Source organism: Artemia sp. Qi Xiang Cuo, chromosome 5 (assembly GCF_049724085.1).
Source record: "Artemia sp. Qi Xiang Cuo chromosome 5, ASM4972408v1, whole genome shotgun sequence".
NCBI lineage: Eukaryota > Metazoa > Arthropoda > Branchiopoda > Anostraca > Artemiidae > Artemia > Artemia sp. Qi Xiang Cuo.
The window spans coordinates 54,918,951-55,036,753 of NC_142798.1; the positions used below are offsets into that span (position 1 = coordinate 54,918,951).

At 35.6% G+C, this 117,803-nt stretch overlaps 1 protein-coding gene across 3 annotated transcripts; it reads right to left on the reverse strand.

Moving 5' to 3' along the window:
• Positions 1 to 31,524: 31,524 nt before the first annotated feature.
• LOC148952284 (nociceptin receptor-like) lies at positions 31,525 to 103,259 on the reverse strand. Of its 3 annotated transcripts, XM_089089731.1 has the most exons (6): positions 103,169 to 103,247; positions 87,878 to 87,959; positions 57,221 to 57,375; positions 54,824 to 54,941; positions 52,685 to 52,874; positions 31,525 to 32,456 (listed from the first exon to the last, which is right to left on the reverse strand). In XM_089089731.1, the coding sequence occupies exons 1-6, from the start codon at positions 103,189 to 103,191 to the stop codon at positions 31,732 to 31,734; spliced, it is 1,293 nt and encodes a 430-aa protein (XP_088945857.1). In that variant the 5' UTR covers positions 103,192 to 103,247; the 3' UTR covers positions 31,525 to 31,731. The 3 variants fall into 3 exon arrangements, with proteins under 3 accessions (XP_088945857.1, XP_088945858.1, XP_088945856.1); XM_089089732.1 differs by lacking the exon at positions 87,878 to 87,959 and having other exon boundaries at positions 103,169 to 103,259; XM_089089730.1 differs by lacking the exon at positions 103,169 to 103,247 and having other exon boundaries at positions 87,878 to 87,991.
• Between the last annotated feature and the right edge of the window lie 14,544 nt (positions 103,260 to 117,803).

Genomic DNA, 117,803 nt, shown 5'->3' on the forward strand with positions numbered 1-117,803 from the left:
AAACCTAACTTGTGCTAACCTAACCTGTCTTCATCTAACCTTGCATCAAATTGTAAAAGTCGACTGGCAACGCTGTCTAAATCCAAGGAGGAAAAAAAATGAATTTCGGACATTCACAAGTGAATGTCGATATTGACGTATTTCGTACAGTCATGGTAACATATACATCGAAAGAATCCTTTTTCTGTGGCGTTTCTCGTTATGTCTAATTCATTAAATTTCATGGACAATCACCAACAGTTACGAGCCTGAGAAAATATTCCTCATGTTCCAAAAAGAGGCAAAACACTCCCGAAAAGGCGGGCATTTTAGAGAAGTTGCACCGTAAAATTCAAAAAATCATAGAGCCTTATTACAGAGGTTTCAAGCCACAATATATGAAAATGTGAAATTTTGTATTTTTTTGAGGAGAGCAATCACAAATGCGTGTTAATTTATTTTTCTTTCACGATGGTACATTATTTTGAATCAATAGTCCTAGATATCGGGAAACGACTCATTCGGAAGGAAATTAACAGTTCTGATGTCCTTATAAGTAGCAAAAGAATTTTGCCACCGCAAAGTTGCACTTTCTGCAATTATGTTGCACAAAACAACAATTTTGCCCCAAAGAGGGAGAAAAGCTTATGGATTGAATATTCTGAAATAGACAATTGATTTAAAATTAATAGTGTTTTAGTTTCAGAGCCAGTAATGCTGTGTAGTAGCACATTCGTTCCTAAAGATACTTCTAGTAGGCTACATAAGAAATAAAAGGTTAATACGACTAATATTTATGTTAAACTGTCATTTAACGTCGTTGGTTCATTTGAGGATTGGTAAAATTATTTACATTGATGTTTGCTTGAGCTACAGCTATTAAGGAGGACGCGTGGTGGGTCTTTATATAGGTGCGGGAGTGTGCATGAGGACACAGAAAGTGTATTTTTATGCCTGATTTTTCTACGTTTCTGTGAATCCAGATAAATATAGAATGGTGTTTGGAGGGTGAGAGGTAGAATGTAATGTCTGATCTCCCTTCATCATTGAGCATGCTTTTGGAATAAGCCTTTAGTTTGGGTACTGTGGGGAGAGGGAGCGCCCCTCTTACTGCAGAAGTACTTCTCATGCTTAACATGAAGTATTAAATTCATGTGTCTACGTAAAAGGGGGAGATGAGTGGGGATCATGATAGCCACCAAACATTTTTAATGTTTTCCTGTGTCCAGGATCGATTCAGATATTTATAGAAGGATATCTACACGGGGGAGGGAGCTAGAAATTAATTTCTATTCTCCCTTTATTCCTGGAAATATTTTTGTAGCAAGCTTGTGATATGGGTACGACGTGGTGGCAGCTCCTCTCTTATTGAAGAAAAACATGTTCGGTGTAACATTAGAGGTTAAATTTCTATGCTTACCGGAACCGGTGATCACGGTGTATTTCTTACGGGAGATGAGGCAAAGTGCCGTAAACAGGCCGAGTGTGGTTGCAACAAGTGAGCCAACTAATTTCTTGACAGGTATTATGTAAGCAGATAATTGTGGATCTAGCAAAGAACGAACCACAGGGAACTCTGCAGCAGATCTACGCAAACATGGTATCATACGAAGATGCAATTTTTGTCCAAAATCGTATTTTTAACTTTATGTTTTACTACTTACTTAAAGCATGCAAATATAGCAATTCATTTTCAAATGATCCCTTAAAAAGCTCTCTATAATGTTCCAGTACCCCACTAGTGCTTAAAAAAGAAAAAAGAGGACACATTGCTACCCGTGCAAAAAGTGATTTTCCTTGTTTTTCAAGGTGGGGCCGTAAGTTTTCTGTATCTATTCTTTGACAATGGAGGTTCCACTGGTGTAGTCTACCAGGCTATTTTTCAAAATTTTCATAAATGTTTTTGTAGAATAAAATTTTACTATTAAGACTAGTCGAAATAATAGTCATCATTCCTGGATCAGCAACAGACACCTATTTGTTTCCACTACATTTTTTTAAGTGTTTAAAAATTTTGGTTGCTCTAGGCTGTTGTTCGTTTTTTTCTAGGTTACAGCCATCGCTTCAGCCATGACTGAAGATCTCAGCAAGACTCCAAGATGTTGAGACAAAATATTCCAAGACCAAAAATATTGTTTTAAAGAATGTAAAAATCAGTGCAGGAAAGGGTATGGAACAAGAATACAAGTTTTCAAGAAGATAACTAATGCGGTGCCTTGGTATCGTCATACATTGATGGTTACTTTTGCCATTCTTTATTATTAAACAAATATTACCCATTTAAAAATAATCAAGCAAATACTGAAATATCAGGTGCTGGTAGCTGAAGAGTTATCATATATCTGGAGCAGGACACTGACACAATCAGGGTTGCCAGAAAGTAAAACAAAAAACAAGCCCGAACCTTGAAAAACAAGCCAGAATACGCCCGAGCCTTTGAAAACCAAGACTGCCATCATGTTCAGTTCATAAAGTTCTAAAATTGCCCAAATTTTTGGTGCTAAAGTCAAAAAAAAAATTTTCGCCGCGACACGCGCACGGCCCAATAAGTTTAGTTGGATTACTTTTAGATCAGTTTTTTTGTCCGGTTATTTCAAACTTAACACCAATCTTTCGAAACAAGCACGGCAAAACGGTGGTCCTGGTTAAATCAAACTTCGCACAAATCTCTAAAAAAAATACGGAAAAAGGCGGTCCAAACTTTTTGTTAATTTCTTAACCTTTTTCAAAATCCTCATCATTTCGTCCATGACAAAATTAAAAAATTGTATTATGAAAGTGCTACAAATTGAAGCACGTGCGACAGTGCTACACATGATGAAATAGTACTAAAATAGTTCTTTCGTGCTAAAGTCAGAAAAGGTTTTGCCCCTAATCTAATTCTACTTTTACCTTGCTTGCTTACCCTTCGTTCATCCTGCTCCACTTTCGCGGAAGAACAACGATTTACGTGATCCGCCAAAATTCATCTGTTCTTAGCTGCAATTCTGTGCGTCATAATGGTTAATCAGCTGTGAACTCTTTTTATTAACTTTTAGAATTTAGTATGACTTATTCCAATATATACGCTAGTAACAACCACAAGCCGAAGACACACAATATCTTTGGTGTATTATCGCATAAAAATTTTTGGTACACGTTATTTGGTACAGTTGCAACACAATATTTAAAAATAACTTTATGATTAAAGTAAGGCCTAAAAAAAAACTTGAAAACGGGGTTAATACAAAAGCCTTCGTATTCCCAAGATGAAATAACACGTACAGATAAAAAACAAAAACAAAAAAGAAAGGCATTTAGATCCATAAGGCACTAAGAGATTTAAGACTCGAAGGAGGCTGGGATACTATCTAGATCGACTAGATCAGTTGTTTGGCCAGTTTCTTCGACTTCACAAGCCTTATAAATATCACTATTGAAAATCAGCATACGCTTTGTAGTCTCAAACGTTGAGCAACAAGAGCCCCATGCTGATAACCTCAGCCTGAACACAAGTATTGAGTTCAACATGAGCAAGAGCATACGGTTTCGGAACTTGCTCTTAATGACATTCATCATAGAAAAGGACCGTTCCACTGTCGAATTGCTAATTGGCAAACTCAACAGGGTCAATGGCCATCAGGCTAATTTACGAAAAGAAGATGCCCCAACAGCATCAAGATAAGCACAGGACAGCTATCCAGAACTGAGAGGAGTCCTTGGGGATTGTTCCTCCACACACAAATGACCAATTAACGTCCAACAGTTTCCTCCACTGATTCTCCAAGGTACTGAGATCAGTAATAGCAACAATTCTCAATGGCAAGTCTCCAAATCGGGGTCGAAACTGAGACAAGCCAATCACAGGGGATAAAATTTTCAGCTTTAGGAGCGAATCCAGAGCAGGATGCATTTTTTTAAGCCCCGCTTTAGCCGCAATTTTCAGGAACGCAAAACACCTTATTTTGATTTCGCTCATATGTGTGTCTTAAAGTTTAGATTTGGCCAGTTCAATCAGGAACTCGTGTCCGTAATCAATTTGATCTGGCGGCAAATAATTGATTTCGAAGTCCATATTAACTATCAAAGACAATGCAGATGAGCACAGTATCCTACTCAGGAGACTCAGTATCAAACCCTGCAGCTCTTCAAAAAGACAAAATTGGTCAGCGTGTGTTAGCTGAAACAGCAAGTTGACCCTTTGAAATTCGGACAGCAATGGCTTCAAGAACACAATGAAAATTCTGTTTTGTTCATCTTGATGCATAGCGTGTAGCACTCTGGCAGCATAACAACGTTTTTTCTCTTTGGCTAGATTGAAGTATGTGGTGAGCTCCAAGTACTGCTCATGCATACGAACCAAGGCATTGTACCGAGAGAGCCAACGAGTATTTGAGGGAGAAATAATACGTAAGGGAGAATTTACATCGTTTATCAACTTAATTACATGCTGATATGTCTCCCTTCTAAGGGGGCTTACATTAAACCATTTATATGTTTCGGACATCTAAAACTCAAAGTTCGAAGGGAGTTCACAGACCGCCTCTGAAGCACTATTCTAGACTAGCTACTTTTTGATATCTTGGAAGAGTTAGCTTAGGAAAACAAAACTTTCTGTGATGAATCCAGGGCCAAAAACATACTCTGGGAAGGTATTGTCATATCTACTATGTTAACCCCCTTCTGATTTCTAAGTCTTGAATTTTGACAAAACAACATTATATCTTAATTTTGAGTTTCTTTTTCTCTAGTTTTAGTTTGAAAATGCAATTCCTGTTATTTGAGTAGAAATTTAAGCCATATCAAAGGTTTTTTCCTAAATTTAGGAAATGTATTTCCAGATGTTTGAAACTTCCCAACTTTGGATTAAAGCAAAGTTGTAAAGCTTAAAACACTTTTTTTGTACTTTTTTTTTAAGCAGAAGATCTATTCTGCATGGTTTCACATTTATAAAACAAAGGTTTTTAAAGGTCATCAAAGGTCAGTGCCCTCTATTTAGGGGATTTTTTTTTAGTGTGGATAAACAAAAACTTACCCAAGCGAATCAGCCAATAAGATCTAGAAGTGCTGTTTAAAGGAGCCTAATAACGGAGGGCTAAAATCAGGCCAAGAAAAGGAAAGTTATCGGTTCGCAAATGCTTTTTTGCCGTGGTCATCTTTACATGAAAACAGTGAACAATGACCAGGATATGACGAAAATAGTAAGGTTTTAATAATACTAAGTCAATTTCACCTAATATACAGGACATGATTTTCCCCCAAATGAATAGAACAAGTAAAATGCCGTATTCGAACGCTCAAAGAAGTTACATCGTGGTGGAAGGCGTGGTTCTTCTGGTAGATCCAGAGGGTATTATAGAGTAAGACATTAGCTTGTATTTTCTTTACTATATTTTTAATTGACTTGGTTGAAGGACCGCTGTTCACTTGACAGGAGTAAAACAAAGCAAAAAACCCAAAATTATCCTTATTATTCCATTTTATCTAACTTGGTTTGATCAAATAGAGAATTGCAAGCAACAGACAATTTGCTGGCTAAGAAACGACAGTTGCAATGAAAAGAGAAAGATAAAGAAACAAATTTCAGTGCGTGTGGTACTTGAATCTTCAAATTTAGGATGGCCTTCATCTCCAATGTATGCTGGTATGATACTTATAATTTTTTTGGCCGTATATGCTAACATTTTCATTTAATTGGACTTCTAGTGCCTCTGTTCGAGCTGCTAAAAAATTAGAGGGAAATCCAACCGCCGATTCAGTGCTCCAGCTAAGTTCAAGTGCACCTAGGCTTTACACGGCGTCGACGCAAACGTACGCAAACAGCCAGTTCGATCTCAGTGGCTCTAGAGATGGACACGTTACACTTTGTTACACTTTAAAACCAAAGAAACAAACTTTAGAAACATTTTCTTGCTTTAGAAACAGAATTATGGAAACCTAACCAACCTAACGTAACCTAGCCTAACCCCCCTTCCCGCCCCTAATGTGTAGGTATATAGCCCAAATCATACATGTCTAATGCATTCTGTCTAAGTCCAATGCATTGTATTATCCATCACTTGTTTTTTTGTAGCTATAAAACCGTTTTTCTGAGATATAACCTGTGTGATCCTTGAATGTGTTCCCAATAACCGACAAGTACCCCAAAAGTGGCAATTCTATTGCTTAACTTGTATCACATAAAGTACAAATATTAAATTTATTAATTCACGTCAGAAACCAATGAAAGAAATCAAGACATGACACATTTAAATGTAACAAGGACAGATTTAAAATACCCTCGTTTAACCCTTGGCTACTTTGCCTAGCGGTAGTTACAATATAAATAGTTAAATTGCCCCATGGAAGACAAATATAAAATATTGCGTAACGGAAAACTTAAGAACTGTCTTAAAAAAATTTATTTACAGGTTTCTACTAAATCTTGCAGAACTTTCAAGTGCAAAAACATTATCAAATTTACCGAATTAGTTAGCGCATATTGTTTGTTAAGTTTTGGTTTGAAAACACAATTGAAACTTTTGCGCACGAAAACCTTTAATATTTTATTAATTAAAAAAAACTTTCCTAAAAACAAGTTTTTCCAAGAGAAGTAAAGACCATATTAAACTTAAGCTCAGCAGATACAAATACCTGTTAAAATTCAAACTCAAAATGACAAGAAACTACTATTAAAGAATAAATGAAACCCAAAACGAACAGAAATTAAATAAACAACCACATAAAAAAAAACATACAAGTACTAATATAAATGAATAAATAGATCTTAAAGTGAGTAATGCTTAGATTGAATATGAAAATCAAGCTTAAAACAAGAAAAATTTGCTATTGAAGTATAAATGAAACTTAAAACGAACAGAAATGAAATAAACAATCAATGCAAACAAACATACAATAGATATTAATGTAAATGAATAAAAAAATAATAAAACGAATGAAACTTAAATTGAATATGCAAATCAAGCCTGAAACGAACAAAAATCACTACAAACAAGAGTTTGGGTATCGCCTCCTTCTGACACTATAAAAGTGTAAAATCTACTGCGTCATTGGTTCTTTACTGAAATAGAATTATCTTACAAATATTTTCTTTTGTTCTTAATATTGAAAATAAACATTAAAATTATAGTAAAACTTTGAACTGATGAGCTTTCAGCAGTTAGTATCATTATACATTAAATATTCCGTTTAATTTATTAGTTCTTTCTAAAGTTGTTTAAGACGAATACAGTTTCACTACAAACAAGAATTTGGATACTGCCCCCTACGTTAACTGTAAATAAAAACCAAACGCCATTGGCGCTTCACTGAAAACAAATTATATTACAAATATTTTCTTTTCCAGTTCAGCATTGAAAATATAAATAAAATTTACAGTGAAATAAATTATTGAACTGATGGATATGAAGTATTCAATTTGATGTTGTTTATACTTTCCAAGACTGTTCAAGACGCATATAGTTTTTGGTAAGGCGCCAATGACGCAGTAGGTTTTATACTTTTACAGTGAGAGAAGGCGACGAGACCCAAACTCTTATTTATAGTGATTTTTGTTCGTTTCAAGCTTAATTTGCACATTCAAATTAAGTTTCACTCGTTTTAAGATATATATATTCATTTAATTAATATCTATTTTATGTTTGTTTGTATTGATTTTTCTTTAATTTCTGTCTGTTTTAAGTTTCATTTACACTTCAATAGCAAAATTTTTTTTCGTTTTAAGCTTGATTTTCATATTAAATCTAAGCATTTCTCGCTTTAAGATCTATCTATTCATTTAGTATTACTTGTTATATGTTATTTCTTATGATAGTTTATTTAATATCTGTTCGTTTTTGGTTTCATTTATTCTTTAATAGTAATTTCTGGTCGTTTTGAATTTGAATTTTAACAGGTATTTCTGTCTGCTGAGCTTAATTTTAAAATGACCTTCATTTTTCTCGGAAAAACTTATTTTTCGGAAAGTGTTTTTTTAATTAATTTTTGTTCGTTTTTGATTGCAAAAAGTTTCAAGTTTTTAAAAACTCCTTATTTCAAAATTAAACTTTAAAGAAAAATCAAATATTGATTAAAGTATCAAAACTGGTATCAAAGTAACAATATCAAAGCGAAAAATTTTTGCCCCCTTTGAAATGAGCCCCCTTTGAAGTTTACACGACGACCCCTTCTATATGAAGTGCGTCTGGGAAAAAAAATAAATGGAGTGTTGGGGGAGGCTAGCTGCCCTCTGATCACTTTTTACTCTTAAAAAGTGAATTACAACTTTCAATTTCCAATCAAATGAGCCCTCTATGGAGTTTATACGAGCATCCTTTCCATAACAACCATATATGCCCCCAGGGCATAACTTATACCCTTGGGCCCTGGGGGACTGTGTCGACATCGGAGTTTTTGTTATCTGAACTTTGAACTATTTTTAACAAAATGTCTACCTCAAATTTTTTATAAGATGCATTTAGGGCGTTGAGGGGGGTGGAGGGGGCTAATTGCCCCCCCCCCCCAATCTCTTTTGACGCTTAAAAAGTGAACGAAAACTTTCAATTTCCAATCAAATGAACCCTCTCCGAGGTTTATGCAAGCATCCCTTCCATGAAAACGATATATGCCCCCAGAGCATTACTTGCAATGCCTGCCTCCGGGCCATGGGGGTTGCGTCGACACAGGAGTTTTTCTTATTTGACCTTTGAATTATTTTTCATGAAATGACTATTTTAAAAAATTTATCGGATAGGCTTGGGAAAAGAGGGTGTGTGTGTGGGGGGGGGGGCTCTTTGACTCTTAAAAAGTGAACCAGAACTTTCAATTTTCAATCAAATGAGCCCTCTCTGAAGTTTATACGAACAAACCTTTCATAAGAGCCATACACGCCCCCAGGACAAGACTTACAACACCTACCCCCTCTGCCCTTTGTAAGAAACTGCCAATTTGTAAAAAACTGGCTATCTCAAAATTTGCAGCGGATGGGTTTGGGGAAAAAAAGGCATGGGGGGATACTTGTCCTTAAATATCTTGACTCTTAAAAAGTGAAGTAGAACTTTAAATTTCCAATCAAATCAGCCCTCTATGAAGTTTATGCGAGCATCACTTTTATAAGAACCATTCATGCCCTTAGGGTATAACTTAGAACGCCTTCTCCCGGTCCCTGGGGGGGGGGCTGTATTGGCACCGAAGTTTTTCTTATCCGGCCTTTGAAATTTTTTTTTTAACAAAATTTCTATCTCAAAATTTTCATCAGATGGGTTTGGAAAAAAAGGCGTAGGGGGGGGGGGCTAGTTACCCTCGGATCTGTTTTGACTATTAAAAGAGAGCTTGAACTTTCAATTTCCAATCAAGTGGGCCGTCTCGGAAGTGTATCCAAGCATCCCCTTTCAGAAGAACCATTTATGTCCCAAGGCAGAACTTAACCCGCCAGCCCCCAGGCCCTGGGGGGTTATGTCGACAGCTGAGTTTTGTTATGTGACTTTTTAAAAATTTTTAAATTAACAGATACCTCAAAATTTTTATTGGATGCATTCTGGGGAAAAGGGGCGTGAGGGGGGGGGGTAGTTGCCTTCCAATCTCTTTTGACTCTCAAAAAATAAACTAGAACTTTCAATTTCCAATCAAATTAGCCCTCTCTGAAGTTTTTACCAGCATACCTTCTATAAGAACCATACATTCCTCGAGGGCATAACTTACAACGCCTGCCATCGGGCCCTGGGGGGCTGTCTTCACCTCGGAGTTTTCGTTATGTGGTCTTTGAACTATTTTTTTTTAAATGGCTATCTCAAAGTTCTTGCTAGATGGATTTGAGAAAATGGACGGGCGGGTGGGGGGCTAGATGCCCTCCAATCTCTTTTGATTCTTAAAAGGTGAACTATAACTTTCATTTTCGGGGGGGGGGGTGTTTTTTTTGGGGGGGGGGTTGTCATCCTCAAAGAAGTAATTTCCAGAATTTTCAACCATTTTGAACAAAATGGCTATCTCGAAATTTTGACTGGATGTGTTTGGGGAAAAGGTGGGCGTGAGAGGGCGGTTAGTTGCCCTCAAGTCACTTTTGACTTTTAAAAAGGGCACTAGCCTTTTGAATTCCCAATCGAATGAGCCCTTTATGAAGTTTCTATGACAAAGCTTTCTATATAAACCTTATATGCCCCCAGGGCTTAATTTACAACCTTGCCATGAGGGCTCTGGGGGGGGGTTGTCATCCTCAAAGACCTAGTTTCCAGAATTTTCAACCATGTTGAACAAAATGCCTCTTTCAAATTTTGATTGGATGTGTTTGGGGAAAATATGGGCGTGAGAGGGGGGTTAATTGCCTTCCAATCACTTTCGACTATTAAAAAGGGCACTAGCCCTTTGAATTTCCAATCGATTGAGCCCTTTTTGAAGTTTCTACAACAAAACTTTCTATAATAAAAGCTTATATGCCCCCAGGGCAAAAATTAAAGCCCTTGCCCTGAGGGCTGTGGGGGAGTGTCCTCCGCAAAAACATAATTTCTATCTGGAAATCAACTACGTAGAACAAAATGGCTATCTTAAAATTTTGATTGGATGTGTTTGGGGAAATGATGGGCATGGAAGAGGTTTTATTTGCCTTCTGACCACTTTTGACCCTTAAAAAGGGCACTAAAACTCTCAATTTCTAATTGAATAAGCCCCCTTTGAAGTTTTTACAACGACCCCATCCATATTAAGTTCCTCTGGAAAAAAAAAAAATAATAAAACATTGGAGCCGTATGGCCTTTACTATAGCAAAATCAAAAGATAACAAGCAAAAGTAGAATCATATACAATCTTGGTTTTCAAATATGGATAGACCTAAGACGGAACCAGGCGGCAAAAAATATACTCATTTTAATGTCCTTGGTACTTTAAATAACTTGGCCAGGCAAGCTGCCTATGTAGTATACTACTATCCTGCGATTACTTGTCATGTAGATATAGAAGTAATAATTCAATCATCAATTAAATAAAAAAAATAATATTGAACGATATTTAATACAGCGATATCTAAAGTTAAAACGAGCATAAATAAAGGTATGCGATAAGTCAAACATAAAACAAAAAGAAATATAGATGAAACCTATAAAACTAACAGAAATAAAAATAACAACCCATTCAATCTTAAACGAACAGAAACTACTACAAATGAAAGTGGGGCTACTACCACATTAAATCATCTGAAGGCTGTAGTGTCATTTGTGCTTTACTGAAAACGGTTTTGTATTTCGAACAGTGCATTTTCGACACTGGCAACAAAAAAAGTAAATACAATGCCGTTAAAGGTTACAAAGTTGTTTTAACATTACTAGAAAGGGGTCATCTCCCCCTCAAACCCCCCGAAAAATTATTGCAGATTGAAAACCACACGTGTCTCGTGTTCCGAAAACCATGAAAAACATTTGTGTTGGGAATGTAATTAGATTCTTAAATTTGAATTTAATTTTACTGTTTTAAGAGGACTCTTTTTTATCTAAAGATTTCTATTGGATTTGAATTCAATTTAAAGGTGTTGGGAGTTGATTCCCAAATAAAACTTTTGAAACAAACATTTGTAATTTTTAACCAGGTGTGTTTAGTCTGTTGAAGCGACGTTTTGAATTAACTTGGCTAATCAATAAATAATTCACCAATTGGTTTTCTATGTTTAAAAAGACAAAGTATTGATGAAACTATACTGTATGCAAGACTGATAGAACTAGACCCATTGCATTTAAAACATACTGATCAGAGGCAACGCAGTAGCGTTGCCTATAGCAAAGGCCACAGGGCTGCAATGTTTTATTATTATTATTTTTATTTTATTTTTTCCCAGGGCCACTTCATTTGAAATGGATCATCGTATAAACTTCAAAGGGAGCTCATTTAATTGAAAGTCAAGAGTTCTAGTGTCATTTTTATGATTCGAAAATTATTGGAGAGCAACGAGGGCCCCCCCCCCACACCCATCATTCCCCCAAACACATCCAATCAAAATTTTGATATAGCCATTTTGTTCAGTGCAGTTGATTTCAAAATAGAAAATATATTTTTGAGGAGGATACCCCCACAACCCTCAGGGCAAGGGTTTTAAGTTATGCTCTGGGGGCATATAAGGTTTTTATAGAAGGCCTTATCGTAGAAACTTCAAAACAGGCTCATTCAATTGGAAATTAAAGAGCAAGTGCCCTTTTTAAAAGTCGAAAGTGAGTGGAGTGTAACTAGCCCCCTCCCTCCCCTCAGCCCATCATTTTCCAAAACACATCCAATCAAAGTTTTGAGATAGCCACTTTGTTCAGCGTATTTGATTTCCAAATAGATAATATATTTTTGAGGCGGACACCACCCAGCAACCCTCAGGGCAAGGTTTTTAAGTTATGCCCTGAGGGCATATAAGGTTTCTATAGAAGGCGTTGTCGGAGAAACTTTAAAACAGGCTCATTAAATTGGAAATTAAAGAGCTAGTGCCCTTTTTAATAGTCAAAAGTGATTGGAGTGTAACTACCCCCCCCCCACGCCCATCATTTCCCCAAACACATCCAATCAAAATTTTCAGATAGCCATTTTGTTCAGCGTAGTTGATTTATACATAGAAAATGTATTTTTGAGGAGGACACTCCCCCACAACCCTCAGGGCAAGAGTTTTAAGTTATGCCCTGGGGGCATATATGGTTTTCATAGACCGCTTAGTCGTAGAACCTTCTAAATAGGATCATTCGATTGGAAATTAAAGCGCTATTGCCCTTTTTAATAGTCAAAAATGATTGGAGGGCAACTAGCCTCCCCGCCACCACGCCCACCATTCCCCCAAAAGCATAAAATCAAAATCTTGAGATAGCGATTTTATTCAGTGTAGTTGAACCCCAGATAGAAAATATATTTTTGAGGAGGATACTCCCCCACAACCCTTAGGGCAAGGATTTTAAGTTATGCCCTGGGGACATATAAGGTTTTTATAGACGGTGTTTTCGTGGAAAATTCAAAACATACTCATTCGACTGGAAATTAAAGGGCTAGTGCCCTTTTTAATAGTCGAAAGTGATTGGAGTGTAACTATCCCCCTCCGCCCCCCCCACGCCCATCATTTCCCCAAACACACCCAATCAAAATTTTCAGATAGCCATTTTGTTCAGCGTAGTTGATTTCCAGATAGAAAATACATTTTTGAGGAGGACACTCCCTCACAAACCTCAGGGCAAGGTTTTAAGTTATGCGCTGGGGGCATATAAGGTTTTTATAGAAGGCGTTGTCGTAGAAACTTCAAAACAGGCTCATTCAATTCGAAATTAAAGGCCTAGTACCCTCTTTAATAGTCGAAAGTGATTGGAGTGCAACTAGCCCCCCCCCCACCGCCCATCATTTCCCCAAACACATCAAATCAAAATTCTGAGATAGCCATTTTGTTCAGCGTAGTTGATTTCCAGATAGAAAATATGTTTTTGAGGAGGACACTCCCCCAGAACCTTCAGGGCAAGGGTTTTAAGATATGCCCTGGGGGCATATAAGGTTTTATAAAATGCGGTGTCGTAGAAACTTCAAAAAAGGTTCATTTGATTGGAAATTCAAAGGGATAGTGCCCTTTTTAATAGTCAAAATTGATTGGAGGGCAACTAGCCCCCCCCCCCTCCCTACGCTCATCATTCCCCTAAACACATCCAATCGAATTTTTGAGATAGCCATTTTTGTTCAGCGTAGTTGATTTCCAAATTGAAAATATGTTTTTGAGGAGGACACTCCCCCAGAACCCTCAGGGCAAAGGTTTTAAGTTATGCCCTGGGGGCATTTAAGGTTTTTACAAAAGGTGTTGTCGTAGAAACTTCAAAACAGGCTATTTCGATTGGAAATTCAAAGGGCTAGTACCCTTTTTAATAGTCGAAAGTGATTGGAGGGCAGCTAGCCCCCCTCCTACGCCCATCATTTTCCCAAACACATCCAATCAAACTTTTGAGATAGCCATTTTGTTCAGTGTAGCTGATTTCCAGATAGAAAATATGTTTTTGAGGAGGACAGTCCTCCAGAATCTTCAGGGCAAGGGTTTTAAGATATGCCCTGGGGGCATAATAAGGTTTTTATAGAAAGCGATGCCGTAGAAACTTCAAAAATGGCTCATTCGATTATAAATTCACAGAGTTAGTACACTTTTTAATAGTCTAAATTGTCCGGTGGGCCCCTAGGGGCCCCCCCTACGCCCCTCATTCCCCCAAAACATCCCCTCAAACTTTTGAGATAGCCATTTTGCTCGTTGTACCTGATTTCCAGATAGAAAATATGTTTTTGAGGAGGACACTCCCCCACAACCCTCGGCAAGAGTTTTAAGTTATGCCCTGGGGGCATGTAAGGTTTTTATAGAAGGCGGTGTCGTAGAAACTTCAAAAAAGGTTCATTCGATATGAAATTCCGAGGGCTAGTGCCCTTTGTAATTGTCAAAAGTGATTTGAGGGCAACTAACCCCCCTCTCACGCCCACCTTTTCCCCAAACACATCCAATCAAAATTTTAAGACAACCATTTTATTAAACGTAGTTTTTAGTTCTGGAAATTAGGTCTTTAAGGATTACAACTCCCCCAAAGCCCTCAGGGCAAGGGTTGTAATTTAAGGATTCTCCGAAACCTTCCTATTATTTCTTGTGGAAGGGATGCTCATATAAACTTTAGAGAGTGCTCGTTTGATTGGAAATTGAAAGTTCTTGTTCACTTTTTAAGAGTCAAAAGAGATTGAAGGGCAACTAGCCCCTCTCCCTCCTCCACAGCCTTAATGCATCAGATAAAAATTTTGAGAGACAAATTTTGTCGACATAGTTCAAAGCTCTGATAGCAAAAACTCCGGTGTCGACACAGCCCACCAGGGCCCAGGGGTAGGCGTTTTAAGTTATGCCCTGAGGCGTAACTTATTATAGGGGGTTTATAACTTATGGGAAGGGGTTTTGTATGGGAAGAACACATAGGAAATATATTATAATTATCCAATTATAAGGTTAAAATACATACTCTGTGATAGATGCAAAATTGCTTTGGCACACAAATTCCTATTAAGGTCAATTCCAAACAGCTGTGATCCCTTTGTGTCAGCAAGTGAAATGGTCTAAACCCCCTTATTGGAGCTATTTTTCCAATTTATTCATTGTTGCCAATCGCTGTACACAAGTTATGCAAGCTGTCTATTGTTCATATATAAGGTTTTTATCAAAGAGGCAATCGTATAGACTTTGATAAAAGCCTCATTCGATTTAAATTGAAAGTTCTAGATCGGTTTTTTAAAGTCAAGAATAATCGGACAGAAAGCACCCCCCCCCCCCCACGCCAAAAAAACTTGAAACTTTTTGCAATCAAAAACGAACAAAAATTAATCAAAACAAACTTTCCGAAAAATAAGTTTTTCAAAGAAAAGTAAAGTCTATTTTAAACTTAACCTTAGGAGATACAAATACCTGTTAAAATTCAAACTCAAAACGACCAGAAATTAATATTAAAGAATAAATGAAACCCAAAACGAACAGAAATTAAATAAACAGTCATAGCAAATCACATACAACAAGTAATAATATAAATGAATAAATAGATCTTAAAGCGAGTAATGCTTCGATTGAATATGAAAATCAATCTTAAAACGAAAAAAAAAATTTTCCTATTGAAGTATAAATGAAACTTAAAACGTAAAGAAATTAAATAAACAATCAATGCGAATAAAACATGCAATATATATTAATGTAAATGAATAAATAAATCTTAAAACGAATGAAACTTAAATTAAATATGCAAATCCAGTTTGAATCGAATAAAAATCACTACAAACAAGAGTTTGGGTATCGTCTCACTGCAGAAGCCTAAACCTACTGCGTCATTGGCGCATTACTGAAAACGAATTATATTACAAATGTTTTCTTTTGTAATTAATATTGAAAATAAATATTAAAATTACAGTAAAATTTTGAAATTATGAGCTTTTAGTAATTAATATAATTGTTCATCAAATATTCAGTTTAATTTATTAGTTCTTTTCAAGATTGGTCAAGACAAATATAGTTTCACTACAAGCAAAATTTGGATACTGCCCCCTTCTTTAACTGTAAAAACCTAAGGCCTTCTGCGTCATTGCTGCTTCACTGAAAACAAATTACTCGTATATTACAAATTTATTATTTTCCAGTTCTTACAGCATTGAAAATGAAAATAAAAATTAGAGTGAAAAAAAAACTTGAACTGATTGATCTTTCAACAATTAATATCATTATATATTTAATATTCAATTTGATTTTGTTTATGCTTTCCAAGACTGTTCAAGAATAATAAAGTTTTGCCATTTTTTTTTTTAACTGTGCCATTTTTTTAACTAATCGTGTAAGTTTGTTGTGAAAACATTCTATGGCTTCTAGGCATTTCTATTTGAGCGGAAAATTGAACCTCAAACTTTGTGGAACCTGCATTTTCTTGCATGAAACACCAAAATATAATAAAATGTCAAGTTTCCGAGTGTTACACTCCTCGCAAGCAAGTGCCATTGGTATTTTTGAATCCGCATGGTCAATTGAGGGGGTGGAAGGTAGGCTAATTCTCGTAGCAGCCCCATTCCGTCGTGGTATGGTTCACATTTTCAACACCTGGCGTCCGGACTATCATATAATCTACCAAGCATACAACTACCCCAAATCAGTATCAATAAATAAATAAAACCCAAAACGAACAAAAATTAAAATAAATATTAGAGTAAAGAGCATAAATTAATGTGAGTAGGATTCAAAACCCCTATGCTTTCTTAAAACCAGAATATAATTTGTACTTTACTGAAAACAAATTCAAATGAGTTTACTGAAAAAAAATGTGCATTGTCAATTTAATATACATATGCTGACATTTATTCCCTAAAATCTTAATTAATTTTTGATTTCTTAAAGTTACAAAAGTGAAAATATTTCAAAGAATTGTTTTCAGTAAAGCGCCAATGACGCAGTAGGTCTTAGGCTTCTGCAGTGAGACGATACCCAAACTCTTGTTTGTAGTTATTTTTATTCGATTCAAACTTGATTTGCATATTCAATTTAAGTTTCACTCGTTTTAAGATTTATTTATTCATTTACATTAATATATACTGTATGTTTTGTTCGCATTGATTGTTTATTTAATTGCACTACAGCCATAGAGGGTTTAAGGGACCGGTAGTCCCAATTTTATTTGTAGTGCTTCCATTCGTTTTAAATTTGACTTGATTACTCATTTAATTTCTGATCATTTTAAATTTGTCTTATTATGTGCCTTTGTTTCTGTTTATATCAAGCTCTAAACTCACTTTTTTCTTCTCCTTGTTGAAGTTTTTACTTCATCTGTGTCCATTCTTAATTGGGGTAGTCCTATTATGTCTTTTGACTATTTATGTCATAAAACAGGCTATTTATGACTTTTGCTAAATAGGCACGTTACCAGCAATTTTTTTCTATAATTATTGTCCTTATTGATTTTTCAAGCTGTGATGTTCTTAATACGTTGTGAAATGTCAGATAGTGAAATATCTCGTGAAGAGTTGAGCGTTTCCACTCTTCACGTATGACGCCTAGAAATACAGTGTATCTATATGATACACTATGCTTTGTGTACATCAATCCCTTTTGGTTTTGTTTGGGTACATCCTTCTAAACACGTTGGCACAAAGGGTCCGTTCTAAAAAAAATTAAGTATTTTTCGAAATCATTTCTAAACGTATTCATTCAGTTCGCCCCTATGATTAGCGACTTCGCAAACTTAACTCCTCTCCTTGAAGTAGTTCATGGGAGGAGGCTTAAATGCCAATTATATGCCAGTTAAATGCCAATTATATTACTTATCCCAGTTTCCCTAGTGCTTCAGTTTTCAGGGAGTCTAAACAAAAGACGTAGACTTTCATGTCATTGGATTATAAGGCATAATCACAAAGCCCTGGTAAGACGTATGTGAAACATTTTGAAGGGGTACATCACATTTAAGTGACGTAAATTAACTTAGAATAAGAAATATTGCTAACATTCTAGTATCAAACACTTATATTTGTTCATCAATTTTTATTTTTATTCAAGTAACCCTCCTGGTACTTGTCGGTTAGTGGAAACACACTAGTAGTAAGGCCATAGGCACTTGAAAGTTTACATACATATCTATGCCTTAGGCGTAAGTTTGAATGTATACTTTCAATGCATTGTACGGTTACCAGGGTCATTTGCGTACAAACATGTCTACAGGTCTTTACACTCTAGGAACGACGCAATTTCAAAGTGAAATGTCTTTTTTTTTTTACAGATCATCACACTCTTTGCCAAGAGGAACGTGTATAACTTGATTGGTGATTAGGATTCATGGGTTTCATTAATAGAACGAGTAATGCATTTGAAAAGGGTAATTACTTCTTTAGTTTACGAGATTTGCGAATTTTTTTTTGCGAAAAGATATTTGCGAAAAGATATTTGCGTAGACGCTTACAAGGGACATTGCTAGAAAGTATTCAATAGCTTAATTGAAAAGTAACGATAGAATGAAATTGTGACTTGACCTAGCTTTACCTCGCCGATGTGTTATTTATAATACTTAAGTAACTTTTGAAAAATATGTACAATTTAAACAGAAAGGTATGAAAAGTGTTATGAGGGGGTCGGGTTTCAGAGATGAGGGAGTTGCTCGAGGGTACAGTTAATGCGGATAAAGTGGCACGGCGTGAGGAAGGTTATACCCGTTTTCCGTTAAACGGGGGGGCCCGGTGCACGGGGGTACCCATTGTTTTTTTAGTAAATCGGGCTCACTGTTTTCAGAAACGCTTCACTAAAAATAAGGAGCTTGTGACGTTATGAACTTTATGTGCGAGGCAGAGATAACTATTTATTTTAAATAATTCTAGGAGGAATAGAGTTTTGTGGCTGGTGTGGAAAAATGGTACTCGTTAAATATTCGGGTAAACATTCGACTATAAATAAGGCTATTGCGTCTTTCTGAACTTTCTGTTGGAGGCGGGGGTAAGTATTTAGTTTAAATAATTCTAGGAGGAATTGAGTTTTGTGGATGGTGTTGAAAAATGGTAAGTGTTGAATATTTGGGTAAACATACGGTTAAGAAACGCTTCACTATAAATCAGGCTATTGTGTCTTTCTGAACTTTCTGTGCGAGGCAGGGATAGCTATTTAGTTTAAATAATTCTAGGAGGAATTGAGTTTTGTGGCTGGTGTGGAAAAATGGATCCCTTTTTTTTTTTCGTAAATCGGGCTCCCTGTTTTCAGAAACGCTTCACTATAAATAAGGCTATTGTGTCTTTCTGAACTTTCTGTGCGAGGCAGGGATAACTATTTAGTTTAAATAATTCTAGGAGGAATTGAGTTTTGTTGATGGTGTTGAAAAATGGTAATTTTTAAATATTCGTGTAAACATTCGACTATAAATAAGGCTATTGCGTCTTTCTGAACTTTCTCTTGGAGGCGTGGGTAAGTATTTATTATATATTATTATTTGTGTAATTGAGTTGTGTTGATTGTGTTGAAAAATGGTAATTGTTTAATATTTGGGTAAACATAAGGTTAATAAACGCTTCACTATAAATAAGGCTATTGTGTCTTTCTGAACTTTCTGTGCGAGGCAGGGATAACTATATAGTATAAATAATTCTAGGAGGAATTGAGATGTGTGTCTGGTGTGGAAAAATGGAACTTTTAAAAAATTAGTGTAAAAAATCGACTATAAAAATGTCTCTTGCGTCTTTCTGAACTTTCTGTTGGAGGAGGTGGTAAGTATTTAGTTTAAATAATTCTAGGAGGAATTGAGTTTTGTGGATGGTGTTGAAAAATGGTACGTGTTGAATATTTGGGTAAACATACGGCTAAGAAACGCTTCACTATAAATAAGGCTATTGTGTCTTTCTGAACTTTCTGTGCGAGGCAGGGATAACTATTTAGTTTAAATAATTCTAGGAGGAATTGAGTTTTGTGGCTGGTGTGGAAAAATGGTACTTTTTAAATAATCGGGTAAACATTCGACTATAAAAAAGGCTATTGCGTCTTTCTGAACTTTCTGTTGGAGGCGGGGGTAAGTATTTAGTTTAAATAGTTCTAGGAGTAATAGAGAGTTGTGGCTTGTGTAGACGAATGGTCAGTGTTGAATATTTGGGTAAACATACGGTTAAGAAACGCTTCACTATAAATAAGGCTATTGTGTCTTTCTGAACTTTCTGTGCGAGGCAGGGATAACTATTTAGTTTAAATAATTCTAGGAGGAATTGAGTTTTGTGGCTGGTGTGGAAAAATGGTATTTGTTAAATATTAGTGTAAACATTCGACTATAAATATGGCTAGTGCGTCTTTCTGATCTTTCTGTTGGAGGCGGGGGTAAGTATTTAGTTTAAATAGTTCTAGGAGGAATTGAGTTTTGTGGATGGTGTTGAAAAATGGTCAGTGTTGAATATTTGTGTAAACATACGGTTAATAAACGCTTCACTATAAATAAGGCTATTGTGTGTTTCTGAACTTTCTGTGCGAGGCAGGGATAACTATTTAGTTTAAATAATTCTAGGAGGAATTGAGTTTTGTGGCTGGTGTGGAAAAATGGTATTACATTTTCTTGATGTTACATTTTCTTGATTTTTCAAAGTTCATTTTGAATTTCTTTCGTTGAAATGCAAGAGTTGGAATATTTCAGTAGTGTTTGCTTGTGGTTTACCCTGTCACAGTTACATTTTCTTGATTTTTCAAAGTTCATTTTGAATTTCTTTCATTGAAATGCCAGAGTTGGAATATTTCAGTAGTGTATGCTCGTGGTTTACCTTGTCAAAGTTACATTTTCCTGATTTTTCAAAGTTCATTTTGAATTTCTTTCGTTGAAATGCAAGAGTTGGAATATTTCAGTAGTGTTTGGTTATGGTTCACCTTGTCACAGTTACATTTTCCTGATTTTTCAAAGTTCATTTTGAATTTCTTTCGTTGAAATGCAAGAGTTGGAATATTTCAGTAGTGTTTGGTTGTGGTTTACCTTGTCACAGTTACATTTTCTTGATTTTTCAAAGTTCATTTTGAATTTCTTTCATTGAAATGCAAGAGTTGGAATATTTCAGTAGTGTTTGGTTGTGGTTTACCTTGTCACAGTTACATTTTCTTGATTTTTCAAAGTTCATTTTGAATTTCTTTCGTTGAAATGCAAGAGTTGGAATATTTCTGTAGTTTTTGGTTTTTGTTTACCTTTTAACAGTTAAATTTTCTTGATTTTTCAAAGTTCATTTTGAATTTCTTTCGTTGAAATGCAAGAGTTGGAATATTTCAGTAGTGTTTGGTTGTGGTTTACCTTGTCACAGTTACATTTTCTTGATTTTTCACAGTTCATTTTGAATTTCTTTCGTTGAAATGCAAGAGTTGGAATATTTCAGTAGTGTTTGGTTATGGTTTACCTTGTCACAGTTACATTTTCTTGATTTTTCAAAGTTCATTTTGAATTTCTTTCGTTGAAATGCAAGAGTTGGAATATTTCAGTAGTGTTTGGTTGTGGTTTACCTTGTCACAGTTACATTTTCTTGATTTTTCAAAGTTCATTTTGAATTTCTTTCATTGAAATGCAAGAGTTGGAATATTTCAGTAGTGTTTGGTTGTGGTTTACCTTGTCACAGTTACATTTTCTTGATTTTTCAAAGTTCATTTTGAATTTCTTTCGTTGAAATGCAAGAGTTGGAATATTTCAGTAGTGTTTGGTTATGGTTTACCTTGTCACAGTTACATTTTCTTGATTTTTCAAAGTTCATTTTGAATTTCTTTCGTTGAAATGCAAGAGTTGGAATATTTCAGTAGTGTTTGGTTGTGGTTTACCTTGTCACAGTTACATTTTCTTGATTTTTCAAAGTTCATTTTGAATTTCTTTCATTGAAATGCAAGAGTTGGAATATTTCAGTAGTGTTTGGTTGAGGTTTACGTTGTCACAGTTACATTTTCTAGATTTTTAAATTATAATATTTTTTTAATAGATTTTATATTAATTATTTTGTTTAGTAATTTATTTTGATGTTTTTTTTTAACATTTATAATATTATTTTTCTTTATTTTTCATTTTACATTTTGATTTTCAATCTCTTAAATTCAAGATTTTTTCTATATAAGAATCGTATGATCGTTTATTAACGTGTCATAGTTCCATTTTCGTGATTTTTCAAAGTTAATTTTGAATTTCTTTAGTTGAAATGTAAGAGTTGGAATATTTCAGTAGTGTTTGGTAGTGGTTTACCTTGTCACAGTTACATTTTCTTGATTTTTCAAAGTTCATTTTGAATTTCTTTCGTTGAAATGCAAGAGTTGGAATATTTCAGTAGTGTTTGGTTGTGGTTTACCTTGTCACAGTTACATTTTCTTGATTTTTCAAAGTTCATTTTGAATTTCTTTCATTGAAATGCAAGAGTTGGAATATTTCAGTAGTGTTTGGTTGTGGTTTACCTTGTCACAGTTACATTTTCTTGATTTTTCAAAGTTCATTTTGAATTTCTTTCGTTGAAATGCAAGAGTTGGAATATTTCAGTAGTGTTTGGTTGTGGTTTACCTTGTCACAGTTACATTTTCTTGATTTTTCAAAGTTCATTTTGAATTTCTTTCGTTGAAATGCAAGAGTTGGAATATTTCAGTAGTGTTTGGTTGTGGTTTACCTTGTCACAGTTACATTTTCTTGATTTTTCAAAGTTCATTTTGAATTTCTTTCGTTGAAATGCAAGAGTTGGAATATTTCAGTAGTGTTTGGTTGTGGTTTACCTTGTCACAGTTACATTTTCTTGATTTTTCAAAGTTCATTTTGAATTTCTTTCGTTGAAATGCAAGAGTTGGAATATTTCAGTAGTGTTTGGTTGTGGTTTACCTTGTCACAGTTACATTTTCTTGATTTTTCAAAGTTCATTTTGAATTTCTTTCGTTGAAATGCAAGAGTTGGAATATTTCAGTAGTGTTTGGTTGTGGTTTACCTTGTCACAGTTACATTTTCTTGATTTTTCAAAGTTCATTTTGAATTTCTTTCGTTGAAATGCAAGAGTTGGAATATTTCAGTAGTGTTTGGTTGTGGTTTACCTTGTCACAGTTACATTTTCTTGATTTTTCAAAGTTCATTTTGAATTTCTTTCGTTGAAATGCAAGAGTTGGAATATTTCAGTAGTGTTTGGTTGTGGTTTACCTTGTCACAGTTACATTTTCTTGATTTTTCAAAGTTCATTTTGAATTTCTTTCGTTGAAATGCAAGAGTTGGAATATTTCAGTAGTGTTTGGTTGTGGTTTACCTTGTCACAGTTACATTTTCTTGATTTTTCAAAGTTCATTTTGAATTTCTTTCGTTGAAATGCAAGAGTTGGAATATTTCAGTAGTGTTTGGTTGTGGTTTACCTTGTCACAGTTACATTTTCTTGATTTTTCAAAGTTCATTTTGAATTTCTTTCGTTGAAATGCAAGAGTTGGAATATTTCAGTAGTGTTTGGTTGTGGTTTACCTTGTCACAGTTACATTTTCTTGATTTTTCAAAGTTCATTTTGAATTTCTTTCGTTGAAATGCAAGAGTTGGAATATTTCAGTAGTGTTTGGTTGTGGTTTACCTTGTCACAGTTACATTTTCTTGATTTTTCAAAGTTCATTTTGAATTTCTTTCGTTGAAATGCAAGAGTTGGAATATTTCAGTAGTGTTTGGTTGTGGTTTACCTTGTCACAGTTACATTTTCTTGATTTTTCAAAGTTCATTTTGAATTTCTTTCATTGAAATTCAATAGTTGGACTATTTCAGTAGTGTTTGGTCATTGTTTACCTTGTCGCAGTTAAATTATCTTGATTCTTCGAAGTTCAAATTGAATTTCTTTCTTTGAAGTTAACTAATTTGACTATTTCCGTAGCGGTCGGCTACGTCGTACAGTGTCAAAGTTCAATACTGTTGTTTTTTCAAAGCTAAGTAAGAATTTCATTCATTGAACTTCAATAGATGGACTATTTCAGTAGAGTATGGTTGTGGTTTACATTGTCACAGTTACATTATATTTTTTTTTATATTTTCATTTTTAATTTACTTTGTTGAAATGAAAGAGTTGGAATATTTCAGTAGTGTTTGCTTGTGGTTTACCCTGTCACAGTTACATTTTCTTGATTTTTCAAAGTTAATTTTTAATCATTCAAGAAACGTGATTAAACACTTTTTTAAACTACATGCTATTTGCATGTCTTTCCTTGGCACCTTTCCAAACGAGTGGGGATTCCCCGCTGGTTCCTACACATTGCAAAAAAGTGAGCAGTACGAAAACTCCACATTTTCAACCAGACTGGTTTTTTAGACAACACACCCACAGAGATGACACACACACATAGAAACGAGACACGCACAGACACGACACACAAACAGAGTCATAGTGAGAGAGATATCCAAAAGTTGGGTTGACCTAGGTTCACTTAGAGTGGCGCGCCACTCTAAGTGAACCTAGGTCAACCCAACTTTTGGATATCTCTCTCACTATGACTCTGTTTGTGTGTCGTGTCTGTGCGTGTCTCGTTTCTATGTGTGTGTGTCATCTCTGTGGGTGTGTTGTCTAAAAACCAGTCTGGTTGAAAATGTGGAGTTTTCGTACTGCTCACTTTTTGCAATGTGTAGGAACCAGCGGGGAATCCCCACTCGTTTGGAAAGGTGCCAAGGAAAGGCATGCAAATAGCATGTAGTTTAAAAACGTGTTTAATCACGTTTCTTGAATGATTCAAAATGAACTTTGAAAAATCAAGAAAATGTAACTGTGACAGGGTAAACCACAAGCAAACACTACTGAAATATTCCAACTCTTGCATTTCAAGGAAAGAAATTCAAAATGAACTTTGAAAAATCAAGAAAATGTAACTGTGACAAGGTAAACCACTACCAAACACTAGTGAAATAGTCCACATCTTTCTAGACAAAGAAATTAATAAAGACTTAAATAATAATTATATATAAAATTTTAATGTTTCAAGTTAAACAATAAACAAACTTGGCTGAAATATTCAAAATCTTGAATTTAATCGACAGAAGTTAAAAATAAACGTTTACAAATCAAGAAAATTTAACGCTGACAAGGTAAACCACAAGCAAACACTACAGATATATTCCAACTCTCGCATTTCCACGTATGAAATTCCAAATGAACTTTGAAAAATCAAGAAAATGTAAATGTGACAAGGTAAACCACAAGCAAACACTACTGAAATATTCCAACTCTTGCATTTCAACAAAAGAAATTCAAAATGAACTTTGAAAAATCAAGAAAATGTAACTGTGACAAGGTAAACCACTACCAAACACTACTGAAATATTCCAACTCTTGCTTTTCAACGAAAGAAATTCAAAATGAACTTTGAAAAATCAAGAAAATTTAACTGTGACAAGTTAAACAAAAAACAAAAAAAACTGAAATATTACAAATATATAATATAATCAATAGAAATTCAAAATGAATTTTGAAAAATCAAGAAAATTTAACTGTGACAAGTTAAACCAAAAACAAACAATACTTAAATAATCAAACTCTTTCATTTAAAAGAAAGAAATTCAAAATGAACTTTGAAAAATCAAGAAAATGTAACTGTGACAAGGTAAACCACAACCAAACACTACTGAAATATTCCAACTCTTGCATTTCAATGAAAGAAATTCAAAATGAACTTTGAAAAATCAAGAAAATGTAACTGTGACAAGGTAAACCACAACCAAACACTACTGAAATATTCCAACTCTTGCATTTCAACGAAAGAAATTCAAAATGAACTTTGAAAAATCAAGAAAATGTAACTGTGACAAGGTAAACCATAACCAAACACTACTGAAATATTCCAACTCTTGCATTTCAACGAAAGAAATTCAAAATGAACTTTGAAAAATCAAGAAAATGTAACTGTGACAAGGTAAACCACAACCAAACACTACTGAAAGATTCCAACTCTCGCATTTCAATGAAAGAAATTCAAACTGAACTTTGAAAAATCAAGAAAATGTAACTGTGACAGGGTAAACCACAACCAAACACTACTGAAATATTCCAACTCTTGCATTTCAACGAAAGAAATTCAAAATGAACTTTGAAAAATCAAGAAAATGTAACTGTGACAAGGTAAACCACTACCAAACACTACTGAAATATTCCAACTCGTGCATTTCAACGAAAGAAATTCAAAATGAACTTTGAAAAATCAAGAAAATGGAACTGTGACAAGGTAAACCACAACCAAACACTACTGAAATATTCCAACTCTTGCATTTCAACGAAAGAAATTCAAAATGAACTTTGAAAAATCAAGTAAATGTAACTGTGACAAGGTAAACCACAACCAAACACTACTGAAATATTCCAACTCTTGCATTTCAACGAAAGAAATTCAAAATGAACTTTGAAAAATAAAGAAAATTTAACTCTGACAAGTTAAATAACAAACAAACACTACTTAAATATACCAACTCTTGCATTTCAACGAAAGAAATTCTAAATGAACTTTGAAAAATCAAGAAAATGTAACTGTGACAAGGTAAACCACAACCAAACACTACTAAAATATTCCAACTCTTGCATTTCAATGAAAGAAATTCAAAATGAACTTTGAAAAATCAAGAAAATGTAACTGTGACAAGGTAAACCACAACCAAACACTACTGAAATATTCCAACTCTTGCATTTCAACGAAAGAAATTCAAAATAAGCTTTGAAAAATCAAGAAAATGTAACTGTGACACGGTAAACCATAACCAAACACTACTGAAATATTCCAACTCTTACATTTCAACGAATGAAATTCAAAATGAACCTTAAAAAATCAAGAAAATGTAACTGTGACAAGGTAAACCACAAACAAACACTACTGAAATATTCCAACTCTCGCATTAAAATGAAAGAAATTCAAAATGAACTTTGAAAAATCAAGAAAATGTAACTTTGACAGGGTAAACCACAAGCAAACACTACTGAAATATTCCAACTCTTGCAGTTCAACGAAAGAAATTCAAAATTAACTTTGAAAAATCAAGAAAATGTAACTGTGAAAAGGTAAACCACTACCAAACACAACTGAAATATTCAAACTCTTGCATTTCAACGAAAGAAATTCAAAATGAACTTTGAAAAATCTAGAAAATGGAACTATGACAAGGTAAACCACAACCAAACACCACTGAAATATTACATCTCTTGCATATCATTGATAGAAATTCAAAATGAACATTGAAATATCAATAAACTTTACATGTGACAAGTTAATCAACCCAAAAAAACTACTTAAATATTAAAACTCTTTCATTTCAACGATATAAATTCAAAATGAAATTTGAAAAATCAAGAAAATGTAACTGTGACAAGGTAAACCATAACCAAACACTACTGAAATATTCCAACTCTTGCATTTCAATGAAAGAAATTCAAAATGAACTTTGAAAAATCAAGAAAATGTAACTGTGACAAGGTAAACCACAACCAAACACTACTGAAATATTCCAACTCTTGCATTTCAACGAAAGAAATTCAAAATGAACTTTGAAAAATCAAGAAAATGTAACTGTGACAAGGTAAACCATAACCAAACCCTACTGAAATATTCCAACTCTTGCATTTCAACGAAAGAAATTCAAAATGAACTTTGAAAAATCAAGAAAATGTAACTGTGACAAGGTAAACCACAACCAAACACTACTGAAATATTCCAACTCTTGCATTTCAATGAAAGAAATTCAAAATGAACTTTGAAAAATCAAGAAAATGTAACTGTGACAAGGTAAACCACAACCAAACACTACTGAAATATTCCAACTCTTGGATTTCAACGAAAGAAATTCAAAATGAACTTTGAACAATCAAGAAAATGTAACTGTGAAAAGGTAAACCATAACCAAGCACTACTGAAACATTCAAAATCTTGCATTTTAACGAAAGAAATTCAAAATGAACTTTGAAAAATCAAGAAAATGTAACTGTGACAAGGTAAACCACAACCAAACACTACTGAAATATTACAACTCTTACATTACAACGAAAGAAATTCAAAATGAACATAGAAATATAAAGAAAATTTAACTGTGACAAGATAAACCACAACCAAACACTAATGAAATATTCCAACTCTTGCATTTCAACGAAAGAAATTCAAAATGAACTTTGAAAAATCGAGAAAATGTAACTGTGACAAGGTCAACCACAATCAAACACTACTAAAATATTCCAACTCTTGCATTTCAATGAAAGAAATTCAAAATGAACTTTGAAAAATCGAGAAATTGTAACTGTGACAAGGTAAACCACAACCAAACACTACTGAAATATTCCAACTCTCGCATTTCAACGAAAGAAATTCAAAATGAACTTTGAAAAATCAAGAAAGTGTAACTGTGACAAGGTAATCCATAACCAAACACTACTGAAATATTCCAACTCTTGCATTTCAACGAAAGAAATTCAAAATGAACTTTGAAAAATCAGGAAAATGTAACTGTGACAAGGTAAACCAAAACCAAACACTACTGAAATATTCCAACTCTTGCATTTCAATGAAAGAAATTCAAAATGAACTTTGAAAAATCAAGAAAATGTAACTGTGACAGGGTAAACCACAAGCAAACACTACTGAAATATTCCAACTCTTGCATTTCAACGAAAGAAATTCAAAATGAACTTTGAAAAATCAAGAAAATGTAACATCAAGAAAATGTAATACCATTTTTCCACACCAGCCACAAAACTCAATTCCTCCTAGAATTATTTAAACTAAATAGTTATCCCTGCCTCGCACAGAAAGTTCAGAAAGACACAATAGCCTTATTTATAGTGAAGCGTTTCTTAACCGTATGTTTACCCAAATATTCAACACTTACCATTTTTCAACACCATCCACAAAACTCAATTCCTCCTATAACTATTTAAACTAAATACTTACCCCCGCCTCCAAAAGAAAGATCAGAAAGACGCAATAGCCATATGTATAGTCGAATGTTTACCCGAATATTTAACAAGTACCATTTTTCCACACCAGCCACAAAACTCAATTCCTACTAGAATTATTTAATCTAAATAGCTATCCCTGCCTCGCACAGAAAGTTCAGAAAGACACAAGAGCCTTATTTATAGTGAAGCGTTTCTTAACCGTATGTTTACCCAAATATTCAACACTTACCATTTTTCAACACCAACCATAAACCTCAATTCCTTCTAGAATTATTTAAACTAAATAATTAACCCCGCCTCCAAGAGAAAGTTCAGAAAGACGCAATAGCCATATTTATAGTCGAATGTTTACCCGAATATTTAACAAGTACCATTTTTCCACACCAGCCACAAAACTCAATTCCTCCTAGAATTATTTAAACTAAATAGTTATCCCTGCCTCGCACAGAAAGTTCAGAAAGACACAATAGCCTTATTTATAGTGAAGCGTTTCTTAGCAGTATGTTTACCCAAATATTCAACACGTTCCATTTTTCAACACCATCGACAAAACTCAAGTCCTCCTAGAATTATTTAAACTAAATACTTACCCCCGCCTCCAACAGAAAGTTCAGAAAGACTCAATAGACATATTTATAGTCGTCTGGTTACCCTAATATTTTTCAAGTTCCATTTTTGCTCAACACCCACAAAACTCAATTCCTCCTAGAATTATTTAAACTAAATAGTTATCCCTTCCTCGCACAGAAAGTTCAGAAAGACACAATAGCCTTATTTATAGTGAAGCGTTTCTTAACCGTATGTTTACCCAAATATTCAACACTTACAATTTTTCAACACCATCCACAAAACTCAATTCCTCCTAGAAATATTTAAACTAAATACTTACCCCCGCCTCCAACAGAAAGTTCAGAAAGACGCAATAGCCTTATTTATAGTCGAATGTTTACACTAATATTTAACAAGTACCATTTTTCCACACCAGCCACAACACTCACGTCCTCCTAGAATTATTTAAACTACATAGTTATCACTGCCTCGCACAGAAAGTTCAGAAAGACACAATAGCCTTATTTATAGTGAAGCGTTTCTGAAAACATGGAGACAGATTTACTAAAAAAAAAAAGTGATCCATTTTTCCACACCAGCCACAAAACTCAATTCCTCCTAGAATTATTTAAACTAAATAGTTATCCCTGCCTCGCACAGAAAGTTCAGAAAGACACAATAGCCTGATTTATAGTGAAGCGTTTCTTAACCGTATGTTTACCCAAATATTCAACACGTACCATTTTTCAACACCATCCACAAAACTCAATTCCTCCTAGAAATATTTAAACTAAATACTTACCCCCACCTCCAACAGAAAGTTCAGAAAGACGCAATAGCCTTATTTATAGTCGAATGTTTACCCGAATATTTAACTAGTACCATTTTTCCACACCAGCCACAACACTCTATTCCTCCTAGAATTATTTAAACTAAATAGTTATCCCTGCCTCGCACAGAAAGTTCAGAAAGACACAATAGCCTTATTTATAGTGAAGCGTTTCTGAAAACAGGGAGCCCGATTTACGAAAAAAAAAGGGGATACCCCCCGTGCAACTGAACCCCCCTTGTAACTGAACCCGTGTATAACCGAAATCCCTCCGTGCAACTGTATCCTCTTTAACTGAACCCTCGTGCAACTCACCCCTCTCTGCACCCCACCCCCCGCAGAACACTGTTCAGCCATTTCTTTTTAAATTGACAATATTTTTAAAACGTTACTTACGTATTATACAGACCACATCGGCGAGGTAAAGCTAGGTCAAGTCACAATGTCATTCTATCGTTACTTTTCAATTAAGCTATTGAATACTTTCTAGCAATGTCCCTTGTAAGCGTCTACGCAAATATCTTTTCTCACATATCTTTTCGCAAAAAAAAATTTCGCAAATCTCGTAAACTAAAGAAGTACTTACCCTATTCAAATGCATTAATCGTTCTATTAATGAAACCCATGAATCCAAATCACCAATAAAGTTATACACGTTCCTCTTGGCAAAGAGTGTGATGATCTGTAAAAAAAAAAAAGACATTGAACTTTGAAATTGCGTCGTTCCTAGAGTGTAAAGACCTGTAGACCTGTTTGTACGCAAATGACCCTGGTAACCGTACAATGCATTGAAAGTATACATTCAAACTTACGCCTAAGGCATAGATATGTATGTAAACTTTCAAGTGCCTATGGCCTTACTACTCACACTCATGAAGTGAAGTTAGGTTAATCATAATGAAATATATCAAAACGTGATGATAAAATAACACTTAGAAACAAGATATGGAAACATAACTTAACCTAACCCAACATAATGCCACCTAACCTACCCCGCCCCCCTAATTTGCAAATATATACCCATATTATACAATTCTAATGCATTCAGTCTAGGTCCAATGCATTGTATCATCTGTCACTTGTTTTTGTAGTTTTGAAACATGTTTCCTGAGATGTAACCTAAGCGTAATTCTTGAATGTGTTTCCAATAGCCGACAAGTACCCCCCCCCCCCCCAATAAAAAATTACAACAAAACAACTCTTGCTACACCATTTCTCTATATGAGAATGCATATCTCTCTGTGAGGGGGTTCTGCATTACTCTTTTTCATGAATGCAATTTCCTATGCGTTAATGTTTAAAGCAAATAAAAACAAGAAATGAGACTGGGAAAAAAGGGAAGTCTTTTATAGACATAAACAAAAATGAAGAAGTTCAAAAGAAAAAGAAGAATTATCTTTTTTGATAAATTTTAATAACAATCACATAAAACAATGGTTTATAGATTTGAACAAGAGATCAAAATTATAAGAGATTTTTCTGTTTCTTTGAAAACAGCAGTGTCATTTGAAATTATGGATTTCCTAATTTTCAGCTTAAGCTGTTTAAGAACTTTTCTGTCACTCAGTTGCAGGTTCAACAGCGTCTTTTTCCGAGCTAGCTGAAGCGCTCAAAGTTTGGACAACCGTTTCTTTTTGAATATTACTGTCCATTCCAGTATTTCCATCCCCGGCTTTGGCTCTCGAGTTATCTCCACTGGTGGATATTGCTGTACTTCCCTCTCCAACGGCGTTTTCAGAGCAGCAAAAGCAAACAATATTGCAAAATGCAGACATGCATTTCTTTCTCCGTTTGTTTTTTAAGGGATCACCAATAACCATGTATAGATGTGGATTAAGGCCTGTGTTTACCACGGATACAAACGCTAGGCAACTTTTCAAGATTATGTTTTCTGTTGAATTAGGCACAGTTGTTACCATTGTTATTAAAATGAAAATCCAAATTGGCATACGACAAATACAAAATGCAGCTATTAAAATAAACAGCGCTGAGGCAATTCGTTTCTTGCGTTGCCTACCTACTGCGTTGTTACCAACTGGTTTGCGGAGCCATAAAAACCTGATAATTTCGACATAAAAAACGATATAGACCGACATTAAAGGGACAAAAATGAAAACAAAGAGACTGGTATAATAAGCCGGAAGGGAGGTTGGGTCTGTCTGTCTTATCCTTTGATTAGCAGCACACCAACGATAGACGCCACAGAAGTCTATGAAAGGCGGTTTCTCTGTTGCAACAAGAAATTCGTATGTCTCCCAGTAGAAAATCGTTGGTGCTGATACGACTGTAAAGAAAAAATATATTATTTTTATACTATATTATATTATATCAAGATTATAAAATGTTATAAATGTTATATATTATATTTATATTTATATATATATATATATATATATATATATATATATATATATATATATATATATATATATATATATATATATATATATATATATATATATATATATATATATATATATATATATATATATATATATATATATGTAGGGAAATAGTATATAATAGTGTTGTTATATTAGATTAGTATAGTACAGGGTCTCAAGTTGTGATTTTTTGTTGTTTTTTGTTTTGTGTTTGTTGTTTTGGTGAATCCAATGATAAGTGATTATCAATTTTGTTGTTTCGAGAATGGCCGCACAAGCCATAAGGCTTTTTGGCAAATTTTTCTGTTTTGTATTGTTTTTTGTGTTTTTTAACATAAATTCTCTCTCTCTCTCACTCATAAAAATATCAATACTTTAATTATTGATATATTACCAGATTAAAAGTTAATCTTAACCAGACTAAAAGTATAGATAAGTGAATAAAAAATATTATCAACATAAAAGGCCCTTAACCCTTTACTAAAGTTACATTACGGCATAACTTCTGAAAGAGCCAAACCAAAATTTCAATTTAGTGGAAATTATCAAAATGCCCCTCCGCCCCGGGAGACATTTATTAAAGGACAATGTGGCTTGTATGTAATATATTTGCTTTTTTTGCTCGGCTATTTCTAATGGAAGAAGTAGTCACAACAACTTAGAAGGGGGCTCGACCGAGAATTGAAAGTTTTTGTTCCTTTTTTAGGAGTGGAAGCGGATTAGATTAAAGTAAGATGTAACTTTTTATTAAAAAAAGGACTGCATTTTTGGTATCTTCTACATATCGCTGGTATGCCCTTTTCATAGCATGTATGCCCATAGTGTGTTTTAATTTAGTTTCACTTCTCCATGAGCATTTTCTAAAATTTTTGCCTTAATACTCTTAGCCAGGGGCGTCCCGAGGGGGTGGGGTGGGGGGGGGTTGACGTCATAGAATTTTGCTAAATCAGAGGCAAGACTCTAGTGTTGCTACAGTAAAAAGCCACAAGGCTTCAGTGAATTCTTAATACTTTGTTTATCATTTTAGTCATAGAGTTACTTCATGCGGGAGGGGTAGTTGTATTAACTTCGGAGGGGGTTCATTCGATCGGAAACTGAAAGTTCTAGTGCCTTTTTCTAGAGTCAAAAGTCATCAGAGGGCAACCAGCCCCCATCTCACACTTTTTTTCAACAAAAAGACATAAAGTCGAAATTTTGGGATAGGTATTTTGTTCAAAATGGTCCAAAGATGAAATAGTTATGCTTCTGGGGTTGACATAACCCCCAAAGCCCCCTGGGTGAGGACTGTAAATCATGCAAGTTGTCCATTGTTTACATCTCAGGATTTGTATGGGGAAAAGGGACATATTTGATCCTGAGTCTCCAATAAGGCTTAGGGTATTGAGGTGAAGCTTACAGGAAATTTCGAGAGGGATGAACAGAATGAAAATACACTATAATCAAGCCGGTTCTATGCAAGCTGGTTGTCAAAAGGGCGTTCCAGCAACATCTAAGGAACGGCTGAGGATATGAAGTCGAAACCTTTATAGCATGTTGAGGGGGGGGGGGAATGTTGGAGAATGAATGGAGGGTAACCAGCCCCTTACCCTTTTTAAATGCCCCTCTCCATCAACAATGACACATAATTTGAAAGGGCATTTTATTCAATTCAGTCGGGAGGTTTTGCAATTAAGCTTTCACGGATACTATTCCCCACAGACCCTAGGGTAAGGAATGCAAACTGTGTAATTTTCCCTTTTTTTACTTTAAGAATTTAACATTGGGATAAGGATGAATGTTTGGTCCTGTGTGTGTCCGTAAAGGTGAAGGATATTAGGGTAAAATTCTTTAGAATGTTGAGGGGTATGTCGAGCTACGTCAAAAGACACTATGTGCATCCACGTTATGAAAAGACGTATCTGCGGTATTTTAGGATCATGTAAGGGTTTTAACTTGAAACTTTCGGGGCATGCTGAGGGAGGTGTTCAAAAGTCATCGGAGGGCAGCCAGCTCCTCTCCACTTCCGCTCTTCAGGTGCTCCCTCCTAAATTCGGATCAAAATAAAAAAACCATTTTGTTCATAATCGTCAAAAGTCTAATAACTATACCTCCAGGGATGGTAAGCCCCCACACCCCGTGGGGCAAGGGTTATGGATTATGCGCTTTGTCTATTGCTTACATACAGGATATATCATCGGGAAAGGGCGGAAGTTTAATCCTGGGTATGTGCTAAAAATGTAGATTGAATGCATTTTCATTTTGAATAAATAAAAGTAATTGCTCCACTTGTGATTGTGGTGATGAAGAGACATTGTATCATTATCTTTTTGAGTGTAAACTCTTTTAAAATGAAAGAATTAAAATGCAATTTAAACTACAGGAGTTTTTTCGTTCTGATATTTTATTACATCAATGTTATTTGGTTTATTAGAGAGACTCGGCATGCAGTTTTAGCATACTTGAATCAAACAAAGAGACTGGATAATGTAAATGTTTTTTTTCTTTTTTTCTCCTTCATTTATTTCATAGTAGTAAATTTTGCTTATTCATTTTTTTTTCGTTGTTCCTCTGGGCTATTTGGTGTTTTCTTCAGCTTCCGGTATTTTGTGCTCTATTTTGTAGATAGTGAAATACTCTGTACAGGTTCTTTTAATGACATCATTCATTTATTCATGTTCTAAATAGCTAAGGGTATAAAGTTGAAACTTAATGGAATGTTGAAGAGGGAATGAACTAAATCAAAAGACACAATGTGCATCCAGGCTATCAAAAGGGCGTATTTGCAATATCTTAGGGAGTAATAAGGGTATTAACTTGAAGCTTACAGGATCATTACTACTACTACTACTGTGGCGGCAACTGCAACTAGTTTCAATTGACCACTTTAACTCCGACTGCGACTCAATAGGCAGTTTTTTTAAGCGTTTGTAATTTTTTTTGGTTACTATGGGCCGTGGTTCAATCTTTACTAGGTTGCAGTTATCGCCGCAATCATAAGAGTTACAATCTTGAGAGCTACAATTGGTAGACCACTGTGTGATATATATACATTTCAACCAAAAGAATGACTTCTAGCCCATGGTAACCAACACTTTAAAAACATGTCTGGAAGAAAACTGTCATGTGAAGAAGAATGACCTTTTGAAGCTGATTCAGGATTGGTAACTATTATTTCGATTAATCTCCGTGGTAAAAATTAATGAAGGTGACAATCATGGGCAGCGCCCTAGCACTGCCTAAGTAAATAACGATGTAGTCACAATGTGTTTTTTTTTTCTTCGACAGGCACTTTGTATCGAAGGAGTTGTCGTAGAAACTTCGAAAAGGGCTCATTCGATTGGAAATTGTGGTGGCTAGTGCCCTTTTTAATAGTCGAAAGTGATTGGAGGGCAACTAGTCCCCCCCCTCCCCCACACTAATCATTCCCCCAAACACATCCAATCAAAATTTCGAGATAGCCATTTTGTTCACCGTAGTTTATTTCCAGATAAAAAATGGTTTTTGAGGAGGACACTCCCTCACAACCCTCGGGGCAAGGGTTTTAAGTTATGCCCTGAGGGCATATAAGGTTTTTATATAAGGTGTTGTCGTAGAAACTTCAAAAATGACTCCTTCGATTGGAAATTCAAAGGGCTAGTGCCCTTTTTAATAGTCGAAAGTGATTGGAGGGTAACTAGCCCCCCCGGTGCCCATTATTCCCCCAAACACATCCAATCAAAATTTTGAGATAGTCATTTTGTTCAGCGTAGTTGATTTCATAAATAGAAAATATATTTTCGAGAAGGACACTCCCCACAACCCTCAGGGCAAGGGTTTTAAGTTATGCCCTGGAGGCATATAAGGTTTTTATAGAAGGCGTTGTCGTAGAAACTTCAAAACATGCTCATTTGATTGGAAATTAAAGAGCTAGTGCCCTATTTAATAGTCAAAAGTTATTAGAGTGTAACTAGCCCCCTTCCCCCCACGCCCATCATTTCCCCAAACACATCCAATCAAAATTTTCAGATAGTCATTTTGTTCGGCGTAGTTGATTTCAGGATAGAAAATATGTTTTTGAGCAGAACAATCCCCCATCACCCCCAGGGCAAGGGTTTTAAGTTATACCCTAGGGGCATATAAGGTTTGTATTGTAAGTGTTGTCGTAGAAACTTAAAAACATACGCCTTCGATTTGAAATTCAAAGGGTTAGTGCCATTTTTAATAGTCAAAAGCTATTGGAGGGCAACTAGCCCCCCTACGCCCGTCATTCCCCCAAAAACATCCAATCAAAATTTTTAGATAGCCATTTTGTTCAGCGTAGTTGATTTTCAGATAGAAAACCTGTTTTTGAGGAGGAAAATCCCCCTCAACCATCAGGGCAAGGTTTTTAAATTATGCCCTGGGGGCATATAAGGTTTTTATAGAAGGCGTTGTCATAGAAACTTCAAAAAAGGCTCATTCGATTGGAAATTCAAAGGGATCGTGCCCTTTTTAATAGTCAAAAGTGATTGGAGGGCAACTAGCACTCCCCCCCCCCTACGCCCATCATTCCCCCAAACACATCCAATCAAAATGTTGAGATAGCCATTTTTGTTCAGCGTAGTTGATTTCCAGATAGAAAATATCTTCTTGAGGAGGACACTCCCCCAACAACCCTTAAAGCAAGGGTTTTAAGTTATGCCCTGGTGTCATATAAGGTTATTACAGAAGGTGCTGTCATAGAAAATTCAAAACAGGCTCATTGGATTGGAAATTAAAGGGTTAGTGCCCTTTTCAATAGTCGAAAATGATTTGAGGACAACTAGCCCCCCCCCCACGCCCATCATTTCCCCAAACACATCCAATCAAACTTTTGAGATATCCGTATTGTTCAGTGTAGTTGATTTCCAGATAGAAAATATGTTTTTGAGGAGGACACTCCCCCACAACCACAGTTTATAGACAGTAAGCTTATCGAAGATCATTTCTGGTCTTCGGTCTCGGTGCTAACAAAAAGCTGCTCCCACCTATTTTTGCCTTAGCGGATTAGTCTGTTATGGTCAATCACTGAGAAATGGTTATCAAGTGCATTATTCATAATTGCGAAAGCAGAAAAAAATTTGTCTAACTTGTCTAGCAGAGAACTTGTCGCTTATGTTTATATATGCCAAAAAGTTCTCCGGAGCACTCGCACCCCGGTCCGGGTTTTTATAATGGATGAGATAGAGAATGATCATACTGCTAAATATATAAACTGTGCCCACAACCCTCAGGGCAAGAGTTTTAAGTTATGCCCTGGGGGCATATAAGGTTTTTATAGTTGTCGTAGAAACTTCAAAACAGGCACATTCAATTGGAAATTCAAAGGGCTAGTGCCCTTTTTAATAGTCGAAAGTGATTGGAGGGCATGTAGCTCCCCCCACGCCCATCATTCCCCCAAACACATCCAATCAAAATTTTGAGATAGCCATTTTGTTCAACGTATTTGATTTCCAGATAGAAAATATGTTTTTGAGGAGGACAATCCCCCACAACCGTCAGGGTAAGGGTTTTAAGTTATGCCCTGGGGACATATAAGGTTTTTATAGAAGGCAGTGTCGTAGAAACTTCAAAAAAGGCTCATTCGATTGGAAATTCCAAGGGCTAGTGCCCTTTGTAATAGTCGAAAGTGATTTGAGGGCAACTTACCCTCCTCTCTCGCCCACCTTTTCCCCAAACACATCCAATAAAAATTTCAAGACAGCCATTTTATTAAACGTAGTTTTAAGTTCTGGAAATTAGGTCTTTGAGGATTACAACTCCCCCAAAGCCCTCAGGGCAAGGGTTGTAATTTAAGGATTATCCGAATCCTTCATATTATTTCTTATGGAAGGGATGCTCCTATAAACTTTAGAGAGGGCTCATTTGATTGAAAATTGAAAGTTCTTGTTCACTTTTTAAGAGTCAAAAGAGATTGAAGGGCAACTAGCCCCTCTCCCTCCTCTACGCCCTAAATGCATCAGATAAAATTTTTAGATAGACATTTTGTTAAAATAGTTCAAAGTTCTGATAACAAAAAACTCCGGTGTCGACACAGCCCACCAGGGCCCAGGGGTAGGCGTTGTAAGTTATGCCATGGGGCATAACTTATTAAGGGGGGTTTATAACTTATGGGAATGAGTTTTGTATGGGAAGAACACATAGGAAATCTATTATAATTATCCAATTATAAGATTGAAATACATACTCTGTGATAGATGTAAAATTGCTTTGGCACACAGAATCCTATTAAGGTCAATTCCAAACAGTCGTGATCCCTTTGTGTCAGCAAGTGAAATGGTCTAAACCCAATTATTGGAGCTTTTTTTAAATCCATTCATTGTTGTCAATCGCTGTCCACAAGTTATGCAAGCTGTCTATTGTTCATATACAAGGTTTTTATCAAAGAGGTAATCGTATAGACTTTGAAAAAAGCCTCATTCGATTTAAATTGAAAGTTCTAGATCCGTTTTTTAAAGTCAGGAATAATCGGACAGTAAGCACCCCCTCCCCCGCCATAAAAACTTGAAACTTTTTGCAATCAAAAACGAACAAAAATTAATTAAAAAAAACTTTCCGAAAAATAAGTATTTTAAGGAAAATTAAAGGTCATTTTAAACTTAAGCTTAGGAGATACAAATACGTGTTAAAATTCAAACTCAAGACGATCAGAAAATTACTATTAAAGAATAAATGAAACCCAAAACGAACAGAAATTTAATAAACAATCATAGCAAAAAACATACAAAGAGTAATAATATAAATGAATAAATAGATCTTAAAGCGAGTAATGCTTAGATTGAATATGAAATCAAACTTAAATCGAAAACAAATATTTTGCTATTAAAGTATCAATGCGAACAAACATACAATATATATTAATGTAAATGAATAAATAAATCTTAAAACGAGTGAAACTTAAATTGAATATGCAGATCAAGTTTGAATCGAATAAAAATAACTACAAACAAGAGTTTGGGTATCGTCTCACTACAGGAGCCTAAAACCTAGTGCGTCATTGGCGCTTTACTGAAAACGAATTATATTACAAATGTTTTCTTTTGTACTTAATATTGAAAATAAATATTAAAATTACAGTAAAATTTTGAACTGATGTGCATTTAGCAATTAATATCATTATGCATCAAATATTCAGTTTAATTTGTTACTTCTTTTCAAGATTATTCAAGACAATTATAGGTTCACTACAAGCAGAGTTTGGATACTGCCCACTTCTTCAATAGTAAAAACCTAAAGCCTTCTGCGTCATTGGTGCTTCACTGAAAACGAATTACTCTTATATTACAAATTTATTATTTTCCAGTTCTTACAGCATTGAAAATGAAAATAAAAATTACAATGAAAAAAAATCTTTAACTGATGGATCTTTCAACAATTAATATCATTATATATTTGATATTCAATTTGATTTTGTTTATGCTTTCCAAGACTGTTCAAGAATCATATAGTTTTGCCATTTTTTTTAACTCTGCCATTTTTTGTAACTAATCGTGTTAGTTTGTTATGAAAACATTCTATTGCTTCTAGGCATTTCTATTTGAGCGGAAAACTGCACCTCAAACTTTGTGGAACATGTATTTTCTTGCATGAAACACCAAAATATAATAAAATTTCCAGTTTCGGAGTGTTCCACCACTCGCAAGCAAGTGCCATTGGTATTTTTGAATCCACATGGTCAATTTAGGGGGTGGAGGGTAGGCTAATTCACGTAGCAGCCCCATTCCGTCGTGGTATGGTTCACATTTTCAACATCTGGCGTCCGGACTATCATATAATCTACCAAGCATACAACTACCCCAAATTAGTATCAATAAATAAATGAAACCCAAAACGAACAAAAATAAAAATAAATACTAGAGTCAAACTCAAAACGAGCATAAATTAATGTGAGTAGGGTTCAAAACCCCTATGCTTTCTGAAAGCCAGAATATAATTTGTACTTTAAAGAAAAAAAATTCAAATGAATTTACTGAAAAAAATGTGCATTGTCAATTTAATATACATATGCTGATATTTATTCCCTAAAATCTTAATTAATTTTTGATTTCTTAAAGTTACAAAAGTGAAAACATTTCAAAGAATTGTTTTCAGTAAAGCGCCAATGACGCAGTAGGTCTTAGGCTTCTGCAGTGAGACCATACCCAAACTCTTGTTTGTAGTTATTTTTATTCGATTCAAACTGGATTTGCATATTCAATTGAAGTTTCACTCGTTTTAAGATTTATTTATTCATTTACATTAATATATATTAGTAGTTACCTAGTATGCACTATGAGATATACATGTAAATATACATTGAAATTGCTGTTGATTTCAAGCGTACATTCAAGCGTACATTGAATTGCGCAAGAAAAACCCATGCTTGAGACACTGTATTTACACGTGAACATTTTAAAAAGATAATCTGCCTTGGAAACAGTTTGATGTGTTCGGGAAAATTACGTTCCTTGGTGTTGATTGACATTTGCAAAAAAGGGGTAATTAGTGATAAGATAATTTTTTAACATGAAATCTCTGAATAAAATATTTTTGGATCATGTACTTGACGATGGAGAAAAAGGGTTAAGGTGATTAGCAATTACGAGCGGGGATTCCCCACCTGTTCCTAAACATTGCAAAAAAGATAGTCAAATTGCGTATTTAGGAATGGTTTTTTAGGGAAAGCTGTCAAACACCCAATTTGCAAATACTTCAATGTATTGTCAATTTTGGAGGGAAAATCAAAAATACAAATTTGTTTCAACTCCAAGTTTTTCAACCAGACTGGTTTTTTGAAAGCATAGTGTGTACATGTGTGTAGGCTTTGTTATTACAAACTTGGACACTACAATCAGAATTGCTTGATTGACATTTAAAAAGGGGTAATGAGATTTGCGAATTGGAATAAAAATTTTAAACTAGAAATGGCTGAAAAGTGTTTTGGGGGAGATGGGGTGATTGTGTACTGTATAATACGCATGTGATGTTTGGACAGTGTTGTCAGTTTAAAAGAGTTTAGCGTTCCCTTCGTTCCCCCATTTCTGAGGGCAGGGGAGGGGGTGGGGTCAATTTTTGAGGGAAAACAAAAAATTCTCAGAATCGAAAATAAATGGGATCTGCATCAAGGGCAAGGCTCAGAGGCCCTTCGTGCCCCCATTTCTGAGAGCAGGGGATGGGGGGGGTCAATTTTGGAGGGAAAATCAAAAATTCTCAGAATCTATAATAAATGGGATCTGCCTGAAGGGCAATGCTCTGAGGCCCTTCTTTCCCCCACTTTAAAGGGCAGGGGAGGGGGGGGGTCAATTTTGGAGGGAAAATCAAAAATACTCAGAATCGAAAATAAATGGGATCTGCCTCAAGGGCAAGGTCAGAGGCCCCTCCTTCCTCCAATTCTGCGGGCAGGGGAGGGGGGGGTTCAATTTTGGAGGAAAAACCAAAAATACTCAGAATCGAAAATAAACGGGATCTGCCTCAAGGGCAAGGCTCAGAGGTCCCCTCCTTCCCCCATTTCTGAGGGCAGGGGAGGAGGGGCAATTTTGGAGGGGAAACAAAAATGCTCAGAATCGAAGATAATTTCCATCCGTCTTAGTATTTTTTCAACAATGCTCCTTATTTCAAGTTGAAAATGCTTATTTTTTAATTTAATTAGGAATGAAAAGTCAAACTCTAACATAAAGAACAAGATATTTTGGAGGGGTAGCTAACTTCATATACGGGATAATTTCCATTCGTCTTAGTTTTTAACGATGCTCCTTATTTCTAGTTGAAAATGCTTATTTTTTAATTTAATTGGGAATGAAAAGTCAAAGTCTAACATAAAGAACAAGGTATTTCAGAGGGGGTAGATAACTTCATATACGGGATAATTTCCATTTGTCTTAGTTTTTAACGATGCTTCTTATTTCTAGTTGAAAATGCTTATTTTTTTTAATTTAATTGGGAATGAAAAGTCAAAGTGCCTGAATTGCTGAAATCCAAATCCTCGTAAGTGGGGTCTTAGTTAAGCAGCCTGATTGACGGAGGATCAAATGCTCGTTAGCGAAGTCTCAATACACTAGCCAAAATGGTTTAAATCATCTACGTAAGTGTGGAAACGTTTGTCCACCAGCCTAAATGGTTGAAATCCACTAGCTCAGAATTGTGGTCTTAGTCCACCAGCCTGAATCGTGGAAATCCACTAACTCAGTATTTGAGTCTTAGTCCACCAGCCAGAATGGTGGAAGTCCACGATCTCAGTAGTGGGGTCAGAGCCAACCAGCATGATTGGTGGAAATGCACTTGCTCAAATTTGGGGTCTCAGTCGACCAGCCTGAATGGTGGAAATTCACTCGCTCAGAATTAGGGTCTTAGTCCACCAGCCAGAATGGTTGAAATTTACTAAATAAGAAGTGGGGTCTCAGTCCACCAGCCAGAATGGTTGAAATCCACTATCTCCGAAGTGGGGTCTTAGTCAAGCAGCCTGAATGGTTGAAATCCACTAGCTCAGAATTGGGGTCTCAGTCCACCAGCCTGAATGGTGAAAATTCACTATCTCAGAATTGGGGTCATAGTCCACCTGCCTGAAGGGTGGAAATCCACTAGCTCTGAATTGGGGTTTTAGTCCACCAGCCTGAATGGTTGAAATCCACTAGCTCATAATTGAGGTCTAAGTCCACCAGCCTGAATGGTGGAAATTCACTAGCTCAGAATTGGGGTCTTAGTCCACCAGCCTGAATGGTGGGAAATCACTAGCTCAGAATTGGGGTCTTAGTCCACCAGCCTGAATGGTTGAAATTCACTAGCTCAGAATTGGGGTCTTAGTCAGTGTTCAGATTGGAGCGTTGGGGTCCGACTTTCTGGGCTTTATTTGTCAAGACCTGAATGCTAAGCGATGGACATGAGCTCGATTGGGACCCAATTGTGAAAACGGAAAACAAAAAACTAAAAATATATTGTTGGTATGTGTGTAGAGCATGGCATGGTTACCGCTAGGGGCAACAGTCTAACCGTTGACGGTTTTAGGTATCCGTGAATAAGTTCTAAGGCGAGAATGGAAGTTGGAACAAATTTTTGGAGGTGCCCACCTCACCTGCCCAGAGTTTCAGGCAAGTGACCCTAAATTTGAAAAAGTGGAAATTGGCTCAGATTTTCTAAACTGAGCTGAGACAATGAATAGATACTATTGGGAAAGTGATTGGAGACGCTGGGAATCCGTGAAAAAGTGCTAAATTGAGAAGAGGAATTTGGGACAATATTTGGGGGCACCCACCCACCCAGAGTCTCTGGCTGGTAACACAAAAATTTAAAAAAACACACAGAGACGACAGAAACAAAGAGACGAATAACGCACACAGAGTACAAACACACAGATATAACACAAAGAGACGACATAGGCAAAGAGACGATACACACATAGAGAGTCAACACACACAGAGAGATGAGACACACACACCGAAATGACAAACACACATAGAGACGACACACACAAAGAGATGTCACACACACACAGATACGAAACACGCATAGAGACAACACACACATAGAGACAACACACACACACTGAGACAACATCCACACAGAGACGACACACACACACACACACAGAGACGACACACTCAAAGTGACGACTTACACATAGAGACGACACACACACAGAGACGACAAACACACAGAGACGACACACATAGAGAGACGACACACACACAGAGACGACACACTCAAAGTTACGACTTACACATAGAGACGACACACTCACAGAGACGACACACACACAGAGTCCACAGACACAAAGAGACGAATCACACACAGAGAGGACAAACACACAGACACGACACATAGAGACGACACATGCACAGAGACGATACACACACAGAGTCAACACACACAGAGAGACGAGACACACACACAGAAATGACGAAACACACATAGAGACGACACACACAAAGAGACGTCACACACACACAGATACTACACACACAGAGAGACTACACACACAAAGACACAAAACACACACACACAGAGACAACATCCACACAGAGACGACACACACACAGAGACGACACACTCAAAGTGACGACTTACACATAGAGACGACACACACACAGAGACGACACACATAGAGAGACGACACACACACACAGAGACGACACACTCAAAGTGACGACTTACAAATAGAGACGACACACACACACACAGACGACAAACACACAGAGACGACACACATAGAGAGACGACACGCACACATTGGGGGGCTTAAAAAGGCAAAAATGGGTGAACTACATGAGTTTATCGGCCTTAACTTGAGAGTAGTTTTTTAGAAATGCGTCGGTGATAATTAAAAAATCGGATGCTAAACTCAGACAAACAAAAGGATTGTAACAACTGATTGGCTCGTATATTTTGCATGATATTTCTAAAGTCAATTAAGATGAAGAAATGTCGGAGTGTAGGTTTGACATCACCAGGCACGTAGGAGGGAAATTTTTTGTTAATGGGGGGCTTAAAACGGCAAAAATGGGTGAACTACATGAGTTTATAAGACGGTTCGTGAAAGTCCCACGGTTTTTTCTGATTTTTTGGACAATACCCATACTCCTATTGATGAGGACTGATGGTTCTAATTCAATATTTTTTTAATTAAAACAAAATATTTTTTTTTTAACAAATTTTTTTTTTTTTTTTAATTCGGACTTATTAAACTTTTTTTTAGAGTTATAGTTTAGTTTTGTTTTATTTAAGAGTTTATAGTTTTACATTAGAGTATTACCTTAGAGTTTTTGTTAGAGTTGTAGTTTAGTTTAGTTTTAGTTAAGAGTTTGATGTTTTACCTTTGAGTTTTAGTTAGAGTTCTGTGTTTAGTTTAGTTTTAGTTAAGAGTTTAGTGTTTTACCTTAGAGTCTTAGCTTAGAGTTTTATTCAGAGTTCTAGTTTAGTTTAGTTTAGTTAAGAATTTAGAGTTTTAGCTTAGAGTCTTAGCTTAGAGTTTTTGTTAGAGTTCTAGTTTAGTTTAGTTTTAGTTAAGAGTTTAGAGTTTTACCTTAGAGTCTTAGCTTATAGTTTTAGTTAGAGTTCTAGTTTAGTTTAGTTTTAGTTAAGAGTTTAGAATTTTTAACTTATAGTCTTAGCTTAGAGTTTTTGTTGAAGTTCTAGTTTAGTTTAGTTTTAGTTAAGAGTTTAAAGTTGTAGCTTAGAGTCTTAGCTTAGAGTTTTTGTTAGAGTTGAAGTTTAGTTATGATATTTCTTAAGTCAATTAAGATGAAGAAATGTTGGAGTGTAGGTTTGACATCACCAAGCACGTGCAAGGGAAATGCTTTGTTGGTTGGGGGCTTAAAAAGGCAAAAATGGGTGAACTACATGAGTTTATAAGACGGTTCGTGAAAATCCCAAGGTTTTTTTCTGATTTTTTGGACAATACCCATACTCCTATTGATGAGGACTGATGGTTCTAATTAAATATTTTTTTCACGAAAACAAACTATTTTTTTAACAAATTTTTTTTTTGGACTTCGAAATTATTCAACTTTTTGTTGGAGTTCTAGTTTAGTTTAGTTTTAGTTAATAGTTTAGAGTTTTACCTTAGAGTTTTTGTTAGAGTTATAGTTTAGTTTAGTTTTAGTTACGATTTTGATGTTTTACTGTTGAGTTTCAGTTAGAGTTCTAGTTTAGTTTAGTTTCAGTTAAGAGTTTGGTGTTTTACCTTAGAGTCTTAGCTTAAAATCTTAGTTAGAGTTCTAGTTTAGTTTAGTTTTAGTTAAGATTTTAGAGTTTTAGCCTATAGTCTTAGCCTAGAGTTTTTGTTAGAGTTCTAGTTTAATTTAGTATTGGTTAAAAGTTTAGAATTTTTAGCTTAGAGTCTTAGTTTAGATTTTTTGTTGAAGTTCTAGTATAGTTTAGTTTTAGTTACGAGTTTAAAGTTTTAGCTTAGAGTCTTAGCTTATAGTTTTTGTTAGAGTTTAAGTTTAGTTATGATATTTCTAAAGTTAATTAAGATGAACAAATGTCGGAGTTTAGGTTTGACATCATCAAGCACGTGCGAGGGAAATTTTTGTTGGTGGGGGGCTTAAAAAGGCAAAAAATGGGTGAACTACATGAGTTTATAAGACGGTTCGTGAAAATCCCAAGGTTTTTTTCTGATTTTTGGGACAATACCCATACTCCTATTGATGAGGACTGATGGTTCTAATTCAATATTTTTTCATGAAAACAAACAATTTTTTTTTTTAGTTAGAGTTCTCGTTTAGTTTAGTTTTAGTTAAGAGTTTAGAGTTTTAGCTTAGAGTCTTAGCTTCGAGTTTTGTTGAAGTTCTAGTTTAGTTTACTTTTAGTTAAGAGCTTAAAGTTTTAGCTTAGACTCTTAGCTTAGAGTTTTTTTTAGAGTTGAACTTTATTTATGATATTTCTAAAGTTAATTAAGATGAAGAAATTTCGGAGTGAATTTTTGACATCACCAAGCACGTGCGAGGGAAATTGTTGTTGGTGGGGGGCTTAAAAAGGCAAAAAGGCTCTGTGTGTGTGTCGTCTCTATGTGTAAGTCGTCACTTTGAGTGTGTCGTCTATGTATGTGTGTGTCGTCTCTCTATGTGTGTCGTCTCTGTGTGTTTGTCGTCTCTATGTGTGTGTCGTCTCTATGTGTAAGTCGTCACTTTGAGTGTGTCGTCTCTGTGTGTGTGTGTGTCGTCTCTGTGTGGATGTTGTCTCTGCGTGTGTGTGTGATGTCTCTATGTGTGTGTCGTCTCTATGTGTGTTTCGTATCTGTGTGTGTGTGACGTCTCTTTGTGTGTGTCGTCTCTTTGTGTGTTTCGTCATTTCTGTGTGTGTGTCTCGTCTCTCTGTGTGTGTTGACTCTGTGTGTGTGTATAGTCTTTGTGCATGTGTCGTCTCTATGTGTCGTTTCTGTGTGTTTGTCCTCTCTGTGTGTGAGTGGACTCTGTGTGTGTGTGCGTGTATCGTCTCTGTGTGTGTGTATCGTCTGTGTGTGTGTGTCGTCTCTATGTGTAAGTCGTCACTTTGAGTGTGTCGTCTCTGCGTGTGTGTCGTCTCTCTATGTGTGTCGTCTCTGTGTGTTTGTCGTCTCTGTGTGTGTGTCGTCTCTATGTGTAAGTCGTCACTTTAAGTGTGTCGTCTCTGTGTGTGTGTGTGTCGTCTCTGTGTGGATGTTGTCTGTGTGTGTGTGTTGTTTCTATGTGTGTGTTGTCTCTATGTGTGTTTCGTATCTGTGTGTGTGTGACGTCTCTTTGTGTGTGTCGTCCCTATGTGTGTTTGTCATTTCTGTGTGTGTGTCTCATCTCTCTGTGTGTGTTGACTCTGTGTGTGTGTATCGTCTCTGTGTATATGTCGTCTCTATGCGTCATTTCTGTGTGTTTGTCCTCTCTGTGTGTGATTCGTCTCTTTGTGTCTGTCGTCTCTGTGTGTTTTTTTAAATTTTGGGTTACCTGCCAGAGACTCTGGGCGGGTGGGCGCCCCCAAATATTGTCCCAAATTCCTCTCTCAATTTAGCACTTGTTCACGGATGCCCAGCGTCTCCAATCACTTTCCCAATAGTATCTATTCATTGTCTCAGCTCAGTTTAGAAAATCTGAGCCAATTTCCACTTTTTCAAATTTAGGGTCACTTGCCTGAGACTTTGGGCAGGTGAGGTGGGCACCTCCAAAAATTTGTCCCAACTTCCACTCTCGCCTTAGAACTTATTCACGGATACCTAAAACCGTCAACGGTTAGACTGTTGCCCCTAGCGGTAACCATGCCATGCTCTACACACATACCAACAATAAATTTTTTGTTTTTTGTTTTCCGTTTTCACAATGGGGTCCCAATCGAGCTCATGTCCATCGCTTAGCATTCAGGTCTTGACAAATAAAGCCCAGATAGTTGGACCCCAACGCTCCAATCTGAACACTGACTAAGACCCCAATTCTGAGCTAGTGAATTTCAACCATTCTGGTTGGTGGACTAAGACCCTAATTCTGAGCTAGTGAATCTCCATCATTCAGGCTGGTGGACTAAGACCCCAATTCTGAGCTAGTGAATTTCCACCATTCAGGCTGGTGGACTAAGACCCCAATTCTGAGCTAGTGAATTTCAACCATTCATGCTGGTTGACTAAGACCCCAATTTGGAGCTAGTGGATTTCCACAATTCAGGCTGGTGGAGTGTGACCCCACTTCTGAGCTAGTGGATTTCAACACTTCAGGCTGCTAGACTAAGACCCCAATTCTGAGCTAGTGAATTTCCACCATTCAGGCTGGTGGACTTAGACCCCAATTCTGAGCTAGTGAATTTCCACCATTCAGGCTGGTGGACTTAGATCTCAATACTGAGCTAGTGGATTTCCACCATTCAGGCTGGTGGACTAAGACCCCAATACTGAGTTAGTGAATTTCCACGATTCAGGCTGATGGATTATGACCACAAATCTGAGCTAGTGAATTTCAACCATTCAGGCTGGTCGACTGGGACCACAATTCTGAGCTAGTGTATTTCTACCATTCAGGATGGTTGACTAAGACCCCAATTCGGAGCTAGTTTATTTCCACCATTCTGGCTGGTAGACTAAGACCCCAATTCTGAGCTAGTGGATTTAAACCATTCTGGCACTTTGACTTTTCATTCCCAATTAAATTAAAACAAATAAGCATTTTCAACTAGAAATAAGGAGCATCGTTAAAAACTAAGACGAATGGAAATCATCCCGTATATGAAGTTAGCTACCCCCTCCGAAATACCTTGTTCTTTATGTTAGAGTTTGACTTTTCATTCCCAATTAAATTAAAAAATAAGCATTTTCAACTAGAAATAAGGAGCATCGTTAAAAACTAAGAGGAATGGAAATTATCCCGTACATGAAGTTAGCTACCCCCTCCAAAATATCTTGTTCTTTATGTTAGAGTTCGACTTTTCATTCCCAATTAAATTAAAAAATAAGCATTTTCAACTAGAAATAAGGAGCATCGTTAAAAAAAACTAAGACGGATGGAAATTATCTTCGATTCTGAGCATTTTTGTTTCCCCTCCAAAATTAACCCCACCTCCCCTGCCCTCAGAAATGGGGGATGGAGGGACCTCTGATCCTAGCCATTGAGTCAGATCCCGTTTACTTTCAAGTCTGCTTATTTTTTATTTTCCCTCCACAGTTGACCCCCACTCCCCGGCCATCAGAAATGGAGGAATGAGAGGCCGCGGAACCGTCCCCTTGTTACATAGCACATTAAAGTTCGAGTCTTTTTTTTTTTGGGTGTCAACCAAAATTTTACCCCCCCCCCTCCCCTGCTCTCAGAAATTGGGGGAGGATGGGCCTCTGAGCCGTCTCAATGTGACCGATCCCGTTTATTTTCGATTCTGAGCATTTTTGTTTTTCCCTCCAAAATTGACCCCCCCTCCCCTGCCCTCAGAAATGGGGGAACGAAGGGCCTCTGAGCCTTGCCCTTGAGGCTGATCCCATTTATTTTCGATTCTGAGTATTTTTGGTTTTCCCTCAAAAATTGACCCCTCCCCCTCCCCTGCCCTCAGAAATGGGGGAACGAAGGGAACGTTAAACTATTTTAAACTGACAGCACTGTCCAAACATCACATGTGTATTATACAGTACACAATCACCCCATCTCCCCCAAAACACTTTTCAGCCATTTCTAGTTAAAATATTTTATTCCAATTCGCAAATCTCATTACCCCTTTTTAAATGTCAATCAAACAATTCTGATTGTAGTGTCCAAGTTTTTAATAACAAAGCCTACACACATGTACACACTATGCTTTCAAAAAACCAGTCTGGTTGAAAAACTTGGAGTTGAAACAAATTTGTATTTTTGATTTTCCCTCCAAAATTGACAATACATTGAAGTATTTGCAAATTGGGTGTTTGACAGCTTCCCTAAAAAACCATTCCTAAATACGCAATTTGACTATCTTTTTTGCAATGTTTAAGAACAGGTGGGGGATCCCCGCTCGTAATTGCTAATCACCTTAACCCTTTTTCTCCATCGTCAAGTACATGATCCAAAAACATTTTGTTCAGAGATTTCATGTTAAAAAATTATCCTATCACTAATTACCCCTTTTTTGCAAATGTCAATCAACACCAAGGAACGTAATTTCCCCGAACACATCAAACTGTTTCCAAGGCAGATTATCTTTTTAAAATGTTCACGTGTAAATACAGTGTCTCAAGCATGGGTTTTTCTTGCGCAATTCAATGTACGCTTGAATGTACGCTTGAAATCAACAGCAATTTCAATGTATATTTACATGTATATCTCATAGTGCATACTAGGTAACTACTTATATTGTATGTTTGTTCGCATTGAGTGTTTATTTAATTGTTGTACGTTTTAAGTTTCATTTGTACTTTAATAGAAAAATATTTGTTTTCGTTTTTAGCTTGATTTTCATATTCAATCTAAGCATTACTCGCTTTAAGATCGGTTTATTCATTTATATTATTACTTGTTGTATGTTTTTTGCAATGATTGTTTATTTAATTTCTGTTCATTTTGGGTGTCATTTATTCTCTAATAGTAATTTCTGGTCGTTTTGAGTTAGCATTTTAAAAGGTATTTGTATCTCCTGAGCTTAAGTTTAAATGGCCTTTACTTTTCTTTGAAAAACTATTTTTTGGAAAGTTTTTTTTTAATTAATTCCAAAACACATTCAATCAAAATTTTTAGATATCCATTTTGTTCAACGTAGTTGAATGTTCTGGAAATTATGTTTTTTAGGATGATAACCCCCTCAGAGCCCTCAGTGCAAGGGTTGTAAGTCATGCCCTGGGGGCATATAAAGTTTATATAGAAAGTTGCTGTATAAATCATGGGCCACACAATCGCGCTGCCTAAGTAAAGAACGGGGACACTCGAGAACGAGACAAGAAACGGGGACTAAGTAAAGAGGAGAACACTCCCCCACAACCCTCCGGGCATGGGTTTTAAGTTATGCACGGGGGGGGATATAAGAACGATGTTAGCACAATGTATTATTTATTAATTTTTTCCTTTAGAGCAGGGCACTTCGTATCGAAGAAGTTGTCGTAGAAACTTCGAAATGCGCTCATTCAGTTGGAAATTGGAGTGGTTTGTGCCCTTTTTAATAGTCGAAAGTGATTGGAAGGCGACTACAACCCCTCTCACGCCCACCATTCCCGAAAACATAACCAATCAACATTTTGGAATAGCCATGTTGTTTAACGTAGTTGAAAGTTCCGGAAATTCGGTCTTAGAGGCTGGCAGGCATCCTAACAGACCTTGGGGTAAGGGTTGCAATTTATTTCTTGGGGGTATATACGGTGTTCACAGAAATTGCTATTGTTTCCAGAAGGGTTCGTTCAATTCTAAATTGAAAGGCCTAGTTCCCTTTTTAATAGTCAAAAGTGATTGGAAGGCTTGACATTTTTATGGTAAAGATCGAAGCGGGTATAATGTATTATTTTTTGTTGTTTTTGTTGTTTAGACCAGGGCACTTCGTATCGAGGACTTGTCGTGGGAACTTCGAAAAGGGCTCATTCAATGGTATCAAGTTTTCCATTTCAGGTCATCCAGAGGAGGTATGAAACTAAATTGAACAGTACTATCTGTGTCCAGATTTTTAAAAGGGTGTATGTTGTTAAAAATTGCTGAAAATTTTTTTCCAGCATACAAAGAGCAGGCCAAACCATAAAGTCTTGAAAAACGAAAAGCTTTTAAGTGTTATTTTCTTTTTCCCTGAAAAGACTATGTCAATGTAAAACAAACAAAAATTAATTTAACAAACTTTTTCCATAAAATAAGTTTTTCAAAGAAAAGTAAAGAACTCTATTAAAAAAAAAATGAGCAAAAATAAAATCAAATAATCTACCAAGCGTGAAACTACCCCAAATCAGCATCGATAAATAAATGAAACCGAAAACGAACAGTAATTACAATAATCAACAGAGTCAAACTCAAAACGAGCAAGAATTAACATAAGCTGGTCACAAAACCCCTATGCCTTCCCAAGGCCAGAACAAAATTTGCACTTTACTGAAAAAATACAAATGAACGTGCATTTTCAGTTTTATATAGATATACTGATATTTAGTAATCAAAATGTTAACATTATTTGATTTATTTAAGTTATAAAAGTAAAAACATTTATATTTTTTAAGTAAAAAAAAAACAATGATTGTTGTCTCGAACATTCCACACCAAATTTTAAAGAACAAATCTAAAAAATAGTGGTAGATTCATACCAAAGCATACAACAGTTGATATTGCAATCAATATGAGCACCAGGTTTGGGTTTCTTGTACTGCCGGTTGTTAATGCATTAACAACTCCTCTATACCGATCCCACGCAATGAGACATAGAACAGCTGCATTTAGCAATATTGCGCTATTCTGAAGAAAAGTCAAGCCTGGACAAGCAGCTGAATCAAAAGCCTGAAAAGAAAGATAAATCTTTAAACACCAAAGTCAACACGAGAGATAAGGATATTTAATAATCACTAGACATCCTTTGGATTGCATTATTTCGCAAAAATCGGTTTATAAGGATTTGTGTGCTTGTTGATTGCGAATCTGAGGCGAATACTGAAATATATTCGGACAAAGCCAAACCTTGTTTAGTGCTGATTTAGCAATGATGCACATGTGACTCCTTTCTGAAAAATTGTTTCCTGTATATATTTACAATATGCATGATTAGAGGAACCAAAGCAAAGCAACTGGGCAAGTGCCATCTCTAATACCTCATATCCCCTTTCGTATATAGACATGCCATACCTCTTTTCGCCAAATATCATTCAGGAATTATTTAAGGAATTGTCCTTAATGGCTAAATGCTAATCATTAAAACAATTAAGGTCGCTATACGATTGTGCTAAATCAAAATACTCTAATTATATATTTCACAAATTCTAGTTTAAACCTATCCACTAGGATTTGTATGTAAGGATTTTGATCTTGCTGATTGCAAATCTTAAGCTAGTGATAAAAAATGAATGTTCAGAATTAAAAGATGGTAAATCCGTACTTCACAGACGGTGGTAATATCGTACTGGGCTGAAATCTGAGTCTTGCGATTTTTTTTTCTATTTATAAGGATGAAGGCCCAAAAGTAGGGTACGTAGATTGGCCCATTGCCCCCATTGACTCCCTCCCTTGCCCCCTCCCTAACTTCAAACTTATGGACATGCTGTACCCCTTCTGACACATAATATTTCAAAGATTATATAGGGAATATTCCTAAATGGTGAGTCTTAATCATTGAAAATAATTAGAATGCAATATGCAACAAGACTAGCGATGGCTATGACAATGTATCGTCACCAAGTAGACATTCTTTGTCTCTCAGAAACAAGTTTGAACGGAGTGTCTGTCTGAAGAAACTATGCCACACCAGGATTCCGAAATTTGTACTTTTTCCCCAACAGTAGTATGTGTGATAGATCTGGTAACCATGGAGTCGGCCATATGATTTGCCGCTGTGCTTAAAACGCTCTTCTCGCATAGGATCCAGTGAATCTCAGAATAGCCAGACTATGAGTGAAGGGAGGATCATCCACCATATCGACCATTGCTGCCTACAAACCAATAAAAGTGGCCGTGGATGCTAATAAGGACTCCTTCTATACTGATCTGGAGCTTATGATGCAGCAATGTCCCTAATGACACTTCCTGGCTTTAGTAGGTGACTCCTATAACTAACATGTTTTCTAATTTTGTTGCTGCTTTTGACTGTGTAACCTGTGAAAATTTTTACCAAAACAACCTCAAATGTAATTCGGTCTAAATAGTTGACTGCTTTAAGGAAAAATTCTCATTTTTCCTAGGGTGATTGCAGAGTTTTTTTTTCCCAAACTGGTATATTGACATTTCTGGCCACAAGAACGATCTAAATAGGTGACAACTTTAAGGAAGAATTCATTCATTTTAATTTTAACCGTCTAGTTAGTGCCACCATTTCTCAGGAAGACTTTTACATAAGTAGTAAGAAAAAAAAACTTACAAAATGGTCATAAAAAGTCCTGTTTCTATTAAACCTGTTTTTTCTTTCAGACAAAAATTAAGGAAGTATGTTTAGTTTAAATTGACTCTCAAGTGGGCTGTGAAAATCATGAAAATGAAACTTTGCAGATGTTTTATTCTCGAAAACCTCCAAAGAAGAAAAAAAATGAGTACTAGTTATTCTCTAGAAGTGTATGGGTGAAAAATTCTAAAAAATCAAATTTGCCTTTGAGTACTATGAAAAAAAAAATCTTTAAATTCCTTATACGTAATTTTAAATAATAATAATTTTGCCAGTCTTGCAAATTCTCGTTTTAGTGGGTAATCACCAGAATGTAAACATCAGTCTCAGTTCGCATAGCAAAAATCAGGAATTTCCTTACCCATGCTTGATATCTTGTCAAGAAATATGTCATCTCTGTGGGAACAGTGCTGCACAATGTGAGAAGATCAGTGACTGCAAGAGTTGCAACCAGGATATTGGTAGACGTCCATTTTTTTCTGCAAAACATTTTTTAGTATTTTGTTATGGAATTCTACTGCTTTTGCGATGTATGAAATTAAATACCCCTGAACACTACTGCTTGACACTTGCTTTTGTAGATATTATTAACATTTTCGGTATATTTATTATCCAACAACGTACTACGGGTAAGTTAATAATCCCAATTTATCACAAACTTTTAGATTTAAATATACGGTCGTTATTCTATATTTCTAAAATCGAATGCTTGTGTGTGTATCTCTCTGTGTGAGTGTTCTGTATGCATTATTATACTGTCCATCCGATAACAAAGAAACTTTAAGAAGTTGTTGAGTATACTCTTGCGAAAGTATTAGATATAAGTTTGTTTTGCCCGCCCTCTTATTGCTTTTTGTACTGACTGAAAATTGAAATCCCCTAAAAGAAATAGTTGACAGTTACTTTCGTTGACATTATTCACAGTTTTTGGATTTCAAATATCCCTTCCTTTGAAACACCTTTAAATTTAATAATACGATCGTTATTTTACATGTGGGAAAATTTTTCAGGTGAGATTTTTCTCCGAGGATTCTCCGGTGGGATTTTTCGGAGAAATTTATTTGTGGAGGGATGTTCTGGAGGGAGTGCCCACGGTGGGTAGTTCTACGGGGGGTGGGTATTTCGCAGGGGAATTTTACGGGGAGAGAAATGTGCGTGGAGGAAATTATCCATGGGGTTTCCCAAATACTTATAAATTTAAAAATACGATCGTTATTGTCTCATGGGTGGAATTTTTCGTGGGAGAAATTTTCCGCCGGGGAATTTTCCAGGGGGGTCTTGAAATTCTTTCTTTCGAAATCACAAAAAATCGCAAAGGGTTCGCTAGTTTTTATTTATATGGTAAAAATTAAAAAAAAAAAATCAGGCTAACATCTTTTAGAAACAACCAAATTTCTGAAAGTTACTAATTCTGTCAATAATGTTCAAAATTTTTATACCTTTTCTTATTTCTCTTACTCTATTCCATTTTTATGCGCGATCATACTAAAGAATGACAACGAATTGCAAAGAAAACAGAGCATCTTAGCCTTAACCTTAATTCATTATATTCCGAGAAATAAACGAAACTTTTCCTTATTTTCATGGGATCCGCACAGTGTGATTCGTCTCTTGTGATTTCTCCTAGCATTGAAAATAGACTATTAATTGTGTCTGTCTTAAACTTCAAAGTCTAAGACAGCTCAGTGATTTGAAGTTATGTTCTGTGATTTATTTATTTATCATATATAAATCACATGATTTTTCATATAAATCATTATATAAATCATATGTGATTTATTTTATATATTATTTTTAACCCCTAATAATAAAAATATAAATAGGGAAGGGTAACAAACAGAAAAAGGAAGATGAACGCGAACTATGAAAAATGTATACTTTCAAGATAGCGGAATGGTGGAATCATATTTTTACTGATATTGGAAAGATTATTAAAAACCTTTACTAAATAACTAAACAATTTACTAAACAACATGCTTATTAAACATCTTTACTAATAACATCATTCATCGGAAGTTTTCCTATTACAGCACCAAGGAGGGAGAAGAAGGGAAAAGTAACAATACTGGAAAAACAGAAAACGCAAAAAGGAAACATGATTGTTTTTTTTTAACAAAGAATAAAACTCAGGATTTGGGGATTTAGTATCTTTTAAAATTATTTCATTGGAAAAATTTAATATTGTTGAAAATAGGTCGGTACTGTTCTATTAGCTGGGCAACACGCGAGACAGCCGCTCGAAAAAAGCAAAGATCAAATAGGTATTACCCGGTAATTCCTATCTGATCCTGAATAAACAAGGGTTTCCTCGCTCCGGGAACTATATTTAAATTTTAGTTTTTTGGGGTTTAGGGGGAAAAGGCACCTAGGTTAGGTTAGGCTACGTACTTAATATATGCTATAATGTGCAAATATATAGCCGAAATTTTGTTTCTAAACTATTATATTGTCATCATATTTTGTTTCATTTCATTAGCATTAACCAAACTTCACATCTCGCTGTTGACCAGCTAATAGAACATTACCAATAGGCCTTGACAGTAATACGCTTAACTCTAAATCCACGAATTGCAAAACATGTACATGTTATGTTTTGTTTTACATTCGGCCCAGTCTTTTCCAGTCTTTTGACTGTCCAGTCTGAATGAAAATCCAGTCTTTTGGGTACCAAGTTCAGAAGTGAGACATGGAATGATGACTACAAAGAATAAAGTAAATGTAAGAAAAAAGTAATAAAGAATAAAGTAAATGTACTCACGAATTTGCAATAGCTCGATAGATTGTTTGCAAATTACCAGGTACCGCCCATAAAATGCAAAGTATATACAGTGAACCAAGCAAATATTTGAACCACGTAGGTACCACTCTTTCTCCAGCAGGTAAAAGGATGATAAGCCCATAATCGTCTGCGCTCTAAATAAACACATGTAATTAAGAACTCTTAACTAGCAAGTCTCAATGAAACACTTATCTTTTTTTTTATTTAATATCAATTAAGAAAAAAATAACATGACCATATACCCTTCAAATGCCATAGCAAGATATCGAGCAGGTAGAATCAAATAAATCCACAAAAGAATTACAAAGAATTAAATTAACCACAAAAGAATTAACCAGAGAATTAAATTAAATTAACCACAAAAGAATTAACCACAGAAGAGGCAAAAACAAAACAAAATAATGCATAACTACTACATGATATGCCCTTCTAACACTGAACAAAACACACAGCACTCAACTCATTTCTTAGCAAAAATCCGTCCAAAAACAAATGACAATAATACTAAAAGTCAAGACTTAATACTATTTTTTTGTCAATTATATATCCCATCAGTTTATCCACTAAAATCATATATAGAAAAATATTCATTTTCAACAGCCTTTTAAATTCACTTACATCACAATTACTATCAATATCCACATCTCTTAAACTCCACAACTTAATTCCTCTAAAAACCTGAGAAAACCCCAGCCTAGACGTAACCAAATTTTAATAATTAACTTTATCAATCGAACTTGCGCAACGGAAATGAACCTCATTAACATGTGTGAATACGCTTAGAAAAGAAAAAGGCGAAATAACGACGCAATAATGCATAAAAATACCAGTATAAAATCAAGGGGAACAGCTACTGAAAGTATTTTCAACTTAGAAGAAGTCTCACGACATGATTCAGAAGGGCTAATATCAGCAACTATTCTAATAATAAGATTTTGAAAAATTCGGACAGGGGGAAGGATAAGGATTGAGCGGAAAGAGGGAAGCAAATTGAAATACAATACAAATATAGGAATGGATTAAACTAAAACATAATACATGGATCATATTCTTCACGAAACAATGTTGAACTAAGTATGAGAGATTCATCCACAATAATACGAAGATATCGAATAATTGGTATCCTTAGTAATGAAGGGCCAGCGGCTACAACTGATGATATTTCATTAAAATATAAATTTGATATTATATTGCGCAGTCCCCCCTTCATAAAGAACTAGGTATTGAGGAGGGAAAACCCCTTTATATACGCAAAACTTTCAGTTCATTTTGATTTTTAATATTGATCCTTACTTTCAGTTTAAAAAACTTGTTTTTCATTTGATTTCTGATCGTTTTTCAAATAATGCCATCTGACTCACCCTCCATGAAATATACCCCTCCCTCACGGGAAAATCCTCCATGGAAATTTCATCCAACGTAAAGTGAACTCCCCCGCGGTAAAATTCCCTCCAGACAGTTCAATCCTCGTTGAAAATTCCCCCCTCCCCTTGGCCCTAAAACGTCTTGCGGACGATTCAGCCTGAAAAATTCTCCTTTCATTTGAAAAAGACTTTAATTTCTAATCGGTTTCCCGATCAACCCGGAAATGCTCCCTTTCGTCGAAATTTTTCCCGGAAATCAAAACACGCCACTCAAATTGAGTTAGCAAAGAGAATGTAAGACAATTAAAAGGAATTTCATATAGGAATTATGTCCCCTCCCCCAGTGTGAAATTTCCCCTAGAAAATTCATCCCCCGTAAATTTCCCTGTATACTTCCCGATAACAAATACTAAACGTAAACAATGGACACATTTCATAACTTACAGGGCCTCTCCCCGCGGACTGTGGGGGGCTCTTTTACCCGTAGAGACATAGTTTTGACCTTTCAACTGTACTGAACATAATTGCTATCTCAAAATTTTGATCAGATAACTTTGGGGAAAATGGGGCGTGGGAAGGGGGCCAGTTGCCCTCCAATCTCTTTGGTCACTCAAAAAGGGCACTAGAACTTTCAATTTCCGTTTTAATGCACATTCTCTCGATCTTCAAGGACCATTATTTCGATATGATCTCCCTCGGGGAAAAAAATAACAAAAAAACAATTAACAGGCATCCGTGATCTTTCTTCTGGCAAAAATAACATTTATCCACATTTTTGTATATAGGAGCTTGAAACTCCTACAGTACGGTTCTCCGGTACGCTGAATCTGATGGTGTGATTTTCATTAATATTGCTTGGATTTTAGTGCGTGTTTTCCCCCATTTCAAAAATCAAGCAAATTTTCTGAGGTTTGTAACTTTTAATGGGTATCACTAAACTTGATGAATTTTATATATTTGGAATCAACATAATGATTTGGTTCTTTTGATATATCTATTGATATCGAAATACCTCCGATTGTGAATTTCGGTCACTACTGAGCCAAGTCGCTCCTTACTTACAGTCCATTACCACGAACTGTTTGTGAATTCATTGAGAAAAAATACAAGGCTGATTTTCATGAAAAAACAGGAGGGTTGAAGGAGGGATAAAGGATAAGGATAAAGACCCTCCAGAGCCATCGCTGGGACATAGGGAGTCGAAAATTCATTTGCAGGGTCCTTTTTGGAAGGACAAGTAGCAAACCTGTCGCTCAACCTTGCTGTACCGAAGATTGATCTCTGGGTCCCGTATTTCCAAGCAGAGCATCAAGTCACAGTTTTACGGCAGAAGGCAACCTTTTTCTATATGCAGGTTAGTGTTCTATTTTTATTTCAAGATTCTTCTTCACTATTTCGATTTATTTGTCATAATACATTTTGAAACTCTATTGGGGCATTTTGCATTGTTATTAAAGTACAAAGGAACGGATAATGCCACAAAAACTTTCAAATTGACGAACATAGTATCAGAAACAAAATATATTTCTCAGTTTAGTATTTTCTCAACTACGAAAGATAAAAATTTGTTATAACTGGCTGATAATTTTGGCTAATACTGTTACTCGACGAAGAGGGATAATAATAAAAAAAAAGTATGTTAATCGGTTGAAACTTTTAAATAAAAACCAGAAAACTTTTCGTGGGTTTTTGTTTTATTGTGGATGTCAGTAATAAACTAAAAGAGTGTTACTGATTGAAATCATTTAAAGCTTGTTAACAATATACTGAACATAGCAAGTTCCATGAATTGAAGTGTCGCCAAAGATTATACATTAGTTTTATCTGGTTGTAGAAACTGATATGCGGGCAAAACTCGAGCAAAATAAAAATGAAACAAAAGCTAACTCATTTACTGCATTGATTAAAACAACATGTAATGCTGAACTTATTTCTTGATTAACTGAAACTTATGAATGCGCAAAATGTTTGACTATTAGAATTTATCCAAAAAGCTGATCTAGTGTAAACATATTGTAAACAAATATGGACTATTGCCAACAATAATTTCATGGCAAAATTTGAATGGGCAAACAACCATATCTTGCGTGTAATACAACAAAATACATCTGTCATATCACTACTACTGCTAACAACTCGCTGCAGTACTAAGCATCCTGAGGGTGACACTATATTCATGGTGTCACCATACATGGTGAACATTGCTCCTTTATCCTACCCTGTTGAAAGCTTCGTCTATGGCTCCTTCCCTCTGGTTATATGTGGGCGCAATGTAAAAAAAAAAAAAAAAAAAATGATGAGTGGGAAAAACCGGTTCATTTGTAAACAGTCGTGCTTGGTTCCTCCTCGCCAAGTTTGGCAGTAGGCCTATATCTTGTTGTTCTTTCTTTACTACACGGGCTTATGCATCGTATTTAACTAAACCCATCGTTGTTGCTTCAAATACGCTATAACCTTGGTCGTACCCTTTTTCTCCCCTATACTCTCCTAATATTAGCTAAAATATCCTGTACTTTTCCGATAATAGTATGGGGGGGGTAATACTCCGGAGACACAGCCTGCGGCTCTAAAGAATATACCCTAAACCTCATTGCATATACACTAAACCTCATTTTCATACTTACATGAGCCCATATTCAGGTCATAATAATTATATGAATAAGTTTTTATTTGGATGAATTAATTTTTAGAAAAAACCCTCCTACGCAAACAACTATTTAATGCTGATTCAGCGATGTTAATTATTGCCTCCACTAAACTTCAATGTTAATCTTAACACAAAACAAATTTCTCTTATTTCGAGAAAAAGCCCGAAACCTCTCTAAATGACATTCGATCGAAATTAAAATATATCATTGAGATGGCCATGGTCGACAACCCCTAATCGGAGATATGCAGTCCCACCCCAAAAACCAAAGAAATTTTATTTTAGCATGGATAGTGCAAGCAATCAATGACTTTGTTTTACTATTATTAACATAATAAACAAAAATATAAATTATCACGGATATAAATCACTACGCTTGGCAACTGATAGAACACTCGGAACAAAAATGCTTCTAAGTGACAAGTTTGAAGTTTGAACTTCAGTTATTTTCCATTTTATTCAAAGCTGTTGTGTTTTTGGATCAAACAGATCGTGGTAACTTTAAGTAAGAAGCGATACGGATTATAGTAACTGAAACTCTAAAAAATGGAATATTGATATCAATAGACATATCGAAAGAATCGGCTTATTATGTTGATTCCAAGTGTATAAGATTCATTAAGTTTAGTGTTATACATCAAAAGCTACGAGCCTGAGACAATTTGTCTGATTTTCGAAAAAGCAGGGAAACAACTCCTAAAAGTCAAGAGATTTTAACGAAAATCACACCATCAGATTCAGCGTATCCGAGATTTCTGATATAGAAGTTTTAAGCTTTCATCTGCAAAAATGTGGAATTTTGTATTTTTTGCCAGAAGAAAGATCACGGATGCGGGTTTATTCGTTTTTTTTTTTGTTTTTTTGTTTTCCCCAAGGGTGATCGCATAGAACCAATGATCCTAGAATATCGAGAATGGGCTCTTTCGAATGGAAATTAAAAGTTCTAGTGCCCTTTTTAATTGACCAAAAAGATTGGAGGACAACTGGTCCCCCTCCCACCCATCTTCTTCCTAAAAGTCGACCGATCAAAATTCTGAGATGACCATTTTGTTCAGCATTGTTTAAAAGCCCAGTAACAATGTTTTTGAGGATAACATAGCCCCCACAGCCCCTGGGGAAAGGTTTTTATGTCAGGAAATTTGCCCATTGCTTATATATAGTATTTCTTATTGGGAAGTATACAGACATTCTCCAAGGGGGGAGAACAATTTTCTGCTGGAGGATTTTCTACGGGGATAATTTTCCATGGGGAGGGAAGTTCCCGGGGGTAAACTTTGCAAGGGAAATTTTACACTGCGGGAATCTGCCAAGATTCTTATAGTGTATTACGGTAATCACCTGGCAAAAAAAAAAAAAAAAAAAAAAAAAAAAAAAAAAAAAAAAAAAAAAAAACTGTCTTCCTACTTTAGTAACTGAAATAAATGAGCACTTGAACAAGGTCTAGACCCTACTCATCCATCCAGTTCCCCAGGACAAAACAGTATAACCAATCCGACAGTCCGAAAATCAACTCCAAAATTGAGCAAAATCAGCATCAATAAGCATACGTCTATGTTCCAAAACCAAGCTATAGCACCTTAAATCTACAAAAACATTATATTCCCAAGGTGATCACCATATATCGGGGCTCGTCAGATGAAAACTCATTGCCTAAATGGGTTTCGGCGCTTAAATTTCATTACTCAGGCAATTGAGCGCGCCATGCCATAATCTGGCATACCCCTATATAGTGCCACCAATTGAATAAACATAAACAAAATCAAAAACATCCAAAAAATAAAAATATATACCCCAGAAATTTTTTTTTTTTTTCAAACATTCTTAACCAACCTTCAAATAACACTGAGAGCCGAACTTCAACCGATTTAAATACAAACAAATAGATAACACTAGTCCTCCACCCGGAACAGTTTCACTTTCACTCAAATTCTAAGAATGAAATTCCGAATATTCCACCATAATCTTTACCACAGGTGTCGCAATCCAACCCTCAACAACCGGGAAGATAAACCATTTCCGTCAACCAGTCACCGTAGAATATCATTCAAGATATCTTGATAACTTTTATTATACTTAAGCAAAAGCTGATTATACTTGAAACAAATATTTTTAAATTGGCAATCAAGTTTATTGGCGTAAAAACCTCTTACAATTAGCTTCTTGCTAAGTAACATACATCTATTTCTAAAAGCGATGTAATTAGTACAAATTCTTGCATATCTAAATAGTTGGGGAAAATACGATGAATATGTTATATTTGAATGAATATTACTTTTTGGAAATAAAAAATTAACTATTTCAAAATTAAAATCGTCTGTTTTATTATATATTTTAAAATTTATTGTATTATTAGGTACCACATTAATCTCTAAATCTAGAAAATGGTCATATTTGCCATTTCCATTACTGGATTCCAGCTTTAACTCTGGTGGATATATTTGAATTGCAATCTCTAAAAAATTTGAAAAATTTATCACCAGAAGGTCATCTAAATATCTTTTATTATTTGAGAGCAAATACTTTATATTACTTTGATTATTTTTATCTTTAGTATAATAATACTCTAGACAATTTAAATATATGTCCTTAAGATCGGGACTGGTATTACCCCTCATCTGTAGTTCCGTCATGTATATTAGTTAGGTAGGTTAAATTTTAGGAACGCATTAAATAAAAAACCGTCTAGAATATCAAAAATAAACTATAGTCTGCAAAGGCTTTAGCTAGTTGTACTATTAAAATAATTAGTTCATCTCGCCTTCTTATTATACGCATCCATTTTTAACAACGGCAAATTAGACAAAAGGAAAGCTTTCTTAATAATCTTTTTTAAATTTATAAATACTAAATTAATGGGTAAATTTGTATATAATGTAGTGAAATCAAACGAGTCCACTCTTTTGGCTGAAAATGAAGCAAGAGAGTCTACTAATTGCTGCGAACTATTAACACTCCAGTATGGATTAAACTTAGAAATTTTTTTAATTCCCGAACAATATGCCTCAAACTTATTTTTGATTTCTCCTAAAATACATGACAAGTCAGTAGCCGCAACTCTGGTCCGGCACCTTGCTGCCCCCGCAATAAAGCGTGGTTTCGGGGGATTTTTATGAAATTTTGCCGTCCAATATAAAAACGGAAAATTTTTATCATTATCATTAACTTTAATATTAATTTTTTTAAAAAGTATATCCTCTATTCCAATCAATAGACTATTATTAACATCTTGAACCTTCTTATATGTATTTGTTGTACTAAGCTCCTTTGTTAAAACATCACAATAAAGCTTCTGACAAATTATTGCAAAATTATTATTTGCTTTATCAATGGGTACAATTACAAAATCCCTCTTTATATTATCAATTGCTTTTTTTTATCTTAGAATTATAAAAAACAACATCATTATCATGCTTATTTGTCCTCTTTTTTATCTTATTTCTAACCTTATTAATAATTAAATTATACCAATTCTGAAAACAATTTTTATTAATTTTCTCTTTTTTGCACCAATTATCAATAAATATGTTGAGATTATTATTTAACCCTCTAAGCAGATTCGAGGGTTTTAGATGATTTGATAGACGGAATTTAGCCCCCATTATCATTATATTCTGCAATTCAATTTGCTTAATTATTGTTAAATCACCTGTAATAATATGTTCGTAAGTTGGATTAACAAACGATAACAATTGGTCACACTTACAAATAGGTTTCCAATTACTATCCGTGTCAAAATTCCTAAGTATTAAATTATAATTAAAAATCATTTGTCCTATCGTTTTTGAAAATTTATATGTTATAATCGGATTATTCTTATACTTCAAATTACTAGGAAGGGCCTGTTTCACATCAGCCTGGTTTAAAATTCCAGGTAAATTTATATCCTCTATTTGTTTACTTATAAAATTTGTAGGAAGATATAATCTATTCTCCTTATTAACAGTCTTATCTGACTTTTTTTCATTTGAATTACCTTTAGTTCTAGCTAGAATACATACTGTATCATAAATCAGTTTAATTTTTGAGTTACATGGTGTTTTATTATTTACATTCCAAAACAATTTTATTAAATTATTTTTTGATAACTTATTTAAACATTTTATTATGCTAGCCATACCATTATACTCAAATAGTTTTCACAAATCCTTCAAATAGATTTCTAAATCTATATTCTTTTTTTTTATTATTTTTCCTATGCCCTCTTGATCGATTTTTACGTTTAACTGGATGATTAAAATAAGGATGGTCCATTAAACCATTTATACAATTAACAACAACATTAGAGATGTCTCCATATTTAGCCACTCGATCATTCAACCCGAACGGATAAGCAGTACCGAGGGTATGGATCCAATAGTCTTCACGTTTACGTAAATTTATATTTTTCTCTTCTTTAGTTATATTACTTAATTCCAAATTTTCTAAAATCGTAATGGTTAAATCAGTTAAAGCACAGGTACCATTATTACAATGTTGTACTAGATTGCTATTCGTTTTTGTACCCTTTTTTGTGCCCCGAAAATCTCTCATATATGTTATTAATGCTTTCCCCCACATATTGTAAGCCACAAATTTTACACTCCAACAAATAAATGATATTATTTGTTTTACAATTTACCCTACCCCTAAACAAACAATGAAACTTGTTATTATATAAAGTGATTTGTACCATAGCCCTAGGGGTTAAATAGTCTCGGCAGATAAAACAACGACCAGTACACCCACAAATATCCGGTAGACCGATTTTAATATTACTAGCATTCGAATTTATAATTAATAACAAGGTAAAAAACCAAAAACAACAAACACAACAAAATCCAAATCATATCCAAAAATCAAGCGTATTTCCATTAACCATAACACCAAAAAACAACCCAAAAACAAAAATAAAATTACTTCCCAGAACAATTATCCGTCTCAGGTTAAAACCTGGATCAAGGTTAAGGTCTGTCGGGGAAAATTTTTTTTAAACAATTCCTCCACCAGCACTAGATCCAACCTGAAATCATATAGTGTATTACGGTAATCATCTGGCAAAAAAAAAAAAAAAAAAAAAAAAAAAAAAAAAAAAAAAACTTCGGTCAGCATTAGATGTCCTATCAAAATATATTTTGAGAACAAAATGCATCAGTGATTATTATTATTATTGTAATTATGTTCAATAAAAATGTTTCTAAATCAATGGTATTTTTTTCTTTCTATAGTAGAATATCGTTTATTTTTTTTAGAGTTGAAAAAATTCTAGTTAGTCTTTATTATATTTTGAGCCAGTTGGGAATCTAAAAAATGAGTAGATGCGGGACAGAGTAAATCTGTAGTAACCTGACGATTATGGAAAAACGTGTGAATATTGGGGGGGATTTTATAGAGCTATCTGTTCAAAGAAAGATATTTTTTGTCGGGGAATGCTTGTCGATATAATGAAAACTGATTCTCCATCATTAGACTATTGTATGAAGCTTCTACGTCGTGGTCCAAATGCATTTACACAATTTATTGATATATTGATCACAACACGGCAAAATGATATTGTGGATATGCTTTTAAACATTAGTTTAGAAATTTAGGACTTTTTTTCATGAGAAAGATGGTGCTCAAGGATGATTTACTCCTCTCTCTCTCTCTCAGACAATTTTTGTTGTTGCTAGCTCAGTTTCATTGTGGCAGTGAGAGTGTCAACACATGACAAAATGTGCCATACATGTCTGTTAAGTATGTACACACTGGGCAGCTGATCATCAAGTGAGAATTGTACAATGATTGATGAGTATGATGAAAAGTGTAGATTATGCAAGCCGTGTAAACTGCAGAGAGGGTATGCAGTAAAAACTAAAGGTTGTATTTCATGTCTTGAAGAGGTGTGTGAAACTCATTCTAGAGGTCATCTATGCTCCAATTGCCATTATGATAAATGTAATCAGTGGGGGAATACATATCCCGGTATGATTGGAAAGAATCCTAACCGTGATTTTATTTTATTGCTACGAGATTGGTATCGTCGTGGTTTTAAATTTTTCTGGGAGGAGGAACCGGGTCAACAATTCAACTGTTGGAACCACAAAAGAATATGGTTTCTACGTCATCGTTGTGAAGACAACGGGTCTTATGATTATAAGCCCACTGATTTTTATTTGGCTGTGATGGAAAGTGATTCGACACTTGAGGACACTGTTTATGAAATTGCTTCAAATAAGCAAATTGAAACATGTGAATTCTATAGAATGAATGAAAATAGTATCATTGACTATACAAAGAGATATGACAAGAGTGAAGTCACACTCTACTGTAGGAAATGTGACCCTGAAATTGTAGTAAATCAGGATCAGTACACTCTGAATTCAGATAATCTACCTGCACTAGTTGTTGTCGACAAATACCTAGTAGTGGATGAAATCTAAAGAGTAGAAAAGTCGTTTTTTAATTTATATACATTTTTCTTACTAAACAATTTAACATATATTATTAGAACGTTTTATTATTAGGACACTAAAATACATATTAAATACAATTGTAAGTATATTATACACTAGAAAGTCGTTAAATTGACGTAAGTCAACGTAGATGTTGAGAAACTGCTTGTAGGTGTATTCACGACATCTGAACATGAAAAAGAGTAGTGCATGAAAGCCACTTGTCTTAATCGTTAAATCCTGTACTCTTCGTTGATTTTGAATAATGGTTTTCCCACTACTTTCAATAAAGTTGCTGATGTATGGAGCGTAGAATTTATACGATAGGTCAAGAGGATCAGAAAATTCAATGTTCTTCGCTGTTTGAAAGATGCATAGACAATGGCCCTTCGTCAAGGTCAATGGACTGCTACTAATAATGATTAGGGTATTTTTAACACTTGGAATTTTTTCAATGAAGTCCAAAGTTATGCAATAGGACTTCTACTGGGACATGTATGGATCCATACTAAATACATTGATTATTTGGTTTATGTTCATGGTGCTAGGTCTAGTAGAACACTGCCGTCGGATGTGATTTCCCAATAGGTTTCAAATTGACTCAGTGATATTAGCGTGATACTTTTATTCAGAGCAGTGGCAAATGTACAATCTAAATGAGCATTCCCTGTACGTACTATGCTCATATCCTGTGTCCCGGAGAAATCCAAAACAATAACCCCATGATTTTTTGAAAATATCGAATTAGTTAGTCCATTTTTCAAATAGTTGACTCATGATTTAGGGATTACAAGGTCAACTCGTACAGAGTTCTCTAGGATTTCTTGTCAAATGATAGAGTGTACAGTGGAATACCATTCGCTTTGCACACAAGGCTAGATAGACCGAAAAAATTAAAATCATGGGGGGATCCAACGGCACTGCCACTCTTCACAAAGGTCAAAGCCAATTTTGATGGGATTTCTCCATTGATTAATGATGAATTGCTATAGCTACGAGAGCCAGTGGCACTATGACGTTGATTGGTGATTGTATGGGGGACAAGAAGTTTAATGGTGTTCCCATTGGCTTTTAGCTTTTCCACTGCCAATGCAACACAGCTCATAACCCGTTGTTTTCGGACGTGGAGAATTGCCTATGTGATAATGACACTTGCATCAGGTGCTGCAGGAAGTATTTTTCTCAAAATGAAATTCGATGGGGCCATCTGTAACTTTATGTCAATCTTGACATTGGGGGGCAGCCATTGGGATATATTGAATATCTCATGATTCCCACACCTGATCGATATTTATAGCCCAATGATTGTCCTCTCAACTCCTTGTATGCCTTTGGTGTCATCATCATAAATGGTATGTAGCTTGCATAGTTTGATAAATTATTGCTAGTGCTCACCAAAGTACCATTAATAAATACATTAATTTGTTTGAATAGGTTTTTTAGAATACAGTTCTCATAGGAGAGACCATCACCAGCATTTGGAGTTGTATTATCTGACTTTTTCTTCACCACAACATTTAAATCAATAAATGTTGACCACAAATCAATGAAATAGTCTTCATTGGAAAATATTTGAAAGTGTATATTCTCCGAGAGGGGTTGTTGGTGGTGAAATTGTTCATAGTAGCAATAATTGACACTGACATCAACATTTTCATCATTTAATAGTTTCAATGAAGAACTAATTGATGGATATGATTCCTTGTGGGGGAGATAAGTCATCTTAAGAGACGAACTCCTTCGTTGATCTACCAATCTTTTTCTTTTTCTTCTTCTTCTGCTTATTGGTCTTCCTTGTTTTATTCCTCAAAGTCCTTGTTGAGGTCTTTTGCTTCCTACCTGGATGATTACGGATAAGTCGATGACACTAACATATTCTTTTTAGCCCCTTCACGATACGTTAAAAATTTTATTGATCAAAAGTAGCTCCTGCTTAATGTAAAAAGTTTTCCTTAAAATTTTCATTGAAACTTTAGCCTAGCCCCCAGTCCTGTCAGGTTGATGTAACAAAAATCGATGAAGCAGGCACAACATATTTTCTGGCAAGGGGTAGTGCAGAACGAACTAGCCTAGCAATCCAGCTATCAAGACCATAGCCAGACATTGTAGTACGCCCCTTGTAGTAGTCCAGTCCATTGCCTATTTGACGTGGACTCAAAGCACCAACATAACAGTCGATATCGGGACAGACAAATGGAATCCTCCTATTGTTCATTTTAGGTGATTGTGCTCTCGTTGACAATGGGTCGAAAATGACACGTAATCCCTGCTAAGCCTTTTGTTATTGCTAGAAGATCACCCAATTCACTTCTTATTGTTAACCGGAAGAGCTCCAAAAACGAAATTTTTACAGGACCATACTGAAGATGCTGTATATTATAGTGTTAAACAAGTTCATGAGTTGTTTTTCGTTCAAGAACATGTAGGAGGGGGATATTTGAATTACCGACTCTCGCCGTTTCAACAAAGGATACATAGAAAAATTAGCAAGAGTCCGAGGCGAAACCAGGTGGATAATCAGCAAAAATAACTTGATCCATCCTGTAAACGGTGCCAGCATTTTTCCCATTGATCATATTATGTTTAAAGCAAAGAATGTCTCTCAGATTATCATTAAGAATAATTGTTTCAGTGTCAACAGTTGAGCTAATGTAAATCCTATCATGTTCCAATGAATAATTAAAATGGAATTTACCATTTCTGCGATACGAAATTTTTCTAATGACTGTTTACGAAATATCTCAAATCGTCCCAAAGTCAATTTATTTTTTAATTTTACAGGAAAGTGTTAGGTAGGCTTAAGTTCTTCAGAAAGTTCTGAGTTGATTTAGCCCAACCCGGTTCTTGCCCAGACAAGTGGTCTAGCATACATGCTATGAACTCACCCCTTTTTCGGGATTTCAGTGGTATATTCGAAAATACAGTCGACAAGACCCACTTCATATGCACTGTAAAATTTGATGGTGGGGGAGAGTTTTGTCCAAAAATCAATTGTCATATTCAAGTCGTTGTAGAGAGGATCGGAAACGTTGGACATGAATGTTACATAGAAATCATGGGGCATTGTCAATATCTTCAACGCCGATCCAAGAATCAAAATCAGAGTTGTATCCTACCCAGCGAACAAGTATCTGTTTCTTACCCCTGTGATTACGTGTCTTTAATATCTTTTCAATTTAATAGATTTCACTAGCATTATTAACTTTTTGCGATTCATAGTCATAAAAGCCGCCGAGAATCTCTCCATCTTTGGTATCGAGCAGGCGATAAGTCATGGGTTCAGTGTTTAAAATTTTTATCCCTTCAAACAGTTCGGTGGACCACAAGTAATACCCCGTTTCAAAAACATTAGTTGTTCTATTAATTCGAACATTATCACCAACATTGAATTTATTTTTCATCTTGACAGTCGTTTCATTAGAATATTGTTTAAGAAAGGTGTCAATTGTATCATGATCAGAATGATGAACTTCCGTTGGCGTAGAGTTGAACAATGTTCGATGAGGTCGTTGACTATGAATCAATATGATTTTAACGAGATTATGAATATGAGTTGGTTTATTTTTCAGTGAGCAATTTCTCAAAATTAATATTCAAACAATTTGGATGAGTAACTCGGCGATGTCAGCCTTTATAGGACTGTGGTTATGATGGACCAGTATACACTATTTTTTTATTACTTTTTCAACATTATGATTAAAATATTATCTACCACTATCAGTGTGAGTTTTTTTATACGAATCCTGTTCGAGAATACTTTCAATGGCCTGAGCAACTTCAACACCTCTCTTTGATCGCAATGGAATTGCATATGCATAGCGACTAAAAACACTGATTGCAAGTAGAATGTACTTGTACGGTGTATTGTGACGTCTTTGAAGCTCATCTAGAGTCAGGAGATCTGCTTGCATTATATGCAATGGGTAAAAGGCTTTAGTGTTTCGATATTGATTGGCACGAAGTCTATGATTTCTGTGTAGAGTGTAACTGGATTCATTTTGTAGATAGTCTTGTACGCTTTTAGCGTGAACATCAGTGACCTTGGAAAGAGTGGTGGGGGAACTTAAACTCCCCGCCTCACCAATATTTTCATAAACACATTTCAGAACTTCAACCATTTTGAACGTAAACACGTTGTGTACCGTCCGCTGCCCTTTTGTAGACTAGTTGTTGGTTGTGGTTATGTTTGTAATGTTGACGTTGAAGTACTACGACTCCGATCTTGTCGAGATACAAGCTGTATGCTCTTATCTAATACAATGGAATTAAAATCTTCTTCTTCTTCATATTTTAATGGTGTCAATGGTTTTGATGATGATGATACTTTTTCATTTAATTTTTTTAGAGCATTCCTACTTCTAGTCAGAATGTTGTGGAATTCTCTTTTGTCTAGATAGTTGTATATATGAGTGTCAAATGATAATAGTCCTTTACGATTTGTAACCGTGTCATAGATTAAATCAAGTAGATTATAGCTCTTGCCCTGAATTATAATATCTTCCCCATTGCTCTCAACTTGAATATGATCTTGACCACTTTCCAAGAGATAGGTTAGGAGTCGTGTACTTTGTTCACGATATGAGTGGGGCATTAGATGTCCAATTTTATATACTAGCGATTAAAAGTCATCCTTCTTTAATTGCGTTCCAGCAGCAGCAGCAGATTTTTGAGAAGATGTTTCTTTTTCGGAGTCAGCAGCAGCAGCAGTGGGATTCGACTGATAGTGTTTGTCCACTCTGTGAAGTGTATCTTGAAGTAAAATCAGTTTTTTATCATCCTCAATTGTCTTGTTGTCAAGGAATTTACTCAGATTGTCCTCAAAGTGTTCCACTGGCGAGAGAGGGAGTTCTATTGGAGTCAATTTATATGGTTTTGCCATTCTCACGAGAGAAAACTGTTTACAAATCTTGCAATTATTGACAGTAAAAGTATGAAAAAGCTACCGTCCGCCTGAAGAAGTCTTTTCTTTTTAAAATTATCTACTTTCTTTTTAGAGGCCAATGTACGTACAATGGAACGAAGTTGCTTTGCCTGTTTCTTAACTAAATATGACAGTTGAACATTATACTCGATCAAATTTAAACAAATTTCGGATATTAGATTAATGAAATCACTGTCAATACCGTGTTTGAGTATTGCTTTCCTAAGCGGAGGTTTTAAAGTGCTTAGAACTGAAAACAAATGTCTATTTTCATGTAGTTTCTTCAGTGTCAGGATAGCGACTAATAGGTCTTTTAGCGTTCACGGGGAGATATACTGTAATTTCATTGTCGAAAATATCTGTGACTACACGCAGATCCTGGGGTGTATTTGGTTAAGATCCAATAGGATATAACCGTGGGGTTTATTAGTTGCCTGATTGTTTGCTGAGAGCAGAAATTTGGGGGCATCTGGATAGATTTGTTTATTGAGGGTTATTAGCGAGCTAGAATCACGAACAACTCTGTAGATGATAAAGTGGGTGCAGTTCAAAGCAAGTGTTCGCATACATTTGCTCTGATGAAAGAGATTGTGTAGAACCAGAGTAACGGAAATCTGTTCATGATGAGAGCTAACAGTGAACAATTGCAACATTTCCTGGGACGATTATTCAACCTATTCGGATAGATTATCAATAATCAACCAGTAGTTTGCTTCGGTAATGCGAACAACGCCGGGCTCTTGCATGAATTGTACCGACTCCGTTTACGTGGGGGCTGACCTCGCTTTTATTTTACCATAGATCCAAAGCCAAATATGATAACAATAGCATATTTTTTTCGGTTTTCACGCGAACATTTTGTTACAATTCTTAATTATTTTAGTTAAGAGTGTTGTTTTGTCCGACATTGACGGCCCACACAGAAACGATCTGAATGGTGTTTTAAATTGATACATGTTCCCTTGAACAGTTCACCTGGACAACTAACTGTAGACCATAATTGTCTAATGACTAAATAATTTCCCTGCTACTCTGTTCAAGAAAAAGAAGAAGACGAATGAAGAATCATATTTTTTTTTATTATATGCATAAAAAAAGTAACAATACATTGAAAAAAGCACATTAAACATGAAAAAATACACTTTTTTTTAATTTGTTTATAAAGAAAAATACAACATTTATATAGGCACACAGAAAAAAAACACTTAAATAAATACACTTTTTTTTTATTTATAGAGAAAAAATACAACATTAGATTAAAGTACTTGAAAAAAAACATCACTTTTTTTTTAATGAAACATTTACAAAAAGAAAATCTGCTCTAAGTAAAAAAAAAAGATAACTTTGATAGTGGCGGTGCGCCCCCCGCTGGCGCCCCCCCCCCCCCCAAGGCCTCCCCCCCCCCCCCCAAGGCCGCGAGCCCCCGCCCCCCCCCCTCCCAAAGGTTTTAGGAAATAATTTACAGGACTTTATTCAAACCGAGACTTTCCCTATGGCTAACACATTCGGCCCGGTCTGAATGTTAAATAGTGACCAAGGGGGAGGGTGGTCACACCGTCTTGACAAACAGACCTTGTCGGAGATGGTACTCATGGCAATATTTTCTACATTTACAGTAAAGTTTCTGTAGTTGAGAGAACGAATTGCCAGAAATTTGGCTCGTGGAATTGTATTTTCAACAATACAATTCCTATAAATGTACATGTCGAAATTCTTATCCACATAGCGCGTGGGTACTCCTTTGCAACGTTTCTTGATTTCCTCGTCATGTGTCTGTATAAAGTACACCTTCGGATTTACAAACATACCACGGGAAATCATGTCGCTTCCCGTTTCTGATTTAAAAAATAAAAACTGATTGTGGGCCCGACGTTTCACAAGCTCTGAGTAAAGACTAGTCCAATTGGTGTAGTCCATCCGTGAACTGATAATTTCACTGTGTGCAAAATCATCAATTAGATTTGAGGTTTTTTCTTTTAAGAGTAGAGAATCCACTTCCCCGTAGCAGACCTCTACTTGCCCCTTTTCTGGCCACTGTACCCTAGCCAAATTGTAGTAGAATTCCAACCAAAGCCTTTTAGAGATCTCCAAGATCGCACTGACTGCAGCAATATTTTTATTCAGTACAATGAGTTTTTTTTTCCTATTCAATAGTACCATGTCTGGGCCAATGATCGCAAAGGAAGTGTAAGTTGGGTGGGCAATGATTTGAGCATAATTTTTAAGGTTGGCTATAAAATCACAGTGAGTCTTATAGCAAACACTCTCACAAATTTTGCCAAAAGGCAGATTCAAAATTAGCTTAAACATATTTTGTGCAGACGCTCTTTGTGCTTCAGATCATATCTGCACAAAATTATCAAAAAATGTTTTTAAAGCGGAGTTTTGGATAAACTGAAGCGCTCTGTGAACCTTTGTGACGTTGAAACTGTTGTTGCACATCCATTTTAAAGCTACATGATGTACAACTATATTTTTTTCGGCAGAAAGTTTTTGTTTTGAAGGTGTCCAATGCAATCCGTCCACCTCGACTAAACGCCTATTGCGAGGGCTCAAAGAGTCCTTAGTCACAGGTCTATTGATACACGGGAAAACAAAATCCTTTACTGAATCGTGAAGCTCGACTGGTATCTCTCCATCAATTTCAAATAACCATCCAACCGGTCCATTCTCCTCAACACTGTCGTCGTCAATGTTGGGGAAATGGAGAGCTTGAGGTTCATTGAGCCATTTATAGTCATCGCAAGGTAGCACATAATGGGACATGGCCGAGGGGTAGAGAGAATTCATATCAAGGAAAACTGCATCCGATTTTGTCCCCGTCTTCTCTCCTGTTGGATCAGTTTCCAAGATATGATCCCCATGAAAAACAAATCACCCCCTTATTGACCTTTCAATGAACAAATTCTTATCAGTGTCTTTAATTAGCCTAATTTTGTCCCCACTAATTTTCAGGATAAGGTCCATCACTAGAGGAGGAGATGAAAAATAATAGTCCAAATCAAGATTGAATTTCTCATAGATTTTGTCCGTATTTTTACACATAATGTCTAACAGGGTTAACACGTCACTCTACAAATACAGCTTGCAGTAGTCAAACCCGTTTTTACACTCTCCCTCTGCCCAAAATTTTTTAGCAAAACTGTATTCCTTGGGGGTGCACCTACGGTCATGTAGACTGTCGTAAAACGATTCAATCGAAGGAATAGTTTCCTCGGCGAATCTTGACATGGAACAATAATAGTCATAAGGATATATGCCCTTGACCGTCAACAAATCATATAAATCATTTGGAAATTGTTGCTTGAGAAGGGGGAAAGCGTTGCAGCCGTCATCGGTTTTCTGCACCTGAATTCATTCAGTCAATGATTTAGGAAAATAACTATATGAATTTAGAAAGCGAATTTTCTTCGTGTACTCAACGTCGGCTTCAACAAATTTCCAATTAAATTCCAAACCAAGAAACTTTTCCGATGACTTAGGTATGATTTTGTAGGAAAAGCTTTCTATCACTCATGCATCATCATCAACTGTTCCATTTCTTTGAAGATGCGCCAATGTTGGTAGCATATACTTCAGATCGTAGTTAGAGTTATGTATAAAAACCGGAAGAAAACGTTGCTGTTTAATTTTTAAACTACATGAATTGTGAGCCCACCCCCGAAAGTTACTTTTTCCCGATGAATTGGGGTCAATAAGGTGATTAGGATCCTGGACCGCGTCTTTTGGGGCAAGAGCACCTCTAGAAACCCAGCAAATCGCCCCCTTTTCTAACGCCAGTTGCTCTTTATCTGGCAATGTCATCGGGTAATTGGTGTGACGCAATCGTTAAATTGCGCCGTTTGCTGTTTTTATTAAAGATATCAATAGCTTTTCCATGCTGTCCTCCTCATCCATAGCAAAAAAACTCATCCAATTGCATTTTATTGTTGGAATCACGACTGGCATGTGCGTAAGAAGACGCAACTAGTTTGTGTTCCTTGACTATATTTGGCCTTGATGAGTCTGATACCTCAAACAGTCTTGTTTCACAATCCAAGCACACTTTATCAACTTGTAGCAGGGAATTTTGGAAATTTTTAAATTGTAAAGTGTCTTTGCCTTCTGCTGGCATTTCAATTCGTTGATTCCCATGGATTTTGCAATTCCTCATGTGATCTGAGAACATTTGTTCATTTCGAAATGGGGAAAGGCACATGGGGCAAAAGAAATGTTCCCCTTTCTTCATGCATTAGGATAAGAGTCGAATTATTGCTGTAACTGGGAAAAAAATGGCCATAGGAATTTAAATCTCTTGGAGGTTTGTAAATAACCCAAACCCAATTTTTAACAATTTCCACCATCCGTGTCCCCACTGAATACAAAACTCCTTTTTTATTTGTTTTTTTCCCCATCTACAAATTCAGTGTCATACTGGAGAAAAACCACCCCCACCCCAAGATTTTCATTTGCTTTATCGAATATTCTTATTTATTTCAAGGACACCGCATACATCCCTTCTAAAAAGTAAAAAATTAATTTATGGAAAATCTCTTCGCCGTTACGTGCAAGTTCGTAGAGATTTTTTACTGACTAATCTTTGTTTAATGTTTTATGGCCTGCTGCTAAAAACGCATACTTAAAGCATTGCAGCCCCGTTTGAAATCTGAAACCCTGAACCCCTCCTGTAGCCGTCAAATCTGGGTTGCATTTTATTTTGTTACCCCCCGCCCCTCTTAAAATAAAGTTTTTTTTAAATATACGTAGATTCAGATCTATGTATTCAATGTATAAAATTTTGGACCCACTTCCCCTCTCATTAAACGTGTCCAAAGTCGAAATTAGTTTATTTATCCAGTTAAAAAAGTTGTCTTCAAATTCATTTAGACCTGGGTAAAAAGTCTGGTTACCAGTTGAAAAATGAAAATAAAAAATATCCCCAGATGTCCCCTTTTGTAAATAAACGTTTTGATTCACCGATGCTTTAACCTCTCCTTGACCCCCCCATTTCTGAATCTGAATCTCAATTTTTGCTCGAATTCCGTCGATATAGCAATGGAGAATATTCACAGGGTCTGTTAAAATAATGTTCCCGTCAACCGCGTTTTCCTCGGGAGGGTTAAAATCTACCCTGTATGTTTGCAAGTGACCTAGAGCAGACTCTAACAAATAAAATTCACGTAGTTCCAGGGACATAGCACTATTTTCATGTCCTGCACCTATTTGTACAGGATCCAGTTCACTAAAAGTAGAGTTATCGTTAAAAGTTTCTTTGGAAGAATGAGAGTATACAATTTTTATAAGCCTATCCATTTCATCTGCTTTAAAATGAAAATCAAGAGGGATATAGATTAGTGTACTTTCATAAACATCATCTTCCAATGGGGGGCTACAATTAAAAATGATACCTTGAAGTCCTGGGCCTGGGAAAGTAGAAGTTTTCACAGCTTCCCCCTGAAACTAGAAAGTGAATGGATTAAGTTTTTTTTTTCTTTGACGAAAGTTTTATCACAATTATAATACACTTTTCTTTTTTTTGCTTATAGCATTATTAATTAAACAAATGCATAATAGATTAAAAATTTTTGCTTATAGCATTATTTACAAAACAATGCATAATAAATTACAAATTTTGTTAATAGCACACGCACACATGCGCACACACTCACACACACACTCACACTTACACACACACACACTCACACACGCACACGTTCACACACACGCGCACACACACACACACACACGTACACACATTCACACACACACACACACACATTTACACATGCGCACACACTCATACATACACACACACACACACATGCTCACACACCCACACCTGCACACACACTCACACAGTTACACGCTGAAATATTCTTACAGGTTGAAATTGCGTTTCTAAGCCCTTAGCCTATATCCTATTAGCCTATAACGTGCTGCTGAAACAGCGTCACATAGAAATGCGCTGTGGAAACAATTTATGCGATTTTTCCTGTGTTAATATTATATCTGCTGGATTAATATTCCACCTTTCCCGATGGGTTATTTTGATAATAGGATTAAATAGGCGCGAAGCTAAGTGCAAAAACATATCTTAGTTTAAGAACGCTTGTTCAACGATCAACTGTGAAATAGTGATTTGTTTAAAGAAATAATTGGATTTTTGCATTATAAAACATCTTGCTTAAAAGAGAAATTATAGGTAAGGTTTTATAGAAAAGTATGATAAGCTATTTGCTAGTTCTGTGTTATAACCGCTCTTTTATATACTGATAATTTGGTTAATGGTAATGAAATAGCATTATTATAGAATAGTTTAGAAACAAATTTAAGTTTTACTCATCGAAAGTTCTGCGCTTGAGAAAATTTGCCTTATTTTTGAAAATACGGAAAGAAAAAAATTATGTATATACTTACAAATTCTGACTGCGCTTGTACACCTGAAGTCCCTGGCAAAGCATGAAGGGGGTCAACCTCACGATCTTGAGTAGACTGGGCAGAGGCATTATGAGAAGCCGCCCACTCTCTTTTCAATTTCCTCCCAGGTTGCGTAGAGGTTTGCACAGAGCTAACACTGGCGTGAGAGGCTCCTGGCATTAAAAGTTGCGTGGTCATTGGCTGGTCCAGAGCATGTATAATTTAACCAGCATATTTGATGATGGAGGGCCTTGCAGCTTGCATCAATGTGGCTTCGTTCCATCTTGGTTTCTTTTCCGGAGGGGGGTAATTGCAAGAATCTTCCTCCACCTTAAAAAAGAAGAAAAATTTAATAATGTAATAATAAGCCCTCTTTTAAAGATAAATTGTCCTCGACCCCCATGTAACTATACCCCCTTTAACTGAACCCTTGTGCAACTCAACCTTCCCTTTTAAGCACTCTCTGAAAGTTCCAACTTAATACACAAATTCCTTAATGAAGAAATAGTTTGTTTTTTCATCTTACAATGAACATGCTAGAATTGATACATTGACCCCTTCCCTGTCTTAAATTTTTATAAAAGCCACTTAATCATCTGTTAAACCCTTTTTGCTTTCATCAAATACCTCTTGTTTAATTTGGCCATATAAAGAAACTCCTGAATCGCTCATGCAAGAATCATTTATTTAACTTTGAAAGTTTCAACTTAATACAAAAATTACTTAATGAAGACACAATGGGTTTTTTTTCATGTTTCAATGAGCTCGCTAGATTTTACACATTGACCCCTTCCCTGTATTAAATTTTCATAAAAGCCACTTAATGATCTGTTAAACCCTTTTTACTGTCATCAAATACGTCTCTTTTAATTTTGACATAAAAGGAAACTCTTGAATCGCGCATACAAGAATAATTTATTTAAATCTGAAAGTTCAAACTTAATACACAAATTCCTTAATGAAGAAATAATTTGTTTTTTTTCACCTTACAATTAACGTGCTAGAATTGATACATTGACCCCTTTCCTGTCTTAAATTTTTATAACAGCCACTTAATCATCTGTTAAACCCTTTTTACTTTCATCAAATACGTCTCGTTTAATTTGGCCATAAAAGGAAACTCTTGAATCGCACATACAAGAATCATTTATTTAACAGAAATCCACGCTTTTGAATACCCACCAAATAAAGATAAAAACACACAGAATGTGGCATTGTTCCATCTTGCCCCCCCCCCCCCTATCAATTCTGAGTTTTGGCTAGAATTAGACATAGCCCGTTTTAATCACCAAGCTTTTTGTTTTCAGATACGTTGTAGTTTGGTTCCAAAAAGGACCCTTTTCTGTAATTATAAACATATATGCTTTTAATCTCTATGATAGCAAGAGCCTGTGAAATTTGAGTCCCAAAACTGTCACTCTCTGTGTAACACGCAAGCTTTTCATTCAAACCGGAAAAATACAGCATGTTTGGAAAAAGGTTGTTTTTCTGAATGATAAAGAACTGTTTTTTCAAAACAATTAAAACTTGTAAACATAGCTGTGGAGGAGAGATTTTATTTACATAATAGAAAAAAGCGTGCTTTGCCGTTTCTATCGAATATACGCATCATATTTTAAGCTTTGTTTTGTCGGAGGGGAGGGGGGCTAAGTCCCCCTGAAATTTGAATTTACTAGTAAAACGATTTTTTTTTTTTGGAAATAAAGAATGAAAGTGTACTCACATTGAAAATAGAAATATCCATTGTTTTCAAAGTTAATAATATGTAGTGTACTATAATCAATGTGTTAAAACATAATGAAGATTAAATTCCAAAGCATGAACATTTTACACGAGGTTTCAATGACGAATTGTTAAGCAATTCTCTATGATTGGCTGCCTAAAAAACAGGTGTTAGCTCGAAAAAAAAACCCAGTCTGGTTGAAAAAAAAATTGGAGTTTAAACAAATTTGTGCGGGGAATCCCCCATTCATACTGCTATCTTTTTTGCAATGTTTAGGAAAAAACCAAACCTGACTATACCCATCAAACCAGACTATACCCATCAAACCAGACTATACCCACCAAACCAGATTATACCCACCAAACCAGATCCATAGGTACATGCACTGGAAAGGTGCCATGGAATAGATTATACCCACCAAACCAGATCCATAGGTACATACACTGGAAAGGTGCCATGGAATGTAAAGTGGGACAAATAACACAGGATGGAACATAGAGTAAGCAAAGTATAACCTTGATTACTACTGTTACATCCCGAAGAGTGGTTAAATTTATTCTATCACTAATCCTCCGTTCTCTTGTGTCCCTAATTAATTGCGCACTAAAGGAGGGTTTCTTTCCTTCCATTCTCCAAGTAGCCCGTGGTACTCCTGTCGATAAGGATGGTGAGGCTAATAATTTTAGGAACTGTACGCTGATTTCGGTTCTTCCTGTGTTATTATATGTTTTAGAGAAGTGTTTTGCTACCCGTTTATGCGCATATTTAAAGCTCATAGACGGTTCATTCGCCGCATTTCCGTTCTTCCTGTGTTATTGTATGTTTTAGAGAAGTGTTTTGCTGCCCGTCTATACGCATATTAGAGCACATATACGGTTCATTCGCCGCATTTCGGTTCTTCCTGTGTTATTGTAAGTTTTAGAGAAGTGTTTTGCTGCCCGTCTATGCGCATATTTAGAGCACAAAGACTGTTCATTCGGCGTATTTCAGTTCTTCCTGTGTTATTGTATGTTTTAGAGAAGTGTTTTGCTGCCCGTCTATACGCATATTAGAGCACATAGACGGTTCATTCGCCGCATTTCGGTTCTTCTTGTGTTATTGTAAGTTTTAGAGAAGTGTTTTGCTGCCCGTCTATGCGCATATTTAGAGCACAAAGACCGTTCATTCGGCGTATTTCAGTTCTTCCTGTGTTATTATGTGTTTTAGAGAAGTGATTTGCTGCTCGTCGATGCGCCTATTTACAGCGTCGTAATGTCTTAAATCCCACCCAATTTGGATTTCAGCTCGGTTACACAACGGAACAAGTTATTGCCTATTTAACTATCATAGTCAATAAGGCACTGGCCCAAGGATACAGGGCTTGAGAAATATTAAGTTTAATTAAAATTTTTGACAGGGTAAACCATGATTCACTGCTTATGATGTGTAAGTCTTACGGTATAAGAAATGCTGGACTTAGCTTTATGAGTACATTTATATCAGGATGGCTACAGTATTTTTAGACGGATTCAAAGCAATCATCAAGTTTACCCAGTGCTTGCGGAGTACCACAAGGCTTTGTTCTTGGACCGTTATTATTTTTAGTTTTTAAAAATGACCTAAGCTAAACTATGTCAAATCTAAAAAATAAGTTCAATGATTTATTCCCTGGTCCCCAATAAGTGACAGTACCGACTTTTGCTGATGACACGTCCCTTGTCTGTCTCGCAAGAACAGAGAAAAGATTGATTGAATTAAGTAAAAAGTCGGTAGATGGGGCTTCAATTTGGATACATGTAAACAAGCTTCAAGTTTACCCTGCCTGAAGTAGTTTTGTTTTATTCTCAAGAACAGCTACTCATTTTTAGCTAGATTGGTGAGATTGAAAGGAGTCATGTGTCAAGCATCTAGGTAATACACTAGATTAAACTTTGTGGTTCAGGAGCCATGTTGAGAACATATTAACGATATTATCACTGAACACAGGAATACTTGGAAAACTCAAACATTTTTTCCCACATTGCATTCTAAGGTTGATGCTTTTTTCATAAGACATCCATATATTTCATACTGTTCTTTGGTATGGTTTGGAACATTTCCGTCACTAGCGAATCCAATTCTATTCTTCCAAAATAATTCGATCCGTTTACTTTGCAATAAATCTTCAAGTGATTTTGTGAGATTGGAATATAGAAGGCTAAAAATTTCACCGGCGACTGGCTTACAGGATTCTTCTCACCTACTCTTTTTATCTTTATATATATTATGCTTCTCAGGCATGTTTAAGGTTGGCACAGTCATCTTACTTTTGCGAGGAACGAGCTATCAGATCCAAATGCTACCGCTGCAAGGTCTAAGTTTCCCTTTATTTATGGAGGAATACAACTATTGAACAGTAGTGATAACACCATTAATAAAATAAAAGGTTTGAAGAATTTAGAAATAAAGTTAAGGAAGAAATGTATTCTAATTATAGATTTTAATTTACCGGAGTCTCTTTTCTTTTCAATGGTTGTTTCAGGTGCATGAAGGAGTGTAGTGGAATATTTGGGTTGTTATTTTTTATTATTAATTTAAAAAACTTTTTCCACAAAATAAGTTTTTCAAAGGAAAGTAAAGAACTCCGTTAAACAAAAAATTAGCAAAAATAAAATCAAATAATCTACCAAGCGTGAAGCTACCACAAATCAGCATCGACAAATATATGAAACCCAAAACGAACAGAAATTACAATAAATAACAGAGTCAAACTCAAAACGAGCAGAAATTAACATAAGTTGGGCTCAAAAACCTATGCCTTCCCAAGGCCAGAACATAATTTGCACTTTACGGAAAAAAATATAAATGTTTATTACTTTTATAACTTTAATAAGTCAAATAATATTAACATTTTGGATTAATAAATATCAGTATATGTATATTAAACTGACAGTGCACATTCATTTGTATTTTTTTTTCAGTGAAGTGCAAATTATGTTCCGGTCTTGGGAACGCATAGGGGTTTTGAGCCCAACTTATGTTAATTTCCGCTCGTTTTGAGTTTGACTCGGTTATTAATTCGTTTTTCTAAGAATTTATAATTTGGCCTGCTATATGTATGTTGGAGAAAAATTTTCAGCAATTTGTAACAACATACACTCTCTTAAAAATCTGGACACAAATAGCAGCGTTTAATTTGGTTTCATACCTCCTCTAGTTGACCTGAAATGGAAAACTTGAAATGGAAATTTTACCTTTGTCAAACATCTAATACTTTGAATATTGCACTCGATTCCCTAATTAACAATTTAAAGAATGATCTGACAATGTTAAACTCAACTTAAGCATACCCAAAAGCAGTTTCATGTTATTTTCTTTTTTTGAAAATACACCCGCTATCAATATATACCTTTGCATACCAAATTTAAACATAGTTAAACTGCTCGATGTGCAATTGGGCAACGACCCTAAATAGAACTCCCACATTTCCCATTTATTTAAATATAGTATTTGTCTTTTTAAATCTTTCCCTCTTCTCAAATGGTTCTCCCTATCAATCCAAAACCTTAAAATAATTTATTGTTCTTATATAAGACCCTGTCTGGAATATGCTTGTCCTGTCTGGCACCCTGGGTTGACCAAAGACCAATGTTCTAAAATTGAAAGAATTCAAAAAAGAGCAAAAAAAGTTATTCTGGGGACGGCCTATATAACATACGATGAAGGTTTGGCTAGACTTGAACTTGTTACATTGGAATCACGACGTCACATCCTCTCCGTGGACTTCGATCAAAAGTACCTTAGTTCTGATGATTATCGATATCGTCTTCCTATCTTTCACCGAAATCCTTCTATTCTTCCTAGTAAAAGATTCAATGTCTTCTGACCTCAAAAGCTTACTCTGAACCTGCGCTTTAAGATGTTAACTAAGAAACGCAAAAATTCTTTTGTCTTTTATTCTGTTTCCCATTTTAATAATTTATATAAATTTTGCTTTATTTTTATCCCCTGCTATCTGTTTTACTATTGATTCAATTTTTCTTGTTTTATATGTATCTCCTAACATCCGTTTTAATTTTGCAAGTACGGTATGCTTATACTATTCTTTGTGCCATTTTAACCAATGAATCTGTTCCTATTCTATTCTATTGATACCATTCGCAAAAAAACCTGTTTACTTTCTTTGATAGCTTGGATGCAGTTACGCTATTTTGATTTGGTTAAATTTTAAGAGAAGAAGTAGCCACAAAAGTTTGAACATGATACCCTCAGTCGTACTTTGGATACAGCTGAGATACCTCATTTGGAATAAGCATTAACACAGTGCATTTCGATTTAATCTTATGGCGACATTTAGTTTTTAAACATTAAGTCAAATGGGAGGGTGGGCGTTGGAGGGGGATTAGTTTCCCTTCAATCACTTTCGACTATTAAAAAGGGCATCAGGCCTTTCTATTTTCAATCGAATGAGCCCTTTTCGAAATTCCTACGACAACTCCTTCGATACAAAGTGCCCTTGTTTAAACAACAAAAACAACAAAAAAATAATACATTATGCCCACATCGATCTTTACTATAAAAATGTCACTTTCGACTATTAAAAAGGGCACTAGACCTTTCGATTTCCAATCGAATGTGCCCTTTTTGAGTTTCTACGACAACACTTCCTATAAATACCTTATATGCCTCCAGGGCATAAATTACAACCCTTACCCTAAGGGCTGTGAGGGTGGTTGTCATCCTCTAAGACATAATTTCCAGATCTTTCAACTACGTTGAACAAAATGGCTATCTCAAAATTTTCATTGGATGTGTCTGGGAACATGGTGGGCGTGAGAGGGGCGTTAGTCTTTCTCCAACCCCTTGCAACTATTAAAAAGGCACTAGCCCTTTCAATTTCCAATCAAATGAGCCGTTTTGAAGTTTCTACGACAACTCTTTCGAAAAAACCTTATATGCCCCCAGGGCATAACTTATAACCCCCGCCCTGAGGGCTGGAAGGGGGTGGGTTGTCATCCTCAAAGACCTAATTTCCAGAATTTTCTACTACGTTGAACAAAATGGCTATCTGAAAATTTTGATTGGATGTGTTTGGGGGAATTGTGGGCGTGAGAGGGGGGCTAGTTACCCTCCAATCACTTTCGACTATTAAAAAGAGCAGTAGCCCTCTCAATTTTCGATTGAATGAGCCCCTTTTGAAGTTTTTACGACAACTCTATCATCAAAAACCTTATATGCCCCCAAGGCATAACTTACAACCTTTGCCCTGGGGACTCTGAGGGGTTTGTCAACCTTTAAATGCATAATTTCCAGAATTTTCAACTACGTTGAACAAAATGGCTATCTCTAAACTTTGATTGAATGCGTTTGGCGAAATGGTGGGCGTGAGAGGGGGGGGGGGTAATTACTCTCCAGTCACTTTCTACTGTTAAAAAGGGCAATTTCCAATCAAATAAGCCCCTTTTGAAAATTCTACAAAAACTTTCTATATAAACCTTATATTCCCCCAGGGCATAACTTACAACCCTTGCACTGAGGGCTCTGATGGGGCTTTCATCTTAAGACCTAATTTCCAGAACTTTTGAATAGGTTGAACAAAATGGATATCTCAAAATTTTGATTAGATGTTTTTGGTGAAATGGTGGGCGTGAGAGGGTGGTTAGTTGCCCTCCAATCACTTTTGACTATTAAAAGGGCACTAGCCCTTTCAATTTTCAATTGAAGAGCCCTTTTTTTATGTTTTTACCACATTGCTTTCTATAAAAACCTTACATGCTCCCAGGGCACAACTTACAACCCTTGCCCTGAGGGTTGTGGGGGGATGGGTTATCATCCTTAAAGATCTAATTTCCAAAACTTTCAACTATGTTGAATAAAAAGGCTATCTAAAAATTTTGATTGGATGTGTTTGGGGAAAAGGTGGTCGTGAGAGGGGGGTTGGTTGCCATTAAATCACTTTCGACTATTAAAAAGGACACTAGCCCTTTGAATTTCCAGTCGAATGAGCCCTTTTTCAAGTTTCTATGACAAAGCTTTCAATAAAAAAACATTACATGCCCTCAGGGTATAACTTATAACCCTTGCCCTGAAAACTCTGGGAGGATTGTCCTGCTCAAAGGTATAATTTCCTGAACTTTAAACTGAGTGGAACAAAATGGCTATCTAAAAATTTTGATTGGATCTTTTTGGGGAAATGGTGGGCATGGAAGGGATGTTAGTTGCCTTCCAATCACTTTCGACTATTATAAAGGGCAATAGCCATTTCAATTTCCAACTGAATTAGCCTTTTTTGAAGTTTCTGCGACAATACGTTCTAGAAAAACTTTATATGCCCCTAGGGCATAACTTACAACCCTTGCCCTGAGGGCTGTGGGGGAGTGTCCTCCTCAAAAACACAATTTATATGTGGAAATCCACAACATAGAACAAAATGGCTATCTAAAAATTTTGATTGGATGTGTTTGTGGAAAATGCGGGCTAGAGAGGGGGGCTAGTTGCCCTCAAATCACTTTCGACTATTAAAAAGAACACTAGACCTTCGAATTTCCAAGTTTTTACGACAAAGATTTCAATAAAAACTTATATGCCCCCAGGGCATAATTTAGAACCCTTGCCCTGAAGACGGTGGTAGGGAGTGTCCTGTTCAAAGGTATAATTTCTTGAACTTTAACTGCGTGGAACAAAATGGCTATCTCAAAATTTTGATTCGATGTGTTTGGGGAAATGGTGGGCGTGAAAGGGGTGTTAGTTGCCTCCCTATTACTGTCGACTATTAACGACAACGACAAAGCGTTCTATAAAAACCTTATATGCCCCGAGGGCATAACTTATAACCCTTGTCCTGAGGGATGTGAGGGGGTTGCCATCCTCAAAGACCTAATTTACAGAGCTTAAAACTACGTTGAATAAAATGGATATCTCAAAATTTTGATTGGATATTTTTGCTAAACGATTTAGTGAATCGGCATATGGATCAAGTTATGTTAAAAACTAGACTACATCATTGACTTCTGTCGTCAACACAACGAAAAGTAGCCCATTCGTAAGCAACCAAAAGTACTAAAGGATTACCAAGCTTTTTATTTATCACGGACTTGCCCTAGATTTCATCATTATTATTTCAGATAAAAAGCCAATGAGGTTATTAGCAAGCAATTTGATTGCAGTAGAAAGAAAAGCGCACCAATCAATTAAAAAACAAAACAAAAAAAACATACCTCTAAGGGAGTATAATTTTGTTGCAAGCTACATAGGTCGTCAATTGATATATTCTCAAATTGGCTATAAGTCTCCACCGGACTGTAATGAATAGGCATGTAACTAACAAGCATTTTCTGAAAGTTATTTAGGCAAAGTGAAAGCAATTTTGTCAGGAGCCTTATGTTTTTAGCTAATTACTAAGAACATTATTTACACTCTGATAAGCGATGTAATATTCCCGGAAGTTATACATTGCGTGGAATTCCCAACTCATGAGGCTTATTCTAATTTTGCATTTTAGTACGCAGAAAACAATCAAAGAAGCCTCCTGGTAAAGTTTGAATATAAATCTGATGGTTGAGGGCATTGGATTTAAAAAAGAAAATGGGCTTAGTCTCAAAATGTGAGCAAAGTCCATTTCTTCACCAAACAAATCGCGGAATAGACTATATGAAATTCGTTCAGAAAATATAGCTGCTATATAATTTATATTAAGTTTAAAGTAGCGTTAAAGGGTCTTAAAAGCGAATCTTTGCTCATTTTAAGATAGAAAAAATTAATTTTTCCTAACTGAAATTAGATATTGAATTTGAAAACGAACAGAAATTATTTGTAAGTGAAGGGACTACCGACACAGAGTGTTATAAAAAAATTTGTAACAGAAAATATATAGAGGCTTAAATTTTCGTCCAATTGGTCTGTGCAAGGGCATCAATTCTTGAAAAATTGACGAAAAAATTTAAAATTTAGCTTAAAGAACAGAAGATTGACGCGGTGGTAGCCACCCCATATTGTATACTAATTTTCTATTCCTTTTTAGTTTGAGTGTCGCTTTACTTGTATTTGAAAAAAAAAACTGTGTTTAATTTGTATTTGGTTTTAATGTCATATCCAGAGTACGCTACTACACATTATGGGGACGCTGCCCCTATCAACCCACTTTAAATTCTGAATAGCTATGTTCGAGAATAATGGATCAGTCAGGTATATTTGCTTTACACGATAAAATACAAGTTCCATTGACGCTACAGTTCAATCTTTTTCACAGTTCTTGTTATTTAAAAATTAATGCTTCCATTAAGAACATTGTTTCCCAAATAATAGGGGACATTTCATCCCCCTACTTATCAATCTTCCACATTAGTTCGAAATGTCTTCCTCCAAATAATGAGAGGTCAAATAGGTGCCGATCTAGAGTAAAAGCCTCTTCTGGGATGGTGAAAAGGACACTTGAAATGGGGAACAGGATAAAATTTCCAACGTGACAAACCAATTTTTGACTTAAAATGCTCTTCGTACGTTTTGGCAAACCTATCGATAACGAGCAGCATAAAATTGAATCATCGCTGCAATGGGTATGACGGCCTGGTAGATTCAATGTTAAGGTTTCCATGTAAAAGCAACGGATTAAGTAAAATTGGTTTGGGGGAGGAAAGAGAGAACAATCCTACGGTAGATCTTCCTTGAAAATGCTCTGATATCATGAGGGCTACGGCTACACCCTCTATATTTACTCTCACGGAAAGTTTGTGAACTTAGGCCTAAAATGCCTTTTTCAAGTCCATGGGCATTCCCCCGCCCATAAAAAGATCCAACAACCCTTGCCTGATAGTTAAAAGAGAATTATGTTTGCTTGTATTTTTAGAGAGAATGCATCATGAAGTGGCATATGTCCTTTGAAACTGGGAAGTTGGGGTATTTGATTGTTAGTAGTCATAAGTCAATCGACTGTCTTAGAATTGCTGCTCAATGGTATTTTACCCATACTTAGGCCAAAATCGTTTTCATTTTTTCTTGTTGTGGCTGAAATTGGCATAAATAGATTTCCTGTGGCTCAATGTTTTTTAATACTAAATAAGGGTAGTAGATTGTTTTTTTTTTATTAGAGTTTGTCTTCTGCTGGTATTCTAATGTAATTGATTCGGTACGACGAATATAAACAAGATAAAAAAAAAATTAAAAAAATCACAGCAACGTGACCATCGTTGGTGACAAAAAGAAGATTGAACATTTTCATATAGATAGGAACTCGAAACCTCCGCCAGAGGGCTCTTTGACAAGCTGAATGTCATAATGCGAAGTTATTTTTACTAATAACTTTTTACATGTAGATTTAAAATTAATAAATTTGTATATTGGCAATCAGCATAAAAAGTAGATTTTCTATATGCATTTTAATTTCAACAGATTACAGTTGCTATTTGGACACTTAATACACCAATAGCTAAACTATGGCGCAAAGTGTGATGGATCGAAGGGCTTGGCATCCATTTCTTTTTGGACTAAGATAATAATTTGTGTTTATTATATGTTCCTTAGGTTGCTTTTTAATTTGAAAAGATATATTTCTTTAAAATGAAAGTAAAGAGGAAAAAATCTAGAACGAACAGAACTAAATTCAATTTCAACTTAATAAGAGGTTTATTCAAGAAAACCAAAAAAAAACACACAAGAAAACACTAAAAAAACATAAAAATTAAACAATTTCTTTCTTACACTTTTTTTTGGTGGGAACTTAAGAGCGAATGAAATTCAACTTAACTATTCTTCAAAAATCATTCAACCAGAGACAAATTGTTTTAAGATTTCTAAGGAACTCACACGCATTTGCCAACTTTTAAAAAAATTCAGGCAAATTATTCCAAATATTTGGCCCACTTCAACGCATTGAAAATAAAGATCTAGTCCTAACAACTCGAGGTGTCGTCAAATAAGTTCATAAGTTTATTAATCTACATTCACAAACAAATAAATAAATTAAACAACATTTTCATACTGGAGTAAACCTATGAAGGTTTGCGGTCGCGCGATAGTCCAAGTAACTACTTACCTATTAATTTGACTGTTTACTTAAACCTCAAACATTTAATTGAAACTATTATAAATAAACCAAAAATAAATAAATTATACTTTAGCCCTTCCCACCCTTACCTCTCCAGATCCTCTTCCTCCCCTACCCAACCTATCAGACATAATAAAATTAAACAAATTCCCCCCACAAAATAATCTTTTAAATTCTTTTTAAACTGAGGTGCGTGTTCCGCCGCCCTAATGCTCAATGGTAGCTCATTCCTTACAGATGAACCCAAGTGTTTCACTGAAAATAAAGACCTGGTACCACGACGCAAATCACCAACTATACTATCAATTTGCCTAGTTCCATAATTATGCAGGTCACTATTAATTTGGTAAAAACTCTTAATAACATCAGGGGTTAAACCATTCTTACACTGAAACACAAATACTGCATCTTGGTAATCTCTTATCTGACCTACATTAAGGAGCTTCAGAGACCTAAAACAAGCGCAGGTGTCATGTACATCCTGGACATACCTACCGATTGTTCTAACAGCTTTATTTTGTAGAACTTGCACTCTTCTATAGTTGAATAAGAAGTTACTGCTCCATAGGAGGCAACCGTAGGAGATATATGGATAAACCAACTGATACTATATAGTTAGAAGTATTCTTTGAGGAAGAAAGTGCTGCATACGCAGACGTATGCCTACCCTATGGGCAATTTTTGATGAAACTGCATCACTGTGACATTTCCATGCCAGATGAAAATCAAGATAAAAACCAAGGTAGCGGAGAGGATCAACTTGCCGAACTGGATTACCACATAAAGTTACCAGACCAGACACATCCAGTAGTGTACAAACTCTATAGAAAGTCATTAAAAATGTCTTGCGAACATTTACACACAATAGACCTAATGAAGTGAAAATCTTCAGCCTTTCCAATGCGAGATTAGCTTTTCTTACCAGGTCCTTCACAGATGAGGCAAATACAGTTAAAACGGTATCATCAGTAAACGAGATAAGACACACATATTTCAAAAAAAGACGCGTAAGATCAACATAGATGAGATAAAGCAGCGGACCTAACACTGATTCTTGTGTTATTCCATACGTCACTGGAAATGCTGCTGAGCGCACATTATTCAACCTTACATTGAGGGATCTTCCTGTGAGACAACTTTAAGCACTTTCCGCGGACATCTAACGACTTCATCGGACTTATTAGTGTTTGAATATCAATTGTATGGAATGCTTTGCGAATATCTATAAATACAGACAAAGATGTTTCACCTCTTTCGATACCACTGTTCATTGATTCCATAATCGTTCCGGTTAATAATGGAATCGTGGATTCCATTATTAGCATATCGTGTCGGATAATTGTCTATTTCATCACCAGAAGTAAATAAATTTAGGAACTAATTTGAAATAACATTTTTACATGAATAATGCATGATGAAATTTTCTTAGACCTGACAGAGGGACAATGTCTAGTTGTACATATTGGGATCTAACTGATGTTCCTTTACTATCTCTAGTCAACACTTGGAGTGCCATGTTCTGTACCCTACGTAATTGCTTCAAGTGGACTGAAAACTTACTGTCCAGGGCTTCTTTAACGTTTTTCATTCACGACCCCTTTTTATGATTCCTGGCGATTCCATATAAATGTAATACAAAAAGATGAATAAATACTTTTTGATGATTTATTTATTAGGTAGTAATAGGCTATACATGTACATATGAAAATATATATTGCTAGAATTTGTTTAGAAACATACAAAAAATCTAATATTAAAAATTGCTCAAAAAGTCGCAAAATTGTGTTTATTAGAGTTAAAAAAAATTATATGCCCTTTTCTTCCGTCAAAGTTGCATTTTTTTTTTTTTTTTTTTTTTTGCAGAAACAAAAATAAAGGATAAAAGGGTTTTAGCGGTTAACAATACTGAAATTTAATATGTGCTAAAGCTGAGAAAGTAACTTAACATAAATATGTAGTGTTCAATGGCAGAAAAACATTTAACGCCATATCAGCGGTTGTGGGCAGTCCATGTTCGGATCCAGAATTCAGTTTAGGGCTATTTTGGAACTCTAATTTTAAGTTCTTGAAAGTTCAGCAGATTCCTCTTGAGCTAAGTAACAGGTGATCAATCTCACTTAAGCCAATCCAAAACAGCTTTTAAACCCAAGATACCTTCTCAAAATCAATGTTTAACATAAAATATGTACAGAACTGTGTTTCTAGCGCTTTTAAGTGACCTGCAATAACTTTAGCAATAAACATTTTAGAATTATTGCTCTTGTTTATAAACTGTCAACACTGGAAAACATTTCGAACGATTTTTTTCTACCATACTTTACCAAATGTTGATGATTTCTTGCATAAAACTTTCAATTTTATCATTTGGAGTAAAAATATTGCATTTTTTTGGAGAAGAAAGTTGAGATTGTTAAAATTTGCAAAGATAGCTGACAAATAACACAACTTGGATAGTCATAAGTCATATTGAAAAGTTTTCGCTTGGTTAAAAATATTTCAATTCCGTCCTTTAAAAACAATAATATTCTAATTCTTCACCCCCTTCACAACCATTTTACTTTTGCATGTGATAATAAAGTTACGTAGTTGGAATCCGTATCTTTACAGAGATTTAAAAATAAACGTCTGTAAGGGCCTGAATCTTAATAAAATTTATAATTTTAACAACATTCTGAAGCACATCGTTTAATTTTTGTGCGAAGTATTTTTCTGCAAGGGCCTCTTGGAAAATAAGGCAGTGAGTAAAAGTTATATGATCATAATGAGCAGCTTGAAAAAATGATTTAAAACCAATATTTTTGCCATGGAGAAAATCTTGTATTACCTGCTGCTATTTGTAGAAAAATGGTAGAAATACAAGATGAAACTAAATATGTCAAAAGTATTAAAAAATTTCTTTGTCAAACGAGACTGTTTTGAATAGAACTTCTGATCAAACAGCTCGTGGTACCGAAGTGTAAGTAAGAAGCGACCCGTCTCAATAGTTACCAAAACTCTAAAAAACGGAATTTTGATACGAATAGATATATCAAATATATCGGCTTTTTATGCTGATTTTCAATATATAAATTTCATTAGGTTTAGTCTTACCCATCAAAGGCTACGAGCCTGAGAAAATTTTCCTGATTTTCAAAAAAAGAGGGAAACAACACCTAAAAGTCAAGTGATAGTAGAATGTGACCTTATACTTTGCTCTCAGCTATAGGAATCACCGTGCTATTAGCTCTCAGCACGTTCCTTGGCGTCTTTCCAAGGTACTTTTGAAGGGTAACAAACTCTATAGAGGCCAGGGCCAACGAACTCTATGAAGGCCAGGCAGCTTTGAGAAACCTGTGACCTCTACCAAAGGCCAGGCGCTAGTGAATGTCACTGCCTTTACTGGTGCAACGGACGTGGCCTTTACCTGAGGATGGGTGCGGTTGATTTCTTTGACCATGATTTTGGATATAAATAACTTGATCGAAAGTAAATATCACAGTTCCACAAAGACATTTGACTAACTTGATTGGATTTAAGTTAGAAAAAAACTTTGAACAGTGATTGAATTGTAAACAGTTAGGTATAGCAAGAGAAGTTACGAGATGGATTCTGATGTTGGCTACCATTGGAACAGGTTAGTGATATATGTTTGTTGTCATATGCTTAGCGGAAGGGATTGTTTTATCGAAACACATTTACAATCCCTTTAGTTACCAATTTTCAGGTAACTGTATATCATATATCATCTTTCATTTAAAAAACTCGACTCCCTACTAGTTATAATTGAACCTTTGAATTCAATTCAAGAAATGTTTTTGAACCTGGACTTTCAGGAGACAGTAAAGAGCAATACCAAAACTAAAAAGTGCATAAACATTGCCATTGAGTGGTTTGCAGCTTATCCCTTGAGGCGAATCTTACTTTTTTTTTATTCTGAACACTTTAATTTTTTTAGGGGGGGCTTAGAATTATTTCTGGAACAAGTCGATGCTAATAAATTGTTCATAGAAATATATTGACAGAAACCCTTGCATATCACCTTATGAATTAACAATTAAATTAAATCAGTAGTAAGCTATATGTACGTCCAACCGCGCCCACTGAATTTATGAATTATTTGTCTGATGTAGGAATCGAATGTGAGGCCCAAGATTTCCTACGGTAAGAGAACGATGCGCTAGACATCTGAACCAACAAGTCGATGACTTTTTGTGTTCTTAGAACTACATTCTAAGCAAAAGGTTTCGTGAACTTGTTAAGCCATTGAATTGCATGTCTTTGTATATCATGCATCATCTTTAGTTTAAAACAAAAGTTCCCTCCCTACTAGTTATTCTTGAACCTTTTAATTCAATTTGTGAAATATTTTTGAACCTAGACCTTCAGGGGACGGTAAAGAGCAATATCAAAACTAAAAAGTGCATAAACACTGCCTTCGCATGCTTTGCGAGCTTAGCCCTTGAGGCGAATCTTATTTATTTTTGATACAGAACATTTTTTTTAACTGAAGTTTTTTTAAACTTTTTTTCACGTCTTAAAATGATTCTCGAAGAAAAAAAACGTCTAAGCTAAAAACAAAATGTCACATATAAATTGCTATCCACTTTGGACACATTTAATGAGAAGGGAAGCGGGTCCACAAGTTTATACATTGAACATACGGATTTAAATCTCAATAGATTGAAAAAAAAATTATTTTAAGGGGCGCGGGTAGTAGTCGAGCAATAAAATGCCACCCGTATTTGTCGGCTTCAGGGGGAATTCAGGCCTCAAATTTGACACGGATTTGCAATGTTTTAAATATGCATTTTTGGCGGCAGAGAATAAACCTTTGAAAAAGGAGGCTTCAATGAAAAATTTCGACAGACTTAAACGTAATGGTAGAGAAAATTTCCCTAATGCAAATTTTGATTGTTAAGAGGGGAAATGTCCGGTGTCCTAAAAAAACATGTTTGAAAAAGCAAATGAAAATCTTGGGCTGGGGGTGGTTGTTCTTCAATGTGACACAGAATTTTTGGATAGGGGAAAGAAAACATAAAAAAAGGGTTTTGTATTCAGTCAGGACACCTTCGGTAGACAATTTACAAAATTGAGTTTGGATCGTCTATGAACCCCCCAAAGATATAAACTCATACGGTCATTTTTTTCTCCCGTTACTGCAATAAGTCGACTGCTGTCGCAAGGCATGATAGAAGGGGAACGTCACTATTGTCCGATGTGTATTTCCCTATTTACAACCAAACGAACATTCAAAGATCATTTGAAATATTGCAACTTCATGGCAATCAAAGGATAGAAATGCCGGCAGGAGACAAAGCTACTTTACAATTTAAAAAATTTTCAAAATTCACTGTTGCAGATTGATAAACTGGCTTTAGATTGTGAAGAGACACTGTTGGAGAGGCACGGTTACAAAATCGTGTTTCATTTACATCTACATCGGAAGGGTGGGGTTAAACAGAGGTTTAGTTGAACAGGGTTAAGTTAAACAGGTTATGTTGTACTAGGGTTGATACACTTGTGGGTATAAATGCGACATGCCTCTCCTTTGGATTTATTCAGAGTCCAAGCAAAAAGTTAAATATTCTTAGAATTTCTGAAAATCTAAAGGAATATTGAATCTTCTGTTTCAGAAGTGGGAATGCCGTATAAGGCACTTTCGTTTCTAAAAGGTACTGCTAATGCTATGAAATTAACCGATAACATAGACATTCATCTTAGCCAAAAAGAGTATGCCTCTTCAGTGCGTGGGGTTTACAAGCGAATTGTGGCTTAAAAGTTTCATTCTGATCAACGGAATGCCGAAAAGCTAGAAGTTAAATGTTTTAGAATTACGATAAATCAATACAGATATTGAATCTCCTGTTTCAGAGGCGGCAATGCCGTATGAGACACTTTCGTTTGTAAAAGGTACAGCTAATGCTATGAAATAAACTGATAACATAAACATTGATTTTAGTCAAAAAGAGTGTATCTCTACAATGCATGGGGTTTTCAAACGAATTGTGGGGGCAAAAGTATCATTCTAGTCAACGGAATGCCAAAAAGCTAAAAGTTAAATGTTTTAGAATTATGATAAATCTATACAGATATTCAATCTCCTGTTTCAGGGGTGGGAATGCCGTATGAGGCACTTTCGTTTCTAAAAGGTACTACTAATGCTATGAAATAAACTGATAACATAGACATTCATTTTAACCAAAAAGGAGTGTGTCTCTTCAGTACATGGGGTTTTCAAGCGAATGGTGGGATAAAAGTTTCATTCTAGCCAACGGAATGCCGAAAAGCTTAAAGTTAAATGTTTTAGAATTACGATAAGTCGATACAGATATTGAATCTCCTGTTTCAGAGGTTGCAATGCCGTATGAGGCACTTTCGTTTCTAAAAGGTACTGCTAATGCTATAAAATAAGCTGATAAAATAAACATTTATTTTAGCCATAAAGAGTGTGTCTCTTCAGTACATTGGGTTTTCAAGCAAATTGTGGCATAAAACTATCATTCTAGCTAAAAGAATGCTGAAAATCTAAAAGTTAAGTGCTTTAGAACTACGGTGAATCTGATCAGACATTGAATCTCTTGTTTGAGAAGTTGGAATACCGTATGAGGCACTTTCGTTTTTAAGAGGTACTGCTAATGCTGTACAACAAGCTGATAGCATAAACATTTATCTTAGCCAAAAAAGACTATGTCTCTTCACTACATGTGGTTTTCAAGCGAATAGAGGCATAAAAGTATCATTCTAGCCAACGGAAAGCCGAAAAGCTAAAATTTCAATGTTTTAGAACTACAATAAATCAATACAGATATTGAATCTCCTGTTTCAGAGGCGGTAATGCCGTATGAGACACTTTCGTTTCTAAAAGGTACTGCTAATACTGTGAAATAAACTGATAACATAGACATTAATTTTAGCCAAGGTAAATTTTAGAATATGGTTCCAGATATAAAATACTGTGAATAACAGTTTAGTCCTTCCAGTTAAGGCAAAATGCCATTGAATGACCTTTCGAGTCCTGCGGGGTCATGAACTATAGAAAAAGGAAAAGAAAATAAAGTGTTTTGAGCAAAAAATCAAACACCGAAAAAAGAAAATGTCTTAATGCTTTTGGGCAAAAAATGTCAAAATACTATTATCTGGCAATGATCGATGCGGCGTCCATGCTTAAGATTTGCTGAACTTACTTAAAGTTTGTGCCGCCATTAAGTTAACGACAAAAGAAACACTTTGGGGGTTTCGGGAAAAAAAAAGTATTAGGTGACAGCGTTGCATAATCATTACGTAAGGTGTGGGCTGTCTGTTACGTTACAATCGGGGGTTCCCCCATGGCTTCCTGTGTCAGGGTTACGTAAAATTGCCTCAAGTATATTAGACCTTTCCGTTTGAAACGGAGTGTGTTGTAACATCAATGGAGTTCAGAGGGGTTCTTCTCTTTAATAGAACTGGTGACTGATTTGTGCAGGTGCGAGGGGTTAAGAGCTCCCCTTATTTATATCCCTATTACCCCCACCACATTCCAGGTAATTGAAACACCTGGGAATTCCACCTAGAAATAGGGCATCTCCTGGAAAACCTGGGAGGGCTGTCTTTGAATCACAGAAATACAAAGGGGTGTGTCGAATGACGAAACATGAGCTTTAAATCCAATGCTAACTTCCTATGCTAACTTCCCTATTATCCTGGCCACACTTTAAGTAATTATATCGAGTCATAGCATCTGGGAATCTTGCCAACTGTGTTCCCTTTCATAGAACCGGTAATCACATTGCGTGGGTGTAATGGCTTGAGGGGTTGGTAGCTCAACTTATCTGACCCTTTAATGACGAAGGTGTGTCTCGTGATGTAACATGCGGATGAAATCCAATGCTAACTTTCCTACTATCCTGACCACACTTCAAGTAATTACAGTATGTCATAGCAGCCAGGAATCTTGCCAGACGAGAATGCTTTAGTGCTCGTTTTTCTGGCTTCTTTTCTGTTCAAGCTAGTGGGGTCATCATGACCAAAACCTACCAGTCCGCATTCAACGGAACCTAAATTCCATGTTATTTTTCCTACCTGTGTCATGTCGTCAGAGAGCTTGTCACAGAAATTCAAAGGGGGTTTGTCACATGACGAAATTTTGCCTAGAAGCAAATCCTAGAAACTTGCCTTGAAATCTTGCCTAAAAACAGGGCTCCCGTAGGAATCCTTTGCTAATTTCTCCAAGGATGTCCTTAAAAAATCCAATACTAATTTCCATATATGTGCCGTGATGTCAGAGCGCTCCGATAGAAACAGCTGACCACATTGTAGAGGTGCAAGGGGCTAGGAGCTACTCTTGCTAATTTCCCTGTGTTAATTTCCATATGGGCTTCATTGAAGTGCCTGTGAGGATACTACTAACGTGGCAGTAACTGTCTCCCCTCTCTCCCTCAATCCTATTTTTCTACGTTCAATTTTAACGTTCTTACAGTAAAACTTGAATATTGGTCATAGACCCCAAAAAGGAGACCCCTTAAATTATTTCTTGCGGAGGGGCTGGGTCTGAAACATCAAGAAATAGTTTTAATGTCATCGCTTTCAAATTTTTGAGGGAGTTTTTTAAAATTATTTTAATAGGAAACACACCCTATCCCTTCCCTTCTGTTCGAGCTAGCATATTAAGATAGCCTTTTAAATGTTACACTTCGAATTTTCAAAGGCAACGCTATAGCGTTGCCTATACTAAACGCCATACGGCTCCAATGTTTTATTATGTTTTTCCCCAGAGGCACTTAATTTCGAAGGGATCGTTGCATAAACTTCAGATGGGGCTCAACCGATTGGAAATTGGAAGCTCTAGTGCCCTTCTTAAGAGTCAAAAGTCATAGGAGGGAAACTAGCCGCTCCACACTCTTTTCCCCCAAATGCATCCGCTAAAAATTTAGAGATAGCCGTTTTGTTAAAAAGAGTTAAAAAATCATATAACAGAACCTCAGGTGTCGACAAAACCCCCGAGGGCCCGGGGGGAAGGCTTTGTAAGTTATGCCCTGGAAGCATATATAGTCCTTATGGAAGAAATGCTCGTACAAACTTCAGAGAGGACTCCTTTGATTGGAAATTGAAAGCTCCAGTTCACTTTTTAAGGGTCAAAAGAGATCGGGAGCAACTAGCCCCCCTCCTCTTTATGCCCCTTTTTCCCAAATGCATCTGATAAAAATTTCGAGATAGCCATTCTGTTAAAAATAGTTCAAAGATCCTATAAAAAAACTCCGGTGTTGACACACCCCCTCCCCAGGGTCCAAGGGCAGGCGTTGTAAGTGTTACCCTGGGGGCATATATGGCTCTTATGGAAGAGATGCTCGTATAAACTTCAAAGAGGGCTCATTTGATTGGAAATTTAAAGTTTTAGTTCACTTTTTAAGAGTCAAAAGAAATCGGAGGGCAACGGTCCCCCTCCCGCTCCATGCCCTTTGTTCCGCAAACCCGTCCAATAAGATTTTTGAGATAGACATTTTGTTAAAAATGGTTCAGAGATCATATAAAGAAATAATTTCATATTTAGCATAAATGAAATTCTGGCTACACTGCAAAAGCTGATACGGAACATAAATCGTACTTAGAAGTGAAGCCAGTGTTGTAAGATAAACAGAAAAATTCCCATTATTCTAATCGGGCCTATAAAACCCATTTAGAACGTACACCACGACTCTCAGATATACTCCCAGAACAAACAACAGGTTATGATAAAAAAAAAGACAGCGGAAGGTGATCAAGATCCTGCTCGTCGAAATGAACCGTAACTGGCGAGCAGATAAGAGCTGCAGAACAAATAACGTGATCAATGTCTGATTTATACCTGAATGATGAATAAACATATAATCATGGGACTTCCAAACAATTTTATAAGCGGGGAGAGAATCAAGAAGCTGATCATTTCTTACATTATCAGAAACCAGGTCGGTATTAAAATCACCAGCAATAACAAAAAGCAACCCATGATCCAATATCTTTTGAATTTAAGTTATAAGTCCATTACAAGCACGTAGAGAAATTCTGAAGGGAACGAATGGAACGATCATTATATGGCAGATACACATTAATTAATACAATATTATCAAGGTATACAGCAAGAAAATTGTCATCCGATTGGAAAAGCACAGGACTCGCAACAGAAATATTTTTCTTAAAAACACAAGCTAAGCCGCCAGAAGGACGGCCACGCGTAATTTTAGCTGGACGCATAAAAACAACGTGATCACTGCTTCGTCTCGGAAAATTTTCGCTAAAGGCGGTCAGTAAATGTTCTTGGAGACAAACAACGTCGTATTTATGCCTCTCGTTCCATTAATATTAAATGAGACTATACTTATGTCCGGATTCATTTCTGAGAATAGATCTTATCAGTGATCTTCTTAATCACAGGGCATCATAGGCTGTAAGAAGGATGAGATAATCCATAATTGGCACATTTCGGAGATTCCGTACAACGATCACTGTTCGTAGATAAATGCGGTCCAACACAACGAGCGCACTTAGGAGTGCTACTAGTGCATGCACTTTCCAAGTGCCCAAGGGAAAGACACTTGAAGCAACACTTCGGCAATTCCTTGAACTCATAAACATGGAAGTTTTCATACCCAATCTTCACACCGTTTCGCAGAAATGATCCTTTGGTAATTGCGTCTGCAAATTCAAGCTGAACCGATTTGCTTGTTCCAAATCGACTAGACCAGAGTATACCGAACTGGTTCCGTAGCATTTCAAGGTCAAAATCAGACAGGACTTCTCGAATAGCACCAGTTTGTTTTTTTAGATAAAACTTTTACACTAGAACCAGGTAGAGCTTCCTTTGCTGATTTGCAAAAATCTTCAGCTGCAGATTTCTCTCAATATTCACCGTTCATCGCTTTTTACTCGCTCGCACACTGGTCACCAGCTGATGACCAGAAATTGAGTCTATTACTGATTTTCACTTTAGCGAGTCACTATGCTCAGGCGGGGGATCGGAGATCCAAATTGTAGTATGCGTATCACACGCAGCAGGTTGGCTAATCACAAATAATTGAGGAAAGTTCAGATTATACGAATCAATCTTGGCAGAAACTAGCGAAATCGCTTGCTCAAGGCTCGTAAGCTTGGCTGTAACCTGTTTAAACGCTGTTGCAGAGATAACAGGAACTTCTGTTGGCCTTTTGATGACTAAACAGGGGAGCTGTTCTCCATCGGCATCACATTTCTTCATAAAGTCTATAATATCTTGCAAGTGACTGTGAATTGCATTTGCGCCCCTTTTGACAGGGGGATCATCTTCATTCACACAACTCCATAGCTTTGCTTTCTCCGACTTAATAGTTTCCAAATCTTTAAAAAAGTCCACTCCTCTCTGTAATACAACGGCTTCATCAGCACCACTTAAATTGTCCTGAACAAAGTTCGACAGCGGTGAATACACAAGCTTGGAATCGCTCATCTCATTGTAGATTCACTTCAAAGCAATAGTTTAAACCAAAACACGCCGAGTAAACATAGTGGTCAGGTGACGAGCGCTGAATGATAGTAAATTAGGTTCATAAAAAATAAACTTGCCACACAGGTTTGTTTATAATCCAGGAGAAAGCTATTTTTTCGTCTTTATTGATATAATCCTTTGCAATAAGTTTGAATCCAAAACAGGTCTTTTCACCATGAACTCTGAATGAATACGTGTTTTATCTTGACTCTTAACGTTCACTGGTGCTTTTCTTTTCGTTGATTTGTCTTTAATTTTCTTGGCGATATTATATGCTAATGCCCTTTTAATTTTACTTGTGATTTCATTGTTTATTACAACACCATTTTTAGATAGTTAACAGTTGCGACATATAGACAAGATATGGTTTACAATATTGGTGGAGCGAAAGACTCTTCTTTTTCCCGTTTTCTTCAGTTGAATGTTAATACCAGAAAGACGGCGATAGGGTCTATCAACAGGTAATGTGTTACCAGTAACAAAAGTTAGAAGTTCCCTTTGTCATCAACTATTAGTTGACAAAAGCTTTTTATATATTTAGAACATTTTATTGATAGATTGATTTATTGATAGAACAAATTCTATCCTCTCTAAGGGAAGCATAGGATAAAAAAATCCATTGTTACTCACAAGTAAGACAGTAAATCCTTAACTTTGGAGGGGGGGGGGGTCGTAAAATGTTTTCAGATGTTGGGAGAGTAAGGAAAAATTATATTTTTAAACATGAAAATCGAGATTTACCAGGTTTTTTTTGCACGGAAAACTGTCTCTTCTCCAACCGCATATTAGTATAGCTTTTAAGTTATAAACAAAAAAAGTACGAAATACTTTTGAGCTGTGATGTAAATTTCCACGGTGAAGCTATGTTGATTTGGAATAGTTTTTTGTTTGTTTTTTTAATAAAGTAGTGGAATCTTAATAAAACCCTAGCATATTGACAGATAAAACATGTTGATAGAAACAGCTTCGTTTACCCTAATGGGACATATGATAAAAAATTCAAGGATAACTCACATGAAAAAGTGATGCACTATCATCAGCGCTGCTAGTCCTTTTGCTTGACATAATTGTTTTCTAACTGAACACAGTTGAACTTGTGACATTGCAAAATCTTACAAGACTATTTATATCCGTACTCAAAGCCAAAGAAATACGTTATGTAAAAGTTCAGTGACTCAAGAGCGCTCCCTATGACCACATCATTGCGTAACTAACGCTCAAAACCAGAATATGCAAGAGTTCACAAGAGTACTTTAGGGAATAGCCTTGATAAAGTTCGTTCAACCTCAACAGAGTATGGTCTTGATAAAGTTCTTTCATCCTCAAGACTGCCCAAGGGGATAGGCTTGACATATGCCCTGGAAAGGTGCCAGGGAACTTAAGGCAAGCAAATCCAGAATGCCATATCTACTAGCAACTAGCTCTACCCCCTACCCCGTTTTCCCCCAAACTCATCCGATACAAATTTTGAGATAGCCAGGGGCCCCACAGGGCTCAGGTCTAGGGCCAGTTCTTTTCTTAGTATACGTTAATAGTAGTATGCTAATGGTGGAATTCTTAATATATGTTACAGTCATTTACCATAAACAAACCTTTTATTGTCGGGTGTCTATCTCCTTGAATCTTTCTGTTATCGCTATTGTAGTAGATCTCCATAAACTGGTGACGACATCGTAGTTGCCTTCGCTGACGACAGTATCCTTGGCACTTTTATAAGAACGGAGCGTGAGACCCGTGTTACGTTGACTGTTTTGTTTGAAAGAATAATTATGGGGTTCAGTGATAATTGCCTGGCATTAAATGTTCCTAATTCGAGCTTCTTAACTTTCTCTGGAATTATTTAATCTTGCCCTCAATTTTCGAAAATTCATTTTTCAAGGGGCTCTTTCAGTAGACCAAGTGATGGTTATGTTCGGCTCCAGGGTATTTTTTTCATGAGAATATCTCCTTCAGGCATCATATTAGTCAACTTAAAATGAAGATAGCGAGAAATCACGAAATTCTTAGAAAGCTTAATCACAATTTTTCTGGGTCGATCCTTAATTCTATTCCACAGTTTAATCCAGTATTACGTCTCTTATTCCCCTACTATTTGGATGTCAACACCTCCTTACCTTCGGATGCCACTCTCTTGGGTATATGACAAAGCAAGGAACATTTTCCATGAAATGAATAGTTGCGTTAGTAACCTGTTACTTGATTTGGACTCATTTTATATTGTATCATGTGTGTCTTTTGTTTTTCTTCAATTAAATTGTGATGTTCCGGTAGCTTTTAAAACTAGACCGCCTCTTATCTTTAAACATTCTACATACCTGTGTTATATTTGCAATTGTGATAATTTTTGGCTTCCATTCAGTCAATCAGCCAGATCAGACTTCAACTGTTTGTCAGTCTGTCTGGAATACTTTACCTGAGTTGGCTAGGAAGTGTCATTAGTTGGGTGTTTTCAAAAGAACTGTTAGAAAATTTCAAATCTCTGAATAATTCAGTAATTTATTCTTTAAAATTAATTTTTTCGTTTCTCTTCGATTTTTATCATCCACGTCCAGTTGATTTCTCTCGTCTAAGTTGCAATTGGGTGTTGTTGCTTTTTTTTCTTTTTTTTTTTGGCAATTCAACTGGTTTTCGGCGAGTAGTCAGTGGTGGGTGGCTGTTTCTTTTCAACCAGGCTATAATATAGCACTGATACTCCAACATTTGGTTTCTCCCTTTTCCCCATTTTTTCTCCTCCAATTGAATTAGGCATATTTCTTCAAAGTATTTGAAAGTAACATTTGAAATTTTTCCTTCTTCCTTCAATTCTGCTTGATTCAAACATAAAAGATGAGTCTTTTTTCGCGCTGGTTCACGCGACCTCGTCTCTGGCTTCTACAACTGCCCACTTGAAGCATTCGTTTTTTGGTTAAAGGCTAGGTCTGCAATAGCTGACTTTTTTACCAGGTTAGGGGGAACTTTTTTACCTTACATACTTATTTACACCTAGAATAGTCAAAGTATCTAAGTTCTACACGTACATCAAGACCTTTTGTTCTGGATGGTTGAAGCCATTCTAATTTTCAATCTTTTTCATCAGTCTTATATATTTTGGCTATATATCTATCAATGGCTTCCTGAGTATCTCCGTCTCTGAAGAAAATTTACGAATCTGAAAATATTAGATCTCTCCCGTCGACATCGCCTTCCAGAATAAAAATCGCCCTTGCTGCTAATTGAACGCTCAAACTTGTTTTTTCCTCATCCTTAGTCCTTCCTATCATGTTTTCAATGATATTTCTTAAGCTGTTGATAATTTGCCCTGGTGTAATAGTATTTACTACAGATGGCAGTTTTGACGGTTAGGATCTCAAATATCTTCTAAAGCTTTACTTTTCCAATTCAAACATCTTTTTAAGCAAGACTTTGATCTTGACCAGAAACACCGCTAGTACCAGGTATATTACGTTTTATTGCTACTTTCTCCCACATCTGAAGCTCCTTCTCCGACTTGATTTGCAGGGCCTTCCATAGAACCCTTACATTCGTCATTATCTTGATCGAGAGCCAAATCAACATCGTTTACTTGGCAATTTTTTCCTCTCGAAAAATAAAACCTTCCAGGTTTATCATCAAAATCCTGATTTCCTAATACTTCACTTAAAAAGCCATTAATTCTTGGTAAATCGTCATTCAGTTTAGGTATGCTGATTTTCGGAGTATCTTACTTTAAACCTTCAATTGTTTGTATGTCATCAATCCTTATTCTATTCACTAAGGGCTCTTTTTCATGGCTATTTGATTTAAAATAGAATTTCCAACAGTCTCAGTGCCTTTTTTTAAACTATTGTTAAATATTCGTCGTGCTCCATTTTATATTTTCTTGCCTCTACTGAAGCGATGAAAAGACAAATATTGTACAAGAAACACCTTCTTTTAAAAGAAAAAGAAAATCCTAAAATGGTGAGGGCAGAATGCCTACGAGCTCGCCTCTTCGCACTTGTCCGAAAAGAAAATGGACAAGCCTTTCTCCGAAAGCAAGGAATACATTTTTTCCAAACGCATAGGGGGTCGTCTTTAAGACAGAAAAAGGGGTGAGGGTAAGCTTGCCTTCTTCACTAGCACATAGGAGCCTGAAACCCCGTTAAGGGATTCTTGAAAAGGCTTTATATGCTGGCATAATTTGCATCAGGATTACCTTTGTTTTTTGGTGTACATTTCCCCTTTTTCTAAAATTATGTAAGTGTTCTTATGGCAGTGATTTTTAATGACCAGCTTAAAACTAGATTTCTTATGCATATCATGATATAAAAACTCATTTTTAAAGTTTCGCTTACGAATAGCAGTTCACTCTCTACTTACACCTCCTCAAACTGTTTGTTTTTGTTCTCCTTTGGCATAAATTTGAACGCATCAACTTTATGTTCACCGATTATGTTGCTTTTAGCCACAGTTTATAGAAATAGCAGTATGATCATTCCCTATCTCACCCATTATAAAAATCCGGACCGAGGTGCGAGTGCTCCAGAGAAAGTTTTTGCAGATATAAACATAAGCGGCATTAGATCTTTTCACGGGTAGACAAGTCAGATTTCTCTTGGATGTTAAACTTACAGTTATAATAGAAATAATGAGAAATAAGTGGAAACCCGCTATTACGAATAATGCACTTTGTAACCCTCTTCGACGCGAAACTTAAAGTAATAATAGAAATAATCGGAAATAAGTGGAAACCCGCTATTACGAATAATGCACTTTGTAACCATTTCTCATTGAATGACGGAAACAGACTAACCCGCTAATGCAGAAATAAGTGGGAGGAGCTTTTTGTTCGCACCGAGAATGAAGACCAGAAATGATCTGCGATAAACTTACTGGATAATTATATAAACTGTGCTTTTAGCTCATAAAGGTTAAATTACTACAACTCTTTTTCTAAATCCCATAAATGGTAAAAGACAAAAAAAAAAAAACTTGAAGCTATACAGCTGTTTAATTTATGGAACACTTAGCAAAGTAAAAGTCAAGTCTGGATACATATCCATTGACTTGGACTTATTTTTAATTTTTCTACTTATATTTTAATTGATTGAAGCTATATTTTGTAGTTTTACTCAAGGAATATCCAAAGGGTTGCCCACTCTCAACCACCTGGTCCAAATATCGGAAGACCACTAAGTGCCATGAGTGGGACGCTTTTGCACCAAGCGCAGAAACATTCCAACCACGTCACGTATCCTTGCAACCCATTTGTTAGACTTCTGCCAAGCGTGGCGCTCACTGCATGGTATACATAATTTACTTATGTTTGCGGCCCTAGAGGATATTACTCTGAACCCTTTCATTCCATGAATATAAATATACGTTGCATTTTTAAAATACAAGGATAATACATTAAGTCAAAACAACGCATTCCATTCTATGAAAAGTGACTTTATATCCATGCTTGTCGTCTGACAGTCTCTTTCACGAGCTTAGCATATATACAACAGATACATAAAACGTAACACAGTTATATAAGTCAATAAAATTTTTATGAAGTAAATTCTTTTCTGAAAACACAAGCCCAACTTTCTCATTTTATTTGCCAATTCAATTCAATTCAATGGGTTTATTTACAAAGACAAAAAGTAAATCGCACAAAATACGAAATGCTCAGTCCATATCTGGACGCCGAAAACCACAATCAATATCATTTCAACATAATACGCAGGGTGATCACCACTATTACTCCCAGACACAACATTATCTCTCATTAATAAAAGAAAGAACCATTATCGTCCCTGCTCCTTTCCCCAGGGGAAGCCACCCCATCATAAATAATACCCAAAAAATCATACTTTAGTTATTTATATTTTAATCTTAAACTTTTTATTTATCTTAATATTTTATCTCATATTTGCTGGCAGCACATTCTGCTAATAGCTCTACCCCTAAGCAAATTTAACTGAATAAACATTACTCCGGGAAGTTACAAGATCCCGATTTGGATATTCATAAGGATATAGCTTCTAACTACGTCATTTTAAGTGAAGTAGTATGGTGTTACCCAAAGTATAATCACCTACGGAACAAGTACTGGAAAAATCTATCCTCTCCACACAAAAAAAGTGACCCTTTGTATACCTATGCGAACCTGGCAACTAAGAACCGTAGTTACCCAATTCATCCCGGTCACTCGTCGCCTGAATCACGCTCTAGCATAATTATTGGCCGGAGCAAAGTACTTTGGCTCGGAGCGATTAAGTAGTACAACATTTTATGTCTAGAGGCGCTGAGGTACGCGGGGTCACTTTTGGAGAGTTTTGTCAGTACTTGTTCCGTAGGTGATTATACTTTGGTATTACCTTACCTGAGCTCTTCGGATGGACATTGTTGTTTGTCATGTACATCCCTTATTTTATCTGGTTTTTTTTTTCTGTTGGTTGGCAGCGATGTAAACATTGTGCTATTTAAAAGGATGTTTTGTTTAAACAAGTTCTGGTGGTTGATGCATTTGTTTGTTTAAGGTAAATACAACCATCATGCAATTATAGCAAGACAGGCTACTAATAATAAACAGTGAGGTCAGTCAGTGAGATGTGCTTCTTCTTATTTACTGATCTAAAAAAGTGATTAATTGTTTTGTGTGCTTTCTCCTAAGCAAACTACGCATCGCTTGGCAACAAGCATTTGTGGGTCGAATCAAACTTGTAGATATAAAAAAAACCTTGTGCTACAGCTTATTTGTCAATTGCGAGATAACGGTCTTTCTAGAAAAACTTGAAATATGGGTTGGATTTATTGCTTGTAAACTTAGTCCAAGACAAGCTAATCATCTATGCATATTTTTATATACCTGTTCTTCGGGAGATTTTGGGTATATAAATTTAATTTTTCTCTCCTATAGCAACTTCAGCACTTTGGTTTCTTCACTTGGCAAATTAAACTTAGTACGGTAGATTTTTTATAGCCATATCTAGATCCACGTGACAAAAAAAAAAAAATAATTTCGCCTCTTTTTTTATAACAAATGATTTAGCACCCTATACGGGGTTTTGTGATCCTACCCCCAGAAATTCAGTAAGGTAGGTGTTTTGGGGTACTGGCCCCAGAATATCTTAAGGTATAAAACCCCCTGAAGATTAATATAAAACTGGTTTTCGTCTGAAATTTCCAGTGTCTGTCATCAAGAATACCTTACTCCCTATATAGGCTAACATCCGTTATTGATGTTTCATTAAAAGATACTGTGTCTAACTTTTTATTTTTAACCCATATTCCAGGCTGTCATTTCCCATATGCAGTTAATTGAAATTTGCAGGTTTTTCCCTTACTTCTAGGACACCCTGTGTATAATAACAAGATCAAACAGCATTATATGTATAAGACCTTAAATATATAAGATCCTATCTATGCTTGTTTATTTTAGTGTACTTGTTATATGTTTTAAGGTCACTCTTTGCTTTCATTTGAAAAAAAACATTGATTTTTTGCTGAATTAATTTTACGTGTAAATACATTTTCTCTTATTGTTCCCTACGGCGAACAGTATTTAAAGAGCACCCTCGTCCACGCCAAAAAAAAAAAAAAAAAAAAAAAAAAAAAAAAAAATTATGTCAGTAAACAGAAAGATGTGTGGCACATTTCGGCAATAGGTAAACAATCTTGTAGCCAGTGGATGTTCTCGTCAAGATTATTTCTTGAGAGAAAAGTTGTCAAACCGAAAATACGTAGGAGGAAGTTGTCAAACTGAAGAAACTTCCGATTTGTTCCGAATTCGAGGGGCTACCAGCGAACATTTCTGTCAGCAGAATTTCACAGCTTGCGCGGGTTTAATTTTATTTGGAAACACGTGTTCGCAAAGAAGGTTTCTTTTTGTCAAGTAATTCGTGGTAACAAACTGTATTGTCAAACAGTTAATGGCAGCGACCTGTATTGTCAAACAGTTCTTAGTTCGCAACAGTACAGTTCGCAAGCTCTTTAAAGCCTCCTTATTTATGAATAGATAAGCAAAGACATTTTCTGCAAACAGTTTGTGGTAACGAACTGTATAAGGAGCCATTCGGTCCAATTGTGACCGAAACTCTAAGAGACAGAATTTTGAAAATAATTGATACATTAAATGAATTGGCTTTTTATCGTAATTCTAAATATGTACAATTGATCAAGTTTAATGTTACCCATCAAAACAACGAGCCTGAGAAAATTTCCAAGATTTTCAAAAAAGAGGAGAAAACCCCTCAAAAATTAAAGAATCTTAATGGAAATTGCATAACCAGGCTTAGCGTATCAGAGAACTGTACTGCAGAGGCTTCAAGCTCTCATCTGCAAAAATGTGAGATTTTGTATTTTTATCTAGAAGAAAGATCACGGATGCATGTTTATTTGTCTTTATTTTGGAGGGGGGATTTTGCGCGGGATGAATTTCCCATGAAGAAATTTTCTATGGGGGGAGGAATTTCCCAGGGAGGAGGAAGCAAATCTCCCTGCACTGTTTGAAAAATAATAATAAATTAAATAAGAAAAGAGTTTTCAACTGAAAGTAAGGAGCAAAATTAAAACTTAAAACAAACAAAAATCATTCCATAGGTTTATTTTTTAACCGTTATTATTATTAACTATTATTATTAATTATTCTGTAGGCTGTCCCTTCCTCAGCCCTCGCTCTTTAAGCTCGACTCAAGTTCGACTTTTTTTCACAGTTCTTTCTGAAAGACTATTCGAACAGAAGGCCCGTTGAATTTGAATCAGAAGTATTTTTACAGAGCTTTAAGACGTTTGCGTAAAGAGCAAGGGGTGAGGAACGGGGAGCTCTTGTTATATACGGAATAATGTTTGTTTGTTTTAAATTCTAACGTAGCTCCCTAGTTTCAGTTGCTATTTAATAGTTTCAGTTGCTAGTTTCAGATGCTGTTCTATTTAATAACAATACCAATTCAATTATCTTCAACTATTACTGTGGAAAATAAATATTTTTTACAATTAAACGTTTCCAAATCTAAGAACGAATCCGTTTGCTGAAAGACGGCGGATTTTCTTCTGAAGGTTAAGGCCTAAAAAAAGATTATGAAAAAAAAAACACCATCTCAAATCAGCATCGGTAGGATGTGTCGTGGGATTTATTTATTTGAAGTACATGAGTGACTAAAAAGTAAGCTCATGTTACTGCTAATGAGTATTTTGCCCTTTTTTCACATGCTTTCTAAATGAATTATGGATTTTCACTTCTAACTCAGCGAGGATTACTTTATAATGAAATTAATATTTCGTAGGCTTTTGGAATCTTTCTGTGGAAATCAAAATCTCCTCGAGGAATTAAATAAAAACAAGTTTTTTTTAACTGAAAGTATGGAGCGACATTAAAACTTAAAACGAACATATTCCGTATATGAAAGGGGCTGTCCCCTCCTCAACGCCTTGCTCTTTACGCTGAATTTTTTCATTGTTTTAAAAATTAGAGTTGTGAGAAAGTCTAACTTTAACGTAAAAAGCGGGGCGTTGAGGAGTGGATAGCCCCTTTCATATACGGAATAATTTCTGTTCGATTTAAGTTTTAATGTCGCTCCTTACTTTTAGTTAAAAGAAACTTGTTTTTAATTTAATTTCTGAACATTTTTCAATTAATGCAGGTTTTGATTTTAGCTCACCGCACATGAATAATTAAAACGAAATTTACATAATAATATTACTTTTTTTTGGTTAAATGGCTTTCTCGAAAGTTGTTTAATTTTATTTACAAACGTTTTTATTAGTAATAAATATACGTAACTTGCGAATTAACTTATGTAACGAACTTCTATGTTCATATATTTTTAATACGTATATTAGGGGGTCCACCCCCTGGTCAATCCCTCGCTCTTTAAGCTATAGTTCGAAATTCGTTCCAATTCCTTAAAAATGACCTCTTGATCACAAAGGCCGTTAATTAGAATAAATAGTTTTTATGAAAGTACTAAAAAATCTTTAGCGTAAAGAGCGAGGTAATGACTAGGGGGAGAACCCAATCATATACGTAATAGTTTTTGTTCGTTTTAAGTTTTGATGTTGCCCCTTACTTTCAGTTGAAAAACTTTTTTTTTTTACTTAATTTCTGATTGTTTTTTTTTTTTAATAATGCTGGAAAATCCAGCGCCCCCTTCATAGCAATGTCCCTCCCCCCATGAAAACTTCCTCCATGGAAAGATCCTCCTACGTAACCCCCCCCAACTACCAGAAAAAATCCCCCCTTAAAACTCCTGTATACTTCCCAATAACCAATACTATATGTAAACATTCGGTAAAGTCCATAAAGTGCAGCCCTTCCCCCGGGGACTGTGAGGGATTAAGTCCTCCTCAAAGAAATTTTATTTTCGATCATGTTAAACAAAATGGCTATCTCAAAATTTTGATCGGGTGACTTTGGAAAGAGAATGAGCGTGGGAGGGGGCCTAGTTGCCCTCCATTTTTGGTCACTTAAAAAGGGCACTAGAACTTTTAATTTCCGTTCGAGCTAGCCCTGCCGAAATATTCTAGGACCACTGGGTCAATACAATCACCCCAGAGGAAAAAAAAAAAATAAAAAAAAATAAACACGCATCTGTGATCTTTCTTCTGGCAACAAATACAAAATTCCATACAAAAAACTAATTCGGTTTTTACTTGAAGGCTCAATGAGGGGTGGAAATGTTGGTCCGACTTGTGAAAACGTAATAAAATGCATAATAACACATTTTTGATATGTTTTAAAAGTTTTTTGTATGCCCCTTCCCAAAAAACAACAGCTTTCTCAAACGAAAGTCCTTGTTACGGCCCTGGAGATTATATATCAATTTCTATCTTCACCCTTCCCTCGTGTCTCCCTTAGAACTCATTCTTCATTTATCTGAAGGCACTATGAGAGCTGGGATTTTTGGCATTAAAATACACCCTTTTAGACATCTCCCTCCCTCCCAAACTACGAAACAATAAGAGAACCTGATTGTATAGGTTTAAAGCCCGTATATGTAAATGTTTGGAATTGTGTATATTTTACCAAAGAATGATCATGGACAAAAACAACAGCAAATAAAACAACAGGGAATTTACCAAAAACAGTGACATTTTTTTTTACTTTAAAAATATTTCGTCTCTATATCCAAGAGCTGTCCATAGTAAACTAAGCATATAAATGAAATAAAACTTACAATAAAATGAAACTGAAATTGAAAACTGAAATTAAAAAATTAGAACAGTCCCAAGTTTGTTGTTTTTATGATGGAAATGCAAAATGGTCTTGATCGTTATTTAAAATCATGGATGTGTGTTATTTTTTTCCCCAGGGAGGATCGTATCAAAACAAGGGTTCTAGAATATCAAGAGAGGGCTCAGTCGAACAAAAGTTAAAAGTTTGCGGTGCATTCCTTCTAAAAGTTTAAACATTTGTCAGTAAGATTTTAAATAGTTTGCACGGTTGCATCAAAGTTCCATGTGGTAGATATTATTTTTGTGTTTTTGAAATCTAGTTAGCTGAAGAAAGAAATTCGTATTTATTTGTAAAATTGTTTATCTAAAATAAAAAAAAGAAACTAACGGTGTATGTCAAATCACTTTTGAAAATCTTGAGATGTAAAAAAAAAGAAAAAAAAATCCTATCAACGTTGGAATTTTGTGCCATCCGGGATCCCGTAGGCCTGAAGATCATAACTCCTATCCTGATTCTACACATAAATCTCAAATTTATTCGTGTGAGTAACTTATCTGTGAACCGAATTATAAAACTAAACGTACTAAGGACTTAAGAAGAAAAATGTCGAGGCATATATTGCTATTCTGTTGTTGATCGCTGACTGAAAGACAAACTGAGTTGCAGAACAGAAGACTAGAGATACAGTAACCTCATACTTTATTGCGAAATGTTTTGGCAAAATTAAGTATATTCTGTCAATGAGCCAGATGCGTAATTTCTTATTGTCTCCTTTGACTGCTCTTCAACTATGAGTAAGAATTGAATCTGAATAACGTATTCAAAAGTTAACGTTTGATCGACTAACAAAAATTGAAGCAAATGTGCAATAGTAAAAGCTAGGTAGCTCATTTTAATTCATAACTATAAGTGGGAGGGATGAGATATATCGAAGCTAGAGCAGGAAAGAAAAAGAAAAATCACATAAAAGTGATTTTCTTCGTTGTTCAAGCAGGGGTTCTACCACTTTCCTGTCTGGGATTTTCGACAATGACAATACCTATGGTGAAGTTTTCATTTTGATCCGACACTATTTTTCAGGGTTTTCATGGTGTTTTTTCAAATTCCCGTAGGTTTTGGTTTCTCAATTAACTTTTACCATTGAGATTAAACGAAATTGTAGTTTTTATCCCTAAATCAGCTTTAAAAGGCCATTTTTTCTCACTTGAAAGTTTTTTCTCAAAAACCGTTATTAAATTCTTGGGTACTGAACTTCGTTCTTTACTAGGTGTCAGTGGTCGGTGCAACCATGATGTATAGGGGCTACTACTAGGATAACTAGGACAACTTTACCTACGGCAACCCTTAGTCTGATATGTTTGGGTACTTCCTCTTTATCAAAAATTAACCTAATATGTATGATTTTCAAAAGAGTATCATATGTTCTAGCATATAGTATCTTATCTCTAACTTCATAGAGTGACCATATTTTGAAAACCCATTCACCATACTGTTAACTGCGCCTGCAGTCTTGTTATTTTTCAATCCTTTAATAGCATCTCCGCCTCCTTTTTGCCAAATAGATTTTTCTTTCACTTTTAACTCATGAAAATTTTTCTAAGTATGCTCTATATATTTTCCTACACCTTTATGACGTTTTAACACGATTCCATAATTTTCAATCCATCCTTCCTTGACACATTTTCCTCGTTTTTACCTTTGACTAGGACAACTGCCAAATTACAGCTCCCTCTCAATCTCTTAACAAACCAATAAAATATGCTACTGTTATTCCTTCTGACTGCATTTTCCAGGAACTCTGAATTTTTATTCATTATCTCCATTTTATATATCTTTATTTCTCACATTAATACCTTCTCTACTTGCCTTACTCCTTACATATTTTCAGAAGTTTTAACACTAAGAAACTTCTAGTACACAACGATTCTCTCTTTGAAAAAATCAAGGGTTTTCCCTAATATTGCCGGTTAATTTTTATTTTCATTCCTAAGACACCCTCTGCTACTTCGCAAATTGTTTTATTATTTTTTTTACATTCATCTTCTATATTATCAAGTTCTAAATTCCCTAGTTCTAATACTCTTCCTAAATTTCGGATTTAAACTATCTTAGGATAGTAGATGGCGAACCTTACTTTCACATCAAAATCAGGACTTTTCTTTATCAGTTCATAGTCAGTAGGGTTAGCTGTATTTTCATAATATGAGTACCATATTAATTTATTACATAAAAAAAACAAGCTTACACATGAAAGTAAAGAGTGATATTAAAATGAACAGAAGTTTTTCCGTATGCGAGGGTAAATGCCCCATCCTTAATCAACCCCTCACTCTTTAAGCTAAAGTTTTGTAGTGCTTTAAAAATACTTCTCACTCTAATCTAAGGGCTCTTGCGTTTGACCAGTCATTCTTAAAGAATTGGAACACAAGTCCGACTTTAGCATAAAGAGCGGAGGTTTGAGTGAAAATCGGGCAACCACTCTCATGTACTGAATAGTTTCTGCTTATCTAATTTTTTTAATTCACCCTCTACCGTCATTTGGAAAAGACTTGTTTTTGTTGTTTAATTTCTGTTCGTTTTTAATACCATATCTGGCGTTGCCCCTTAATACAAGGACAGCTACCACCCCCTGAAACACGATTCTTTTAATCAAAGGTAAGTTATCCACAGCAATAGGTCACAGTAATCTCTAACGAAGGGAGATCATAGCTTAATTCTGTAATCATTTGGATATGTATTCAAGTCACAGGAAAAATGAGAAATTTTATATTTTGTAGATAGTAAATTCGAGCGTTCTCATCCATGTTATCAATGACGAGGAACTTTAACACAAAAGCATTTCGCACATTTAGAATTAGTATGAATAATATATTTTTTGTTGTACATATTATAATCAAAACTTCATCTTTTAGAGTTTAGCTTTTTTTATATGGTTACTCTTTGCTTACAGCTTTTTGGGTCAAAATTGTTTTTCTGAACCACAAAAGGGCTGAAAACGCCCATTTATTTGGCACAATGTGCGTTTTCACAAGTTCCTAAGACAATTGGTTCGATGCAATCACCCATGAAAAAAAATGCCAATGATTATCTTCCTTTTTGGAAAAAATTCTAAATTCCCTGTTTTCACTTGAACTTTCCACAGCAGGGTTCTCTGCTATGTTTAATTTGATGGTGTAGTTTTCATTGAGATCAGTTACCCTTTTGAGGGTGCCTCGCCCTTTTCCAAACCAGAGAAAATTTTCCCAGGCCCATAACTGTTGATGAGTAACAATAGATTTAATGATTTTTACATATTCATAATCACGATTCAAATCCAATTTGTTATAATATATATATATATATATATATATATATATATATATATATAATGTTATTATATATATATATATAATAATGTATATATATATATATATACATTATTGGTATGCCACTATATATATATATATATATATATATATATATATATATATATATATATATATATATCTGCTACAACATGTGTAGCAATATTTTAGCACCTAGATGTAAGTTTCCAAACCCCGCGAAATGAGGCTCTGGAACTACCAACAATTGTCAATTTGTTATTAGTCACGATCTTGGCTAGTCAAGCTCGTAAAGTTCTATCCAAACGCCACTAAAAGGAGGCACAGGCAGGGTTCACCTTCTAGGGATAAGGATTTTAGTAAGGGGCTTATTGCAGAGTGGAGACCCCATAATTGTATCACAAAGCCGGGACAGTTCTAACAACCGATACCCAGCTGACTCTCGTCGTTGCATTTCGCCGAGGTTACGCATGACATATTTACTGTTCTTACAGATGAATGTTTATTGCACAAAGCGTATATGCAGAGTTATTACCGGTTGTGAAATATTATATAGTGGCACACCAATAATGTGGGAGAGATCTCAACAACTGGATCTTTAACTTTTCGCGAGAAGCCTTCAAAAAAAGATAGACTTCCAACATCTCTTAACTCGGAAGAATATTTTAGGACTAAGCGTGCATTATGGATGCTAATATATGACAGCTCTCCCCCTATTCCAGAAGCATTTTTGGAGCCCAATAAAAGATTACATTTACCTGCTTACCTGCACAAAAGTTGAGGGGTTGCTGGACATGATGCAACAGAAATATCGGTTTCATGAAGCCCTTCTTGAAAAATTTAGACATTATGACCACATAATATAACTTTTGGCATTCCAGAATCCTCAAAATTCCTTAGAAAAAATCTAGATCGTACATTTATTGAAGCGGTGGCATTCATTTTTGTATTAAAGCTATAAAAAAGTTAAACCTTAGCACAAGGACTGAGGGTTTGAGGAGGGAAAACTTCCCTAATTCTTAGGATTCCTTCCTTAGGAAAACTTCCCTAATTCTTAGGATTCCTTCCTTAGGAAAACTTCCCTAATTCTTAGGATTCACTACATCATATTATAAATACACGTAAATTAAAAACAGCAGTTTTTTTCCAAATTATCAAAACAAAGAGAAACATTATTAAGATAAAATGAACCGAGCTTTTTTCATAT

Coding starts and splice junctions, on each gene's coding strand:
- LOC148952284 (XM_089089730.1), bottom strand. CDS start 87,991: ATGCTTGTTAGTTACATGCCTATTCATTACAGTCCGGTGGAGACTTAT. Junction 52,875..54,823: donor TGACAAGATATCAAGCATGG/GTAAGGAAATTC, acceptor CTTTCTTTTCAG/GCTTTTGATTCAGCTGCTTG. Junction 32,457..52,684: donor ATCAACTGTTGTATGCTTTG/GTATGAATCTAC, acceptor TTTTCTTTACAG/TCGTATCAGCACCAACGATT.